Source organism: Gorilla gorilla, chromosome 8 (assembly GCF_029281585.2).
Source record: "Gorilla gorilla gorilla isolate KB3781 chromosome 8, NHGRI_mGorGor1-v2.1_pri, whole genome shotgun sequence".
Lineage (NCBI taxonomy): Eukaryota > Metazoa > Chordata > Mammalia > Primates > Hominidae > Gorilla > Gorilla gorilla.
The window spans coordinates 45,788,381-45,930,323 of NC_073232.2; the positions used below are offsets into that span (position 1 = coordinate 45,788,381).

Sequence of the window (141,943 nt, forward strand, 5' to 3'; positions counted from 1 at the left end):
AGTCAACAGCTGTGATTAGCAATAGCTGGTACTAGGGACTGTAGCTCAAAACAAAACAAAGCAAAACAAACAAGCAAAAACCTACCATAACCCAACAGCAAGAGCAAATGGCTCCTTTGAAACCCTGGGTGCCCTTAGCACAACTGAACCTAAATGCTCACACAGCAAGCACTGTGATAAACTTGGGATCTGTAACAACATACATTGCTCGATAAAGTTCCCCTCCCTCCCTTTGTTGAACCTCACATTTCAAAACCTTACTCCATACTTCTGAGGACCCCTACTTCTGGGAATTCCTGCTTTCACAGGAGAGAATGTATTTAATATAATGATCAATCAGGATCATGAATTGCCATGTTTCATTTCTTTTAATAATGAAAATCCATAAGGGTTTAAAATACTCTTAGACACACCTAGCTTAGCAAATATCATGGACCTCTACATTTATGTGAATTCACACATGAGCTAGCCAGCACCTCAGTTCTGGCTGGCCCCCTTTGGCACCAGGACACAATAATTTATTAAGCTTCGATACTTAATAAGTGTGCACAAATACCATGCAGACATTACGACCAAACAAAAAATGTATTAGAGACATAGGCTTATACAAAACATCTTGTAAACAAAAGGGAAGAGGTTGATATTTTCTGTACAAAATATGCAGGTTTTTCTTTCTTTTTTAATAATCTGTAAGATGCATCATACTTCTGGCATTTTCAAAAAGTGAAAACTGTATAAAAATAAATATTCTATGTACAAACACACAGGCCAATCCAAGGTTAGAGGCATCACTGCAAAACAAAAACAAAACAATGTTCTGTTAGTTTCAGTGGGTCTGCAGAGGTTTATTTCCTTTGTAGGAAGGGAGGTAAATCTTGTCCTGGGTTGGATGGGAGTTCTGGACAGGAGAACTGTGGGAACCCTGAGCCCCTAGGTGAAAGAAACTGGTGGCGACCCTGAAGGGAGGAAACCAAGTTCACCTCTCTGTGAATCCCCTTTGTGGTCACTAGAGGGCACTCTCTTTCTCTGCTGCCTTTGGAGGCCTGATTGTTGTAACCACTGCATTGTCCCAGATTGGACTTAAGGTGTGAATGAGTAGTCTTGAAGCTCTCTGGTTGCTTCTCCAAGACATTGCAGCTCTTGGTAGTGGCTGTTCTTCCCCTGCTAAGCACAACCATTTCTGTCTCCTAACCATTGGCAGCAACCTTAAAGAGGAAATTTTTTTAGGGGTCAAGGGTTCGGAGGTCTTATGACACCTCTGACCTGCTTTTGTGGCGCTTTAACTAGGTCTAGGTGGAGCTTGGCAGGAGGACGAGGCCAGGCTCCAGGGATGGATTCTGGGGAGGCATCTCTCTTGAGTGTTGAGCTTTTCCTTCTTGGGTTAGGGGGTGCTTTAGGTATCCAGGCAAGTAGGTGGTCAGCGTTGGCCTGGGGTCTTGGTGATTTCACCACTTTTACCCAACCCAGTGCACTAATGAGATTCTGGCATCTTAGTACAGGGGAGCTTGTTTATCTCATTGTAAGTGTGACTCTGCTGCCACTGGAACAGGACTGGATTCGTTGAGCACAGATTCTTGAACAGGTTGGAGTCTCTGGTCCCTTTATGAGGATGAACCTTGAGACAATGGTGGTGGAGGGTTGGTGAGAAGACTTGGAGTGACAGGCAAGGTGGAAGGAGACGGTATGGGGCAGCATAGTGGCTGCCACCATTGCTGGGGACCAAGGCGGGTCTTCTGGATTAGTTAGCAAGCAGATGGCCTCTGTCTGCCTGGGCAGCCCTGTGCTCTGGGGAGCCATGGTTGAATGGGGCGATCACATGCAAGGGCACAGTCCTATGATGTCAGACTGCTCTAACAATGGCAAATGCCAAGGCCAGTGTGAATCAATGAAAACTCATTGTTGGTAGGAACTCTGGGAGCCCAGGAGAGATTTGGCTGCAGGTCACATGTGTGGTGGCATGAAGCTCTGCCAGCTTAAATGCAAGGGGAGTGGTAGAGTGGTAAGGAGCACAGCCCCTATGGGAGGCACAGTAGCATGTGAGTTCAGAGTGAAAGCAACTGAGATGTCCTACATCTAAGACATGTCATCACGTGGCATAAACGACCTTAGAGGAACTCTATGAGTGTGATCTGGAACTCCTTGGGGAAGTTCCTTGGGGGAAAGACACTATGTACATTGAACACACAAAGCATAAAGATGTCACCTGTGTGGCTGCATGGACATTCCGCATAGGGTTTACTGATGTTCTAAGAAGCATTTTAAAATGTTTGTTAACAGCATGCAGTGTATGGGATGTTTAATGGGCACCCTGCCTTTGAGACAGTGACTATTTGACCTATGTCTTGCTGCCTCATCTGTAGCAAGGCAGAATGGAAATTGTGGAAGCTTTATGGCACTGTTGAGAACAGAGCCCCAGTGCAAACCAATGGGAAGCCTTACCTTGTTCCAGCAGCCTTGGACTGGTAAGCCATCTTCGCCCTGCAAGGAGAAAGGAAGGCAGAGGGCTCAGACTTCCTGCAATGGTCCACCAAGTGGGCAGGACAGGGGTAACAAGGGCCACACACATTTTGGCAGCTGATCAGGTTATGGCCCACCCACTCTTGTCTATTTCTTTTCTTTACTACAGGTCAGAACCTCAGAAGGAGGTGGAAACAAATCCGGCTATTTTCCCATTGGTTAAAGGTCACATGCAGCTATAGTGCAAGGTCAATAAGGGCTGTCCTAGCCTGTGGGACCAGCAAGCAGAGATGTCCTTCCGTGCCACGAAGAAACAGTCTCTGCTGTGGCCCTATGGAGTGCCGGCTGCTCACGGGTAAGCCACTCAGCACAAGGGGGCCTCAGTTTCCTCCTCCATAAAACCTTGGCAAGGACAGTTGCTTGACGTGACCACTAAGGGCCTTCCCAGCCTTCTCATTCTCTTATTTGTCTCTCTTCCTAAGCACAGGGAGGAGGACATGTAGACAGTCCTTCTTTGATGATTAATCCTGGGGTGGGGTGAGGGGCATGAAGGGACAGGCAACCTCATGAGTATTGCAGGATGGCCCTGAGATGCCTTTGGCAAGAAGACAAGGGTTCCTGGTGAAGCCTTAGACCTTGCTGGGAATTTGGGGGTGAAGCGCAGTAAAAACATGGGAATCAACTGCACACCATCGGTCTCCTTTGTTGGTGGCAACCATGCAGCTCCTTTAGCCTCAAGATGTTCGTGTTCTGCCCTTGGTGATAGAAACCTTCCTGAGTTTTCTTGGGCCCTCATATCCTCTCCTTGCTGGCATACGCTATGGGGAATCTAGAAATCTAGAGACCCAGTGGGGAAGGCGAGGCTGGGCCAAGGGCAAAGGTCTGGTTCTCAGCCCAAGTCTGCTAGACAGGCAGGGCAGACAAGGAGATGGACATGGGGCTTCAGGAGACCCGGAGCAAGTGCTCAGTCCTGAGGGAGCCTGTGGAATGAGAGTCCTCTGCTGCCCTGGTCTGACGTCATCCACCCACGCCAGGGGCTGAAACCTCTCATCACCTGGCATTCAGCAGGGATTGGTCCCAATATGGAGGGCTTAGGAAGTCTGGTTATCTTGTAGTAAAAGTCATGAGCAATAGCTACCCCTGCCCCTCAAGCCCATAATAACACAGAGGAGGAGGCAGAGTGAGAAACAAGGGGAAGACACTTCCCCGGTAAAATTAATAGAAAATTGACACATTGATATGGGATGTTATGGAAGAAAATGCCATTTTACATGGAGAGTCAAATCAGGGTGACCTTCATTTTCCCCTCTGGGTTGGGGAGGGGATTGCAGGGGGAGGAGGTGCATTCCACAGTTTCAGGGTGACCCTGTGCCCCTTCCCCAGCCTGCCACGGTGCGGTATGACACACGTCACATGGATGCTGGGAGGGAGAGGAGCCTCTGCGGGCCAGAGCGGCATTCCCATTGCTGTGTGGATGGTGGCAGGGGGATATGGAGGGCAGGGCAGGCAGAGAATGAAAAGTAATGTATGGTGAGGAACAGAGAGGCCAAGGCAGCTGCTGGCAGAACTAAAGGTGCCCAGATTGTGGGAGGGGATTGTGGCTGAGGGAAGACCTGGCCGGTGCTCAAGGGAGCCTCTGCGGGCCAGAGGGGCATTCCCATTGGTGCGTGGATGGTGGAAGTCCTGGTTGAGAAAGGTGGCTGTGCAGTCTGCAAGCGCAGGGTTTGGCAGGACCAGCAGGGACAGGAAGCATGCTACCCGCCTGCTTGCTCTGCACTCTCCTTTTGTTGCCTATGCTCCTCCTAAAAAGTCCCTACTGCCCTTCAAGGGGCTCTGCGACCACCTCTCAGGGTCACACAGCATAATTTCTTATATCTTTTTCTCTTTTGTTCAAAGAGAATTCCTGTGTGACCCCAGGGCGGGGATGTGAGACCCCAAATTCTCTTATTACTGGTATGATAAAATAGCTCTTGAACTCCAAACCTATTGGGGAAATTTGGGGAGAGCTGTAACCCCTTGAGCCTTGGAGTGAAGTGTTCCCTTCAGCTTGTTTTGCAGTAAGAGGATCAGCGTGGAGGCCTAGACTGTCCATGCCTAGAGAGGGACTGGGCAGGTGGGAATAAACTGCTACCACTTCGCCTGGGACGTGCTTGGAGGAGGGGTCCTTAGCTGTCTCCCTGCCTCCTCCTTAACTACATTCTTGACCTTTCCGTCTCTCCCAGACTCTTCAGTAAGAGCCATCCGATCATGAAAGAAAGGAACGAGGAAGGGTCTGGTAATCTTTGGAGATTCAAGCAAGAAGGACAAACCCTTTAGGATCCGAAAACCTAATCCTGGACCATCCCCTAGTTCTGATGGTGTCACCTGGGCAGCGACCCACGATCCAACCTGGAAGAATAGGCAGGTGGCCCCTCCTCCAGCTCACTTCTAGAGCTTCTCAGTCCACTCTGTAATCGTGCCCTTCTGTCCCCCAAATCATGTGATGGAGGGGCAGGGGATACAGGGCTGATCAGGCATCTCATTCACATGTTTCGCTAGGTGTTCAGCCAGTTATTCTGAACTAACTTCACTGCCTGAAGGAAAAGAAGTGAGTCATGGTTCTGAGAACCAGTCCAGAGAATCCACTTTCCTAGCTGGTATCTGGTGGCAGCTTTGTCTAGAATCAGCTTGGAGATGAGTATCAGAGGCAGCCAAAACCAACTTCAGGGTGGGAGAGCTGGCTGGCATCAAGTGGCTGTGCTTTAGAAGTAGCTGCAGCAGGAAGCCAGGAAACATCCCAGTAAACTTTGCATGCAAGAGGGTGGCATGAGTGGGAGCCCCCAGAGTACTAGCCTAGGCGGGGTGACCCTTGGCGTTTACAGAATGAAGAAGTGGGAAGTGGAGACTGGGGGGGATGGAGGAGGAGTGTGGAGGGTGGCTGGGGAGAAACACAGTATGAATCACACATATGGGGAAGCCCAAATCGGCCATGCAGGCAAGCAAGGGCAATGCCATACCAATGGGCATGGGGCATCCAGTCCGTCCAGCCCTGGTAACCCCGGCTCCCCTTTCTCTCCTTTAAAACCTCGGTGTCCCTGTTCACAAAACCAACCACGATGATTATTCAGGTCAAGGCTGGCCAGCTCCGACCATGGAATAGAGAGGCCCAGTCCTACCCTGGCCAGGATGCAGGACCCTTGAGGCATCTACAAACAGGGGCTAAATCCCAGGTGATCCCCCATCTCCCAAATCCAGCTTTTGTGCTCTCTTTGTGCTCTGGAGAGTTCAGCTTTGCACACATACAACCTGCCCCCTCTCCGTTGATCCTCCTCTCTCTACAGACTCACTTAGTGTAAACACAGACAAACTTCAACTTTAGTGCATCATAATTTTTAGAAACTTCAAATGGATTCAAAGGCACTTGAGAAACCCAGCAGAAGTGCCTCACCATTAATTGCTGGCTCTTTTGAGAAGGCTTCCCATGGGGTGTCTGTCTGACTACCAATTCTGGTCTGCAGCTTTAAAGGTTTCAGCTGGATGGCTGGTGAGTGTTGAGAGGCTGTGCATTAGAAGCCCCTCATCTGGCCTTGTTCTGCCCGGTTTTGAGCATCAGTGGCCCTGAGGAGACGCTAACTCTGGTGTCCTGCATCCTGACCAAGTGAGGATTCAGACAACTTGAACTACTGGCCCACAGAGGTGGCCATGAAACGAAGAAGGCAAATCCGTGGCGCACAAATGCTACATTGGCTTCCAAAGCCATCCTGGAGCTAAGAGCTGAGGCCTTCCCTGAAAATCCCTTTCCTAGTGGTTTCCTCACTTCCACACATCGATTGCTCTGTATCTTCAAAGGAAAAGGATTCAAAGGCAAGGGATTTAGCCAGAATTACTTGCAGCTGTGGTTATAAAGCAACTCCAACAGCGGGCAGAATTTCACCGGTCAAATGAACAGATAGATTTTGGTAGCATTAGTGTAGACATTTGGTTCTCATCTTAGTTTATTTGCCTTCTTTGTTTCCAACTTACAAACCTCAAGGACAAAAACCAGAACAATGCAAGTGATAAACAAAAACATACCAATGGGCAGGGGGCATCTAATCCAGGCGCTCCTTGGTCTCCCTTATCCCCTTTAGGCCCTCTAGAGCCTTTCTTCCCCCTCTCCCCCTGTAAATAATGGTTTAGTCCGAGAAAAAAAACAACATCAAAACTTTAAGATCATTCGTGTGTTAAGGTTAAAGACAGAAAAAGAAAAATAAAATTAAAAAGGGAAAAAGAGATGCTTTAAATTAGGATATTCTCCCCAATAGGGTTTGGAGTCAATACCCACCTCCTCCCCACCCCCCAGGAACCTGAGAATTTGGCTAAGGTGGGTGGGAGGGGGAGGGGAGGACAGGCAGAGGGCTCAGAGCTGCAGGTGCAGGGAACCACAGACTGAAAATTTTGGTGGCCGGTTTTGCTAATACTAAGCCCAGCGTGGGTCTGTGCTGAACACAGTGGCTAGGGACCAACTTCCTTCTCTTTGAGTCTGTTTTTGAAAGGCTTTGGGGTGAAAACTTTTTTTTTCCCCAATTAATGTTTATCCTTTTGACATTCTATTAGGAGGCAAGGTGATTTTGCTTGGAGCCCTGGGATGTGTGTGAACATAGCATGTATGAGTGTATGCATATATGTGCTTGTGCACGTGTGTGTATATGTATGTATCAGTATACAGGTATGTGCTTGTGTATATGTGTGTGTGTGTGCCCACGTTTGAGTGTGTGTGGGTATGTGCTTGGGCACATGAACACAGGTGTGTGCCTGTATGCATGTGTGTCCATGTGCACATATGTATGTGTGTGTCCAGAACTCACGGATGGCCCCTTGTGCTCAGCTGGGTTCTCCTGTTCTATCTATGTCTCTGGTTCATCCTGGTCTGAAGTCAGACAGTTATTTGTATATGAATATGTTGGTTTAAGGAATTCATTTGTTTCTGAAAAGCTACAGTAAACATCATTTTTCTAAATTGAATCCTATATTGTATGTGTCAGAGTCTATTTAAAGAAGGGCTGTGGGGAATTCTTTTTAAAAGTGAAGCATCACTTCTGTAATGAATTTGCATTTGCATTTTTATATGTGTTTCCTAAAAAGGCGGCTCAGCGTGCCCCTAGGGAGTCTTCCTGGGAGCTCCCCTCCTCTATGGAAGGGGGATTATCTAACGCTTGGGGACTTCAACAGTGTCATTCCAGGGTGACACTGAATGCTGGGCAGCGTATTAGAACAAAGGCTTGAAGTCAGAGTTGGTTCTGACAGTTAGCTGCGTGACTTTGTGAAATTACTTCTTTGAGCCTTAGTTTCTTTACCTGTAAAATGGGTACAATAATACCTGCCTCAAAAATTTGTTGTGAGGCTGGGCATGGTGGCTTATGTCTGTAATCCCAGCATTTTGGGAGGCCAAGGCAGGAGGGTCACTTGAGGCCAGGAGTTCGAGGCCAGCCTGGACAATAAAGCAAGACCTCATTTTTGCAAAGAATAAAAAAATTAGTCGGGTGTGGTGGCATGTCCCTGTAAGTCCTAGCTACTCAGGAGTCTGAGGCAGGAAGATCACTTGAGCCAACGACAGGAGTTTGAGGCAGCAGTCAACCATGATTGCACCACTACACTCCAGCCTGGGCAACAAAGCAAGACCCTGTCTGAAAAAAAAATGTTGTGAGTTCTTTGTGCACATTAAATGCTTAATAATGGAATATAGTATATGCACAGTAAACGATAGCTGCTTCATAATGATAATAATGGTCATTATTTCTTTTTAGCCAGTATAGGAGCCAAAGGTTGGGGTCAGAGGTTGTCATGTGCACCGTTCCTGCAGTAGAAGGCTGCAGGGTAGATGTTCATTAGAGGAAGGCAGAGGATAAGAATATTTTTGGCTGGGCACAGTGGCTCATGTCTGTAATCCCAGCACTTTGGGAGGCGGAGGTGGGCGGATCACTGGAGGTCAGGAGTTCGAGACCACCCTGGCCAACATGGCAAAACCCCATCTCTACTAAAAATACAAAAATTAGCCTGGTGTGGTGGCATTAGCCTGTAATCCTAGCTACTCGGGAGGCTGAGGCAGGAGAATCGCTTGAACCCAGGAGGCAGAGGTTTCGGTGAGCTGAGATTGTGCCACTGTACTCCAGCCTGGGTGACAGAGTGAGACTCTCACAAACAAACAAACAAACAAACAAAATAATATTTTTGATGTTCCTCCAGATCTTCGGAAATTACTCAAATTTCTCTATTTCAGAGGTGGTCTGCAACTGCCAGTGCATTATTCTAAATGAATTTTCTAAAAATGCAAATCCTTACTTAGAAAATGACATGCGTTTAAATATGTATGCACATATTAGGTATATTCCCATCGGCCTGAAGTTTTGTCTGCCAACAAGAACATCATGGCACAAATCATCCCCAAATGGTAGACCAGCAAAACCACTAGCTATTTGGGTGGGGAAGCCCCCTGGTAAACTCTCTCAGGAGTGTGGCCCCTCATTCTCTGGGTCATGAGCAGTTTCCTAATGAAGAAGCTGGGCAAATCTGCCAGAGTGGGGGATCCCAGTCCAGGATACCCCGGGGGTAACAGAGGGTTGGCGTGTTCCAGACTTTCACAACAGGTAACGGACACTATGGGGAGTTGTGTTCTAAGAATCTGTGCAATTGCCCCAAATCCGGTGTCCTTTGAGGCTATTAGAGTAGTAACGTTGCCTGCATTCTCCCTGCCTCCCAACCCCAGACAGTGACACAAAAGAGACCCATTGCACAGAGGGAACCCTAGCTGGTAAGGGAGAAAGGGGCAAATAAAGTCAAGGGGCAAAGGCTTCTTAAAAACATAAGTAAATGTCTAACAGTGGACTTTGGAGGAGATAAACTGAAAGCTGGTGAGGGGGAGGGGAAAGGTTGAAGGATGTGGGATTATTATAACGGAATGAACATATCTGGGGGGAGAAGCAGTAAAGGAAGAGGCCAAAAGAGATAGTGGAGGAGGAAGAAGTGAGGAGACAAGACGGACTTAGGAAGTGAGACATACACACGCACACACAAACACATGCACACACACACACACACACAAACATGCGTGCACCCCCCACCCCCCCAAAGTTGGGCATCTCAGAGAGCAGAAGCAGCCTCACTGCATGCACATAGACCTTTTCAGCTGGCTGGTTTGCAGGCAGCTCCACAGTAACACCCAATTTTCCTGAATGATTATATTGCCAGATTCATGCCACCCTTTATCTTTTGACTGATTTCTTACCCTAAAGGTGGCTCCTGGGCCAAATTCACAGAGCTACTTAGGGGAAAGGGAAGCACCCTTAGTGACAAGGTCAGGATATTCTTTCCACTGGCGTGTGTGTCCCTTAGAAAGCTCCTGGTCTGGGGCTCTGGGCCTTTGCCCACCATGACAAAGACTTTCCTTCCATGAACAGGAAAGAGGCTCTGAGACCATCCTTTGATGGGACATGGAGAAGCATACCTGTAAGGTTGTATCTTGGTTCACTGTAAGATAAAACAAATCTCTGGGCCAGGTGCGGTGGCTCATGTCTGTAATTCCAGCACTTCGGGAGCCGAGGCAGGAGGATCACTTGAGGTCAGGAGTTTGAAACCAGCCTGGCCAATATGGTGAAACCCTGTCTCTACTAAAATACAAAAAATTAGCCGGGCGTGGTGGCGCATGCCTGTAATCCCAGCTACTCAGGAGGCTGAGGCAGGGGAATCACTTGAACCCGGGAGGCGGAGTTTGCAATGAGCTGAGATCGCGCCTTTGCACTCCAGCCTGGCGACAGAGCAAGACTCTGTCTCGAAGAAACAAAGAAAGGTCAGAATGGGAGGCAAGATTGAGGGGAGACTATTCCAGGACATTTGGGCATCCTGAGAGTCAAATCCCTGGCATGAAGAGGACAAGCTGCCCTTGAGTTGGAAACCTGCTCTTTGGGAATAAGTCAATTGGCTCTTTATGGTGTGCTCAAAAGAAAGGTGCGTGCCACCTCATTGTTTTCTGAACTTGACTTTTACTAAGTGACACATTCCTAATTTGTAAAGGGGATGGAGGAAAGTGTGTCAAACATTGGGAAGGGGAAGGGGGACAGAAATACTTTCCCACTGATTCCTGGGGCCTCCGTGGATGACTCAATAACCTCAGCTGCCGCAGCATCAGAGCCGCCAGCCCCCACCCTCCCTCTGTCTGTGACAAGGGTACTTGTTCTGCCTCCACCTCTAGAGCAACATGGTCACCGTCCCCTGAAGGACCGATTTTGCAGCCTTCAAACAGCTCAGTGTCTCCAGCCAACTGAAAAAGTCTGAAGAAGGAGGTTTAGAAAATACTAATTGAATATAATAAAGAAAACTAGAACACGTCAGAAAGACATTTGAAAGGAAGTTAGTATGCCAATGAAGAGGTGGAATGATCAAAGATCTTAGAGGCCTAAATCCTTTGATGCCACACTGAGGAAAGTCCTTCCCAGCGTGCTTAGAGCATCTGGAAGCAGGTCTGTTTATTCCGGCGGTTTCCAGACCTGGTCTTGCCATGGGCAGGGGTGGCGCTGCTGCTCCCTCTTGTTTATAGAAGATGCGGGACAAACTGAGTTGCTTTTGACCAGCTGCCAGTGAAGAGCACTTAGGAAAATGGGAGTGCTCAGTAAATAGATCTTGAGTTGAAGAGAATGGAATTCACTGTTGCCAGATAGGAGCACAGGCATTCTGGCACTTTCTGTGCATGAACATGGTATCAGTGTGCAAAGATCAGCCACAAGACCTGGGTTCTGGAGACCGTGTGCTCTTCCTCCAACTCTCCATGGGATCCCAGAACACATAATCATTGTCTGGGCCTTGTTTCTCCATCTGTTCCTTCTCCTCTAAGCGCCTTGGATTTTAGGACCCGCTAGGAGACACACTTGGTTTCTAGGGGGTGTGCCCCCCACTCCAGGAAGCCCCATGATGCAGCAGCAGATGAGACCCTCCAGAGGGGAACCCAAAGGCCATCTCTTGGTCAGATGTAGTTAAATTCTCCCTGCTGGGTCCAAATGCTGAAGGCTGTGGCCGGTGCCACCCCCTGTTATGTGGCTGTAGGTGCCGTGGGCATTTGGTAAGTGTGTCCTGGTGAAGATGGCAGAAACCAAAGGGACAGCAAGGGTCTGAGAAGGCGCAGTCCTTTCAGAGCCCTGCCGACTCTTTCCAAGAGAAATAGTGGCTGTAATATTTTTTAAAAGGGTTGGCTGCTTCCAACAGCTGTCTGCTTGTTCTTGGAGCTGGAATTTATTTTCTCTCTCACCAGTGGCCTGGAATGCCTGGCAAAACCAAGTTTCAGAGGGCAAGGACAAGGTAGCAATGGATCTAAAATGATCACGTAGGGGCCAACAATCAGGGCAACCTAGAAAGAGCTGGACACATGGATCTTGTTGCTGGATGGCAATGCTAAGCTGGTGGCTGCCATGGGATTCAGTCTCTCCTTGCTGTGTGGAAAAATACAGGCTTCCATGTGAGGATCAGGCCCCAGGCTCCCTACATGCCACAGGTTAAGGCCTTCCTTGTAAAGCCTTTCAATTTAGGATGACTTATCAGGAAAAACTGTTTGCCATGTTGGTCAGGAATCACCGATTGATCATTCCACCCCATCATGAAGACATTAGTAACTAGAGCACGAGTGCAGGGGCTCAGACTCACCCGGTTTCCCTTGTCCCCGGGTGGTCCATGTAAACCCTGCAAGAGATCAGAGGAAGAAAGGCATGTTAATGAGGACACACAGGCCAGCTGTACAGTGCTTTCTTCCAGGCTCATCAAACTCTCCCAATGCCTCACTCACTGGAGACAGGTTTAGTTATTCCCACTACACGGAAAGGGGACAGAGAAGCAAATTGCTCAGAAAACCTGACCTAGAGGCAAATGATGAGTTCTGGGCAAAGCCAAGAACACACTTCAGGCCGGGCACGGTGGCTCACACCTGTAATCCCAGCACTTTGGGAGGCCGAGGTGGGCGGATCACGAGGTCCAGAGATCGAAACCATCCTGGCCAACGAGGTGAAAGCCCGTCTCTATGAAAAATGCAACAATATCAGCTGGCCGTGGTGGTGGGCACCTGTAGTCTGAGCTACTCTGGAGGCTGAGGCAGGAGAATTGCTTGAACCTGAGAGGCCGAGGTTGCAGTGAGCCGAGATCATGCCACTGCACTCCAGCCTGGTGACAGAGTGAGACTCCGTCTCAAAAAAAACAAAACAAAACAAAACACAGTTCTGGTTTTCTCACCTCTCCAGCCCAGGTCCTGGCCTGTGGCTGGGTTCTCCCGAGGTCACTACCGCAGGTGAGGGGTCAGTTCTGAGGATGCGCTTGTGGGGGCCAGGAATGCTCTAGGCAGAGGGGAGTTCCCAAGGCTCTCCTGCCAGGCTCTTGCTAGACCCTCTTTTCAAGGTGCAAAATGCTCTTCATTCTACAGCTAGGGGAATTTAGCACGAGGCAAGGCTGGCCCAGATGTGCGTACCTGGCCAACACACACAGCCTCCAGTGGATGGGAAACTAAAGTGCGGGCTCTCTCAGGCAGACACTCAACTTCTGTAATAAAGTGGTGGGAAAGCATGCTGTGATGGAAAGCCAAGTGTCCCCTGCAAGGCCCAGCTGCTCCGCTCATGAAGCCTCTCCTATCACAGGGGTCTGGATTTGATTCTGCCCCTTCTGAGGGCAGGGGCCATGGCGCACACATTGCTGAGGGCAGGCTGCACTTAACACAGTGGGAGGGGCTACATCCCATTACAGGGTCCGCAAGGCAGAGGCCCTGGTCCTCTCACAGCGCAATGCCCAGCAGGGCATGCTAGCCTATCACCAGTTGCCTCTTGGCAGCTTTGTCTGTCATGGAAATGAGAGTTCTCCCTTGGCCCTGGATTTGTGCTCCAGGCCCTAGGTGTTTTTTTTTTTTTGGTTTGTGTGTTTGTTTTTTTGAGATGGAGTCTTGCTCTGTCACCCAGGCTGGAGTGCAGTGGTGCGATCTCGGCTCACTGCAACCTTCACCTCCTGGGTTCAAGTGATTCTCCTGCCTCAGCCTCCTGAGTAGCTGGGATACAGGTGCGCACCACCACACGTGGCTAAGTTTTGTATTTTTAGTAAAGACGGGGTTTCACCGTGTTGGCCAGGATAGTCTTGATCTCCTGACCTCGTGATGCGCCCGCCTCAGCCTCCCAAAGTTCTGGGATTACAGGTGTGAGCCACCATGCCCAGCCGGCCGTGGGTATTTCTAATGGGGGCAGGGGTGGGAGAGGAGGAACCTCTGATCCCAAGAGACTCACAGGAAGCCCAGCTGCTCCCGTTGGTCCTGTCATCCCAGGGTCTCCTTTGCTGCCCTGAAATGGGAGAAAGAAATGCATGAATCCTGCCAGACACGGTAACAATCTTCCTTGCCATTTTCTACTTTGGTATGAAATACAGGAAACCTCTCCAGTCCCCTCAAGAGCCCTCCGGGAAGCAAGGGCTATGGGAAAGGTGGGGTGCTGCTGATGCGAACACTGCCTTGGGGAGGGGGCTCAGAAGCCCCCCTCACTCTCCCTCCAGCAGAGCCTATCCCCCAAGGCCTCCCAGAATGACCCGTGGTGTCCTGGGCCTGGCTGGCCTGAGGCTGAAGCAGGGGCGAAGAAAGCAGAGCAGGAAGGCAGGGAAAGAGAAAGGGAAGAGAAAGAGAGCTTTGCTTTCTTCTCCAGAGCCTCAAGGGTCACCTCTCAGAGCAGCCTCCTGGTTTCCCCAAGCTGGTGGTCACGGAGAAGCTTGCGCCCTCTGCAGAAGCTCCTGCCCTCCCCACCTGAGACAGAGCCAGCAAGGTGGGCGGATGGGGAGTGCAGGGAGCTGCCCACACAGGCAGAGAACTCGACGGATGCCCACGCAGGGACCTCCGAGCCCTGAGTGTGTAGAACCCAGGGGCTGGCTGGGAAGAGCTGATATAGAAAGACACAGCTCCCCTGCCTCCACTCAGCTGACACCCTCCACCCTCACCCTCGGACATGCCCATTCCAGCAGGACAGGCCGGGAACTGCAAGTCCTGTGATATGGCCAACGTCCATCGACAGCGACCGTGGGAGCCTGGCCTATGGCTCTGGCCTCCTGACTTCTTGCTGTCCTCCAGGAATTATCTAAACACCACCTGGCCCTCTGTTCCATGCAGTTTCCCTAAATCATTACAAAGTTTAGGCATGTCCAGTGACAATGGCGCCCAGGGCCTTGCCAAACTGAACCTGAGATGGACACAAGGTGGCCAGAAGCCAAAGTGGAGGAAGTTCTCCAATTCCTTTTTTTTTCTTTTTCTTTCTTTCTTTCTTTTTCTTTTTCTTTCTTTTTTTTTTTTTTTTTTATAGAGATAAGGTCTTGCTCTGTCTCCTAGGCTGGAGTGCAGTCATATAATAATGGTTCACTGCAGCCTCCACTTCCTGGGCTCAACTGATCCTCCTGCCTCAGCCTCCCAAGTAGCTAGGACTAGAGGTGTGCACCATCGTGCCTGGCTAATTTAAAAAAAAAATTTTGTAGAGTCTGGGTTGCGCTATGTTGTCCAGGCTGGTCTCAGACTCCTGAGCTCGAGTGATCCTCCCACCCTGGCCTCCCAGAGTGTTGGGATTACAGGTATGAGCCAACGTGCCTGGCCTCTCCATCTCCTTGATCCCTCCAAGTCTTGTCAACTCATAGCTACACAACCAGCACCCCCTGTCCCAGGCTGCTGTGAGGATGACCAGGAGAAGAGATGGAAGAAGGAAGGCATGAGGGCTGAGACCCCTGGTGTTGGGTCCCAAGCATGCCTCTCCCTCCTGGCCGCCCAGGCCCCTGGCTCAGTGACACTCACCCTCTCACCCTTTGGTCCCGCTGGGCCTGGAACTCCAATTGGTCCTGGAGTACCCTAGGAAGGGGAAAGAAAGCAGAGGTGAGGGTCCCCACACTCTGGGGAGCCCTGGGTGCCCCACCCGATGCCTAGAGATGAGCAAGGTCCAAGGCCCAGTTTTCAGGGTTGGCGAGGCCAGGCTCGTTCAGGGCAGTCATTCGACTGGGCCGTGATCCTCTTTGGGTTCAGGGGCTGTTGGGGAGAGAGCACCTCCCCATGCCTCAGAGCCAGATTTGTGGACTGAAACCCTTTTGCTTCACAACCGAGCTTGCCAAGGCTGAAAACAATGGGAGAATGGTTGCTTAGTTTTGCTCCCAGAAGCACTTGGGAGGGAGTGGACCCATCCCAGGGCAGGGGCCGGGGGCTGGCACCCTCTTTGCTTTGCAGCTCCACATGCAGCGGGAGGGTCTTCATGCCACAGAGACGGATGCGGACGCACACACAGGGGCAGACGAGAGAGGGTTGTTCAGCCAACACCCACCCCACCAGCCCACCGCAGACCCGCAGCCCTGGCCTCAGCCTCTGGCCGGGGCCTTCTCGCCCCACTCACAGGCCTGCGGAACTGGCTGGATCGGGGGTGAATTAGGGTGCCTCAATGTCTGCACCGACACCGGCCTGGCAGGGAGGCGTGTCATGAGCTCTGCTAGCCCGGGGCTGGGGGCGCTGGAGCCATTGGAGCTCACGGCTTAGACACGGAGCATCAGGGCTTGCTCTGGCCTCATCCAACACCTTCCCACGTTCCCAGTTCACAGCCTGGCCAGACCAAGTCTCTAGTTCAGCGTCTCCTGTTGTTGGCCTCAGATGAGGACAGGAGGAGTTGACTTGGGCTGTGGGCAGTTTCCTGTGCTCTGAATGTATCTGTGAATGGCGGGGCATGACTTACTTCACGTGAGACAAAGAGGGGAGTAAGATGTCCTCAGGGCCCCCCTTTGCAACCACAAGGGAGGAAGGAAGGCTGTAGGCATCCATAATAGCACAGCAGAAAGAAAAAGGAGGCCGGGCACAGTGGCTCATGCCTGTAATCCCAGCGCTTTGGGAGGCTGAGGCGGGTGGATCACCTGAGGTCAGGAGTTCAAGACCAGTCTGGCCAACATGGCGAAACCCCAACTCTACTAAAAATACAACATTTAGTCAGGCATGGTGGTGGGGCCTGTAATCCCAGCTACTTGGGAGGCTGAGGCAGGAGAATTGCTTGAATCCCGGAGGTGGACGTTGCAGTGAGCCAAGATTGCGCCACTGCACTCCAGCCTGGGTGACAGAGCAAGACTCTGTCTCAAAAACAATAAGGAGTCAGCTCGGGCCAGTGGTTCGGCACAGCGCCACGGAGTCATGTGGCTGGCCTTGCCTCGGAGGCCTACAAACTCCTGGGTATTGGAGAAGCTCCTTAGCCTTGCCGAGTGTCAGTTTCCACGTCTGTACCACGTGTGTCTGCCTCCTTGACCGTGCCAGGTTTCCACGCATGAATGCATAGCAAGCATTTGGTGCTGAGCCTGACATGTAGGAAGTGCTCAATAAATGTTAATATTGGCAGGGAAGCCTTATTTTTTTCCCCACATTTTCCCTTAAAGTTAGGATACTGATTTTATGAGGAAAGTAAAGACTCAGTTCCTAAGGGACAGAGTGTATGAATTTGTACTGCTTCCCTCGGTCTAACATAAAAGGGAGAAGCCATTGAGAGGAAAGTCTTGGTTTCTCTGATTGCAACCACAGATCATCCCCGAGCCCTGCCCCGCACCTGAGACAGGTTTGCTAGGTGGGGAAGGATGGAGAGGGAGGGACTGTGGCGAAGGAGCAAAGCCATAATAACTCCTGGAAGCCAGGGCATGCTCTCTGCATGTAAGGGTTTACAGTGTGAACTCCATCAGTGCAGGGAGGTGGGGGGCTCTGAAGAAGTCTGTCATCTTGGGCAAGCCATGTCACCTCCTATTTATGAGGGCACAGAATAGGCATTCAGTAGGACGGGGCTCTCACAGAGGTCTATCTTGACCCTCCTACCTCTAAAAGCTCTGGGCTTCTCTTGGTGCCAGTTGCAAGTGCCCCCGGCCACCTGGGAAGACCTGTGAGCCTGTGCTTCAGTGTGTCCCCTACGCTGCACACATGAACCCTGGCAAGGTCTGGCCTCCCCTGAGGGTGGCTCCAGCCAGCTAACTAGAACTCCATGCAGGCCATGGGCAGATGTGGCCTTGAAAGCCCTCTGCAGGACAGAGCAGGGCCTCCCTGGCCGGAAGGGGCTGGGTGCACAGAGCTCTCGTGATGGTGCCCGAGCAGGGACTCGAGACTTGAGGGCGAGTGAGCTCAATACCCTGGGAAGGTTGACCTCAGAGGGCGCTCAGGGGAGGGACCGAAGGTGGACAGGAGGGAATTTTCCCCTGATCCTTCAGTTGTTAGTCATAAGCAGAAGGGCCAGGTGCTTTCTAGTCAAGAGTAAATGACGCCTGTTTTCTGGAATCAGAAAGAATGGAGGAAGAGAGGACCCAAGTGTGCCTCACTTGCTCTGTAATGAACCGCCATGTTGGGTTGCAGGGCGACTGTGCTGTCATAGGCAGTGCAAGGGTGGTTAGAACGTGCATAAGACACAGAGCTGGGACTGGCTTCTATGCTTCTGCAGGCTACTCCTGTCCTCAGCCTTCAAAGCTGTCCTACCCCACATATACCAGACTGGTGGCTGCACAAGACTAGGAGGCCCTCGTGGGAAGAAAGGAGATGGACAGAGCTCACAGCATGAAGACAACACAGCATGACGGGCACACACAGACACTGGTGTGTTTGGTGGGGAGAGGCCATGGCTCAAACCTCCAGGGCTGGGCACCCAGGCTGGACTCAGCATTCCCGTGGAATCAGGAGCGGTGCTGCTGGAGTGGCCTCCCACCCCACACCTGGCAGGTTTGAGGTCCCTGGGTGTATTCTGTGGACCGGGGCATTCAGATGAAGGCCAGCCATATTTGGTCAAGAGGCTGGAAAAGGCACTTCAGAGCATCAGTGGCACCTTTCTGGTGTCGGAGGTGGAACCAGGCATGATTCACTGGGAAAATGAGGCCACAGTGGGACAGACAAAAGGGATCACAGGCCAGGTGTGGAGTGGAGTGGGGTGAGGGGTGATGGAGAAGTGACACTCACCGGTGGCCCAGGCCTGCCGTCCAAACCTGAAGCTCCCTGGACGAAGGGCACAGTTTGACCAAAAGAAGGGGAAGAGAGGATTGGGAGGGAGAAAAAGGGAACAATGGGGAGGGAAGAGGTGAGTAAAGCAGTGACTCTGGACAGACATAAATGCTGGTAATCAAACACAACTGGAGAAATAAGCTTGGGAGGACAGGGAATGGTATTTACATGGAAACCAACGAAAACATGGAGACACTGAATGCAGTGGCTGGCTGCTGAGCAGGCTGGGTGGAGGTCGGCGTGGATGGCCACCTGCTCCTCCCGCCCCCTCTTCTCCTCTCTCCCTTTATTCCCTCTCAGAAACCCCTGTCCCTTCAGTGTTATGGGGAAAGGGATACAGAAAGGAATGCTTAGAGAGATGTCTTGGAATCAGAGCTGTGCACCCTTCCCAGGACAGGTTTTACTGGGGAGGGGCCCCAGGTGAGGACGGCTCTCCCAGCCTCTTTGCATTCCTGTTTGGATCAGGCCATGCCGGGGTGCCCCTGAGGGTCTCAGCCCTGGGTGACAGCACCCAGTTGTGAAATCTGGGTAGGAGTTGGTCTGCTTATCCTTCAGCCTGGGGGAATGAGTTGGCTCTTAGATGATATTACAAATGATGCCTGACATTTCGCTGGCACTTTACAGTCTGAGATGCTCAACCTAAACTCGATCCATTCATATGCTCCCAGACAAGGGCTCTTGTGTAGGCAAAGGTTTTGGAGGCAGCGGCCTGGGACAGAGGTCTAAGGCCATGTATTGCCCAGAGCAAATGGGCAGCAGGTGAGAAGCTACTGAGACCAACCTGCTATCAGCACCCTTACTTGCTCTTGTCCAGTGAAATACAAGGTTGGTGGGTCGGGGGCAGTGATGCACGACATACATAACAATTATTGATGGGTTAGCTGGGGGGGCGCTCCTGTTCCAACCCTGGGTTATGAAGCTGCCTCTGAAACCCACCCAGGAAAACCCAGGGACCCTTTTCTAATGATTCCAATGTGAAAAGTCAGGGAGAAGGCAGCAGCAATACTCTGGCCTGATAAGGACTGAGTGCTTGAGAACTGCTTCCAACTGAGCCTCAGCCTCAGAATTTTAAATGAAAAGGAAGTCCCTAGAAGGAGGCAACGAGCGGCTTCTTCATGGAAAAGGTGTTGGGTAGAAGGACTCTGCAGGGACTCTTCTCAGATTTAGGACCACACAATTCTGGGACCGACCTTGACTCACTGGGCTAGAGAGCTGTGGTTCTCAGCCCTGGCAGCACATTAGAATCTCTTGGGGGCAATGTTAAATAAAACAGATGCCTGGGTCCCACCCCATCCCAGCCCGATGCAATTCAAAATCTCCAAGAGTGAAGCCCGGGGTGATGGTGAGTTTGAAAAGCTCTCAGGGGATTCCAGTGTGCAGCCAGCATTGAGAATTGCTTCTGCAGGGCAAATGGGGGAACACTCCAGGATATGCCTGGAGAAGCAGGCTGCTACTACATAGAATAAAACATCCAGGTGAAACCTGGAAACAGAATGGTAGCTAAATATCCATGTACTTTAAAAAAATGCAGCATTAAAACTCAGTTGTCTTGAGAGGTCTGGAGGAGAAAGCACAAATTAGAGGCTTTCAGGCCATATGTGGGCCACTGACATATTTTGTATGGTCTGCAGTGTTGCAAATAATTTTGATCTAATGTTAGAAAATGGAAAGATTTCACATAAAACACCAGATGTTTAACTTCCTTTGAAAAATAGGAAGATCCAGAAATACCAGCTCCGCCTTCCTCCAAGGCAACAGTCAGCTGAGCTGAGAAGGGACGGTTCCCCTTAAGAAGGGATACACGGTCTCTAGTGCACCACAGTCCCCTCCACTCCCTAGTGTCTCCCTCAGGTTTGTGTCAGTTGTCTCATATGAATGCTTGTTCTGTTGTTTACTTAAACTAAAAAAAAAATACTTCTCTGTACCCATGCCTCTATCAAAAGTGAGAAAATTAATTATAGAGTAGGTACTTTGTCTTTCATCTGGCACTTTCCTTGTTTATATTAATATTACCTGTTTGGTCGCTGTGCCTTTTGCATTTCAACCCCTGACTGAATTCTCGAGTGTTCATCAAGGTCGTTGGGGCCATGAATGTGGATAAGAAGAGGTTTGTGGTTGAGTGGGGCAGGAAGGCTCTTTAATAGTAAGGAGCACTTAATCATTCCAGACACAGCTTAAGACATGGGAAAATGCCTGCTAAAGTCATCAGTTTTCTGTAGTCTGTCAAGCAGATTGGCTTCTTAAATATTCCTACCTCGAATGCATTCATGAGGGTATAATTATACCTCCTGCATTTGCTGTTTGGTTACTGTGATTGTATTAACCAGACCTTCAAGCTCTGCCAAGCGGGGGTAACTGGGCTTTCCATTGTTTCTCTGCTCTTTATGGCTACCTGGGGTGGGAACTGGCCTTGAGCCCAGGACAGAGGAAGCCTGAGTGGCTGGAAGGAGTCGCTTTGCAAGCCCATGGCCTCAGAGCAGCCTCTGGCTTGGCCACCAACTTTGTATGTGACCTCCAGTGACCCACTTTCTTCTCTGGGACCATCAGTGAAATGATGAGATGGATCGCTAACATCCCTTCCAGCTCTTGGAAGAATGCCAACCTCAGTGGAGGGTTAGGGGGCATGGAGCCCGGGCTCCAGGGACGGTGGTGGGATGTGCTCACCTGTACACAGGTGAGGCAGTGAAGAGGCCATCAGCCTTATCCAGCCCAGCCCCATATCATGACATGTGAACACCTTCTGAGCAGCTCCCCACCTCTGACCTGGGGCTTCTGGCTCTGGGCAGGCTGAGATCAGAGATCTCCACGAACCCAGGAGATGAATGGCCTTGGCCTGCTGGGACCACAAAGTCTGACTTTGTCTGTGCCTTTCTGCAATGACCAGTGCTTAAGAGAGGAGAGCAAGAGTTCTCTTGGGGTCCCTCTGGGAAAATGTACTGTAATGGAGACTATCTTCTTGTCCCACTACTTCCAAACCCTCCAAGCTTGGCCCCGTAAAGGCAGCAGGCTTTGATTGCTTCTGAACCAGGCTCAAGTAGGACCTGAAGCTGCCCTCCCAGCTCAGTGCCCCTTGGGGTGGGGGAGCCTGTCTTCTTCAGCATTGCCTTTCCCCAGCACCAAGGTGGGGCCTGGGCCCAGAGGAGGAAGAGAATCAGAGCCTGTGGTCTTGCCCAGGTGGGAAAGACAAACCACATGGAACTCTGGATGCTCAGACTCTAGAACCTTAGCTTTCCACTGGCTGTCCCCCAGTCCCAGCCCACACCCCTGGCCCGTCAAGCCCACCAGTCTTGCTGGGTCCAAGGTACTTACGGGTAGTCCCAGGGGACCACGGTCTCCTTTTTCTCCCTGGACGCCTTTCTCTCCTTTTGCTCCATCTAGTCCTGCTTCCCCCTGGAGGAAAGGGAGAGGGGACGAGATCACACAAGGACATGTCCCAGACAATTCATTCTTGCATTCTGGGGTCCTGGAGGCTGGGGTGGCATTTGTAGAGGAAGGAGGGGTCAGGGTGGTGGGCTGAGGATACCAAGAATCCCTGAATTCTTAGCCTACTCCCGCCTCAGTTAGTAGCCCCTGTATCCTGTGGGAGCTTTGAGAGCCCCACAGAGAAAAGGACTAGGTGGCCTGGGGACAAACCCACAGGTCAGGCCTTGGCACAGGTGCCCAACTGCATGGCAGGAAAACGGGAACCTTACAGAGATTTGCTCAGATGCCTGAGATGCTACCTCCAGAGCCCTGAGGCTCACAGCCTAGTCAGGAGAACAAATTGCCCCGAAGTCTCTTGAATACCAGGGCATGAGGAAAGGGCCATTGTCACATCAACAACCCCCAGCCCCCTCATCCATTTGAAATGGTTGAGGAGAGGCCGGGAGAGCCCAGTGTAGAGTCCCTCCAAGCTTGACCCAGGGAGCGGTCCCACCCTGTGTTGCTGTCTCTCTCCCACCTCTACTCAGCATGAGTGAAGGGGCCAGGGCAGGTTTGATAGGAAAAGGATTTTAACCACTGGCTAAGAATCTAACCTGTCCCTTTGTGGGGTGACAGATGGGAAGCTTCTGAAGCCAAAGCACGCCAGGTGTCAATGATGGATGCTAAAGGGAATCTAGGACTTCCTCCTGCCCTGACTGGACCCCCTTGGCTGGAGTGTCACCTAATGCCTTCTAGGAAAAAGGGTCAGCTGGTCTCAGGTGCACTTTCCCTCTTTTCTACTAGCACTGACACAGCGCCTGTCATGTGACTTCTCCTTACCTTTGGTCCAGGAACACCTTGGAGCCCCTGCATTTGGAATAAAACAAGGTGCATTAGAACTGCATCTCTAGTTAACACAACTGCCTAGTCCACAAATGGACCACAGAAGAACAAGGGTTTTGGGTGCAGAGTATGTATGGTTTGGGGTCCCTGCCCATGAGAGGTAGAAAGAAATGCTAAGTGGGGGTCATGCTTGGGGCTTCCTAGGGAATAGTCTGAGCCAGTCTTTTCCAGCCAGGGCTCACAGAAAATCTCTCTGTGGTCCTCATGGTTGACCCAGAGTCTCATGAAAGAAAGACACAGAGGTAACACAGCAAACATTAAATTAATACAGGCAAAGTGCTTGGAACAGTGTCTAGCATCCAATAAGTTTCAATAAACGCTGGCTCCTATCATTATTCCTACTGCTACTTCTACTGTCCACAACAGAGGACACACAGTGCCTTGGGGACCACGAACCACACAGAGGCATGGGCCAGCATCTGTTGCTTCAGGGTGCTTGGGGGCCCTCTAGGGGCAATGCACAGGGGCCCCATGGTTACATTTCTGTAACCAAGGAAAGCCAATCCAGTGGTGCTGGGGCTCGCCCTTCCTTCCTTCCTTCCCTCCTTCCTTCCTTCCTTCGTTCCTTCCTTCCTTCCTTCCCTCCTTACTTCCTTCCCTCCTTCCCTCCCTCCCTCCCTCCCTCCCTTCCCTCGCTCCCTCCGTCCCTTCCCTCGCTCCCTCCCTCCCTCCCTCCCTTCCCTCGCTCCCTCCGTCCCTTCCCTCGCTCCCTCCCTCCCTCCCTCCCTCCTCCCTCTCTTTCTCTCTTTTTCTTTTTTTTGAGACAGGGTCTCACTCTGGTTGCCCAGGTTGGAGTGCAGTGGTGCGATCTTGGCTCACTGCAGCCTCGACCTCCGGGGCCCAGGTGATTCTCCCACCTTAGCCTCTTGAGTAGCTGGGATTACAGATGTGTGCCACCACGCCCAGCTAATTTTTTGTATTTTTAGAAAAGACAGGGTTTCATTATGTTGCCCAGGCTGGTCTCAAACTTCTGGACTCAAGCGATCCACCTGCCTCAGCCTCCCGGAGTGCCAGATTGGTATCACGGGCGTGAGCCACTGTACCAGACCGGTGAGTCACTTTCAAATGAGGAATGGGAGAAGCAGATGTTTGATGGCAAAGGGTGAGGTAAATGTTGGGCAGAGCTTAGAGACAAGGGACCCTGGGGCTGCCCTACCAGTCAGCTATTTCCAGGAAACCAGGCAATGCTTGGGCTCCTTGGTGTCCCCAGGATGGTGCTGTTTAACATGGGAGGGAAAAGGAGCCGGGAGGGGTTTGTAGACCAGAAAATCCCTCCCTGGGAGGAAGAGGTGATAGTGACTAAGGCTGAGGTTGAGCCCAGTGACTGCCGTGGAGAGGGGACATTAGTGGACTGGCCACTGACAAGCCCTCCAAACTTACCGGAGGTCCGGGAGGCCCCTCTGGCCCTGGCAGCCCAGGAACCTAAAAGCCAAAGGGGAGCCCTGTTACATTTGAAGTGGCCCTCCCTCCTGATAGGGCCTAGAGCCCAGCTGGAGACTGCAAGGCCAGAGGAGGACATGGCTGCCCACTGGAGGTCAGCCAGTGACTGCCCAGCACAGTATCCCCCAAAAAAGGCTCAGAACAGGTCAAAAACTCATAGCAACCCGGTGGACAGCTCAATGTTGAAAAAGCAAATTTCCAGGAAATGTCCCTAAAGATCTATTCTTCCAGATTTTTCTTGGAAAAAAAAAAGAAAAAGAAAAACACCAGAAGATCTAGCAGCACTAGGTTCTTGTTCACGCATGGCAACAACAGCCTGGAGTGGAATTAGAGCTTTCCCCTCTAGGTGGGGCATGACACCTTCAGTTTACCCCAGTCCTCACCACTCCTTATTGTCTTTGATCCAGCGCTCTTGCAGTCACTTTTTGCAAGCCTGGCCCTTGTAGACATTTGAGTTTGAGACCCTTGGCTTAGAGAAGCAGAGATTGGTTATCTGAAATGTGGGGAGACTGAGCTGTTCCTGGAGATTGCTCCTCAAGTCCCCAAGGTTTGTTACAGACAGGATGGGGACTGCTGGTCTCTGTTTCCCTTGAGAGCAGATGCAGATTGTGCTAGAGGAGATTCTGACTGGACAGTGAAGATGGAGGAGCTCAGGGCTGCCTCCTCTACAGAGGGTGGTGCCCATTGCAGCTTCTGTCTCTGATGAACACACACATCCTTTCATCCACAGGCAGCCACTGCTGGGTCCTTCTGAGCTGCTCACCCCACCTCGGCTTCAGGGCTCTTCCCAGGTGCCTCGTCTTCCCAGGGGTAGAATTCCCTGGAGCAGGGCCAGGGGAGTGACTCCTGTGCCAGGCCACGACAGAGGGCACCCCTACACTGCGCAGAGAGGAGGTCCCTATTGTTTCCTGGACCTGTGGACTTTGTCGCTCCATCACAGTCTCCTTGGAGGGAACACAGTCTTTGGAAACTCTGCCTTCTTAAAAAAAGCTTCCCATTTTTAACAAAAGTTTACCATTTTAATTCTTATTATAAGTAAGTGGTTTATGTATCCTAATCATGGTATTGGTTATACAAATCTCTACATGCATTAACATTCACAGAACTGGACACATTCCAGAAGAAGTCAATTTTACCTGGGTGGTAATTTTAAAAATAATAAAAAGAATAAAAAGAATTTTTAAAATTTTCTTTAAAAAGAAAATTTAAACATTTTCTTGATGTATCAGATGTGCTTGAATATATGTATATACTTTTTATATTTATATATAATATGTGTATAATTGTATATACATATATGTATATGCTTATGATTTCATATATGTATAAAATTTCATTTTCAACTCTTTTTCACTTACTGTGAAACTGATGTTTCCATTTTTTATATGTTCTCCACCAGCTTCCTGGTAACGGTGCTGTGCTATTCACTGGGTGGAGTGAAAATGAGTTGTTACATACCCAGGGCTTAGTGCGGTGCGTGGCACGAGGGAAGTGCTCAGACGTGGTGACTATTATTACTATTAGTATTATTACTGTAAGTTATTTAATCCTTTCCTTCTTGATAAAATTTAGACTGTTTCCAATGTTTATTTTAAATACTTCTGGGAGGGACAATGTGCGTATAATGCTTTTCCTGAATTAGGATCATTTCTTTAGGAGGCTATGCATTTCGAAACAAGTACCATACACATTGTACAATCAGGCCTGTTTCACTACATTCAGATGGGGCTTGGCAAGGTGAACCCACCCTGATGGGGACTGAGAAGGCTTGGTGGTCTCTCCCATGGGTCTGAGGTGCTATTTGGGTTACCCAGACCCCGCCACCAAACATCCTGTCTCTCACGCATCCTTGATCTCCGTTGCTTTCCGGGTTCTTGCCCCTGAGCCTGCAAATATGCCTGATTCTCTGCTGTCTTTTGAAAACCTTGCCTCCATCCTGACTATTCTCACTCAGCCATTCTGTTTTCTCTTCCTTTCACCACACTTCTCAAAAGAATAATGCCTCTATCTGGAAAGCCTACCTCTGAAACTTTGTGGCAAACTCCTACAAAGCCGTCAAGACTCTGCCCAAATAGCATGTCTTTTGGGATGCTTGCCCGATTCCCTGAGTTGCTCCCATGCTATTGCCCATTATGGGGTATTGTGAGCTGTGGAGGGATGGTTCTGGTTTTTTTTTTTTTTTTTTTTTTTTGAGGCAGAGTCTCACTCTGTTGCCCAGGCTGGAGTGCAGTGGCACAATCCTGGCTCACTGTAACCTCTGCCTCCTGGGTTCAAGCGATTCTCCTGCCTCAGCCTCCCGAATAGCTGGGATTATAGGCACCTGCCACCACTCCTGGCTAATTTTGTATTTTTAGTAGAGATGGGGTTCCACCATATTGGCCAGGCTGGTCTCAAACTCCCGACCTCAGGTGATCCGCCTGCCTCAGCCTCCCACATTGCTAGGATTACAGGCGTGAGCCACCGTGCCCGGCAAGTTCTGTTTATTTTTGTATCTCCAGACTCTAGCACCAGGATGGAAGCATGGGAGGTGCTCTGTGAAGGTTGCTGAGAGATGTGGTTTGGGAAGACTGGAGCAGTCCTGAGGATCAGTGCCTGACCTACGGTGGTGCTCAGTAAACGTAAACGTCAGGCAGTTGCAAGCTTCATTCTAAAGCATAGAAATACTGTGCATTCTGCAGAGACTGTCGTTTGATGAGTCTCTGTCAAATTATCTCTCATGTACCTCTGCTCCTGGATTGCCCTTCTCCCCGGCTTCTCCTTTCTGTCCCTGTGGGCACAAAACACCACTGCATGAATGCCAGCCCTTGTGAAAGCCTGGGACAGATGCACCCTCACATCTGTGACAAACTAGACTGGGACGTGACTGGTCTAGGGGTCAACAAGGAACACCATGGAGGATGTGGAGGTGTCAGCCTGCAGAACAGAAGACTGGGCAGGGACTGTCATCACTGTCTTGAAGAATCTGAGGCTCTAGTACAGGGGAGGAGAGGCTGATACTCTCTGTGGACTCTGCAGTGTACAGGCCTTAGGGTGACCTGTGACTCGTTTCTTAGCCGTGGAGTAAGGCACATGGCAAAGGTGGTGGGACCTCACTTCTATGATTATGTTGCAGATTATAACATACATGTCAGATGGTGACATATAACATGTTAAGATTATGTTACAAATGTTACATGAACACACAAACACACGTGCACACAGCTCTGTCTTGCTAGCACTAGACACTAGAGAGACCCTACTGCTGGCCTTGGCCTTGAAGATGCCAGTTGCTATAATGTGAACTGTCTACTCTGCAGGGGGTGGGGAGGGCAGGGGCGCAGGTGGCAGGAACTGTAGATGGCCTCTAGGAGCTGAGTTCTGTTCCAGCAAGGAACTGGATTCTGCCAATACCAGTGAGCTTGGAAGGGGATCCCTAGCTCCAGATGAGAATACAGTTGGCTGAGACATCAATTGCAGCCTCATGAGACCATGGGTAGAGGACCCAACTAGGATGTGCCTGAATTCCTGACCCACAGAAACTATGTGCCAATAAGTGTGTATTGTCTTAGGCCGCTACCTTTGCAGCGATTACTTATGCAGCAATAGATAATAAATATGGCTCCAGAGGCCAGAGGCTCTGAGGGGTCAACTCGGGGAGGCTGACAAGGGAGCTTCCACACCATATCCAGGAATGCTCCCTCCATCCTGGGGCTGCCCCATGGTGCAGTGGACAGGTCTGGAGGCAGTGAGCTGCCTGCCTGTGCTGGTTGAGTGAGGAGTCCTGCACTGGGTCAGACTTGGGACTGGTTGACCTCTGAGGCTCTTTCCACTTCCTAGAGGAGAATTCTGAGACCAAGATTCTAGCACCGTCGAACTAGGTTGGTGCTCCTAGAGGCCATCATACTGTGAGCCAAGGAAGATGCAACTCCTGTTTACACTCAAATGAAGTAGCTGCTTGTTAAGAGGACCCCCCCCTTGCCTGCTCCCAGGCTGGGTCGGCAGGCTTGGGATTAGGGCAGCCTCGTCACAGTGCCAGGCACCCACTAGGCTGGTGGCCCCCGGGAGGACCCTTATCTGTGGCTGCCTGCAGACAACCTTGACACCCAGCCCTCTGGCTTCACTGTAAACCTCAGAAGCCCAGCTGGATTAGGCAATCCTGCCACTCTGGGTCTGCTCTGGCCACCATGTTCTCCTTCTCTCCCCAGTTGGGCCATCTAGACCCTACAGACTGACAATGATTTCTGTTAGTGGAGCTCAAGGTGGTCTTGCTGAGTGTGACCAACTGTGGCCTGCACAGGATGTGGCTCCCTTGCTCCAAGGGTAGGTGTCTAGGATGGCACCCATTTCACAGATGGAAACCCCTGAGACCCAGAGAAGGCCCCTAAGTCAAGTTAGCAGCCTAGTGGACTGGGCGAAGGCCCCGTTTCTGTACATGCAGCCTCTCCCGGGTATAGGGCTTCTGCACACTTTCCAAAGAGGCAGCTCTAAACCATGTCTTCATCTCTTTCCCAACAATCCAGTGAGGTATCCAGGGAAAACATTATTATCGCCATTTTAGAGATGAGGAGACGGAGGCTCTGCAACAGTGAGTGGCTTTCCCAAGGATACAGATGACAGAGCACAACTCAGGTCTCCTGAGTCGGGAAACTGGCCTTCATAAAGTGAGTGACTTGAGGGGAAGCTGAGTGAATCCTCCACCCCTAAGCCCTGGCCCCAGGTTTCTAGCCCAGGCAGCAGCTCACCCCATGCAAAGTGCAAAGCCCTACAAAGCTGGCGTCATGCTTGGGAGTGGTGTATGCACGGAAGGGCAGCCAGCCCTGCCACTCACCGGTGAGCCTGCTTGTCCTGTCTCCCCTTTCTCCCCCTTCTCTCCTGGGCTCCCTGGGTGCCCGTTTTCTCCCTTCACTCCTGGAGGTCCATCCTTTCCTGGGGGGCCTTGGGGACCAGGAGGGCCCATGTCTCCTGGTTTACCGCGAGGTCCCTTTAGAAAATACCAACAATGCTTCTTAGACACATTAATGGAGAAAAGAGGAGAGAGGGAGAGAGAGTAGAAAAGTCCAAAGGCCTTGGCTCTTTGGTGCTTGGCTGGGGCAGGCACAGACAGCCCAGCCTGGGTCTGCCTGGCTCCTCCTGGGGCTTGCGGGGTGGGCCCCTCTCCCTGCCCTCCCCCATCTCCCCTTGCCCACTGGGCTCACACCAGGGCCAGTTCTAGAGCCTTCCTGCCCGACCTCCTGCCCCCAGGGCCAAGACTGTCTTCAGAGGTTTGACTGGAGGACATCTGTTCATACCTTTTCCCCATCGTGTCCTGGAGGGCCTGGCAGTCCAATCTCCCCCTGTAACCAGAACAACTAAAGGTGACTCTCAGGGCAGAGACCATAGCAGCCATCAGTTACGCATTGCTCAGTGCACCCGGCATCCCACTCCACACTTTCCCATAGAGTTTGCTCATTTAATTCTCACTGTGTTGCTGGGAGGTATGAATTTGCATTGCCTCTCTTCTACAGACAGGACTCCAAAGCACAGAGCTGTGTGCCTGAGGCCCACAGTTAGTGAACTGAGGAGCCAGGATCCCAGTCTGGGCGTGCTGGCTCCATGTCCATGTTTTAGCCACAACCTCCCACTGCTGCCTCTGGGAGCCCTGGGCGCCCTTGGCTCCCTTGCAGAAGGGTTCTTGCCTTCCTGTCTCCCCTGAATGCAGAACCCCTGCCCTGGCTCTCCACAGGGTGCTCCTTTCATCTTCACACAAACCAAGCCCCTTCTTTGGGTCAGGTGGGGAGTTAAGGGAGGTGGCAAAATGATGTAGGTCCTACCCAGAGAAGCAGAGGAAAGGGCAGGGAATTCTGCCTGATAGATCAGGGGAGGCTTCAAGGAGGAGGTGGTCTATTGAATTGGGCTTGAAAGATGAGAAGGGCTTTGAAAGAAAGGTAAGATGGAAAAAGACTTGCAGGGGAGAGGACCTCATGAGTGGGAGACAGAGGGGCAGACCTTCTGAGAAAAACACAGGTGTGTGGAGTGTAAAAGGAAAGCAAGGTCAGGGAGTGAGGTGGGAGGATTGGGGAGGGGCTCAGATGCCGAGGTCCCTGATGGGGTCCTCACTCCCGCTGTGGGTCTGGTTGGGGCAAGGGCAGGGGTGTGTCTAGACCCAGGCCCCACAGCATCAGAAGGCTCTGTGAATTACAGGAGCCCAAGCAGATGGCAAGGGTTGGATAGAAGAGCCACAGCAGCTGGGAGGTGGGTGGGCGGGTCCCTTGGTGCCTTGGAGCAGCAGGAGGGTATGGTGGTAGTGCTGGGAAGATGAGAGGGTCACAGGGGGAGGGGAAGCCCTGGGGTCGCTGCCCTTGCAAGGTCTTCACCCCCTTTGTCAAGACAAGATTTACCTTCTGGCCTGGAATCCCTGGAGCTCCAGGTGGGCCAATTTGCCCAGGAAGACCAGGAGGCCCCTAGGAGAGAAACGAAAGACACATGGAAGAACTGTCCCACCGAGGAGGGTAGCCTGTGCCCTGAGGGCTATATGTGGAGGCTGGCTCGTACAGATAAGTTGTTTACAAACCTTTCTCCAGTGACAGAAACACATTTTTTGCAAAGAAAATAACATGGGGAACCCAAAATGCAAAACATATAAGCACCAAGTGTGACTGGGTTGATGTGGAGGTGGGGTTTGGAGAGCCATGTCCAATACCCTCTCCTTCTCCTTCTCTCTAGGGCATCTCTGGTGGTCCTTTGGGCTCCAAGAAGCTAAGTCTGACCTTCCCCAATAATGACTTAAAAATATCTCCAGAAAACAACCCAAATGCCCATCAACAGGGGAATGCATGGTACATCCATACAATGAAATACTACTCAGCAGGGAAAAAGAACCAAGTGCTGATGACAAGGGTGCATCTCAAACACATTCTGCTGAGCAGAAGCATCCAGGCACAGATACTGTTTAATTCCATTTACATGAAGCTCTAGAAGAGACAAAAGACACATCTAATCTACAGTGACAGAAGTGACACAGAGCAGTGGTGGCCTGGGGCTGGGAGTGACTCCCAAGGTGCATGAAGAAACTTTCTAGAGTGATTGGGTGGTTGATACTTGGGTATATACACTTATCAAAACTCATCAAACTCTACACCTAAAATGAGTACCTTTTCTTATGTGTAAGTTACACCTCAAGGTTGATTTTAAAGGAAAAAAAATGTTTCTGGGAAAGTTTTATTTCCAATAGCTATTTCACATTATTATTATTATTATTAAGACAGAGTCTCACTCTGTCACCCAGGCTGGAGTGCAGTGGTGCAGTCTCGACTCACTGCAACCTCCGCCTCCCGGGTTCAAGTGATTCTCGTTCCTCAGCCTACTGAGTAGCTGGGATTATAGGCACCCACCACCATGCCTGGCTAATTTTTGTATTTTTAGTAGAGACACCATGTTGGCCAGGCTGGTCTTGAACTCCTGACCTCAAGCGATCTGCCCACCTCAGTGTCTCAAAGTGCTGGGATTACAGGCATAAGCCACTGTGCCCTGCCAAACAATATATTTTAATGTCTCCAAATGAAGCTCATTGATTCCAGAACCATGTCGTTGATAGCAATTTCTGGGATTGGGACGTCACAGAAGTGGTGTTTGATTGTGAGTTTGTGCCATCCCTAAGTGTGTTCTGTGGCTCATAGCCATGAAAAAATATTAGGTGAATTGAAATTTCAGTAGTCAGAGAACTTCATGATCTCTCCTCCCATCCTCTACCTTAGAAGTTAAACTTGGTGGTAGTCATTTTAACTACAAATATTTACCAAGAGCCTGTCACTGGTAGGCACCTGTACAAAACCCAGGCTTGAAATTCCCTGGTTTTCCAAGTGCAGATAATGAAACTGATTTCCAGGAAAGGGGGATACGTGGGAGGTTGCTACTAGTTTTTCAGGATTTAATTAGCTAAAAGTTGGGAAAAAAGAGAAACATTAAAAACATCCTCCTCAGTACTGCTATTTCCTTCACGCAGCTGTAAATAGAATCCAGCATTTGTATTGTCACCAGAGAGCACAGCTGTATTGGTGAAGAGCCTTTACACAGAGGACACCCATGACCCAGGGCACGGGCAGCTCTCGAGGCCCACCTACCAGTCCTGACTCATCACCTCCAGCTCAGATCATCATCTGCCCCAGCCCTGTTGGGTCAACCCTAATCTGCAGCCTAGTACCTGCTTTCTGGAGGGGAGAAATCAAATCCTTGCTTCCAGGCTGCCATCCCCAGCCCCCCGTCCAGTGCCCAAGGAAAGCCAGGAGGAGAAAAACTTACCATCAAGGCCAGCGTCCGGATCTCCTAAAAAACCAACACCAGGCAATCAGTTGAAGTGCAAACCAAGAGCCAACTGGAAGGTTCTCACTGCACAGTCATGGAAACATGGGAGCTAGGCCCCTCAAAGGAGCGTGGGTGGAGGGAGACGCTTGCAGGTGGGCTCCATGGCCCCCAGACTCACACCACCCCCACCCCACCTCTCGCTGAGGTTTGTAATCACTGCAGAGAGAATACGTAGCATCTCCTAAGCATGATTATACTCTGAGGCCGTCCTACAATGGACTCAGGCACACCCTAAATGGACTGCAACCTTTACTTCACTTTATTGAAGGGAAGGAAGCACCACCTCTTATTCTTTCTAGTCACCTTCTGAGGACCCTCCCTTGTTCTTTCCTCTTCTCCCAGAACCCAGATTTCAAAGTTGCCACGCACCTCCCTTTAAACAGACACAGTATAGCAAAATATGGAACCACTCAAAAAATAGATCAGGGAGATGATTGTTGGCTTTAAAAGAGGATTTTACACCTTGTAAATGGAGTCACATACGGACACAGACTCCTTTGAAGAAGTGGTTCTTGAGCAGGGGCAATTTCTTCCCCCAAGGGATAATTGGTCATGTCTGGAGACATAGTTTGGTTGTCACAGCTGAGGCTTGGGTGCTACTGGCATCTAGCAGGTAGAGACTGGGGACACTGCTGCACATCCTACAACACACAGGACCGCCTCTCCCCCCACCACAAAGATTCTCCAGCCCCAAATGTCAACAGTGCCAAGGCTGAGAAACTCTGCTTTAAAGGGTGGGGAGCGGGAGCTCATGAATTTGAAACAGGGTTAAACTGACATGAAAGGAGATGCGTTCCAGGAAGATTTTCTGCTGCATGAAAGGGGGTTATACATGCATTAAAGAAATGGGGCCCCAGCACCCTGGATGGGCCGTAACTTGTGGGGTGCCAGGATAATTCCACTATGGCACTCAGGGGCCCTGAGGCGATATAACTGGCCAGCTGGGCCCAGACAGAGAGCCCCGGCCATCTGGATGCCAGTAATGGGGCCATTTGCCAGGAGGCTACACAGCGGGAGGTCAAAGGAGAGAAAGCGAGGAAGCAGCTCTCCTGGAAGCGCTGCCTGAGGGCCTGAGGGCAGGGCCCCTACTCGGCTGTGTGGAAGGGCCCCCTGATCAGGGCATGGTGCAGAGCCTGAGATCCATGAGGATCTTGGCCTCTGGGCTGGACCCTGCTCACCTGGAGAGCCTCATTGATGTTTCCATTGTAATCCACCATCTCTCCTTTCCCCGGTTCTCCCTTGGAGCCCTAGAAGGCAAATGAGATCTCAACCCAGGGTCTGGACTGGGAGGGCCGGGAGGGCAACTGTGGCCTGCTCTCTATCAGCCCACACTGGCTGCACCTGGCTGCACATGGGTGGACCCAGAACAGCCAGCGGGGCCCTGGGGATTCCGAACACTCTCAGAGGATGCTCGGGGATTGCAGAACAAATCGAGAAGACTGCATGTGAGAAGTCTGGGCTAGGCCGACCTGGGAAGGTTGGGTCCACCTGTGCTGCCACTCAGACCTCCCACCTGAGGGCCAGAATGCTCTTCCCCTCCTTCCCCGTCAAGACCCCAAGGTCAAGCCTGTGAAAGGGACATAAAAACTTGGGACCCCAGTTCACTCTGCCAAAAGAAAAAAAGTTCAGCTGAAAGCTGAGTCATGCAAGAAGCTGCCTTTCCTTTTGTTCCTAAGCAGAGAGCTACAGATAAAAGGTTAAATATCCCCACAGATAGCTGCTCCATGTTCACCATAGCTTACATAAAGTGCCGATTTACTGAGCGTGAGACTAATACATAATCAACTATTCCGCTACTTGCTCCTTTTCCCTTGCAGTGTGTGGATTACCATACCCTTCCTCTTTCCCCTCCAGCCTGCTTTTCCCCTTTAAATATTGAAGCCCTCAAAATCATCTTTGGCAAAAGGCACAGACCTGTCTCTTGGGCACGTGCCCTTAACCTTGGCAAAATAAACTTCTAAATATTAATTGAGACCTGTCTCAGACGCTTTTTGATTTACCAGCCGCTTCACGCTGTGACTCCAGGCGAGAGAGGCACATACCTTGGGGCCATCTGGTCCCTGTTCTCCAGCTGCTCCACGCTCCCCCTGTTGCATGACAAAATTGGAGCAAAGTGGGGATAAAGTTGGTACAGAGAGCCTGATGTCCTTAGATAGGCCATGTGATAAGGGCCAGGAGGCTCATCTCAGCTCTTAGTCCATAGAAGTGCAGGTTCCACCCCTTCAGGAAACATCCAGGGAACACCCACCCACACTCCTGTCCCTCTGAGTCCCTGTGGGCTGCCTCCCACTTCAGACTCGGTGGCGTTCTTTCTGTTCTGTGTTCATTGTGAGGGACTCCCCTTTGTCTCTCTCACACCTTTTCCCCAGTCCCCTAAGTCAGTTGCCTCCATTGGAGCAGGGACGTTTGCTTCTCTTTAATTCCATCTTGCTCAGGTATCCAGGACTCAGCAGCTTTTTGCCAATTGTCTGGGTGTCAGTTGACATCGAGAGCCCACACAGTTCTTTTGCTGCCTACTCTACTTGTGAAAGACCCAGAATGCCGAGTGAAATGTGGAGGGCCAGGAGGGTCTCAGGAGGACATGGGTGTATGAGCACCCACCTCCCAGAGCGGGCGGGTGGAAGGATTTGTTCCTGTTGCAAACAGGACAGAGCCATGGAGAATAAATGAAAAAGCAGTGTAACTTGTGAAAAACCAAGCGCAGTTTCAATTTTTCTGGGATAAAGACAATTGAAAAAAATCAAGATAGAAAGTAAAAATAAAGGAAACAGGAACCCTTTGGTGTGACTCCTGATGACCCTGCTCACGGGACGTGGAGCCACTGCTGCCTCCAGGTAACCCACTCTCTTTCTCCTCCACTGCCACAGCACTTTAGCCACTGTGAACTCATGAGGGACACAGCAGTCTTTCATAGGGAGTAGCTGGAGAGAAGCAAGAGCCCCTCGTTTACCAATGGCTCGGGAAGCTCTGTGTCACTCCCTGGTCAAATGTCCCATCCCTAGACTGGCTTTTGCATGACTGCTGTCTCAGTGCATGGCTCTCTAAAGCCCAAGCCAACCAGGAATTAGGGAAGCCAGTGGTCATGGCCGGTCAGCCTTGTGCCCTGAGGGATACCCCCTAGGGTCAGCCGGGATGATTCTTGACCTCCCAAGCTGACCCTCATCTTGCAGCTCTGGGATGTGGAGGTCTCTGTACCTTGTCTCCTTGCTTCCCTGGGGGGCCAACCTGGCCATCGACACCTGCTTCTCCCTGGGGAAGAGGAGAGAGTTGGGATGAGGGCATGCTGGGCACCTGGACAGCTGCTTATGAGGGAAAAGATGGTCTTGCCGCTTATGCCTAGATGTTGCCTTGGACTTCTCTTTCCCTGATGGCTTCTGTACCTCCCACTCTTCCACCTCCCTGACTCCTACCCATGCTTGGGCCCAGCCTGGGTCTTGCTTCCTCTGGAAGGCCACTCCTGCTTTCCTTCCCTGCATTCTGTACCCTTTACTGGTGTCCACTCTGCCCTGCCAGGCCCTCCTAGGCCCACACAGAGCCCAGCCCATGGCAGGTGGATATGGGCGGAATGAATGAGTGTATTGCCCCAGATGATGTAGAGTAATTCATGCTTTCCTTCTGAGCTAAGAAACAGACCCCCTTCATTTCTCAGTGCTGCTAAAGTAAACCAAGCAACATAGGAGCCATCTGCTTTGGGAAACCCAAATCTTGCCGTTGCACTTTTCAAGCAGCAAAAGGAAAGTGAGGGCAGTTTCCATTTGCAGCTGCCTCCACTGCTGCCACCTACCAGATGTGCTGGTACCAGGTGGGGCCAGCTGATAGTTGACCTGCAACCTACTCAGAGCCAAGGTGGGGGGCCTCTTGCCTGTCCTAAGGCCCTGAAGCCATTGGTCCCTTGCTCAGTTACAGCATGGCCATCAAGGTCCTGCAGCCGTCAATCCTTGACTCAGTTACAGCATAGCCATGAAGGTCCTGCAGCCATTGCTCCCTGACTCAGTTACATCAGAGTCATCTGAATCACTGGGACCATCCATCTGCCCCAGGGAAGACATCTCCTCTGAAAGGTCAAACTGTTATCTGCTTGCAAGCAGGAGCTGGGTCCAAATGACCTTTTTGGAATCCATGGGGAAAACCACACATCTGGAGCAGGGGAAGGCTAGAGAAGGCGGGATGTCCAGGACGTAGAGTCCCCGAGAACAGGCTGAAGACAAAGTCCCCAGGTAAGCACCTCCCCAACACCAATTCCAGGGAACACTCACCTTTGGCCCTGGGGGCCCAGGGAGCCCTGGAGGGCCAGGTTCCCCTCTGCCTCCTCCAATGGAGTTGCCAGCATCGCCTTTCTCTCCCTGGGGGTGGAAGGTGGAGTTAGCATCCCTGGTGTGGAGGAAGGTCTAGGCTGAGCACTGGAGGGACACTATGGGGTGTGGGCCCCAGGATGTCTGGGGACCAGGGGCCTTCAGAACCCCAGATTGATCTGATCCAGCTGTGGGATTTGAAGAGAGATTGGAAGTGTTTACTGAAGGGCAGCAGGTTTAGAGCTGACACAAGGGACCCTTCAAAACTGGGTCTGGAGCAGTGTTTCTCAAAGTGTATTCCACGGAACACTGTTCAGTGGGTTGAGAATATTCAAAATGTGGAATAACATTATTATTGGCGGCCAAACTATGTAAGAAATGAAACATTAAATAAGCTTTGCAGACCCCGTCACTGCAGGGTGCTCAGGCCTCTAACAGGCTGAGGAGCGCTGAGACTTTCCAAGGGCCCCATCTTATCATGCATGTCTCCCCTTATTTTGGCCTCATCTTTTTTTTTTAATTTTTAAATTAAATATCTTACAGAGTTCATGAACTGTGGGATGCATTTGCAGAGCTGGTACCAAGAAATCTGACCAGGTCATCACTACCGAATTCTTTACATTTCGGCACTTTATTTTTGCCAATCAGGGCCTGCCTATGGCACCTCTCCCTCGACAAACAGAATCTGGCTGTGTTCCAGCTGCCTTTCCTGCAGTCTGGGAGACAGACACGTCCAATGCTGGGGCCTGTGTGGATGTGCAGGGCCAGGTATGGGATGTGGGTGACGAAGGACTTGAACCCTCCATTCAGAGCGACACCTACCTTCTGCCCCAGGAGGCCAGGAAGCCCAGGGGAGCCTTCAGCCCCCTTCTCACCCTGCAGGGAGATGCAAACAGTGTGGGGGTTAGGAACTGTTTCCGCAGCAGGTTTGGGAAGCCACCAGCTCCACAGCTTAGGGCCTTGACTTCCCTTGCTCCTGCCTCTCTGCCCCTGCCCCCAGCTGGCTTTCCGAAGGGCTCCACTTCCTCCCGGCCCCCATCCTGACTGGCTACTTCCATGGGTCACTTCGCGTTGGTGACACCTGCATGACTGCTTTCCTTATTCCCATGTGGCCCGGGCCCTTGTCATTCATGCTGCGGAGAAGTCACACTGGCCACAGATCATAACAAAGGCCAGAAGCATCTAGTCCATCCTGGCGGTCTCCTGGGAGAGGTGAGCAGGTCAGAACACCAGTGGTTGGGCAAGCAATTCCTTTTGACCACTCTGTTCTTCAGATTCTTAATGCTTAGCAACTAAGGGCTCCCAGTCTTTTCTGGCACCCCCTTCTCTGCCTCTAGCTATAACCAGCTCACCTTATTTGGACATAGGGTCATTGCAAATGTAATGAGTTAGGATGAAGTCCCATGGGAGTAGGGTGAGCCCCTATCCAATGTGCTGATGTCCTTTTTATAAAAGGGAGAAATTTGGGCACAGACAGGCACACAGGGAAATGCCATATGGAGATGGAGGCAGAGACTGGGGTGATACGTCTATAAGCCAAGGAATGCCAAAGATTGCCAGCAAGCACCAGAAGCCGCGAGAGAGGCTTGGAGCAGATTCTCCCCCTTGGCCCTCAGATGGAGCCCGCCCTGCTAACACCTTGCTTTTGGACTTCCAGCTTCCAGAACTGTGGGACAATGAATTTCTTCTGCTCAAGCCACCCAGCCTGTAGTACTTTGTTACCACAGCCCTAGCAAAATAATACACTTCCCTACCCAGCTTCTTCCACTACGGAAGAACTCTTTTTCTCCCATGACATGAATCAAAGAGCCCCTTAGAGATACTGAACCCCATTCTCATTTCACAGATTTGGTGAGGGAAGCCCCAAGAGGTTACATGACTGGTGGCCAACCCCTTACTGAGTCAGTGGCAGAGGCAGGTCGAGCCCGTCTCCCTGATGCTCTGCCTTCTTTTCACAGAGCAGCTGTATTGGTCAGCTCAGGCGGCCATAACAAAGTCTGGGTGGCTTTGACAGCAGAAATGTATTTTCTTACAGTTCTGGATGCTGGAAGTCTGAGATCAGGGTGCCAGTATGGCCAGGTTCTGGTGAGAGCCCTCTTCCTGCCTTGAATATGACAGCTTTCTTGCCGTGTTCTCACAAGGCAGAGAGGGAGAACGGTCTCTCAAAGGTCTCTCTCTTTCTTCCCCTTCTTCTAGGGCCACCAATCCTACTGGATTAGGGCCTCGACCTTATGGTCTCATTTAACCTTAATGACCTCCCCAAGGCCCTATCTAAATACAGCCACACTGGAGGTGAGGGCTTCAACATATGGGTCTGGGATGGACATATTCAGTGCACAGCAGTGTCAATATCAGGTGAGTGTCCAAGAGCACCCCACCAGCAGGGCTGGGGTATCAGGTCAGCACAAGAAGCTTTGCTACCCATGGCCCTGGGGAGAGGCAGCTCTCATGTGTAATAATGTGAGCTGAGGGCTCTGGCCTTATAATTTGGTCAGATGTCTCAATGAACATTCATTCCAGCGGGAGCCACAGAAGGTGCCACACCAAGTCTTTTGGTGTTGTCTCCTTGGCACCTGCCCCAGGGTAGCAGCTGAACGGTAAAGTAGCCTGAGGCTGGCCAAGAGGGGTTGTGGAGGGCCAGGCAGAGGCCCTGGCAGTGGGAGGGAGCCCCTGCTGCCCTGTCCTGCCTGGGCTGCTCCTGCAGATGTGCTTAGTTTGGGTATCCTTCGGAAGCAGGCCAGGTGGAGAAGGAAAGGATGTGGATCCTTGGGGAGCAGAGGTGGAAGGAGGCAAGTTCCTCCTTCTGCTAGGCTTTCTGCTGGGTAATCAAGGCTGCCCAGGAGAGTGGGTGTGCTCTTGAGTGTGGGTTTCTGAAGCTTGGCCAGGCCGTCCTGCCACTCCCCTTGTCTCGGGACACATGCACCAACAGCACGCTGCAGGCGACACACCAGCCATGGAGGAAGGCCAGAGAGTAGGGGAATGGCGAGGCTAGGATGAAGGGGCACACACTCAAATACACGATATCCTACCCTCTGCCCCCTCTTTCCCAGCAAACCTGGGGGCCCCGGCTTCCCTTCTGCTCCTGGGTCTCCCTTTGGGGTAAGAAGAGAAAGTCACTGATAAGAAGATGGGGCAGGGAGTGAGGGGTAGGATGGGCAGTGATCATTGACCAGCATTTCCAGAATACTTGTCCCTTAAGCTTTTCCTCTTTAAAAAAGGGTGTTCTGGTCAAAAACGTTTTGAAAATGCCACATAAGATATTTCCTTTTGAGAGCTCCTCAATGCACATTTAGCAAATTAAAGGTTCTGAGAAGGTCTGCAGCAAAGAAACCTGTGTAATATTTCTAACCTAGTATTTCTCAAACTTTTTTTCTTGTCACATATCTTATTATCACACCTCTTATTGTCACACAAGAGGGAAAGAGAACCCTGTAGGTGCAGGGGACAATAGTCACTGCCTGCTGCAGCTGGCATGCCTGCAGGCCAGGACCCAGGGAGGGGGAGGCATTTGCAGTGTGCTCCTGACCAGTGGGCCCTTCTCTGCTTAGCCAGGTCCCCAGCCCCAGGCCAGCCTCAGGGGGACCAAGAGCAAAACAGCAGCAGCCCCTCCCACCTCTGCCCATGACCGATACTCTGTGCAGCCCAGAACATTCTCTCTGCATCAGTACCTTGGTTCCTGGGATCCCTGGCTCACCCTGTGTGGAAAAAGAGAAACAAATGTGAGAGACAGAAAAAGCAGAAACAAATGAGCAAGGCACCTGTTGGTGGAGGTGGGGTGGGGGGCAGTCAGGGTGGGGTCAGTGAAACATCTGGCCAGCCCCAGCTCTTCTCTGTTCAGGCATCAGGTCCCAGGCCAAAGGAGGCCTATCAGGCTACTGACCCTTAGAGGGTCCTATTCTTCCCCAGTTGAGGGGTGTGGCAGGTGGGAGCATAAGTGAGGCAGCCCAGGAGGAAAGAGAGGAAGGAATGGACATTTGGTTTGGACATGGTGCCCCCTGTAAGTGTACCTGCTGTGAAGATAGAATTTGAGCACTTGTTTTTCCAGGCTGTCCTCACATCTGCCTGCCAACCAAATGGGCAGTTAGGGTGGGGGTTCTGGAGATGAACTCCTGCTCTCTCTGAAACTTTGGAAGCATATAGCTGCCCAATTACAGAGCATAAAGGAAAGATCTGGGCTGCCTTCCTGCTGCCTTGGTGCATTGGCAGGCTAGTGAGTTGAGGCAGGAAACCATTGCTACTTACTTACAAGGCTTAGTTACACATCTGTGGCTCAAGGTTATGCACCTGGCACAAATGTTACTTTGAGAAAAATGTTTCCAAATCCTGTATGCCCCCTCATTGGTCTGGCAGCCACCCCACTGAGTCTAAGATTTCCAGCTCTGCCCGCTCACTTCTCTCCCACCCTGTCCCTGACGTGTTGGTTACAACAGTCCACTGACCTTCATCCCAGCCACGGCAATTCCGGGCGCCCCCTGGCAGAGAGAGAAAAAAAAAGGTCTGAAGACATTCTGCAGCGAGGGGGCAGCAGGGGGCAGGGGGCAGTGGACAGCCTCCCCATGGTGTGATGGGAAGGAGGACCGCTCACTCCTCCCAACCCCACAACCACCAACCCCACCTGGGAGGTGGGGGCACTGAGCTGACGCCACGAGAATGGACCCTGAGGAAGGGGCTTTGTGTAGCTCAGTCTGCGGGGCTCCCTGGGCTTCCCAACCACCTGCATGGCTCCTGGCCTCTCCTGGGAGGCACAGTGGGGACTGTGGGGCACTAGATGGGGCTGGGAGGGGGTCCCTGGGGTGGAAGGGGAGCTTCGTTGGAATATGAAAGGAGGAGGAGGAGGAGGAGATGGGAAGGGAGACGGCAGGAGAATGGAAAGCCACGGGAGAGGGGTGCAGAATAGATGACAAAGTAAAGGGGCTGATTTCACCAGGGACAGTCGCCCCCAGTGTTTGGTTGGCATTACCCTCACAGTCAGCTCTGTGCACCTCTGCCCTCATGGACTGGGGAGTGGCTGGAGTGAACCCTGTTTTCATATCAGCCCAAGGCCACCTACTTTGAGAGACAGATGATGCCCAAAGTGCCCCTTAGCAAATCTCAAGTGGAGGTGATTTTTGGGGGTCCCTACTCTCCACTTGGGTCTTAGGACTGCAGTGGAGCTAGCGGTACCTGAGATGGCTTTTTATGACCCAGAGATGCCCAGGAGGAGGCCGCCCACATCAGGGGGCACTGATGAGAGACCACAATGCTGCAGCTGGGAGAACCAGGGCAGGCAGAAGGAGGCCCAAAGAGCTGGGACTCCAGAGTGTCCCCAGAGCTGAGGAGAGAGGGATGGGCACTGGGGGAGGGGCCTTGGGGCTGCCTGGGATGTGGGGAAGGGGGAGGTACCTTGGCTCCATGCTTGCCTGGCATCCCTGGCATGCCCCGTTCTCCCTGGAGGAAGAAATGAGAAAGCATGGGGAGAGGACCAGACTCGGGGCCTGTCAGCCTGCAAGGATATCGGTGAGAATGTCTTGTCTGGAGGCTGGGATGGCTGTCTGGTTCATGTTGAGCTCTGAGGACCCTGCCCTGGTGGCAGCTGTGTGGGCCCCTGTCCTCAGCTATGTGAACTTGCAGGAGGGCCCCAATTACAGGTCACAGAGCAGGAAAGGCCCCCAGAGAAAGAGGCTTACCTAGTGGAATGCAAGTTCAGCAAGAGAAGTGACTGGCCCAAGATCTACCTACCACTCTGTGGTTGAGCTGTACCTGGAACTTGGGCTGTGGGATGGGACCAGGGGCAGGAGCCACCCATTGGCCGCTTACCTACTGCACACCTTCCCTCTGGTCCCTGCCTGGGACTTCTTGCCTCGTTTTCACTCCAGCAGGTTTGCTAGGATGGTAGCTTCTGGCTGAGCCAGACAGGAGCTCTCTTCTCTTTTCATCTGGGGTTCCTTTCCCTTCCAAGTCCTCTGGGTCTAACTCTTCCCAAGGGCCTGTGTCCCCCATTTATCTGCACCCCATTTCTGACCCTACTCATCTGGAGGCACAGGTAGGGTCACCTGTCCATTGTTGCTCCTCTGGGACAGCATGGGGTCGCTCTACCATCTTGGCACTGCCCTATCTTTATGTTCAACATCTTTACTTCTCCAGAAAAATGCCAAGTCTATGAGAGTAAGGTGAGATCAGGAAGAAGGACACACCACAAGGAGGTGGAGTTGGAGATGACAGCCAGGGACAAGTGGGAGGCCAAGAGCAGGTGAGTCAGGACTATCATCGGCTACATCAGGGGATGGGGGAGGGCAGCTCCTGGCTCTGGGAGTTGAATCCTATGCAGTGCCTGAGCACGAAGCCCCAGCTGGGGCCCGGGATGGTGTCCAGCAACAGGTGACTGCAGCCAGCCTGCTGCCACTTCCTCCATCTGAAGGCCAGCGCTGTGGATGGGCAACACAGAGTGTGACAATTCTGCTCCCGGCCCAGCTGCCCCATTGGGTGTGACTGCTGTGGCTGCCAGGCCAGGCTGCAGTTCCCATAGGCTTAAAGGCAGAGGGGATCTGGTGTTCCCTGGCTTCCTTCTCAGCTGTCCACACTCTCCCTTTCCTGCCATCTTACAGGAGGTCCTCGTCCATCCTTCTCCTTACCAAGGCTAGAGGACTTCCACCCTCTTCCTCCGTGATGGGTCTTCCATGCAAGTGTCCAGTTAAGCTTCTTAACACACAGGCTGGATAGCAAGACCCCTGCCTTAAAACATCCTTGGCCTGCTGTTGACAGTAGGAAAAGGACCAGGTTCCTGAGCATGACGTTCTGACCCCTGCTTCCTTCCTTGCCTCATCACCTGATATCATGTCATGATATCACTAGTTTCTGTGTCCTGCTAGTTTCTGTGTCCCTGAAAACACCACCCATTTCCACGGTCTGTCTTTCTTCCATTTCAACTTAAAACCCTATTCATCATTTGGAGTCTTGGTTGATAGAGCACCCAGTTCTTGTCTGGTGCCCTGGGCTGAGCTGCCCTTGCACACTGACTCCTGCACCCCTATGGACCACAGACCTGAGGGCCTCTGAGTAGAGAGGGGCTCTGCCCTGTTTTCAGCCTGCAGAGGCTGTTTGATAGGAGTGGGGCCCTTTTATCTCTTCTATGAAGCTTTTTGCTATCCCCTATAACTCAGCGCTGCATCCTCAATGCGACAGGGACCACTTAGCGTTTGTAATCTGCACACACAAATTTATGTCTGCCTGAGATGGCTTCACTTTTATCCTCTTTGGGCCAAGTCTCTAAATTCTACAAAAGGCCTAGAATCTTTAGTTCCCAGTGCCAGAGCCCTCTCTCAGCATGACCCCACCAGTGACCCCTGAACCATAGGTGGGATGGCAGAGCTAAATTCAGGAAGTTACCATGGCTGAAAATCCAGAGCCCAAGGCTTGCTCTAGACACTGACTTCCTTCTTGTGGGACTGAGAGAGAAGGGCACAGCCACTTACTGCAGCTGCCATGTGTCTGCACTGGACTGAAAAGCTTTACAACCTTCCTCTATTCCATCTCCAACAATGCCTTCCAATGTGGGAGTGGATGTTATTCTTGCTTCACAAGTAAGCTAACTGCGGCTCACAGAGGACAGGTATGATTGCCAAGGTCATGCAGCCTAGGGCTTTGGATAGTCTGTTGTCTGTTATGCCAAGGTACTTATTTCTCTTGGCCAACACAAGTATCAGATGGACTGATGTTCCGTCTGCTTCCACCAAACAGCCTTTGCAGGCTGAAAGCAGAGCAGAGCCCCTCTTTGCTTGGGGGGGGTCCTTAGGTCTGTGGCCCATAGGGGTGCAGGGGTCAGAGTGTGGGGGCCGCTCAGCGCAGGGTGCCCAGAAAAGCTCACTGCCTGTGTGCACAGCTGCTCTGTGGCCAGCAGAGGGCGTGACAGTACCTCATCTGAAGTCTGGCTACTCCGGCCACAGCGGTCTCCAAGCCCTCTCAGTAGCACCAGCTGAGGGCTCCTGTCATTCTTTCCTTTGGAGGGTCCCCTGCTAACATTCTGAATGACCAGACCAGTTTGACTCAGTACAGAGGCCCCCACAGTCCTCTGGTGTGGGTGCAGGTGGGAGGTCAGCTTGGGAGTCCTTGACTATTCAGAGGCCCCCGTCATCCCTCTCTTCTACTTTCTCTGTCTTTTCTCTTGCTTTCCCTCAATGCCTCTGCCCTCTTCTTCCCACCTCCATTTCGAGGAGCTGGGCTGGCAGTGCAAGTGACCACGGATAAGCCACTTTCTCCCACTGGTCTAGGGTTCTTGGTTGCAAAGTGCGGTTAGATCAGATACCTCCCATCCACTGGTGCTCCTGTCTCTTCCCACCCACCCCAGCCCTTTCTCTGCTCCCCTGCACAGCCCTTTGGAAGGAGAGAGAGGCCAAAGCTGGGGAGGTGCCATTTGGCTTGGTTGGCAGCTCCAGAAAAAGGCTCTGTGGGGTGGGGAGGGACTCTTAGCTTTGGTTAAAAATGCAGCTCTAGGAGGGGTCTCAGTGGGTCCCTGCTCTCCCTTCCTCCTGCCCAGAGGGGTGCTCCTGCAGGGAGGAGGTGGCATCTGCTTCAAGCTTGTCTCTGGGCTTCTGTCTCCAATCCTGGAAGAAACTGTGCAGAGCAAAACCCCGGAGTGTGAGAGTCTCCAGGCTAATTGGGGTTGTCCTCAGCCCCTGTTGATGTGAGTGTGTAAAGACACAATCAGGCACTCAGGGGAAATCAGAGCCCCAGGAGCCTCCTCGGGAGGCAGCCCTCCTTGTTAGGGTGGCTGACCTTCGCCCCTTCCCTCCTCTCTGGGTCAATTCTCTTGATTTCGCAAATGACCCAGGCTTCCTTGATCCCCATGGCAGGGCCTCCCTCCCTCCCACCCCCTTGCTTGGCAGGAAGCAGGGGCGCCCCCACTGGCCTCCCCCAGCTGACCTCGCTCTGCCGCTCACTCCACTCTCATTAGGCTCACTCCCTGGGGCTTGTCTCCAGGGACCTGCCCCTGCCTGACCTCTGAACTGGGGAATGGCTTCTCCTAAAGCCAAAAACATTGGTTCCTGGATGATGGGGAGGTGAGAGTCATTATCAAGGACTCCAGCGTGGCTGTGGCTGGGGCCCATGTGCAGGAGGCAGGAGGCGGGGTAGGGGGAGGGCGTGGTCATTGCCGGAGGAGGATGGTGGCCCACCTCTGTTCAGAGGACTGCTCCTTGGGGCATGTCTTTGTGTGAGCCTGTCTAAGGGCTCCTTCTTTTCTAATTCCCCTCCTAGGTTTTCCTGTTTAAAAAGTGTGTTAGTAATTGTGCTCAGTTTCCATCCACTCACTCATCACTGTCTTGGTTTTTGGAGGGCCTGGCTCACTCAGTCCAGCAAAGCCCACAGGCCTCAATTCACCTCCTCTATCTCTGCCCCCTCTTGTCTCCCCAGAAGGGACTCAGAAGTTCCCCTGGGGGTTCTCAGCCGCCTTACTTAGGCTGGGGAAGTGGGTGCTCTGAGCCTTACAAAAGGTCTTGGCCACGTGCATGGTGTGATGGCAGAAGCTGTGACTCCCGGGCCAACATCCAGCCACCCCTCTGCAAGGCTGGCTTTTTAACCTCAGTGCCAAGAACCAATGCGGGAAGGGGTAGATTGTAGTCATTGTGGCTGAGAAGGCTCTAGGGGAGCACAAGTGGGTAGAGAGGCGTTTGCTTTGAATGACCTTGAAGGCCTGTCCCATCCCTGATTTTGAGGCTGCCACTCAGACTCCCCAGCTGGGCACTGCACCTGAGCACCACACAGCATTGATAGGTCCTCTGTTCTGGTCCAAGATTCCAGGTGGGAGGATGCATCCTTTACAGAGATGATAGAATGGAAGTGAGCTCCTTGGAGCATAAACCAGCCAAGCTCTGCTCCTGTGGGAGTGGCCTCTTAATTGGCGATTTACTGTTTGTTGAACAAGCTGGGCAGGGACTTGGCAAGAAAGCACAGTCTAGAGGAAGGAAGGGGGCTTTACGGTCAGCTCCCAGCCAAGGTCAGGCCAGGGAAGTACGGGGAAGTAAATGAAGTTCTCTAAGATTAGGCCTGGTTTCTGCTGCAGCCAGGTCTGGGTTGGAAGGCCCTGAGCAAATGCATCTGGTGGCACAGGCTCTTTGTTCTCTGTAACGGAGGAGGAAGGCCTGCCTGAGAGTGTGGGGAGTTTGCGGGGAGGGGTGGGGGTGGGGGGCGGTCGGTTGACAGCTCAAGCCTCAAGCCTGGACCAGGGTCTTTTCCCTAGGCCAGAAAAGCCAGGTGTGGAGGGCTAACGGTTTTCTCCCTATAAAGAGTTCCTAGGTCTTCCTTCCGGGAAAAAGGCAGCTCAGTTCCTGCTTCCCTGCTACAGCCATCTTCCACACCAGAGAGGACTGGAACCACGGAAATCCCAGTTCCTCCTGTAATTAGGGCCGGCAGGAAGTGATCCGGGGAATTACCGGGGTCAGGTGCCCCATTGAAGGCCAGGGCTTTGGAAGGGCAGCTGGCTTGTAATCTCAATTTGAGATCGGTTGATTTTGTAGTTAGTTCCAAAAAGAAAAGTCAGCTCTAATTAATCTTGGACTTTGGAGTGCATGAAAAACAAAGCTCAGAGTGCTCAGGGTGGGGGCTGGGGTCGCTTTAGTCTCCACAAGGTCTCAGATCAGAGGCCCAGATCTTAGTTTTCTTATCTTTAATGCGAATCGTCCCCACTAGGATTTCACAGCTTTCAAAGAAAATGCTGTCCCCGCACTAGCAGGCTCCTGCATCTAGGGCTTCCATCTGCACGGAGCACTCAGTGGGAGTGGGAACAGCATGGGCTACTCAGGTCCTACAGGAGCCGGAGGGGTGCAGGAAGGTTTCAGGAATAGCTGTCGTGGAAGGTTGGGGCAAGCTGCCTCCTCCAGGCTTTATTGGGAGTCCTGAAACCATCCCAACTCCCTGAGGGACTTATTTGGATGGAGTCAGTGCCAATGGGCAAAGCACTCCACTTCCTTAATTCTTTGGCAAGAGCGACACACCAAGTACTCCCTGTTCTCTGCTGCAGACTCTGCAGACATGCTCCCAGGGAGCCTGGAGACTCAGAGAAAGGCCTGAATCCAGCCTTCTCTTACAAGAACAAAAACAGCTCAACTGCCACCTCCTTTCCTTCCATTCATGGAGGGGTATGGGGGAAGGTGTACTGGAAATCATCATGGGGTCCCCCAGGGCTGCTAAGAGGCAGATAGTAAAGTCATTCAGAGCAAGGCTTTGGGATCACACAGACCTGGCTTCTCTATTTCCTAGCTGTGGACCTCGGGGAAAATGGCCTCTGTGAACCTCAGTATGCTCATCCATAAGTTGGGAACTGAGTAAAACCTACCTCACAGGGTTGTTACAAGGATTCAATAAGTTGATGCATGCAAAGTGCCTAGTACACAGCCTGGCTTGTTGAAGAAGCCAGTAAGGTAGTTACAATTGCACGAGTTATCATTCTACAGAAGTGTGTCCACCACACGGGCCCTTGCTCTGGCTGGCAGATCAGAATCCTCATGCCCTTTGGCTGAAGCATTGAGAAGGGGCAAGGAGAAGGGCCAGCACAGCCACAGAATGAAGGCTGAGATGGCTGGGTGGGTGGGCTTCTGTCCCTGTGCCCTTCCCCAGCCCTCTAGCCATCTCATCATAGGGCCCATCCACTCTCCTCCCCAGGGCATTCCTGTTTCTGGGGAGCCCCACTGGCCTCCAGGAGGGGTAGCTGCAGTTGCAAGCAGCTCTAGCCTGAAGCTCTCATTTCCTCCTCTGGTCTGAAACCCACAGCCTGAAAGAGGGGAATGTGTGTTTCAGCCATGGTCCTTCATGCAAACCATGAGGCTTAACATCCAGGCCACCACAGGCATCAAATGCGCCCCAAAGTGAGACAGACAGACCAGTTCTGCTGTACTTAAGAGATAAGCTCTCACCAGGTTTTGTGATCCACATACAATCTGACAATACTCGTCAACCCTCTTGAAAGAGAGCCAAGGTTGTAATGTTTTAAACGCGCTTTGCATCTTGCAACATATTTAAAGTAGATCAGTGTCATAAATTTGGATCAAATAGATACCACATGGGTGCACAACAATACTCGCAGTGTCTAGGCAGGAGGGCTGGCCCTGACTGGGGCATGGGGGCAGCACAGGGGCTGCTGGCCACACTGGGCTTTGATCTCAACGAACTGATGGAGAAGCCTGCCTTGCGGGTCTGGCTGGCTTTTAAGAGGATACCAGGCCCAGTCCAGCTGCTGGGGGTGGTGGTGGACATTAGCAAACTTCATAGACTGAGAGCCTGTGGTGTCAGAAAGGTGTCCCTCCAAGTGGGTCAGATCTCTGGGGTGAAGCAAGGAAGCTCATGTGGGGGGCCCATCAGTTACCCCACAGGTCCCGCTCACATCCTGACCTCAAGAGGCAGTCACATGGCCCCTGTCTCAGCTTGGCATCCCCAGCTGCTGGCACTGCTCCTCCCCAGGGTGGTAGGGGAGGGCAAACTCATCTTCCCAGCCCCTGAGACCAAGCCACCCTTCGTGTTAGTGCCTCCTCCGTAGGCCTTACTCCAAGCAGAGAGCAGAGCATGGAGGAGAGAATAAAAGAGAGGACTGATGGGCAATAGAAGGGAGGTAGGGGGACAGCCCTCCACATCCCAAAGAAACCATTAGTAGGTGGAGGTTGGGAGGGTTGGTCTGTGCAGTTAGCTTAGCCTGGGGTGAGTCCCCTGAGCAGATATTCAACTTCTGCACCAGGGTGCAAAGACAGACTGGCCACAGGGCTTGATGAGGCCTGGTTTCTAATTCCAGCATGGCTGTTTACTAGCTGTGCAACCTTGGGCAAAGTATTAACCTCTCTCATTTAGACAATCAGGATAATGAGTTCTAACCACTGAGCCATGGTAAGAACTGAATAAAGTGGAATAAATGAACTTTCTAAACTAGAGATGTGAAATATTGCTGCACTGCCCAAAGATGAAAAATCACTTCATCTCAAGATTCAGAGGGGAAATAAACTTCTGCCTGATCATGGTGATCACTGGGGTCAAGATATCTGCTGTCCCAGTGAGGCTGGGGCAGTGGGATAGGCACTTATAGCCTCCCAAGGAATGACCTCAAGTCCTTGGTGGCAGGCTGTCTGCTGCTGGTCATAGTTCCCAGTGCCAGCCCTCTGAACTTTGGTGGACTTGGAGGCAGTGGAGAGTTAGTGGCAAGATAAGGGTCCCAGCAGAGTAAAGGCCGGAACAGAGGAAAGGGTGCCCAGACCAGCCATGGGCTGTTGGCTTTGCAAGGCTAGTGGCTCCAGTGGCACCTACTGAAAAGACTCAGTGACAGGTTGGGAGCAGTGGAAGCAATGGGAACCTTCCAGTGACCCAGAGAGGTGGTGATCAGGCATGATGGCCTCACAGCCCCTCCAGATTCCATGAGAAGAGGCTACTGGAGAAGAGCAGAGAGGGTGGTCTGGCAGAGACAGAAGGGTTGGGAGGCAAGAGTCCAGCACGAAGGGGAAGGGTCTTCTCCTCAGTGCCTCATGAGACCTAGGAGTGGGGATGCTTCTGACAAGCCCTGGATGTGGATGGAGAAAAGACATGGACGAAGGTTCAAAGAGACAGAGCCTCCTCTCAAGGCCAGGGATCAAGGCTCGGAGCTGCTCCTCTCTTAAGGCTATGGAGCCAACTCTGTCCCCATGAAGCTATGACTTCCCTGAGCTGGAAAGGATTTTCAGTCTCCCAGCTGATATAGAGACTTCTCTAAACACATCCCAGACCAGTCATTATCCAGCCTCTAATTGAACACCTCTGGTGACCAGAACTCCCTCCCTCCCTCCCAAGGCATCTGGTGATTAGGAAGCTCCCTCTTCTGGAGCTGGAATTACTCTTCTTGTAGAGTTTATTCATTGGCACTTGCTCTACTTCTAGTCATGCAAAAGAAAGTATGATCCTTCTTCCACACTAGAGCAGGGAGGCTCTGAGCAAATCTCCCGCTTCCTGGGGACCGGAAGTGCTCCCCCATCAGGAGGGCTACACTGGTCTTCTCTGCAAATTCAATGTAGCCTGGGTTAAATGTTTCTTCCTACAATCTGAGTCTAGGATTGCCACTGTCCTGGGACCAGGCCCTCTAGCATCAGGACACCCTAACCCCAAGCAGAGGATTCTCCGTACTCAGGACAGCAGACCCCATGCCCCTTCTGGATGAATCACTCTTCCAGTTTGCAGCAGAATGCAGACACCTGTCATGGTATGATGCCAGCCAAGGGCATCGCCGTGATGCCTGGAGACCCTCTGCTGCCCTGCAACTCCTTCACAGCTTGAAAGAGCTGGCCCTGCTGCTAATGAAAAACTGATCCCGCGTTGCACCAGGAGGCAGTAAATTTTATGAGTCTGTGTGAGTGGATAGAGGCAACTGCGGGGGCTGATTTCCACTTCCTGATACAATACAAATGTCTTAGTTTATGTAGAACTAATTAAAGATCTCTCAGGTCTTGCCATTTCATTCACCAGGCACCCATAAAGCCATGTGGTTATGGCAACCTCATGACTGCAGTGTGCGAGGAATGTGCTTTGGAGGGAGTGCTTCTTCCCTTCCCAACATTTCTGCCCTTCTCCTGCTGCTGCCTTTCCTTCCTGCCTCTTTTCTCCTCCTGGAAGGCTCTAGCAGCTTCCCAGCCAGGGTCTGGAGGGCAGGGTTGCACTCCTTACATCAGGTGGTACCATGGGAAGGACCCAGACCTGGAATTGAACTCCTGCTCTGCCACTTATGAGCCAGGAGACTTTGGAGAGCTCCAGTGCTATGGTTTGAATGTGTCCCCCACAGCTCTTGTGTTGGAAACTTAATCCCCAATGCAACAGTGTTGAGAGGTGGGACCTTTAAGAGGTGATTAGATTATGATAGCTCTGCCCTCATGAATAAATTAATGTTGCTGTCGCGGGAGTGGGATAGTTATCACGGGTTAGTTATGGTGGGAGTGAATTAGTTATTGTAAGAGTGGGTTAGTTATTGTGGGAGTGGGTTAGTTATCATGGGTGTGGGTTTGTGATTGCAGGAGTGGGTTAGTTATCATGGGAGTGGTTTAGTTATTGTGAGAGTGGGTTAGTTATTGTGGGGGTGGGTTAGTTATCATGAGAGTGGGTTAGTTATTGTGGGGGTGGGTTAGTTATCATGAGAGTGGGTTAGTTATTGTGGGGGTGGGTTAGTTATCATGGAAGTGGGTTAGTTATTGTGGGAGTGGGTTAGTTATCATGGAAGTGGGTTAGTTATTGTGGGGGTGGGTGTGTGATTGCAAGAGTGGGTTTGTTATAAAAGCAAGCCCAGCCTTCTCTTGCTCGTGTTCTCTCGCCCTCTCCTGCCCTTCCACTGTCCACCATGGGATGACACAAGAAGGTCCTCACCAGATATGGGCCCCTTGACTGTGGGCTTCCCAGCCTTCAAAATGGTAAGAAATAAATTTCTTGTCTTTATAAATGACCCAGTCTGTGGTATTCTGTTATAGCAACATGAAATGGACTAAGACACACAGTTTTCTCATTTTTTAAATAGGAGAATAGTCATACCAGCCTCACAGAGTGGTTTTAGGGCTAAAAATAATGCAGTTTCTGTTGAAAGATAGTGCCTAGACCATAGTATGCGTTCAGTAAGTAGTGACTACCATAAAATTATTATTGCTATTACAGTTATTATAATGACTGCTTCTGGGTCTTTGCTCAAATTGTTTACCTATCTAAAATATTGTTTCCATTCAGATTTTCTAGTTGAAGGCCCACAGTGGTAGATTAAAAATGGCCACAACTGGGCACGGTGGCTCACGCCTGTAATCCCAGCACTTTGGGAGGCTGAGGTGGGCAGATCATGAGGTCAAGAGATCGAGACCATCCTGCCCAACATGGTGAAACCCCATCTCTACTAAAAATACAAAAACTGGCTGGGCATGGTGGTGTGCACCTGTAGTCCCAGCTACTCAGGAGGCTGAGGCAGGAGAATCACTTGAACCTGGGAGGCGGGGGTTGCAGTGAGCCGAGATCACGCCATTGCACTCCAGCCTGGTGACAGAGTTAGACTCTGTCTCAAAAAAAACAAAAACAAAAACAAAAAACAAACAAACAAACAAAAAGGCCACAAATGCTTTCTACTCCTCCAATGAAGAAGTAGAGCCTGAGACTCTTCCCACACTGACTCACATGACTTGGTCATGTGACTTGCTTCGACCAATAAGACATTAGAAAATGTGATACAAGCAGATATGTGACAAGTCTTTATGCACTGGGACCTGCCCATTTTGAATGCTGCCCTGGACCTGCTGTGCTGTAAGGAAGTCTGTCTAGATTCCTGGAGGATAAGAGGCCATGTGGAGAACAGGGCCCCCCAGCCCACAGCCAGCATTGACCACCAGACATGTGAATGGGGCCATCTTGTCCCTTCCCACCCTTCTATCTGTCATTTGGTGTGACTGCATGAGTGAGCCCAGGTGAGATTAGCAGAATTCCCAGACTGTCAATCCACAGAATTGTGACAGAGAGTCAGTAAACTTGGAATGGTTTGTTACACAGCAATAGATAACTGATACATCTGCCCATTCATCAAGGTTGAGTTCTCAGGCTGTCTTCTCCCAGAATATTTCCCAAACTTCTCTCAACCTGAAATTTGTCTCTCCACCTCCTGTAATCGTGCAGTGCCTTGTGACAGTAGCACTTAATAAAGTCTGCCTTCACTGGGGTTATTTGTGCAGGAGTGCTCCTGACTCTCTGGCCTGTAAGAGCTGGACCCCTCCATGTCCTACATCCTGGCTCAGCACAGAAAGAACTCTGCCTAGGTGGATCCCAGTAATTTGGCTCCCACTTATCAGGCCCTCGGGGGGCCAGTGAGAACCTGGCCTGCCTCACTACAGGCACAGCCACCTAGGTTGGAAGGGAGAGACCCTCTTGGGTCTGAGGTCCAGTAGGCCACTGATTTGTCCAAAGTCCTGCCCCACTTGGGTCCTCCCCCTCCATCTTACCTTCCGGCCGTGGTAGCCCTGGATCCCTGGGTCTCCCTGGGAAAACAAAGAGAAGGCCATTAAGAGGTTTTCCCACTGCCAAACTTTGACTTGTGCTGTTCCCCACACAATACCATCCCTCTTCCTCTCAATGACTCCAAGTTCCACTGCCCCTTCAACACCCATCTCCAGCCTTCTCAGGAGCAATAGCTCTTAGCTTCCTCTGAGGCCAACACAGATTGTTCTACTCTTGAGAACAGGCTCCACTTTGCAGAGGCTGAGGAATGGTGGGAAGAGTCACTTGGGTAGAGACCCGGGAGACCCAGGAGACCTGATTCTATTGAACATGGACAAGTCACTTTCCCGCAGGGCTCTTAGCTTCTGCATTTATAAGATAGTTAGGCACAATCAGCACTTGGCATCTTCTTGTCCCCAGAGCCCCAGGGTCCCCAGCTTCAAAGGGAGAGCCTGTTTGACATTGTGGGCTTCTGGGTGAGGGTTCACAGGAGACTGGATTACCCTAGAGGTCTCTTCCCATTCTGACGCCTTATAAAACACTATTTTATTGGGATATTGTGACGGTGTTCTGGGCATGAGCTTAGAGTTTCCAGCTAGATGCTACACTCCTTAGAGGGTGGACTGTGCCTTCAATGCCAGCCCGTAGCACTTGCTTCATTGGCGTGAGCACACAAGAAGTGCAATTCTTGTTGGAATCAAATTAGTTCCTGAGAAGGGTGGTGTTTTGTAAGTGGGTCAAGCTTGATCTGTCTCTCAGCTGAGATCCCTCTCTGCTCCTGCCTCAGTCACCTTCTGTGCTGCCTCCCCCTCCCTCCTGCAGGGAATTCTCCCACCTGTTCAACACATCACCCAGAAGGACACTCACCTTTGGTCCAGGAGGCCCAGGTAAGCCCTGTGGAAGCAAAAAAAAAAAAAAACGGTGAGTAGAGCTGGTTGGGGCTAGCCATACTTACAGTAGACCCTAGGGGCAGAGCAGCTCCCAATAGCTATGGCAAGAGAATAGGCATGCTATAGCCAACAGCTCTAGTGGATCCTAGAAGGGGATCTGAAACCTGCTGAGGGCACGTGGGGATAACAGGCTTATGTCCCTCTTTGCAGCCATGTGGGGGCCGCGGGCAATTCTGCTGTGCTCGCCCATGGAAAGTAGGTCAGCGGCATCATGCTAAATTGAGAGTGTGGTTTGGTCCAGATCCTCATTCACCCACCTCCTAATTGGAACCCCTCCCTAGAAAGCCGGCCTTGCCCAGCAAAGCCTCGGTTTTGCCCTTGGTCCTGCCTGCCAGCGGAGGAGCCCTCTGTCTCCTTCTGCCCACGGTGCTGTGGGCATGGCAGCTGGCCACAGTGAGGTGGTGTGAGCCGAGGGAGAGGCCAGGGAAGGCTGCCTCCACCACAGCCTTGGGTGTAGGTGTGGACAGCAAACGTGGGCTGGAGAAAGCCATGATGCCAGAGTCTGGTCTGTTGCAATTGGTTTAAGAAACATGCTCTCTGGTTTTCTTTTTTTGGTTGTTGTTGTTGTTATAAACAACCTAACAAAGAAAACCACCTGGCTTGGGTTCAGTGGATGAGAGCCCCAAGTGTTAGGAGGGGGGTGGGGTGGAAAGGGCAGCGGTCAGCAAAAAGTGAATTTGGAGCACTTTTTGGTTTTCTTGCCTTAGTTTGGTTCCGTTTCCTGAGTTTCCCTTCCTTTCAGGTTTTCCCATCTAAAAACTGGTGGAAATAAGACTAACCCCCCTCTCTGGGGTGCTGGGGAGAAATTGTGGAAAAATTTAAAGTTCATTTCAGGGGTCAAGCATTGCAGGGGTCATTGTGCTGGCCTTCCCAGCCAAGGTGGATGCTCTGTTTGGCCATAGCTGTGGCCCGGCCCAGGAAGACCCTATAACAAGCTTTGAGATTGAAAGCTGGGCAGCCAAGGGGCCCAGACATGCAACCAGGCCATCTAGAATGTGGCCGTACACACAGGGTGCTATTTGTTGGGGACATCCTGGCCCAGTGATTCCACCTCTGGGACTCTATTCCAGCAAAACTATCAGAGATGCGCACAAACATTATGTTTCTTTGTCTGTGTTCCATTCTTTTCACAATTAATTTATGGTGCTTTTGTCATAAGAAGGAAGAACAGGTTTTGTTTTGGTTTTTCTACTACATGGGAAAAACATTATTTAAAAAGCATTTTGCCCTTTACCTGCCTCTCCAATAACATTAGTCTTACGGGTGGGTGGAAGACCCGTTTTCTCTGAAGTCCAGGTACCCACTGAGTTATTCTGTCCTGGGGCTTTGTTGTATAAATTGGGCTGGGAAAGACTGGAGTCTTAGCCAGGGCTTGAACATGGGTGACTTGGTGGCCGCTGGGCTTGACCTGTCACTTGAATGTGGTCCAGCCTGGAGAGGTGCCAGTTGGCCTCTCTGGAGTCCTCCAGGCAGTGACCCTGCAGGCTCTGCAGGCTTGATGCATCCTCAGGCTTGGCGCAGGGCTCTTGGCTGACCAGACCTTCAGCTCAGCTGGCAGGTGGCCCAGCAGTGTGAAACCTGCACACGCCCCTGGAAGGCATGTTCATTGGGGTGCCAGGTAGTTGGATGACCCCTCACTACCTCCTTCAGAACCCACTGCCCGACTCAGGTTTTGCTAAGGGGCTCAGGGATAGCCATCAGAGGTGCCCTTGAGAATTCTCTTTCCAAATTCCTCTCTGCTGGGGCTGGGAATGGGGCAGGCAGGCCATTGGCGGTCTCCTCCCTGGAAGGCAGGGAACATGGCCCAGGTTGTGTTTCAGAGCCAGAGTGCAACAGGTGGTGAGTGTGGTGGGGATGAATAGCCCCTTGCATGGTTCACCCACATCCAATGGCCCTGCCAAGGCATTTCTGCTTGTTGTAGGGGACCCACTGCCTATTCAAGGTTTGGAGGTTTCCAGAGAGTTCTTGGGACAAGTCTTGAAGGAGAGAGGAAGGGAATACTTACGGGTGGCCCCATAGGCCCTGGCAGTCCTGGGTGCCCCAGAGGTCCACTTGGTCCAGGGGGGCCTGGGGGCCCTGGAGGACCTTGGATGCTGGCCTGGCTCTGTTCACCCTGAGGTTCATGGAAACGAACGTTAGAGGGAAGGCCCTAGAGCTGCAGACCATCCCCCACCCTCAGGCCATGCACCCAGTGAAGGCCTGCTGTGATTTCTGCTGGGAAGGAGTGGTGATGGGGGGAGGAGGCGGTGGCATGATGGTGATGATGCTGTGGTAGTGGTGATGACATGCAGGGGCTGGTGGCAGTGAGAAGAACGCCAAGATGTTAGGTCCCTGAAGGTGGGGCTTCCAAAGAGGAGTTGCTGCGGAGAGACATTCTGCGGGGGAGGGGGGGGCAGAGGGAGAGGAGTGGGTGGGAAACAGCCCCTGGCCCAACCAAAGGCCTGCACCCAGCCTGGCCAGATGGCCTGAATCTTCAGCCTGGGCCTGCCTCTGTCACCCTCCCTGTGTGGCGAGGCACAGTTCTCCCTAAGCCCCAGTCTCCCAGCCATAGAATGGGAACAATAGCCCTCGTTTCCTGTCTCAGCTTTTTGCTGTCTTTGATTATCTGACCCAGAGGATCAAATGGGATCCTTAGGTCAAAGCCCATGGAATTTTGTTTGGCTCACTAAACAACTGAGCAAGAGACTTTTCATATAAAATTTGAACTGGTGGCTTCTGATGAAACACTGGGAACCCTGGCTGTGCTGGGCCCACATTCCTACGTCCAAGGAGTGGCTGCCTGTTAAGTGGGGCCTGAGTTCTCTGGCTGCTTTTGTCCTCTCCCTCCTAGCCCTTCTCACACACAGCCTGCTTCTGTTACTTAGGTGATCTGCCTGGCCTGGGAGGGCAATTGAGCCTGCAATCTTTGGTTTCATTGAAAGAATTTGGAAGCTGTGTGGAAGTGCTTTATGCTGCGTGGGGAGGCTGTTATTATTCCCTTGTCTCCTCAGCCAGCTGCTCTGAGCCCAGCCTTCCCACCATGCCTGTCCCCGGGATGGACTGTGATCCCAGGGAGGTAGGGATGGCATCATGCTCCCCCTGGAGGAGGAGATGGCCTGGTGCACATGACCGAGATCTCAGGGCTGGGGCAACACAAAGTCATCTTAGATCTAAACCAAGCCTGGCTCCTTGGTTTGTTATTTTCTAAATGACCTCTCTGGGATCAATCTGGGCTTAGCTCTTGTGAGGAGGGGCCCATCCCTGCAGATGTGCTGAAGCAGAACCTCCTGGCAGGTGTGGGAGCTCCAGGGTGGAGGCTGGGGGATGCAGGCGGCCGGAGTTCCAGGCCGGCCCACCTTTCTCAGAGGATCTCAGCAAGCCCCTATGACACACCTGAGGGGTCTCCTGCTTCCCCATGTGAGGAAGGCAGCTGATGATGCTTGCTGAAAACTCTAGAGGGAAGTGGTGGTGATAAATAGGAGTGCACAACCTGGGAATGAGAAATGTAAGCTTTCAGCAAGACCTGCTTGCACCATCTTTTGGCTGGAAAACCTGTAGGCAGATGGCATCTAGCAGTGTCACTCTGGAGCCTGGGCCCTATCCTGCCACACCCTCTAAGAAGCCACTTTAGGGCTCAGGGTGTCCATGGCAGAGGAGCAGGTGTTGAAATCACTTTGGCAGCTGCCCTGACTGTAGGTCCCCCACCCAGCTGCATGTTGGTTGTTGATAAGTCTCAGGTGTCAGTGTTTCTTCTGAACCAAGAAAGGCTTCACTAAGCCTCAGGCCTTAAAAAGGGACCAGTGCAGCCTCCTTTTCAACCACATCAAATCTGATTCAGCTGCCTGGGTCCTGGAACCTCCTCAGAATCCTGTACTTTGTGTGTGTATATTTTTTGTGGGTTTCTACATTCACAAGATGGGGGAGGCTTAGTCTGAAGCAAACTCCCGAGCTCCTTTCTGGCTGTGAAATTCTAGAATCTTCATAACGTCACAAGTCCTATGTTACAGAAGAGAAAACTGAGGCTCCAAGAAGTTGAATTCCCTGATCAAAGTCACATGGGAATTCAGGGTGGCGCCAGGACCCAAAGTTGGAACTGCAGACTCTTCCTATTCTTTCCAAGTAAGCCCCCAGCAAAAAGGGCTCACCGTCTACACTTTCTGCTCTTCGGAAATGACCTCCAGCACCATCTGCTAAGCACATATTTCATATAAAGCTTCCTTTTTCAGTGAATCTTAGACCCAGTGTTTAAGCAGCTTGCAGAGCCTGTAAAATCAATATTGGTTTATTGATAAGAAATGGACAAGCATTTTTATGTCCCATAGTGGCTGACAGCATAAAAAACCTGATTCTGGAGGCAGAATCTGCAGCAGGTAGCTCAGAGGTGCCTCGTCTTCTTTCTCTACTTTGGAAACCAGGTCAGGGTAGCACAGAAAGTTCTGGCTTCACCACCTCTTGCTCTTGAAAAGGGAGGCAGTAACATGCAGTGGCCTGGATGGAATCCTGCACCCCTCTTGAGTTCTTCCTTTGCAAAGCGGGGGATAATGAGGTGGCTGGTGTGGGGAATGCATGAGATAATTTGCATAGAATTCTCACAACAATGTCTGGAACCTAGTGAGGGCTCAACAAAGAACAGCTGATACAACTAAGGCTGGGAGGTCGCTGTTGGGGCCCAGGAGAATGGCTATTCTGAGAGTGTGGACTCAGCTCTCCTGGAATGGGGTCCAGCACAGGCTGGGGTGGGTGACAGGGGTGGGTGACAGGGGTGGGCCTGGTACTTCTCTAAGCTGCCAGTGGGCCTCCTGAGTAGCCATGCTCTGGTGAGTGCTCGGGCACACGGAGGCTCTCGAGGATTTGGCCAGGCGTAATGAGATATGTGGCCTGCAGGCTTGGGTGGCACGGGAGTCACGTGTCCCTCTGTATTTTTAGCTGTTAATTGGAGGGATTTTTCAGCCTTGTTCAATCAGGTGCCTGAACATCCAGGCCCTTGGGCTCCTGACTCCTGAGTCAGGCCAGATGGTTGCTCGAGGCTCTGCGGTCAGGCTTGTAGAAAGCAGCTCAGAGCCCTGCCACTGCTAGTGTCCCTGTGCCGGGCGGGGGACCTGGTGCAGCATGAGAAAGGTGAGGAGCACAGGGGCAGCCACGGGCCAGCCAGCCTGGAATCAAGCTGTGATCTCTTGAAGAGCAGAGGCCAGATGGCTTTGTTTTTTGTGATCTGCTCCTATCCAAGCCTCCTTGGGTTAGGAAGGCAGGAAGAAGAAGGAAGCACTTGCTCACAATGTGGGTTATGGACTACATTCCCTCCACAAATTCCCTTGCTCCCCAAACTCAGGCTACGAGGGATCAGATGCTAAGCAGTCTGCATTTCTAAGTAGAGAGGAGGTAGGTCCAGCTGAGAGAGCCCTGGATGTGAGGTCTGAAGACCTGACTTCAATTTCAATTCTGCTTCAAGGCCAGTTTCAATTCTGCCTCTTACTGTTAGTATAACCTTGGGCAAATCAATTCACTTCTCTGAGCCTCAGTTACCTTATCTCCAAAATAAGGATAATAGTAATAAAAACAGCTAACAATTATGTCTCTTAAACTGTGCCAGGAACTATTCCAAGTGCTTTACGTATTAACAACAACCCTGTGAAATAGACACTGTTATTATCCTTATTTTATAGATGAGAAGGCTAGGACACAGGTCAAGTAACTTGCCCCAAATGACACAGCTAGTAACGGGCAGAGAGACTGGGTACAAATCCCCACTCTGCAATGTACTGGCTGTGTGACCTTGGCAACTTGGTTAACCTCTCTGAGCTTCGATTTCCTCATCTGTGAAATAAGGATGATCATGCCTAATTCATAAAACTGTTGGTGAATGAAATAAAACCAGGCCTGTGAAATGGGTAACAGGGTGTCTGGCACACACTGACAGCTCTTGTTGATGGCTGTTGTGAGTAATCATTGTGTGGTGGTAGTTGTGGGTCTTCTGGGGCCTGTGTGTTGTGTATTTCCATGTCTATGGTATACGTGGGCCTATTTTTGTCTGATTTAATTTCACTGAATTAGAGAGAGGTTCTGGCTTTGTCTGCAGCCCCAGCAGGCTTGCCAGGCCCCTTGGGAAACCACACATGGTCTGGACAAACGGGAGGTGTCTACCTGGAATGTCCGCCTTTTTATGACCGGGGGTGGAGCCAGTCGCACTGAATTGAGGAGAGGCAGCAGCTGAGGAGAAAGAGGAGTTGGGGGCCAGAGGGCAAAGGCCAAAGATCACAGGTATTCAGATCGATGCCAAAAGTCACCAGCAGGGCAGGGCGGCCAAGAGGGACCGGAGCAGAGGAAGAGAGAAGAGAGATTAGCGTGCACATGAGGAGTGGGAGGGAAGGAGTGGACAGGGCACTCTCACGGCTTGAGGATGCAGAGCGGAGCTTGCCCTTGGATGGCACAGCCGTCCCTTAGGAGGAGTTGTGGCCCTCAGTCCACACCCGGCCTCGGCCTCCAGGTCGGAGTTTGGGGTGTTGACCAGCAGCCCCCCGGAATGGGACAGTGGCCCCCCACGGCCAGCCTTGCCCTCCATGGCCATGCTGGGCTGCAGAGGCTGCTGGACACACAGCCCAACGTTGCACTGCCAGCCCCACCCATCCCTGCTTGGGGGACAGAAGGGAGCCAACTCAGAGGCTCTGGCCAGGGAACCACCGGGCCCGTGAAATTGGTACTTGAAGTTGGGCTGGTGTGCGGCTGGTGGGTTCTTTTTTTGGTTGAGCAAGAAAGGCTGGTGTCAGCGCATCTGGGGAGGGTGGTCAAGGGCAGTGCCAAGCCCAGCTCCCCGGGGTTTGAGCTGGCTGAGGGTGAGGCCAGCGTGGGCACATGCTAAGTGCTGCTGAGGGCTCACCCTGGGGCTGCGGGGCCTGGAAAATAGAGGCTGGGCAAAGATATCTCCAGAAAGCTCAACCACGTTTTTGCGGGAGGCAACTTGCAGTCATATTATCTAATGTGATTTTCATTTCTGGAAATTCTTGCAGCTTCCAGTCCCTCTACCCATTGAAGCTGAGCAACCCATGGCTTTAGGAGGCCATCAGAGCCCATGTGAAAACAAAGATGGCATATACTGTCATCAGCTGCTTGTTTTTGAAAGCGCTTAAATCACACGAGATTCCTGGGATGAGTGTTAAGAACCAGGAGCTGCTTGGGCTGCGAATGCGCCCAGCTGGGGATGGGGAGCCCAAGTGTGGCCTTTCCAGGTCACAGCTGCTGCCTTCTTGGACAGCAGTGGCACACAGAGCTCCACCCGCTCCCACTGCCGGGGCCTGGGGTTGTGCAATGTTGGGCTGTATGTTCAGGAAGCCTCTCAGTGGAGAGGGGCCCGGAGACCTTCCAGAACCTACAAACCTTCAGGGCAATTATCTGGCTGGAGCGCAGAGCTGCTGGCATGCTGCTTAGGCACTCCTAGTTTGGGAGGGGATGGAGGTGGCAGAGACAGGGCGACAGGGACCGTGAGGGGAGAGCCCACAGACACCAGCTCCCCTGCTCCCCACCCCTCTCCTCTCCCTCCCTGGGGAAGCCACAGGCTGGAATGGAGGAGGGGCCACCTGGATTTCTTGGTGTCTTCCAGGCCCCGAGACCTGCCACCCCAACCCATCCCCTTGGAAAGCCAACAGATCTCTAGAAGGCCCCTGATTTTCTACCCTCTTCTAAATAAACTTGGTCTGCCCCTCAGCTGGAATCCCAAATCTATGCCCCCACCCCACGCTTGACATGTTCCCCAGAGTGCCACTGTCATGAGGTCAGGCTTCACTGCACCCTGTGGCCAGGGGTATTCTGCAGCCTTCTGTCACTGTGCCCTTCCCTTTCCTTGTGTTGGGCTGAGGGGCAGAGAGCCCTGCCCCCACCCCACCCCAAGCGCTTACTAAGGATGGGAGACACGCTACCAAAGCGTCTGCAGTTGTGTTGTCTTTTGTGCTGGGGGATGTTGTCTTTCTTTCGGGTAACATAATAATCCTGTGAGCCCATCGTTTCAAATAAACACAGCTGACCTTCTATTATTGTATCAGGATCAGGCTGGCCGGAACACCAGGGCCCCTGCGTCCCTGGAGCACATGCCGCTGACAGGCTGTGGCTCTGACTGCTGCTGCTGGCCTGCCTTCCTCAGCCCGGGCCCAGCACCGCCGTAGCCTTAAACCCATCCCAGCCTCTCATGTACCAGGCTCACAGTGGTTCCCTGGCCCAGGAACCCAGACCTCAGGCCTGCCTTCCAGCTTCCTGAGGGTCTGGGCAGAGGCTAGGCCCTGCTAGCATGGCCCTCCTGACAGCCTTCTAGAGTCAAGCTGACACTGAGCCTGGCTTATGTCTGTCTCCACTCCCAAAATCGCACCACCCGGACCTGCCTGGCAGGGGTGGGCAGCCAGGGAAGCTGAGCACCATGGGGCACGTGACAGCGGGAGAGATGCCTAAAGATGCTCATCTTCCATCCCTGCTGTCCAGGTCTGGGAGCAACGAGGCCAATCCACAAAATGAGGGGCATTTTTTTCTGGGTCCAGCCCACTGGGGCTCCTGCTGGAGGAAGCTGTGCGTATCTTGCTCTCCCCTGTCCCAAGATCGACCCTGCTGCTGGAACACAAGTTTGAAGATTCCTAACAGGACAACAGCAGTCTTTTGGGTTCTGTATCTTGGGGTGGAGCAAGGAAAAGGAAGGAGCAGGCGGGGGTGGGCAGAGGAACCATCTCAGCCTGAAATCCCCACCCTGCTTGGAGAAGGGTTTCCTCTGTTTTTAAAGAGGCCAAGGAGAGATTTTATCCTTGAATTGCTGCAGTCAGTCCCCGATTATCTCCCATCATCGAGGTTTGGATGTGAAACACCATCATCTGATACAGTGACTAATAGAAAAGTCCCACTTTTTTGGCCACGGCTAGGCTGCCAGACACCACCCCCCGACCGCCACACACACGCACACACTTGCACACACATGCTGGTTGGGTGGGGAGTCAAACAGACTCACACAAGTCACGCTGCGACAGGGGGCCATGTGCAGAGGAGCCACAGAGCTCCAGACACACAGCAGGAGACTCCAACATACCGAGTCAGATGTACGTACAAAGGGGCGGATGTACAGACACGCACAGGTGATGAGCGGCTCCATACAGCACATGGCCGGAGAGACACATCAGCTGTTCCCACCAGACGCACCACCATCCCAAGCTCCCCTCTCTGACTGCTAAGTGCAGAGGGCACTGGGTGCTCCTGTTCCCCCATGATCTGTTAGTAACTGGAGACCCCAGGGAGATGAGGCTGAGCTGGGCGCTGTGCCCCAGGGATGGATCAAAGGGCCCTGCTAAATTTTAGGGGTTCACTTACCCGGTGTGGGTACTCTCCACACTGACCCTGGGAAGGAGAGGGAAGGGAAAGGTGGTGTTAGGCACTTGTTGGGGGTACCTGTTTCTCAGGGCACCCCCAGCACTTCAGGACATGCCACACATGTCACCACTCAGCAGCCCTCCTGCTCTAGTTTTGGTCTGAGCCCTCTGAGGCAGAAGAACTAAGTCCCTCCCTTGCCCCTGGCTAGCAGCAGGGAAGAAACTTCCACGGCCTGCCTGGAAGTGGCCCCAGGGAGCCTAGGGGGCGGCTTCGCCTTATACCACTTGCCATAATGGCAGAGTCGGGAGTTATGCCCCATGCCTGGCGAAAGGTTGACCCTCTAGGCAGGCCCACCAGACAGCCCTGAACAGGAGCCACTGGATGGGAGCAGCCGGCACCATGGGGGCCCCAAGCCACCTTCTCTGAGCTGGGAGCGCCAGGCCCCTGTACCAGCGGCCCAAGGGCAAGCACAGCAGTGTCTCTATCAGAAATTCAACAAGACAGAGAGGGCAGGAGGCCAGGCCAGTGGTTTACAGATTGATGCCTCTCAGAATCCCAGAGGCTCATGGAGGTGTCAGGGAACACCATGGAGTGACAGCTGGGAGGGGCCCAGAAAGAGGCTGAAGAGGGCCAGGCTCCAGGAGGACCCCTGGAAAGGATGTCACCCGGACCAGCCTCCAGGAGGACCCCTCACTCCAAGAAAAGGATGTGCCCTGGAGCGGTGTCAACCGAATCTATTATGCGGCACCTCGGGGGCTTTCCTGGTTCTGTCAATTAAAACTAAAGTTTGAAAATAACCATAATTGACCCCTTTCTACCAACTGGGAGGCCATTTCCTGAGATGGAGACTCTAGGAAACCTCCACTGCTCTTACCTTTTCTCCTTTTTGTCCCTGGCGTCCCTACAAAGAGACGGAGATGAGAGAGTTAGAAACCAAAGCTAAGGTCACAGCCACCCGAAGCTTCTCTGCTGGGAAATAGATGGATGAGGTACCAACCGGCTGTCCTGGGGGACCCGTCAGACCCTGTGGGAAGCAAACACACACAGGTCAGTGGGCAGACAGAAGACAGGCAATCAGGGACACCTGCCTGGGTGGGGATTGGGGCTGAATCCCGAAGGCTGGGCTCTACCAGCCATGGCCAGGTCTTCCCATGCCCACCACATTCAAGGTGGTGTGGCCTTATTCACAGAGTCTCAGCTGCTTCACCCCCCAGTGGGCAGGACTAGGGCTGTGATGAAGAACAGATGGCATCTTTCATCCATTCCTCCAACCACCAGCATCTCATGGGCCAGCTATGGAGGGGCTCTACCTAGAGGTCAGGGAGATTTCTGCTCCATGGAACCCCCTACCTCACATGCATCAAGCCTCTGGGAGACACTAGCACATTCCACCTCCTGCCTCCCAGGCTGCAGTGAAGCGCACTGAACCAGAAGAGCTTCTGGCCTGGGGGTGCTGGGCCAGTGCCTCAGACAATGGGGGCCTTAGAGAAACCTTCAGCAAAAGAGAGAAAGCAGGAAGTTGGCAACTGAAGCCATGTTCTGTACTTCTCCAAGGAATATGAGGGGTCTTGAGGTTTCCTTCAAGGTTGTCTTGTCCATGCAGGGCTAGGAAAGGAGCCGGGGTTGGGAGGGACCCTTGCTGTCTGGGGAGGGCCCCGCATGCTCTGGCTCTCTTAGGAGGCTGCACCAAGGCTGGTGGAGGGAAGAGGAGAAAACAAATGCCTTATGGGCTGAGGATCCACCCTGAGGCTGGCTCTTCAGGTATGCATCTGTGAGGGAGATGCTTGTGTCCACTCCAGCTCCCGAGTGAGGTGACAGAGACAAGGCCCCATGGCTCAGTGAAAGGTGGCACTGGGACAGGAGCCCAGGTTTGTCTGACGGCCAAGGTCCAGCTGTTTCCACTGCCAAATGCTCAGAACTGGGCCAGACCTTGGGAGTCAGGGCTTCTAGACTTGGCTAGAGCCATAAGCAGGTCCCTTTGAGCCACCAGTCTCTTTGGGGCCTGAAGCACTGCAGATCCCCACGGGTGGGTCCATCTGGGAGGTGGCTGCAGCATGCTGTGATGTACCAGAGCCTTGTTCCTGCTCCCCACTTGCCAACAGGGCCACCTCCAAACTGGGAAAGTCCCAAGAGCATCACTGGAAGGGAGAAGTGGCCTTTGGGACCATCCATGTGGCACTCCCAGCCCATGTGGCTGGCCAAGTGTTTATTGGTCTTTTATTGTTTTATTGAGACAGGGTCTCGCTCTGTTGTCCAGAATGGAGTACAGTGGTGTGATCTCCGCTCACTGCAGCCTCTGCCTCCTGGGTTCAGGCAGTCCTCCCACCTCTGCCTCACAAATAGCTAGGTCTACAGGCACACACTACCGTGCTTGGCTAACTCTTGCATTTTTTTGTAGAGACAGGGTTTTGCCATGTTGCCTGGGCTGCTCTCAAACTCCCAGACTCAAGCAATCTGCCCGTGCTGGCCTCCCAGAGTTCTGTGATTACAGGTGTGAGCCACCGCGCTCGGCCTGGCAGAGTGTTTAGAATGAAGTTCTGCAGTGCATGATTCATCCGGCAGGGAACCCGGGCCCAGACCACAGGTGACCAGGTCATCCTCTGTCAGGACAGAGATATAAGTGTGATGGGGGAGGGGCAGGCGGAGTTTCAGGACTGCAGAGACTTAGACAATTGAAACCAGACATCCCAAACGGTGGCCCAGGGGACAATCGTGGTCTTCATAGGGAGTTCGTTTGTCCCACGTGGTTTTATTTCAACTAGTTGCCAATACTTAAGAGAGCAAGCAGAGTGCAAATAAAAATTTGGATTTCAAGTTTCTCTTAATTATGTCGAGGCCCAACAACACATGGTACCAGTTATCTTCAGCCAGGCAGCACCTGCCCCTTTAAGGGCCATGGCCACGAGTGATGTGCTTAGCACTTGCCACCAGGCCTGTGCTAACCGCCACTGAGGCATAGCTAAGGCGCCTGTCTGCTTCTCGGGTGCCAAGCATGTTCGAGTGCCTGGCGCTGCTCCTCACTCGACAGCCCTGTGGGTGGTGGGTGAGATTTGGACTCAGTTCAGGCCTTGCTTTACAGCCCTTATGTCATTCCTGAGTCTCAGACCCCCAATCTTGTCCACCCCCCAACTACACTATTATACAACTGTGTCCTCCCAACACTTCAACACCTTATTTCAGGTTCTTGGGAATAATGTGAAGTGGGGGGGTGGGGCAGAGGTGACTCCCTGACAGGTGAGGACACAGGTTAAACAATGAGGGTGAGTGCCATTGCCCCAGTGGGACACCAGTGGAGGGGACAGCATCTGGGGCAGGAGACAGACAGATGAAGAGCAGGGCAAGGTAATGATGCTGGACAGCGGTGGGCAACTAACAGCTCGGGTACCCATGCCAAGCCAAACAGGAATCAGATGCTCTGTGGCCTGCTGGATTTGATGAGGCAGACAGGGGATCTATCCCACTGATGTGGGCTCACGAGAGAGGGGGTGGGCCTGCCTTTTCTGTTGAGTTAGCTCTGATCCCTGGACAGGCGGTCAAGTGCGTGGGGCAGAGGGACGGTGTGGCAGAATGAGGGCAGGAAAAGCGGCCCCATGGAAGGGTCCCTTTCCTCCAGGACAAAGTGCTGGCTGCTGAGAGGAGGTGTGATTGAGGGGTAAGACTCCACTGCATGGATCTGAATCTCAGCTGTTGTATTTAGGAGCTTTGTGGCCTCAGGCAATGTACTTAGCCACTCTGTGCCTCAATTTCTCCTGTCACGAAGTGGGGATGATAAGCTGTTATGAGGATGACAGAGTGCTGCCTAGAGGATGACCATTATTATTACTTCTGGGGGGCCATGGGCTACCTTACGGTAGCATAAGGCTGCCAGAGAGGGAAAGAAGCTCAGGCTGAAGGGATGAGCACCCCAAGCCCTTTATGCCTCTGTAACAATGTGGCATGGCAGTTTCTTCCTGCCTCAGTCTCCACTACTCCATGCATGTGCACAGCATGCCTGGGAATGGGGTAGGGGCGGGGGGAAATGCATTTGCAGCAGAGGCAGCTGTGATGGAGAGGAAACCTTGCTGGGGAACCTGGATTCCAGCGCCAGCTCTTCTGCCACTGCCTCCAGGGCCTTCTGCCTCCAGTGCCCTTCCTCCAGTTCTGCAGACATGTCAAGGATTTTCCTACCTCAGGACCTTTGCACGTGCTATTCTCCCATGTCCAGAAAGCACATTCCCATCCCCCTTTCTATTTTCTCTCGGTTGAATCCTCATTCTTCAGGCACTAGTTCAAAAGTCTCTTTCTCAGAAAAGCCGTCTCCGACCCTTGGCCTGGGCGAGGTTTTTGTTATACCAAGATTTCCAGGGCACTAAGGATTATCTTTTTATAGCACTCATTGCAAAGCAACTTGTTAGTTATGTGAGTGATCATTTAAAAGGATGTCTCCCTACTAGACTGTGAGCTACAGATGGCAAGAACAGTCTCTCTCTTGCTCCCGTCTGTATCCCTAGCACCTGAAGCAGTGCCCAGCACATTTTAGATACTCCATAAAAAATGCATTAAAAGAAGGAAGGTGGCAGGAAGGCTGACAAAGAGTGAGGGAAACAGAAAGGGAGGAAGGTAATAAAACCTTAATAAAAAAAGGGAGGGAAGGAATTTGAGAACTGTGTTTCGATCTTGTTGTGGACACTCAGCTGTGTGACTTCAGGCAAGTTAGTTAGACTCTCTGAGCCTTGGTTTCCACACCTGTCAAAGGGGATTCTAGTAAGACCTGGAGCACAGAGTTACGCTGAGGATTGAGACAGTCATGCAAAGTGCTTAGCCCAGTGCCAACCACGTGGCAAACCCTCAATAAATATTAGTTGGATCTGAGTCAAGAGGACAGGTTGGGGCCCAGAGGGAGCTGGCAAGTTAGGAAGAGCTAGGCTGGAGCCCAGGCCTTGCAGCCAACACTCCACCATCCCCCTTTCCACCCACGAGATTACCTGCCTCCCTCCGTGCCCTGGCAGTGCCCCAGTCATGGGTCAAGGGTTGTCTTCACACCAGCGCTTGGAGCAAGGCATGAGCCAGGCCCCCACTGAACAGGGACGGGGGAGCCTGCTGCGTTGCTTTCACCACCCTGCACAAATTCCTGGCCCACCAACCTGTGGAGCAGGAGGTGGTCCCTCACAGTAGGTGCGACCTGGAACTTAGGAGGCAGAAATGCACCCCAGCCCAGGGCTGTTTTGTTTGTCTGTTTGTTTGTTTGTTTTTTTAAAGCAGGGATTTATTGAAAACCAAAGTACACTCCACAGTGTGGGAGCAGGGGCCCATTAGCTCTTAACGGCCCATCAGTCCCTGCTGAGACCTGGCCCACCGTGAGAGTGGGCAGCCCCTCATTCCCTTCTGGAAGGGATGGTCTGTGGAGACAGCAAATTTATTTCCAAAGCTCTGCAGAAGGTAGGGGCCAGGAGAAAGCTGGGGCAAATGTTGTCTCTCCACCTTTTTGGGGCCTGAGGCACTCCAGGTACCCTGGGCAGATCCATCTGGGTGGTGGCCGCGGGATGCGGTGACATGGAAGAGAAGACCTTGCTCCTGCTCCTGACTTGCCAGGTGGCCCAACCTCCAAACAGAAACTCCCAGAAAGGCATGGGGAGAGGGGAAGGGGCCTTTGGGATGATGCATGTGGCACCCCCAGCTGAGATGATCCACTGGGCACCACCAGCCCCAGTGGGGCAGGAACCCCTGGAGTCCTGGGGTGGCTCAGGGCACAGCCAGCACCCGGAAGGGGTTGTGAGGCCTTGAGGGACCTCAGGCTCAGTAGAAATGGTGTCTCCTAGAGAAAGTGTCCCCTGTGAGTGCAGATGAAACCTTGTCTCCCAAGGCCCGTGCGAGTGTGGTTTGAGAGCAGTAAGCTGGACACCGACCTCTGTGTGCTACCAGCCAGGTGTGCACTCTCTCTGGATCTCCCATCCTCATGCTTCAGATGGAGAAGCCCCTGCCCATTTCTCCTCCCTGCATATTGATGTGAGGATCCAGGGCATGTGGTTTACACAGCTGGGGAGTGACCAGCACGGGCAGCCACTCCTGTTGTCCCTGTGGGACCCACTTTGCGGTGCTTGGCTGTGCCTGTGAGGCTGGGCCAACCCTCACCCATCTCAGGAAGGCAGGAAAGCTGGGCTCTTACCATGTCGCCCTTTGGTCCTGGGTGGCCCTGGAAGGAGAAGAGGGTGAGTACCAGGTGCACTGTTTGCAGCCCAGAAGTTCCACCCTCTGTCCTTCATGCTCCTCCCTGCCCCCTGTGCTCCTCCCTGTCCCCCGTGCTCCTCCCTGCCCCTGTGCTCCATCTGCACCTTCTGGCTTGTGCACTCCTTCACCCAGTCCCTAAGGCAAGGTCATTTGCTCACTGCCCCTCGCTGGGCCTCACTAGCAGCTGCCTGCCCTTCAGAGAGCAGGGGTGGGGGTAGTCTCCCTAGACCCCGACGCTCATGCCATTCACATGTCCAGGGTGGCTTCGGGGGATGCCTGGTCCCGTGACATGAGTGGAAATGATTGCTGGCACCCCTGGGCTGCACTTAGCTCGCTGGCCTGCAGTTGGGGAGTAACTGGGTGGTGCTAGGGTCCCTCAACTGAGAGAGGCGAGTGGCGGGGCCAGGTGTGGCTGTGAGTGGGGCTGCATTCCATCCACCCTGAGGGCTTTGGATGGGTCATGCTCCCTTCCAGCTGACTTGCTCCTAGGACTGGGGAGGGGACTCCTTTCTCCCATGAACATTTGTGTCAGGGAACCAAGTCCAAAGGATTGAAATGAACGAAGAGAGGAGCTACGGTGGGAAGCAGTCTCCACGTGGACTTGAGCACACGTGTGGGGTCTCAATCGGGGAGGGAGACCCTGACCTCGAGGACAGGGCCATGGGAGACACAGGTGCTGGGGAGCAGGGGCAAGCGTGTGCATGAGTGGCCAGGCTCTTTAGACCAGCTATTTGACCTCCGTACCCTCCACTCTCCTCACTGCCTCCTGATCTCACCCCCACCCCACCCAGAATCACCCATTCTAGGGATGGCTCTCGCCTGGACTTCGAAAGCCAAGCTCAGCAGCTGGGGACCTGTGCCCTGGGGAAGGCCACTGGGGTCAGGGGTGACTCAAATGGCCCCCTCCACTTCCCACTAGTGACAACCTTCAGCCCCAGGACTTTTCTTTCTAAGTAAAGCATTTTCCAAGGATTCAATATCTTGCAGAATGACCGAGAGATCCAGGATCACTGACCTGCAGTGAGGGGAGAGAGCGGGTCCACTTACCGGTTTGCCGTCCAGCCCAATGGGACCCTGAAACCAGAAAGGCCAGATGTAAAGACTGAGCATCACAGGACTCCTGCCAAAGAGGCTGCCTGGGCAGTGGGGAAAAGCACAGATTCTGGATTCTGATAAGTTGGAGCTCAAGGCCCTGCTTGACCACGTACTTGTTAATGTGACTATGGGTAAGCCTAGGCCTCAACTTCCCATCTTGAAATGGGGTTGAGAATAATAGAATGTTGGATGCCAGGTGCACAGTGCAAGAGAGAACCCAATGGGTGGCCTCCCCATTAATGTCAAGGACCTCACCCTTGCCCTGAGTGCAGAGTAGGTGGTGTGTTCCTAGAAATCAGGGGCTGGCCTGCATTGAGGTTGGGAGAAAGGGGGAACTGCTCCCTCTGCTCTGCCTGTCAGAACCTGCCTTAGGCCCCATAGGCAGAGGTCAAAGACACTCAGATGGCCACCCCTCTGCCTCCCCCTCGCTGGATCTCCTCTCAAAGCTCAGGCACAGGCTGAGCTGCAGGGTGTTCTCCCACAGGGCATCGTCCATTCTATATTCCCAGGTCAATGCTGGGGTTTATCAGCCTGTGACTTCACTCACCTGGGGCCTGTCCTGCTGCCCCTTAATTTGTGTATTTGCTCCCCTGTATTTATTCCTTGCATCATGACCTGACTGCTGAGCTACTATCCTGAGCTGGTGTCCATGAATGGCTGTAGAAGCAAGTCCTTAATGACCAGGGTTTGGGAGAGAAAGAGTGGAACCGGGGCTGACCTCAGATGAAGTTTAACCCAATCAGGCCTACAGACCACCTGGGACACAGCTAACTTCAGCCTTCTCCACTTACCGGAAATCCAGGGAAACCTCTAGTGCCTGGTTGACCCTGAAAAAAAAACAACAAGAGACACATGAGATTGAGCAAGGAGGAGAAAGGGCCAATCCCTAGGCCTCCAGTTCATCTTTGCTCCCATCCCTCTCACTTTGTGTGATCGTCCTTGGGGGACACTCACTGTGGTTAGTGGGTTGGGAGGGAAGATGGAGAAAGATGAAATGGAACATCATAGGAAATCTCCTGCAGGGGCTGGGGGTGGGAAAGGAACAGGAAGGGGCCAGCGTCCTTTGGGTCTACTTCTGGGAAGTGGCTCCTGGAGAGCTCCTCACCGCTGTGGATGCATGGCTTGTAAACAAACGCATGGGACAGTGGGGCCAGCGGAGACTCAGCCCGCAGCACATGGAACTCCTGGACTGCGATCCTCTAAGCCCTTTTTTATTTACACAGTCATTGCTCATGGCCACTTATCTAAGGATGGCTTGGATATCAGAACCTGACCTTCAAAATGTGTGTTTTCAGGCTAGACTAGTCAGATTGCTCCTGTTCTTCTCACCCTAGCCGGCAGGCTTCTCCTAGCGGTTGGGCAATCTCTGAGCATCCCCTAATCTTTGTGGGATGCAGAGCAATCTATGCCTATTTTCCTGGAGGTGCAGAGTGCAACATAAATAAATATTTAGGATGGAGACTAGAAGCAGGTTCACTGGCCACAGTGATTTATGATCCAGTGGTTTATGATCAAGATTCAGGACAAAGGGGATGTGATGAGATTAGAAGAAGCACAAGGCTGTGATGATGCAGGGCTGAGGAGGGATGGCCAGGTGGTCAAGGGTGATGGAGAGCTAAGAAACGTGAGTCTTGTCACTCTCCCTCTCAAGAACCAGCAAGGGCTCCTTCCTACCATGTTCAAGGCCATCCCTCAATCCCATCCCCATCAACCATATTAGTTTCCTTTCCTGCCACATCTTTCCGTCTATTCTATGCTCAGACACACTGGCTCACCCGCCGTTCACCACCAAACAAACATGCCCAGTTCTCAGCCTGGGGTCTCCTTTGGCTGACACAGCCAGAATCTCTTCCCAGGCATGGGCTTTCTAGACTGGCAGACTAAATTCTAATCCTGCCTCCAACTATGACTGTGTGACCCTGAGCAAGTTGTCTAACCTCCCAGAGCCTCAGTTTCCTCATCTATAGAATAGAGGTAACAGTATAACTTCATAGGATCATCAAATTACATTTAATTATGTTTGTAAAGCCTATTGAAATGGTAGCTGCCATCATCAGACACTTGTTGAACTGAACTGAACAGGGAAGCTCCAGAATAGAGCAAGGTTGCTTTTGAGCCCAATATGTCTTGTGATCAATGAAAGTTTGTCCTTATCAAGCAGCAGTTTTAGAATCAGATCCTCTCCAGAAGATCTCTCTGGATTCACATGCTATGACCCTAAAACATCTCCAGGCTGCTAGGGTCCTCCTTGAAGCCGCGAATATAAGTGCCCAGTGGCCTGTGCTCAGGGAACACGTCAGCTGGGTAGGATGGGCACCCTGCCATCAGGGTGGGTGCGCTGGTTCAACAGGGAGTGAGTTGAAGTCTGCCGCAGGCTTAGGATGGGCTTGTGGCAGCCATCCAAAAGGGCACGAGGGAGGAGATCCCACTCATCTATCGGAAGGGCCCCCTGGCTTTTCTCCTCTCAAGGATAAGTGATGCTAAGAATAAACCAAGGAGAAAACCCGGAAACCATACAATGTCATCTCTGAAGCCTCCCAGTGTAAACTTTCTGTAAACTACTCTGCACACCAAGAGGCCTGAAGAAAAGGTCAGGAGGAGAGGATTCCAAGAAACATCTTCCATCCCGCTAGGGACAATGTTTACGTGGTAGGGATAATCACACAGTTTGTTAATTACAGAGCCTGCCCTGGTAGCAGGATGCATGTCTCCAACCAGGATCAAATCCAGGGCTGACCAAGGCTTTTTAAGAGATCTGGGGAAGAATGTTGTCACGGACCAAGTGGAAACTGGGACACCACTTTCTGGAGAGGCTGGGCCTGGGAAAGGCATGTGGTGAGACTTGGAACTGCACTTTAATTTATGTCTCTTCAATTATATCCTGAGGTTAGACATCTCTTCCAATATTTCTCTGCCTGTTTCTTTACCAATGTTTTCTAGTAGGTTGTTTTTTTCCTGCTGATTTGAGTGAAGCACTTTGTCAGGGAAAATAACTCTTTGATAGTCATATTTGTCATGACTATTCTTTCTAATTTGGCATTTGTCATTTATTTTGTTTCTGGTGTGTTTTATATTTCTATAGACAAACTTAATCTTCTCCTATGGCTTTTGGGTTTTGTGTCATGTTTAAAAGGGCCTTCCCCAGTTTCAGAATTATAAAATGTTCACTCATGCTTTGTCCTTGTATTTTACAGTTTCAGGTTTTATATCTAAGTATTTCGCTCGTTGGAATTTCTTCCAATATAATGAATAAATTGGCTTTAATAATAAAAAAACCAAACAACTGTCTCTCATTTTACCTTTTACTAACTGGCTTATTGGTTGTCCCAGCATCATTTCTTGAACAATTGGGCTTTCTCTTCCTATTGTGAAATGAAGCCTTGATCATGTACCAGATTGACACATGCATTTGGCTTTATTCCTGGCCTCCCCATTCTGTTCTGTTCATGTGTTTACTTAGATTGTCCTGTTTTTATAATACATTTTGATATCTAGTAGAATTTCGTTGGATTTCCAACCTCATAAAACATGCACAGGGATTAGGATCACATTAAATGTATACAAAATAGATGTATTTGTACATTAATTCATGGATTAATATTACATCCTTCTGAACCAGAACAAGGGAAATAAGCTTTACATTGATCTCTGAAATCTTCTCCCTTAATTCAAGGTCAGAGTGAAAAGGGAGCCGAAGGAGGTCCCCACTTCTGAAAGCAGACCCCTATGTCTACTCCTCCCTGTCTTTCTCCTACTTGCAAATACACAGACAGAAGGTTCTTGTTGGAAAAAGCCTACCAGGAAGTCTCCCTTCTCTTATTTGACCCTTGAGAGATGGTCAGTTGTGTCTCTGCCCAGGGGCAGCCTCATTCTGCCTCCCTCACCAACAAGACTCCATGCCGGCAAATGTTTAACCATTAGCTGAGTGGGGGAGGGTGGAGAGGAGAGCCCCGCCTCGTACAGCATCTGCCAATGTCTGTGGTATAAATACACCCACCATAGCCGATTTCAAGCTACCAACATGAGGTCACTGAACGCAGCTGGGAGGAGGTGAGGTGTGCATGGTCCACTCTTGCCAGCCGTCCAAGACAGCTCCAGCAGACCACATGCTCTGACCTCCAGCAGCAGATGACAGTTCCCATTGGACTTTACGGCATCTCTAACTCATCACACTCAAATTCAACTCATCTCCCCTGGCAAAATCTGCTCTTCCTTCTGGGAAAGAGTACTGTGTTACTCAAGTCAGAAATGTGGTGTCATCTTGAGTTCTTGCTTCTCCCTCAATCCTTATTTTTTATCATCATGAAATCCTTCAATTCAACCTCTAAAATAGCTTGCAAGTCTAGCCCTCCTGGCCAGCCCCACCGATTCTGCTCCAGTCCAGGCCTTGGTTGTTGCAAGTGCCTTCCAGCCAGCCTCCCACTGCAGCCTCTTCTAAACATGCTGCATGCTGGACCTTCTACAACCTTTTAAACTGCAAATCTGGTCATGTCCCACGTCAGCCTAACACAACCTACAGGCTCTTCACACCCTCAGGACAAAGCCCAACCCCTGACCATAATGTAAGCTTCTCATGGGTCCTTGACTGCAGTTATTATCCCGTCCTCCAGGAAGCCTTCCCTGCCTGCCCTCCTTCCACAAGGCTGGTGCCTCCTCCTTGTCCCACAGCTCTCTAACCATCCCCTGGCTTAGCATTTGCTGTCTGCATTGTCATGGATTATGTGATCGCTGGTCTCTCCCACTAGATCATGTGCCCAGAGGGCAAGCTGACAGAGGTCAGGTTTCTACGCAGCACCTAGCAGGCACTGGGCTCTTAACAAATATGAATGGAGTGAATTGAGACACACTCAGTAGGTGTGTCTACCTGGTGTGGGGTGGCTCCTAGTGGATGAGGACTGGAAGTTCAGATATCTCCTGGCCCCAGAAGAGAAGCTGGAGAGCTCAGAGAGGGAATGGGCACACTTGGAGGTAGGGCATTTCCTAGGACTGGCAGATCCTCTGCCCAGGGCCTGCTGGGCCAGCCAGCATCTTGGAGGTCCAGCCTCCCCCTCGATTTACTGAGCCTCCCTTAAAGTCAACGTGCCCCAACACTGTATTCCAGCTCACTTCATTAGAAAGTGAACCCTCCTCCAAAGTGCTTGGAGGGTTCTCCCTTTGCTTGGACCATTTATCAAACTCCAAGAGGGGAGGCAGGTGGCCCCTAAGAGTGGCAAGGCTGGTTCTTATTAGCAGCATCTATGCTGGACCCTTCCTGGCTGAGTGGAAAGTCACATGTTCTCCATCATCCCTGGCTGCCACCAAGGGTGCCCACTTGACCTCTACCCCTTAATGACAAATGGACCCTTTGTCTTCCCCCGTCCCTGCTCCCATTAGCTCAGGGCAGCTTCCTGGAAGGAGCTGAGGGGGCTGCCTGTGCTGTAGTGGGGACTCAGCAGGGATAGCTCGAGCCACTGGGTGATGGGAGCCAAAGTCAGAGGATGCTGGGCTTCGTTAAGACTCCTGGTATGATAAAACCTTTCCTGGTGCCAATGTAGGCACCCACCTGGAGGACTTTTTTCTCCTGAAGTAAATATCGTTTTAAACGTAGCATTTCAAACATGGAACAGGGTATTGAGGCAAGAATGCAGGCTTTGGGATGAGGATAACCTGGCCAAACCCAAGCTCCAGAACTTACTAGCTGGGTGACCACAGGCGAGTTAGGAAACTGTTCACTCCTCTGTAAAATGGGCTGGTGGGGCCTGCCTCACAGCTGTGAAGGAGACCTATTATGTGACAGGTGCCTGGGAAACAGAAGCTCTCATTGCTACCTGAGCAGAAGGTGCTTTTCACTATTGGAGTCAAATCCAGTGCAGTAGATATGTTTCTGATTAGGTTATCCATGCTGGGCAGAGGCTGGGAGGAGCAGAGGCTCTACTGCCCTGAACACACCTACAGCAGTGGAGCTTTTCAATAACTTTTTGGTAGCCTGTTGACATAATTTGCTGAAAGGGTGTGAGAGGACCAGCAGGATCCACACAATAGAATATCAGTAGCCAGACCAGAAGGCAGACAGAGATGGCAGCCTAGGGTAGGGCCTGTATGCTGTGTTACTCCCCTGTCCTCCTAACACACCGGGCTCAGTCCTCGATGTTAGAACCTGGAAGCCTGTCTTCTGTCTCTATGACCTTCCCATCACCACCTTCATCAGGACCAGTTTGGCCAGGGCATTGGTGCTGCACCTCCTCCAGGACACAGGAGGCTTGAAGCCCATCGGGGCAGCCACTGTGTGAGCCCAGGAGCACATGCGACAGTGACATCAGGCCTGGCCCGTCTATGACAGCAGCAGGAACCAGAAGCAGACTGGAGCCAGATGGTCTGGCTGAATGATCAGCTACCAGTGTAGCCACGTGCCAGCCTTATGGCTCTGGGCAAGTCACTCAGCCTCTCTGTGCCTCAGTTTCCTCATCTGTAAAATGGAGGTGATCACAGTCCCTATGTCGTGGAGTCCTTGTGAGGATTAAGTGAGTGAATACGTGTAAAAGTCTTAAGACCACCACAGAGGAAGTGTTAAGCGTGGTCATTATGGTCTGAACCCAGAAGAAAACCTTGCTGTAAAGGCCATGTCTACTCAGCCCAGGGCCACTCAAGTTCTGCCTCCGACCCAGCCCCTGACATGTCTGCCAGCCTGGCTCTCCTGCCCCTGCTCTCCTTCCCAAACTGGCTCTACCTTTCAGCTCCCTGCACTCGCCACAACCCCTCGCTTGGCTGTTCATCTCACTGCAGGCCCCCCCCTTGGATGTAAGTTAGCCATTTGTTCTCTGGCCCCTCTCCCTCTGCTGTGGGTCTCAGTCTCCCAGAGGCTAGCCCTCTGCTCCCACCCCTCACTGAGCACGGCGGGTCAGGAAAAGTGCAGAAAGTGGAGCCGGTGGCCTGCTGCTGTGGTGAGGCCGGGGCTCCTCGGTTCTAATCCTGCCCAGCCTCTAAATGGGAGGGCGCTCCCCCTCTCTGAGCCTCAGTTTCCCCTTCAGAGAGGGCTGTGTTAGACCATCCCTGGGATCCTTTCCACCCTGACGTGTGGTGATTTTATTAAAGCCCCATGGATCAGGGCTCTGGGAAAATAACAAGCCCTTCCTCCCACAGCCTCGATATCTTGCTGGCTTCATCACCCACACCCCTGTTTTGGTCCCTAAGGAAGCACATGTGAGGGGAGCCTCGCTGGTTTTCTCAAGCTCCCAGCCACGGGGTGGAGGGTGCTAGTGAACACACAGGACCCAGCACTGCACACAGAGGCATCTGTGAGGGTGAGTGTGGGCTGGCCCTCTGGCAAGACCAGTAGTGCGTGCCTGGGTCAGTGAACCCGGACTCGTATCTGCTCCATGGGCTTCCAGAAACAAAGGCTGGTTCCCGGGAAAGCCGGATCACCCCATCCGGAGAAGAGCGAGCCCTTTCTCCCTTCTGTCTGTAAACAGCAGGGCTGCCTTGCAGCTGCTGTAGTTTCGTGGCTAGAGGGCAGGTCCCTCAGAACCCTCCCAAGGGACTGTAATTTAGGTATATTTAGCCAGGCCACTTTCCTTAACATCAACATCGGCACCCGAGGCCTGGTTGGGCTGACCACATCACATGCAGTGGCCTCCCCACCCAGGGGCATAGCCGCCCTCGCTGTCCCCTCATCCCCAGCCTAAAAGCCCTTTTCATCAACTCACCCATCCCCCCAACACCCCGAGGAAGAGCAAAAACAACTTACAGGGGGGCCACGGGGACCAATGATGGACAGCCCAGCATCTCCGGGGGACCCCTGCGGGGAGAGAGGAAGGGGGAGAGGGAGCGAGGGGCAGGGAGGTATGGAGAAGAGGAGCGGGAAAGAGAGGAACCAAAGGGAAGGAGCTGGCAGGGGGCCCGGAGCAGGACGCCGGCCCCATGGGACAGGAGAGGGATGCCAGGGGACATGGAGGGCCACGAGGGGATCAGCAGAGTCAACACAGAGGGCACAGGGGCAAGGAGGGAGCATTCAGAACGGGTTGGGAAGGGCAGGTAGTAGGGGGAAGCAGCAGGAGGGAAAGGAGAAGAGGTGTCAGTGAGAACACAGGACATGGGGTTCCGGGGAGACAGGGTGGTGGGACCCCAGGCCGGGGAAGCGAGAAGAACAGGATCCATTGGAGTGGCGGGAAACAGGGAGACACAGGGAGAGAGGGGAGACTTAGCAAGGCTGCCCAGGCCTGAGTCTCTCCCCGGCCCAGCCCAGGATGCTTTCCAGCTCCCCCTCCGCAAATACCCATCTGGCTGCACACCCTGCAACTGCTGAACAGTGACCTGCCCGAGAATGGGGCTGTGAAAACAGAGGAAGGGGACACGAGTAACATGCGTGCTGTGTGAACTCAGCATCCCTGACCCTGAAAGGTTGAGCTGCCTCAAATTCCCTAGTCCTGGTTTCAGAATGACATGGAGGGGTGAAGGCCAGGGCAGAACGTCAGCTCTGAGAGGAAGGCAGATGCTGCTGAATGATGAGCTCAAAGTGCTGTCAAGGGTGGCTGAGCCAGCTAGACAAGCGCCATGTGTGCGTGTGTGTGTCCCTAAGTTCAAGGTCCTACTCTGCAGGAAAAGTCACAAAACCTCTCTGAGCCCACATACCTCCTCTGTGAACAGGAATGCTGAGAGTGGCTCTGTTGCCCTTACGGGAAACGCATTTTGGAAAATGTCACACCTTACAGGCAGGCGAGGGATGATTTCAAGTTAGTAACTGTTTATGTCATGGCAATGATACAATAATTTTTATACAAGGCGGTGTAGTGTCGTGGTTAAGAGCCAGAATGCTTGGGTCTGAAGACCAGCTCTGCTACCCACCAGCTGTTGTGACCTTGGGCAAGCGACTTAATGTCCCCGTGCCTGTCTTCTCATCTGTAAGGATACAGATAGCGCCTGTCTCATAGGGTGGATGTGAAGATGTCATGTGATAATGTAAAGTACTTAAAACAATGCCTGGTCCATGGAAGGGGTCATGTGTCTTTCTCCCAGGCAGTTTAGCCTCATGCCAATGTGGAGCTGACAGTCTAGTTCCAATATGAGGACAGAATAGCATGGTAGCTAGGAGCCCCAGCCTTGGAGTCAGACACACTGGGGCACCTCTCCATCTCTGTCACATTCTAGCTGTGTGACCCGGGGCATGTGACTTGGCCTCTCTGTGCCTCGTGTAAATGAGAATATTAAAGCTTCCCTGAAAAGGTTATGTCAGTGCTAGTTGTGAAAACAGACAAAATACTTAAACCTGCACCTGACACAATTTGTGTTTAATACATGGCAACTGTATTATAATTGTTGAGATTGTTATTTTGGAGATGGGAAACTATTGCAGAAATACTGCATTACAGACAGGGAAGTACAGAGCCGGGCACCGGGAGGTCTGGCTTGGAGCCCCTGCTCATCACTATTGCTGTGCCATCTTGGGCCAGCCCTGCTCCTTCCTTGAGCATCAGATGAGTTTCCTCATCTGCAGAGTGAACTCTTTAGAAGTGTTGTGCTTGGCCAGGCATGGTGGCTCACACCTGTAATCCCAGCACTTTGGGAGGACAAGTGGGCGGATCACCTGAGGTCAGGAATTCGAGACCAGCCTGGCCAACATGGTAAAACCCTGTCTCTACTAAAACTGCAAAAATTAGCTGGGTGTGGTGGCACACGCCTATAATCCCAGCTACTTGGGAGGCTGAGGTAGGAGAATTGCTTGAACCAGGAGACGGAGGTTGCAGTGAGCCGAGATCTCGCCACTGCACTCCAGCCTGGGTGACAGAGCGAGACTCCATCTCAAAAAAAAAAAAAAAAGAAGTGTTGCTCTCAGAAATCTCTCAAGAACCCCCCATGGCTGATGTTCCAGGATGGCTTCTGGATTTCTGACTTCCCAGGGGGGCTCTATTCCATAGCCTCGGGGGTCCCCCTGGGCAGTTCCAGCTACACAAAATAGCGATTGGCCAGAGCGATGAGGCCTCATGCTGTCAGGGCAGGGCAAGGCAGGGAAGACCTCCTCAGCTGGGAAAGCTGGGACCGCCGCCCAGGAATCCCAAGACTGCTGCCCGATGTTATGGAAGCTGTTAGGAAACGGGGCCGTGAGAGGCAGTGAGGGCAGCAGGCCCAGCCAGCACCCTCTGCTGGGGCTTTCATTGTGGTGAGGGCTGAGAGGCTCCCCATCAAGAGTCCACCTGGAGGAGGAGGCTGGGTGCAGGGCAGAAGGGGAAAGTGTGGACTCACCTTCTCGCCTGGTTGGCCCTTTACTCCCTGGGGCAGCCGCATGCAACACAGGGTGCAGGAAGGGAAAGGGTGGGAGAGAAAAAAGAGGGGTGAGAAAGAGGCACCCACACGAGATTCCATGTTCATAGCACAACAACCAAACAGAAGAAATCACTGTGAAATAAGAAACAAAGCAAAACACAGATGCTGACACATGGCAGGTCCACGTCCAACAAGCACAGCATGTGGCATGTGGAAGGCTCTGCTGCAATGTGCAGCTGCTCCAGATAACTGAGAAACAGTGGCTGGGGCTGTAAGAGGCCCTCTTGAGGCATGTACGTGTGTGTGTGTGTGTGTGTGTGTGTGTGTGTGTGTGTGTGTGTGTGTGTGTGTGAGAGAGAGAGAGAGAGAGAGACAGAGAGAGAGAGAGAGAGAGAAAGCCAGACAATGGGAGAGAGACAGAGATAGAGAAAAGAGAACAAGATCCCACCTAAGTCAGGAAATCCTCCCCAGAAGCCATGGCCCCAGCTGGCCAGGACACTCTGAGGTTGGGGTGGGGATCGGGGGAATTGCCCCAGGACTGTGTTGTGATGCTGGTGTCTAGGAGGTTTGCAGGTCCAGCTGAACACCAAGAACAAAGCTTTGCCAAGCTAGACAAGCCTGGAGTCCTTGGGCCTGGCCGGGCAAGGTGGAGGGAGGGGGCGTGGAGAATCACAGGAGGCCAGAAGGCAGGACACACACCTCTGGAAGAATGGAGCATGGGTCAGTGATGCAGAGGAGGCTGGTTAGGCAGCCAAGGGTCCCTTGTAACAACAGTGACCAGTAGATGGACAGTCCCAATCCACCCTGCTCTGGACAGGCCAGTGGGGCCACCTCTGGTCAACCCCAGGGATGACCCAGGCATGTCACACCTACTGGCCACCTCACTGCTTATCAGGTGGCTCATGCCAGGACCCCTAATGGGCAGCCAAATGGGGCCATTGTCTCATTTAAAATAGCACCAGCAGCCAGAGTAGCTTGAAAATAGACCTGCTAAGAAGGAAGTAGGGAGACCTCCTGCAGCTCCCCTCCTTCTACCCCCACTGCTATGGGAGGGAAGTGTGGACACTTCCTGGGGGGAGGTGTCCACAGGGCCCAAGAAGGAGGACAGGACGGACAGGACGGGAAGGCCCAGAGCTGCCACTTTGCATTTTGCATCCTTCCCTGTGGGCCTGTCTCTGCACTCAGGGGAGAGGCTCCTGAAGCTTCCCTGGGAGCAGGGACTTTGGGGTCCCACAGTTGGCTTGGGCACAAAATCCAACTCCACCCTATTTTGGGTGCAGTGAGTCTTAACATCTTCATTTGGAAGACAGGGGCTCAGAGGGCTATGGTAACGCAGGTGACTGGCTCAGGTCTACATGTGCAGGCCCTTGGGAAAGGATGGTTGAATCACGTTTCCCTGCTCTGTACAGAGCCTGTGACAGCTTGGGAGGACTCAGGATCTGGAGTTAGAGAACGGAAGAAAACAGACAGGGCCGGGCAGCAATTCCACTGTGCTCTGCTCTGGGAAGTGGTGGGAGAGCTTCTCGTGGGGCGGCCCAGGGCTCCCAGTCTGCATGCCTCCATAGACAGGCCTTGGGTGGGCGCTGGGGAGAGCAAAGCTCTGTGACATGGAACACTTGCCCTGAACTCTGAAATATCCCAGGCCTCTGGGGCTTCATTCTAAGGATCAGACCCTCCTCAGAGCTGCAAGGCCAGTAGGGGTGGGTGGTTAGTGGGGAGTAGTAATATTGTCAGGATCAAGAGCGCAGGTTTGGAGTTGGGCTGTCTGAGTTCAGATTTCTGCTCAGCCACTTCCTGACTGTGCGAACTTGGGAAGGACAGTTAGCTTCTGAGCCTCGGTTTTCTCATCGGAAAAGTAGGGGTGGAAACTGTGTCTACCTCATGCAGTTCTTGTGAAGTCTGAGTAAGCTAACGTAAGGCTCTTAGCACAACGCCAGCAAGCAGTTAGCACTAGCAAGGGTCAGCTATCATTTGGATGCCTTTTCTCAACCTCTGAGCACCGGCAGACTCACAACAGGCAAGCAAATTCACACAAGTATGCTACACCCACTCCTACAGCCAATCCCATGAGATTCTGAGGCAAAGCTGAGAATGACATGGGGGTGGTCAGGGGTCCTGGGGAGCCAGGTGAGGCAGAGGCTGATGGGAAGTTAGGAGTCACATGGGGAGTGTGGCTGAGGCCACTGTCCCAGCCCAGGCTGGGGAGTGGTGAGGGTGGGGCATGGCCATCACTGCCTTAGACTACTGCCTTTATAGCCCTTTATAGACATTCAGGGGCTGAGGCTGGCCTTCCCATTTCTGGGAAACACCCTCTCCATCAAATGTTCTCGTCTCCCCTTCTTTATCTTCACTTTCCAGCAAGAAACAGGAATGTTTTAACTCTCAGCCTCCTCATGAGGACTTGGAGGTGCCACCTGGGACCAAGCCCTGTCTTCACCATCTCTTAGTGCATCTCTGTCTACAGAGAAGGCCCCTGGGAACCCTGGCTCCACCGAGGGGTGGTTGCAGGAGCAGCTGTGGATCTAAGGGTGAGCTGCCAGCTTTGGGGGGCGGAGTGGCAGTCCTCCCAATGTCGAGGCTCAGTTTGTTCCTGCCGTTCCCAGCAGGTGACTGGCAAAGGGCTTTGTTCATGCAACTTTATTGGGTTTTTCCTTTGCTGTGGCAGCTCTCTGGAGAGTAGTGCCATACTGTGAGGTCTGAAGGACTGGAATACAACTTCCCTTCTCCTTTCTTGTCCCTCCCTAAAGCACACGGGGGCTTGGGGAAGGGAAAGTGCTGACCCCCTCCTTGGGCCTGGGGTAGACAGCACCTTGCCATGGTTTACAGGACAGGCCAGCATGGAGAAGCAAGCAATGGCCACCTGAGCAGGTGCAAACGGGCCAACTCACCACACGTCCAGGCATCCCAATGGCACCTTTGTCCCCCTGATGATGAAGGAGGCAGAAACAGTCAGATGTGGTTGGAACCAGGCTAGCATGTGAAGAACCCTATAGGCAAACCGTGCACCTGATTTAGGGCACAGCTAACCCAGTTTGCAGCGGGGACGACATCCCGTATGATACCCAAGCATCATGTAGCTACACTCCCTATGCAGCTCCCAAGGACTATTCAGCAAGCAGCCACTGCTATGGCTATGTGTACTTAGGCATGAGTGTTGTGGAAAGAGCACGGAAGGAGGAGTCTGGTCCCAGCCCGGGCCTCAGTTTCCCTATGCCTTTCCAAGGCCCTTACTCCCTTAGACTTCACTGTTGCATCAATTCCAGCCATGGCCAGGATGTGCCTCATCTTTATCACACACAACTTCAAGGCACAGAGCAGGGTGACTGGCAGCTCCCATGTGACAGATGGGTGAATCACTTTCCTTGGTCTGTCTCTGCCAGAGCTGGAGAGCAGTGCTCCTCCCCAGCCCCTGGTTTGAGAAAGCAACCTCTGGAGTCTTTCTCCACTCCTCCCTCCTCTCGGCCACCTCCAGTACTGACAGGAAGGACCACAAGCCATGTGGATTCAGCCGAATCACGAGTTGCAGATGCTCCAAGGGAAATGCTTTGTTTTGTAGCCAGGGGTTACATCTCACTCTGGAAATCTGCTTATTAAGTTTTGTTCCTCCCCCTTTTGGTAGAAAATATTTTTTTGCCATCATATGCATGCAGACATCATAAAACCTGGGGTCGGGCCTAGAGTTTGCTAGGAGCCTGGAAGGATGGAAAGCAGTAGGGTGCCGAGAATCAGGTGGTTTGTCCAGCCTGCTGGACAGGAGGGGACTGCATGGGCATTTCTGGGGTGACTCTGCATCTGCTAACCCCACTGAGGCACAATGCCTTGAGGAACAATGAGCATCCACCATGTATGTGGGGCACACCAGAGAGAAGCAATTATTTCTGAAATTAGGCTCTTAAAATTAACACATAAGGTCGAGACCAACGGTGGCTTTCAGTAAAATGTTTCACTTTTGTTAAAGAATGGCAGGGTAGCTGTGCAGATTAGAAGCACTGACTCTTCCCTTAACCTTTCTGAGCATTAGTTCTGTGGAGTGGGGGTGATAAGAGCTTCTTTCTCATGGGGTTGCTGGGAGGATGCCACATGATGCTGTCTCTGAGAAGCCACATGTGGCCAGTGCCTGGCCTTTGATGTTGAATAAATGGCATCTGCTTGTGTAAAGCCTAGCACAGCCGTGGGCAGGTGAATTTCATCAGCATGTTTGTACTCCACACCTTTTGCTTTGTACACCAGGGGCTCACATCCACAGTCTTTTTGAGTGTTACTCCTAGGACCCTTCACACGGAAGCATCAACAAGACCATGATCCGTGGATCCGAAATTGGCTCTGCCTGCAAAGGACCCCAGGCCAGGGCGGGTCGTCGGCTGTGGCAGCCCCACGGTCCACTCACTCTTGGGCTTTTGAATGATATTTCAGGATGTGTGTTTTGGTTTCTTTTTCATTTCTTTTTTAAAACTAATGCTCTTTGCAGTCCTGGCCATAAAATGCTTGGGTTAGGGATGGGTGTGGAATGGCCAGGGACTGGAAACTATGTGCAGCAGCCCCTGCTCTGTCAATTGCCCCCTAAATGCTTTTTAAAGGTGGATGTTGTAAGAAAAAAACAAAGTCTGCCCACATTCCCCTCGGTCATCTGATGTTTCCCCTCCTTGGATTTCATGGGACCGATTCACCCGTCCTCCTTTGTGCTGGGGCTCTTACTGGGAGAGTTTCCATTTGCAAGTCTGAACATTCCCCCACATGCATTTCATTAAGAAAGCCACTGCTAGGCATGAATTTTAGAAGCTGTTGGATTAGTCCAAAGGTTACAGTATAATCCATGTCTAAAAGGGGAGTCATTAGGTAAGAGGGAGGAACATAAGGGTCTGGAATCTCATGGATGTGGCCTTTGGTACAGGGAGACAGGGCAGACTGGTGCCAGCCTCAGGCCAGGGTGCTCTCCATACCTGATTCCGGCCCCCTGACCGGCTGCAGCATCTTACCTGGGTCACTCCACATCTGAGGGCCCATGGTACACATACCCACTACTCAACTCATCCATGCCCCAGGCTAGACTCCACAGAGCAATGTCTTAAAAGACTTTAAAGGTGGGTTTTGAAGGTGGAGCACAGACCACAAGCAACAGCAGTATGGAATGGTGTGTGATGATACGGGCCTCTAACAGGTCCCCACCTGAAGCTTGGACAGATGGACAAACTATTTTACCTTCCTGACTCTCATGTATAAAACAGGTTTATAATCATACCCATTTCACTGAGGTGTTGAACAAGCTGAATGTGTGAAAGGTGATAAATGCAGTACCTGGCTCCTCTTACGGTTTCAATAAGAGATGGCTATCTTTTTTGTCCCAGAGTCCCCATGGTTACTTGGCACAGCCTCTCTAGAATTGGGACATGGTAATTGAGAGAAAACAAAGTTTTTGAGTCCGCTCTGTTATCAGCAGGCATAGGAGGAACAGTGGTTTGAATGTCAGCTGGTATGCAGGGGGATAGTCAGTGTGCCGGTGGGCTGCCCATCCCTGCAGCTGCTCATGGTAGGGTCATCAGTCTGGAAGTCAGCTGCAGCTTTGGAAGGATCTGCATGCTGTAATTTGTCTGCCTGGGGCAAAGGCGCACCAAGGGCTGTAGCTAAAGATGCCCCAGCAGGGTCCTCTCTAGATCTCAAAGGAGGAAGGAGCTGAGGTGACTTCACCCTAAGCTATAGATCAGGGACTCTGGAGAGTGGCCTGTCACCCAGATACACCTGGAGAAAAACCAGCCACCCAACCTAGCCAGTCCTCAGACTGAGAAAGAGCACGTAAAAGAGATGCAAAGGAAAGAAGAAACAAAAGTGACTTACTGGGAGTCCGGGTCTTCCAGTGGGACCCTGCAACGAAGAGTGACGTTTACATAGGTCAGGCAGGTATCGTAACACCTAACTGTTGAACACTGTCCCAACCAGCTGTGTGACCTTGGCATGCCACTTGGGTAAGCCTTTGTTATTTTATGAACAAAACGAAGGGGGAGCCTTGATCGCTAAGGCTTATAAAGCTTCCTTCCAGTTCTGGCTCTGAAGAAAGCCCACCTGTGTTCACCTCTTGGCTCCGGAACTTACTACTTGGGTAACCTTCAGCAAGTGTCTTGGTCTCTCTGTGCCTCAGTGTTTTCATCTTGAAAATGGAAGAATAATCATTACCTATCTGTTAGGATCAAATGAGAGAATGTATGTAAAGCACTGAGCACAGCGGCTGGCGTATAGCAAATCCTAAATAAATGCAGCTATTACTATGATTATTAGAAGAGAGGAGGACTGGCCAGAGACGGGCATGGGGCTGGCCTTGGTTTCTCCCTCCAGAGACCCTGCTGTCACATATAGTTTCTCTCCTTCCAGACATCCCACTGTTCCCATAAACCAAAGGCAGAACCAGGAGTAGGTCTTGGGGTGTTCCCTGGGAGACAAGTCCATCCCTGCAGGGCTGCTGAGAAAAGTTCAGGCAGCACCAGGAGTAAGTCACCCCTTCTAACGTTTGTTCCTGAGGACATCCCGTCAATGGTGGTGCAGTGACACCCACCAGTCGGTGGGGAGTCCTTGGGGAATGTGGGGCTACAGCGTTCATGGGGACAGGACTAGTTGCCATCCCGCCATGTTGTTGGTTTTGCCCCATAGCATTAAAATGTGAGCTCCTGAGGTAGGGACTTTCCTGTTTCATTCATGAATGTGTCCTCAGTGCCTCAGCAATGTGGACCTCTCAGTAATCCTCAAGACACTTTTATGAATGAATGAATCTGCCTGCGGATACCAGGAACCTGGCAACTCTCCTGCTTTCCCAGGCCCCCACAAGGACAGCCCAGGCACTGTGTCCCTTAAACCAGAGCTTTAGTGCTCAACCAATGCCCTCTTCCTCTTGCTTCTAAACTTCCTGTCCCCTAATGTCACAGAGTGGGCTGAGAAGTGGGGCAGTGACCTCCCATCCCAGGGAAGGGAACGCGCCAGGGTGAGGAGGGTCCAACCTCATGCAGTGGCTCTACTCTGAATAGGAACAGAAGGGGCAATTTGCTTACTGTGTCCTTACAACCGACATCATCCACATCATGCCACCCTTACGAGGACACATGAGGGAAACTTATTTCAGGCCCCATTCTCAGGAAAAACTGTGCTTCGCCCAAGCATCAGGCGCGCTCCTACCTCGCTGTAGCCCGACCCTTGCCAAAGCTCTGCTTTCCTCTTTGCTCTGACCACTGAGAAGCTCAGAGCCAAGTGTGTGGCTCATGTGCACAGGATGTTGCAGTGCCATGGCTCTGGATTCCCTTTGCTTTCCTGCCTCTGTTCTCCACCCCTCACCTTCTGTTTCCTTATGTAGCTTGTCAATCCCCCTAAAATGTTTCTTGGAATGAGATGGGGTAGAAATAAATAAAACAATAAAATTCATTAATAAAAATTCACAAAATCATAATTTCTTCCTTAAAATGTAAGGTTTACCCAGCCACTTGGGAGACTGAGGCAGGAGGATGGCTTGAGGTCAGGAGTTCATGACCAGCCTGGGCAACATAGCAAAACCCCGTCTCTAAAAAAAAAAAAAATTAAAAAAATTAGCCAGGTGTGGGGGCATACGCCTGTAGTCCTAGCTACTTGGGAGGCTGAGGCAGGAGCGCCACTTGAGCCCATGAGATTGCGGCTTCAGTGAGCTTCGATCGCACCGCTGCTCCCCAGCCCGGGTGAGAGAGTGAGACCCTGCCTCTCACTCTCTCACCCAAAAAAGTTTTTTCTTTTTTTTTCTAAAAAAGAAAAAAAAAATTAAAGGTTTGCAAAAAACCTTTGGGCATCATCTAGGGAAGCCTTATGCTTTTAGGATTAAATGAATTAATATATCCTAAGTAAAAAAAATATATATATACAGTACACACACATACACACATATACCTTACAACATCCATATGAAGCAGACACCATTACTGTTCTAATTTTACAGATGAGGGGACTGAGGCAGAGAGAGGTTAAGTGACTTGCTAAGGTTACACAGCAAAAAGTGGCAGTGCCAGGATTTGATTGCAGTTGGTCTGGCCCCAGAGCCCATGCTCATAATCACTATGATACACTGCCTCCATAAAAACATAACAGTGTCTAACACACAGTAAGTGTTAGCTACTATTTCAGCAAGGATCATATTCAGCAAGGCCTGGCAGCTGCTGGCAAATATTTCCGTATATTCCTTCAGAGAAAGATACATCCCTACTTCCCTTGGTCATCTGTTTTCAGTCTCATAGTTCCCAGTATTAGGAAATTCTCCCTTAAATCGAATCCAGGGATGGCCAATAGATGTCAGCTTGAGCACTGATGCCAATGGACTGGGAGTAGCTGACTAATGCATTATGTTAAAAAGCCTCCTAATTGATTAGCAATGTCTGCCAGGGGCATGATGGGTGGGGCAGTGGTAGCTGAAAATTTGCTTCCACCTAAATGGTTCCTGCTGCAGCTTTAATCCATCCTGCACAGTTGTGTTCTTCAGGCACTGGCCGACCTTGTGCCCACAGAAATCTGGGTCTTCCTGTTGGAGGACAGAGCCAGCCCCCAGGATACACCCAGACGGCATCAGACAGGCATCTCAGAGCCCCTCTCTCTGGCCACCAGCATTCTTCTTTTGCAGGAAGCAGAGATAACAGGGCTGAGGAGGTGATTCCTACCCTGGCCAGCTTCCCATTTCCTCCTCCTCCTGCCTTGTGGTTTCAGCCAGCACTGGGCAAAGGTTCAGGGCTCCTCTTCTGAGCTGGGCTCAGAATGTGGGGAAAGCTACCTGGGCCTTTCTTCTTCACTCTGTGGGCAGAGACTGAGTGAAGACTCATCCCCTCCACCTCATGGGCTCCTTCAGCACAGACCCAAAGGGTTCTGGGAACAGTCCCTGGGTCGGGCCAGCACAAGCTCTCAGAATGCAAAATTCCTACTGAGGAAAGGACCCTCAAGTCAGGCAGGGACTCAGAGCTGTCCTGGCATCCTGGCCCTGGGGGTGAGGTGTGTGCAGGAGGCTGCAGCATCCTGCCCCTGGGGGTGAGGCGTGTGCAGGAGGCCCCAAGGCAGGGTGGGGGCAGTTGAGGGCTCTTGTGGCTTCCTCAGAATGAGACAGGGAAAAGCAGCACATTTCCCACAGGTGAAAGCTCTATATGGCAGAGTTTATTTTGGAAGATGGATGATAGAAATTAAGATCTGACACACCAAACGTGCCATAATAAATTATCCTTCCTTTCAAGTAATGACATGACAGGTCCTGCCTCACTGTGATGTGTCAGGGGCCATGGGATCCTCAGTGTGGGTGCAAGGGCCTTTCAGGGCACAAATGGAGTCTTCGATAATGGCCTTTACTAAAAATGAAGCAGGCGGCTCCCACAGGTACACATCAAGAGGAAAACAACTATGGAAATGACTTCTCCAAGGAAGGGATGATGATAGGGTTGATTTCAGCAACCTTGAGAAAGATCTGATGCGAGGGCTGGGCCCTTTCAATTCCTATCTCCAGCTCCCCCAGTGCCCTCTGGTCTTTTGTTGGGATATCAAAGGCAGGTGCTTCTGTTCTCTGGATCCATTACTTGAGGGAGGCAGTCTCCTTGGGCTCTTCTCAGGTTCTCTGGAAGTGGCTCCACTCCCTGCCCCACCCTGGGCTTCCTAGCAAGGCCAGGAAGGAGTGCGGCATGATGCCTATAATTTATGTGCTGTCTCCCAGTCTAACCGGCTGACACCGCTCTCTCTTACATAACCCTTGCTGCCACCACCACCACCTGCCCAAAGTGGCCAGAATGGAGCTGCCCCACTCAGGGGTGTGGATGTGAGTCCCCTGGAGCAGACCATGCTTGCAGCCAGCTCGATGACCTGTTTTCTGAGACCTTTCAAGGGGCAGAACTGAGGAGAGATGATTTCTTTTCTTCTAATACCTGGTGCTTTTTTTTTTTTTTTTTTGACTCCAATAGCTTCTTTGGGGACAAAGGAACTGAGCTAATTAGAGGGAAAGCCACTCTTTCATATTGAAATTTGGGGCCTGCTTTGCCCTGGGGGCAGCCATTGTCTTGCCCTGGAGGGGTGCAGAAGTGGGTGAAAAGCAAAATGGTAGCCTCCTCCCCACAAGAGGCATTCTGGAGGGACCCCTCAGGAGCCTGCATAGGCCCCCAACAAGACAGCAGGGGCCCAGCTTTCAGTGCCCCCACCCAGAACCCCGTTACCAGCAGGTGACACAGGCCTTTCAGATGCATGAGACCCTCGGCTTGAGTACTTACAGGAGGTCCTGAAAGAGAGAGAAAATGCCTGGGTCAGTGTCATTGCTGTAGGGGGCGGTGGGGAGGCCGCCTTGGAAGCAGTGTCCAAGGATTCATCAGCGGAGGGGTTTCCATCTGGTCTTCGAAGTTTGTCTTTTCCTGGCCTACTTTCACCAATATAATCTCTTCCGCCTTTATTTCATCTCCATATTTTCATAATTGGATGAGAAATCCAGAGGTCTGGGCCCCAGGCTCAGCCCTGCTGGGGACCTGCCGGTGGCCCTTCTGCCTCAGCTTCCCACCCCACAAAACGGGCTCTATGGGACCTGCCTGAACTTGTGTACAAGGCTACTTTGCAGAACACGGGACAGTGGGCACCAAGGCACACTGAGAAAGGCGGAAATAACAGATCCTGTAGAGATGAGGATCGTTAGCATGCCTGTGTCCTCACTGTGCACGTCAGGGAGGGCCAGCAGGCAGGCAGGGGTGGGCGTGGATGGCCACTGTGCACCCTGCCTGAGGCCCATTGGCCCGTCCTGGTTTCTGTTTAGCAGTGAGTTACGCACTTCACCCCTCCAGGGTCTGCCACCCACAGCCTCTTTCTCAAAGCCCCCTCTCGGGCTCCGGCCCCACCCTCCTCCATGCCTCTCTCTGTTCCTTTCTCTTTCTGGTGTCCACTCCCCACCTCCCTCCCACGGCCGCAGCAGCAGCCCTATCTCATTACTGGCAACAGCCAAGAATGACAAATTCAAGTGTTCCGAGAGAGAGAAAAAAGGAATAGGGGTGGGGAGCGGGAGGGAAGGTTTAGAAAAGCAGTCCCAGAAAGATAGGGAAGGAAAGGCACTTCTGTGGAACATGAGCCACGAAACCCCACCCTCCCGGTGATTCCCAGCTGGGCCTGGTGTGTCTGCCCGGCCCCTAGTGCCCTGGCCACGTTAACTCAGCTGCGACTCCTGTTGCTTCTTTTATGCTCGGCCAATAAAGACTCCTATGTTTCCCCGTGCTCCTCCCATTCCCAGAGCCGGCTTCCTTCTCTCCTCCTTTATCTGTCGGCTTCTCTGCCCTGGTCACCATCCAGGAGGAAACAGCCTCTTTCATGCTGGCCTCTGTCAAGCCATCACGTTAAGGAGGAACACAATGTTTTAGATTAAAAGCAACAGAAAAAGTCAAGAGGTGTAGAGCCTGGGTGAGCAAGCCCCAGGCCCGGGCCTTGCATGCGGGGCCCAGAACAAGCGGGAGGGAGCACAGAGCAGGGGGAGCATCTGGGAGCCATTAGGCTGAGTGGCAGAGGAATGTCACCCAGAATCTGAAAATATCCCCTGAGCGCAGCCTGCCAGAGGGGCCAGCTTAGCTGGGAAATCTGTGCCTCCTGGCTGGGGGAGATGTCCTCTGCATGAGAAGCAGGCTGGTGACAAAATTCAGCCTGTGGCAATTTTGGGATGCTTCAGCCACATGGAGGGCAGATGCCTTGCGCCTGCCAGGCCTGACGGGGCCCTGGCTCCCACTGTGGCAGGCTCTGGTGAGGCCCCCAGTGACACAGGCTAGAGCTCTGAGATGTTCCCAGTGACACAGACTGGAGCTCTGAGGGCAGCCCGGCCTGTTGTTAGCACTCTCAGCTGCATAGGTGTCACCAGATGTAGCCAGGTAGCTGGCACAAGACTCAAGGCTCAGCTGGGTAGCAGGAGGAGCAGTTTGCTGGGTCCACCCCTGGAGGATATAAATTCTACTGAAGATTTTGAGGGTTTTTACATCACCACCACTGCCACCACCATTGTCACTGCATACACCTCTATGGTCCTTATTAGGTGCCAGGCACAATTTGAGGGGTTTTCCATTATGCAATAGGTTCTATCATTCCCGCCTTGCGGATGAAGAAACTGAGGCATGGGAAGGTTGAGCGACTCCCCAGGGCCATGCAGCTAGTAAATGGTAGAGCTCTGGACCCTTCTCTACAGTGCCTCTCTCTGTGTCTCTCATTCAGAAAGCAACCTACCCCCCACCCTGCAATTGCCTGCAGACCAAGTCCTCTCCAGGCCTGCCCCTGGGATGCCTGTTATGGTCAGCCTCCAGCCCCCTTCTCTAGACTCAACCCTCTCATCTGTCTTTTACAGGCACCTTTGTCTTATGCAAGGGAATTTGGCTCTTCCAAGCTCAGCCAGGCTGCCACTCCCCATACCTGTCCCCTACAGGGATTTCAGAAACAGGAAAATCCTCTTTGTGAGCTAGTACTGTGCCATAGAAGGGGAAGAGCTATATAGGTGCTATAAAAGAAGACTTTCTCTCTCACACACCTTTTTTCCCCTGTTAGGGATGGTCTTCATGAGACCCACTGGAAAATCTTCAGGTGCCTTGGAAAACCCAACTCCCGTCCTGCCCCTGCCAATTTTCATCAAACAGGCCTGCACTGGGACAGCCCTGGGTTTCCAAGCAGATGCTTCCCCTGATGCTGTGTTCAATGCCTGGCAGCTCTAAGATGCTGGGGAGCTGATGGCTTTGCAAAATCTAGCAGTGCCTTGACATCACTAGTTGCTCTCCCATGTGGGCCACTTGGCTGTGCCCATTACCCTGGCCAGGCACCAAAGGATGGAGTCACTCCAAGGCATTACCAAGTCCCCACAGTACAGATGGAGAGAGAGAGGCCCAGGGAGATTCGTGACCATCCAGGGCCATGTTGTGGGCAGGTGATGGCGGTGAGACCAGCATTCAGTCTCCTGACTCCCCATCCTGGGGTCTTCCTAACAGAGCACACCATATCTCATGCTGATCCTGCTGAGGTACTGCCCGTACTACCACATTTTGAGAGAGGAGGAAGACACCTGGACTCCGCCCATGCACCTGCTGCTTCCTCAGGAGGAACCTGTTTCTTGCAGCAGGGAGAACTATGAAGATTGTCCCAGCCCCCTCAGGTGGGCTAAGCAGCCCGCAAGCAGGGCTGTCAGGAGAGGGTCACAACAGCCATCCAGGGTGGGGACATTCTGCCTGAGACCTCCCTGCTGATGTCTGTCACGCACTGCCTCAGCTTCCTGCTGAGGCCACTACTGTTCTCCCCCGGGGTTTGACCCACCTCTTCCGAGCAAGGCGGCCATGCTCCCCCAAAATGGACACAGAGGGATGGACCCCCATGAAGAATTCTGGGGTAGCATTCTGGGTCGTGCCTTTTTTCAACCACTTTTTGTATGTTCGTTCATTCAACAAACACTTAAAAATGCCTACTGTGTGAGTCACTGTGCTGGGCTATGGCTCTCTAAAGATGAATAAAGTATACTCATTGTCCTCTGAGGAAGGAAACCTTCATTTTTTTAAGCACTTATTATCTACCAGGCCTGATGCAAAGCTCTGATGATACAGAGATGAATAACTCATTTCCTCCTGCTGAGAAGCCAACAGTTTCCTATGCTAGAAAGCTGGAGAAATTCCAGTGATGAGAACTAAAACAAACATGAGGGTTTAAGGGAGAAAGGTTTGCTGTAGGAGGATTCATTTTTTCATTCCTTCATTCATTCAGTCAACATTTACTGAGTGCTCATTATGCAGCAGACATAGACACAGTGCTAAGCACGGTAACTATAACACCGCACTTCGTCTTTATAACAACCTTGTGAAGTTGGCATTATCACCCCTTCCATAGACTTGGAACCTGAGGCTTAGAGGTTAAGCAACCTGCCTAAGGTGGTCACCTTGCTCTTAGATGATGGCATCTGATTCTTAAGGTTAAAAAAATTTAATTTAATTTGATTTAATTTATTATTATTTTTTGAGATAGTATCTCACTCCGTTGCCCAGGCTGGAGTAAAGTGGTGCAATCACGGCTCACTGCAGCCTCAACCTCCCTGGGCTCAGGCAATCTTCCCACCTCAGCCTCCCGAGTAGCTGAGACCACACACCACACCTGGCTAATTTCTGTATTTTTTGTAAGGACGGAGTTTCACTATGTTGCCCAGGCTGGTCTCAAACTCCTGAGCTCAAGCTATCTGCCTGCCTCGGGCTCCCAAAGTGCTGGGATTATACGCACGAGTCACCATGCCTGGCTTAAGTTGATTGTTTAACTTTTATTTCCATATGGTAGGGCCTGGATTTGAACCTGGTCTCTCTTGCTGCAAAGCCTGTGTTCTCCTGGCTGGAGGTCATGAAGTTCTCAGGGGTGGAAGGGGCAGCTGGGCCCTCAGCCCCTTCTAAAGTGGTCAGGTAAGTCCCCTCCCCCTCGACCCTGGACTTGGTGCCACCCAGTCTCTGGATCCAGTCCTGGTCCTGGACAGGGGGCATCAAGAGTGGCAGGGTGCTCCCAAGTTCAGTGTCATCTGAACCATCTTCTGACCCTGCTTGACCACTGGGCTCCTAGAAGCTGGGGTCCTAGCCCCCACCCATGCCTCCTGGTGCCTGCAGCTGACCACCTGCCACCAGCTCTGCCACATGCCCGACCCACCCATCTCTGCCAGGACAGGTGCTGTGCATCATGGGCTCCCCTCAGACCTTGGGTGACTAATGATATTGGTTACACTCTGCCTGCTGGAGCAGGGGTTCTCAGCTCGGGGGAATTTGGCTCCCCAGAGGATAGTTGACAATGTCTGGAGACATTTTGATTTCACAACTGGGAAGCTTCTACTGGTCTGTAGTGGGTACAGGCCAGGGATGCTGCTAAAAAGACAAAGCACAGAGCCTCCTGCCACAAAGACTCATCTAGTCCATGTGTGAATAGTGCTAAGGATGAGAAACCCCATGCTGGACTAATGGCACCAGACCTGCCTCGGGGCTCCTCCCGTGCCTCAGTCCCTAGGACGCACGCCCTCACCCATGGCCCAGGCCTCACCGACCGGTGGTTTGCCAACTCTTGGGATCCCATTCTTCTACAGTTTGGCCTGTTCCACCTCCACCCAAGACCTCATTAGGACAAACAGTAATTTGTCTGTTATTCATCTATAGAGTATATACTCTGTGCCTGACGCTGTGCTAAGACCCTTATTTCACTCGGTCTGCCCAGTGACCCAGTGAAGTATTGTTGGTTATTGTTCCCACTCTACAGATGAAAAAGCTGAGGCCCAGAGAGCTTACGGTGCGTTCAAGGCTGCAGAACACATGCATCACTGGGCTGGTACTTGGCCCCAGGTCTGCCTGCCTCCCAGGACCATGGGCCCCAGAAGCTTGAAGGAGGCACATGGAGAAATAAAAGGAACAGCCTCTGCCTCAAAGAGCAGTGAAGAAGGGAAACATGAGTAACTTTAAAAACCATGAAAAGCAATTTGTCAGGGGCAGGCATGATGGCCTGTGAAGGGACACTGGTGAGCTTTAAGGCAGCCTGTGTCTTCTGGAGTTAACTTCAAAGAGAACACCCAAGCCCTGTCACGTACAGCCCTACGGCCCAAACCCTGAGTTTCTAGGGAAGCCTGAGGCAGATTTCTGGGTAGACCATCTGAATTTATTTGATGTCCCGGGAGCATGGTTGACAAATCATGCTTTGTGACTGATAAAGCACTTCCTTATATCACAGTTCACCACAACCCAACTCCCATTTTATAGATGAGAAAACTGAGGCTCTGAGAAGGGTGCAACTTGCCTATTATTCACAGCTGGTAAATGATCCTGAATCCTGGTCTAGTGCTATTCACAGAACAGCCCACCATTAGCAAAGCTTTGAGAAGCTTAACATTTCTTAGGAAAAATGTCTGACTACTGAGAGCCAACTTGTGCAGTCTTGCAAGAGCCAACTGTGGGCATCTCTTCCTAACTTGGCCCCCAGTGACTTCACACTGGCAGCTGGAAAATGGCCATGGTGGGAGTATTCACACCACAGAAATTGGCAAAAGCTACAAAGCAGCCCCACCTTACCCCAAGAGCCACTTCTTAAGCGTTTGCCAGCACGCCACAGCTCACATCTGTCCTATGATGACATCTCTCGGCCACAAGACACCCCCAGACCTTTCCAGCCCAGGTTGATGGGGTATAACAGGTCCTGGGAGAAGTGGGCAGCAGTTTAAATCACACACACCCACAGTCTCTGTGCCTGCACTCATGGCTGACACTGATAATCAATCACAGCTCCTTAATGAGCCTAGACAAGGTTTCACAATTCTTTGCAACACAGCCACTATCAATCAGCAGAAATTGGCACATGATATGGAACCTATTAGTCATCCTGGAAACTAGAGCCACCTGGAGGTGAGACTCAGGGGAAGCAAGTAGATGAAGCAGGAGGACCCTTTTCTAACTAATCAGGCAGGACTGAGTCTAGCCTTGGGGAGTGGCAGAGACAGAGGTGGAGAGGCTGGGTGTCCTGGACTCCCCAGACACATCTCATACCAGGCGTGGGGACTAGCATTGATTGCAGCTCTGTCTCCCATCCCCGTTCAGCTGTTAAGGTTGGCAGAGAGACTGGAATGTACGAGCAAGGAAGGGACAGGAGCCAGTAAGATCCCCTCCAGCTTAGTTCATGCCCTGGCCCCAGGAGGTCCTCAGAGGACCCCACACTACTAGCTATGCCACTGCCACCCCTGGAGCCACCTGAGAGCAACCTGAGTGGCCACCTTCCTGTAAACTCCATGGAAGTGGACTTCACACCTGGCAGCCTGGCGGGGCACTTGGTCTGGCTCCAGGGGCTTCTTGACACTCTGCCCTTGGCTAACCCCTGCTTTCAATCTGGAGGTGCCCCCTTCACTTCCTTGCTCCTTGCATTGTTTGGCAAGTGCCTGAGAGCTGGTGGGACGGGGGAGGCTCAGATGCCCAGCACCCGGGGTTACTCCTCTCTGTGGACACAGGAGGGTGTGCCTAAGTAGCAGACTTTCTTGGTTACCTCCTCTGCGTCCATTCTCCCTTTCTCCTCCCAACAAAACCTTAAAGTTCCTCCAGCCTCCTCTCCTTCCCGATGCAGTCCTGTGTTTCCAGGGAAGCCGTTCCCCAGCCTAGCTAGCAATGGGTAAGGGTATATGCCTGGGGCCTGGAGCCCTCGTGGAGATGGCTCTGGTGAGACGGTTTGAGCAGGCAGAGGCCCCCTGACTCTGCCTTCCGTCCAGCTTAGAGGTGGGTGTCCCGCTGGTCCTGGGGTGAGGCTGGCCCCACGTTGGTCTCTACTCTGAAGCAAGCTCCTGTCTGGGGGCATTCTGTGGCTGACATTCAGTCCTTCTTCCTTCTCAGGGCTTTGTTTTACCTTTTCTCATTTGAGCCACAAAACAGCCCCGAAAGGCTGGAGTAGGAGTCAGCAGCCCCATTTTCTGAGTGAGGGACTGAGATGCAGAAAGGAAATGTGCTGTCTGGAAGCTCGCACAGAATTCCCAAACTCCAGTCTCCTCCGGCTGCAGCCCTCTGGGCAGCTCCCCTGCCTGTGGCTCTGGGCCTTGTGACCTGCGACTGAACTGGGAGGGGCAAGTGGTCCTGACGAGACCCTTGACGGCCAGCCCCAGCCCTTGAGTCCCAAGCCAGGGCTGCTTTCTTCCACTGAGGGGTCACTCAGGTCCCTGAAGGAAGACAAGTCTCTGGGCATCACACCTCTGACCTGGGAATTCTTCCTGACACTGGATCTCGCCAGTGTTCCTGTGCAAGGCCCTGCCTGGGGAAGCTGAAACGTCACATCATGGCTCTGCTGGCCAGCGCCCTGCCCGGCGACTGCCGGAGGAGCAGAGAGGAGGGGCTGGGGAAGGGTCACAGCTCAGGTCAGACTCATGCCGAATGCCACCCCTCAGAGGCGTGGGAGGGGCTGCAGGCTTCATAGGTCTTGCTTTGACAACCAGGCCTGTATCTCTGAATGATGAGCTTTTTGATTTTAAAGTCACATTTATTATGTTGGTACAAAAGTAATTGCGGTTTTTGCCATTAAAAGGAATGGCAAAACCCGCAATTACTTTTGCATCAACCTAATATTAATAACCCATTTTGGTCTGGCATCATGCTAACCTCTTACCAGCGCCAAGCACCTTACACATATCATTTCCTCTTCACAGTAGCCCCATAAGGTAACTATACAAGGCGTGCTATTGTCCACACCTAACAGTGGAGGAAACTGAGCCATAGAGAGGTCAAAGTTCTGGCCCATAGTCGTACAACTGAAATCCAGGCATGCCCTTAGCCCCAAAGACATGCATCATCTAACTGCCCTGACAGACAGTTTCGGTACTATTATGCGCCGTTTTGCAGGTGGGGCTCTTGTGGCTGTGCAGAGAAGTTAAGTAATTTGTCCAATGTCACACAGCTGGTAAATTGGCAGAGCCTTTGGAATCAGCTACACCCTAAAGCTTTCTTTCTTAACCTTTACATTTATTGCTTCAGCTGCAAAAGCAAATTAAGAGTCAACAAGACTTAGTGGTGGGGGGATATGGTTAGACTGCTGAGAATGAAAACCTGCAATGAGCCCTTCCAAGTTCCTTTGAGGACCATGTGGCCTCATTCCTGGGCTAAGTTCAGACCACGCTCGTCTCTTGCCTGAAGTTGGCTCCCAGAGTCCCCCAGTGAGGACTGATCACGAACTCCATCCAGACACTGCCCATCTTAGGAGGAACTTCAACTAGACACATGCACACAGTCTCGTAGTTTCACTGTTCTTCGTTTTACTTAGAAGGAATGGGGAACTGCCCAGAATCCTGGACAAGAGCATAGGCTTTGGAGCCAAACAGCCACAGGTTCAAATTTCTACTTTACTACTTACTAGCTGTGTGACCTTGGGCAAGCTGCTTAACCTCTCTGAGCCCAGTATCCTCTGTAAATTGGGGGTAATAATAGTATCTACCTCACTGGATTTGGGTGGTAAATGAGAGAATACAAGTAAGATATTTAGCACTGTCCCTGGCTTAGAGTAAGCACTCAATAAATATAGTTATGACAATTGTTATGGTTATGAAGTCAGAAATAATGGCATCCAATCCCAAAAGCATATGATACTGCCCACTGTGTTCTAACCAGAAGAATGGCTAATAAGGGCTCTTCTCATGTGCCAGGCACCAATCTTTTTTTTTTTTTTTTTTTTTTTTTTTGAGACGGAGTCTCGCTCTGTCACCCAGGCTGGAGTGCAGTGGCACGATCTCGGCTCACTGCAACCTCTGCCTCCTGGGTTCAAGCAATTCTTCTACCTCAGCCTCTTGAGTAGCTGGGACTACAGGCATGCACCACCACGCCTGGCTATTTTTTGTATTTTTAGTAGAGACAGGGTTTCACCGTATTGGCCAGGCTGGTCTCGAACTCCTGACCTCGTGATCTGCCTGCCTTGGCCTCCCAAAGTGCTGGGATTACAGGCATGAGCCACCGCGCCCAGCCAACCAGGCGCCAATCTTAATGCTTCACAGGTATTACCATGTTTAACCCTTATAAGCCTTTTAAGGTGGACTTCAGGAGGCTGAGACAGAGAGAGGCAGCATCTCCTGCCTTGCATCCCAAGCTGGTGAGGGGCAGGCTGATTCTAGGGCAGCAGTCCCTAACCTTTTTGGCACCAGGGACTGGTTTCCTAGAAGACAATTTTTCGGGGTGGGAGGGATGGGTTCAGGATGAAACTGTTCCACCTTGGCCCATAAGGAGTGTGCAACGTAGATCCCTCACATGCACAGTTCACAATAGTGTTCTCACTTCTGTGAAGAGCTAATGCCACCACTGATCTGATGGGGAGCAGAGCTCAGGTCATAATGTGAGCAGTGGGGGAGCAGCTGTCAATTCAGAGGACACTTCGCTTGCTCTGAACCAGTACCAGGCCCTTAATCACCCTGTTGCCCTGCCTCTCAGATGAGCCCTTAAAATCCTGGAACCCACAAAGAACACAGGCAGGGCTCAGGGTGAGCTGAGCTAAGCAGAGCAGGCTGGACAGGGCTGGGTGACCTTTTGAGTGAAATAGTACAGATTTAAGCCATCAGCTTTGAACTGTTGGGACAAATTGCACATTTTCTTACTTCCGTGGGTCCCTGTCACTTCCAGGTTGGGGTCAGAATCATAAGTCCTGAGTGAGGAAACCTTGGGGGTAGGTCTTGCTGGTAGAGACTGGAGTCCCAATTTTACAGATTCAGGCCAAGAGCAGGCACTGTTCTCAGGCTGAACAGTTTCCTGGCCAGGCCTCCAGCACGGGTCAGAGGGGCTAGGCTGCCACACACAGATAGGGACAGTGGGCCCAGGGAAGGTGGAAAAGTTCTCTATCAAGTCAGCCCTTGTGTGGGCGAGGTGGAAATCAATCAGGGACGGGCCTTGCCCGTTGCATTCTGCTGGCTCTGACCCCTCAGCTCTATTTTGATAACAATCTGGAGTCTCCACACTTGAACTTGTCACCCTTGACTGAGTCTCCCAGAAACAGTGAGATCCTCCCACAGGACCTAGAGATATCTTCTCAAGGGGAGGGACTTCCTGCTCCACCCCCAGCCCCTCACCTTGGGCCCTTCCCAGGAAATCAGCGGTTGTGCAAGGCTTGCTCCCTTCTCCACATCCAAAAGGCATCGACAGTTCTCCAGCAGAGGTTGCAGTACGCACATCACGGCTTCACATCCTCTCCTCCACGCAGCTGGCTTTGATTTACCACAACCCCACGACATCAAAATATTCAGTGAATTATTCTCATTTCTATGTGTGGATCTCAGTTCCATGTTCCATGTCCATGTTTTTCTACCTTGTCTTTTGTTAGACTGTAAGATTTATGATGGGCACAGTCCTTAATTCTTTAGTCACTACTCTAAGAAGAGTTGAGGGAGATTAGGTGTCACAAACTCCAATGCCTACAAGGAGCCAGGCAGGTCACATAAATAAATGAAGTAGGCCAGGTGTCGTGCGATAGGGCATGGTGGAGACTGTGGCAAAGTGCTAAGGGCTTGCCTGTGTGCCTAAAATGGACTGGATACCCCTCAGCTGCAACCAAGTATTGCCAGTTGAGGATGCAGACCTACTATGGCAGATCTTGAAACTATTCAAGAAAAGCCGAGAATCAGATACTTTCTGCAAAATCTTCTCATTTCTAAATGCTGATACTAATTTAAGAACACTTAAAAACCACTCTGCAGGCCAAACAAAACCTGTGAAAGAGCTACATTTGGTCCTCAAGCTGCTAATTCGCAATACACAATCTCTGGGGACCTTCCAGGCCTGAACTGCTCCAATTCCACAGCCCAGAACTTCTGGCCCAGAGTGTGGGCTCAGTCAATCCTTGCTGAATATGCATGAATGAGTAATTAAATAAATGGATGGGTGGGCCCACTGGCTATCATCTGACTACAGATCTGTGAAGGAGCAATGTCATAACAGTGTTTGGACATTGAACTTGTACGTGAGAGTTAGTTTGACCAAGAGTGGAACTGTTTGGGTACACTAAACAATGACAAGTGTGCTTGCATCCCTCCCCCCTTCTACTGGGCATGGAGCCCAGAGCTGAAGACAAGCCCCACACAAGTCCCCGGCCCCAGGATGCCAGGTGAGTTAGGAGGCTGCTTTCCTCAGGCCCGGAGGTAAAGCAGGACTCCATGAAGCAGGGACAGGGAATAATTAACAATTAGTAAGGTACTTAATCACCCCTGGATATCTATTTTTCTTAAATCTTACTTTAAATTGCACACAATTAACAACATATACAGCAATTAGTAATTAGCTAATTACTAATTATTAGTTATTAGTTCATTATAATATGGAGTGTTATTCATTATAATATGTTATTAGTTCATTATAATATGGAGTGTTTTAACTTACAATAGCACAATCAAGTGAAACATCATTTTTGTCCCTGTCTCTCAATGAATCCTGTCTCAAGCAGCTGTGTCATTAGTCCAGGAGGGCATGGTGAAGGCGTGCATGTGTAACTGTGGGCCAGGAAGAAATAAAGAAACACACAGTCTCATGGGTGGCAGCCTGGCAGCCCCGTGGCCTGCTTCCATGCCATCTGGCTGAACGGCACCACCAACCCCTCTGAATGTCACAGGTGGCCAGGAAAACTGCTACCCTAACACTTACTGTGTGCCAGCAGTAGACTGGGCACTGTGTCTATTTACTATTTCTAATCTTTATAACTCAGCCTATCTGAGTTCTAACTTACAGATGTAAACACCCAGGCTCCATAGGTTACACGGATTGCCCAAGGTCAAATCACAAGTAAACGGTGGAGCTGGGATTCTTGCCTGGGTCTGTGAGACTACAAAGTCCATCCTCTTTCCACACCAGCACACAGCCTGGAGAATGGGGAGCCTCCGATTTCCTTACACACATGACAAAGCTGTACAGTACCCAAGGTTCTCCAGGGAAGCACTGGAAGGGTTGAGATGAAAGCCCAGATGTCCAAGCCCTGCGCTGAGTACCTGTCTATTCTGGAATTGCAAATACCACAGGACATATACCATTCCTCTATCTAGGACCCATGGCAGACATAACTGATCTATTTCAGCACTGTTTCTTGTACTTCTTGGCAACCACAACCAATCAATCACAGCTTGTCCCTGTGAGGAAATGTACTTGGCATCCTTGGCAGGTCTTAGTACAACTGCAAGTGAAAGAATTTTCATAACTGAGGATGTAGAACCTCTAACCAGAGTCTGGTGACAAGCAGAAATGACAGAAACCACTTTTTTTTTTTGAGACAGGGTCTCAAAAGACTGGAGGGCAGTCGTGTGATCTCGGTTCCCTGCAGCCTCAACCTCCCAGGCTCAAGCGACCCTACCACCTCAGCCTCCCGAGTAGCTGGGACTGCTGGCGTACGCCACCATGCCTGGCTAATTTATTGTTTTAAAATTTTTTGTAGAGATGGGGTTTTGCCGTGTTGCCTAGGCTGGTCTTGAACTCCTGAACTCCAGCGATCTACCAGCCTTGATCTCCCAGAGTGTTGGGATTACAAGTGTGAGCCACAGCACCCGGCTGAAACCATTGTCTTTTGAACAGAAAGGGCCTTAAGCATGTAGCACGAGAAGGGGCAAAGGGAAAAGGAAAGGATGAAGCCAAGTTCTGACATCTCACACACCATACCATGTAGGCTGAAGATTGAGGCCCGGGCTGCACAGTGAGCTGTATGGCCTCCTGTGTACGTGCCGGGGATGTGGGGTTCTCGGGAGGCCGAGGAGTCCAGGAACTGGATCCATCTGAACTGAGAAGAGTGGAAACACTTTGGATTTTACATTTGGCTTTGCTTTAAAATTTTTTTTGGTTTGTTTTTCTGACATATATTTATTGTTCAAACAGCTCTGTAAGAACATTAAAGGACATTTTGTGAAAGAAAAGCCATCATCCATAATCCCCCATGCCCACTCTCAACTGTTTCCATTTTCCCTTCCCCCCTCTGATCCTCGTCCACATGCATACCTACGTTCACAGAGCAGAAATCGGTGTGCACGGAATATGGTCCACTGCTTCCTTCACTTACCATGACAAGGCAGACACATTCTTGCATCAGGGCAGCCTTGGAAACGACATCTTTAACATGGCTGCGTTTAAAGATCATATACCGTGATTTATCTTTGAGTTGGTTACTAGATCACGAAGTTTCTGTGTTTTTTATATTCTATGCTGCAGTGAATATCTTTGTACATCTAGCAGTTTTCCTTTTATACATTGTTTTCTGAGCCTAAGGGAGGGAGCCTGTGTGAAACCTTTGTGTGAACATCGCTATGGTTCTTTATACTTGCGTGGACCTCATATGTATAAAGCCTTGAAAGTTTTGAGAGCATCGTACTTCCCTAGATCCTATGGCAATCGTAGAGGGGCACATGTGTTCTCTCACAGGAATGAGGAATCGGAGGCTGGAAGGTTAAGAAGCTGAGTCGAGGTCACTCAGCAGATAAGAGGCCTCATTGGAAATGGCAGTTGTGTTTCAGGCTCCTTATGCGAAGCTCTCTCACACCTAGAAGCCTGGGGTGCCAGGTGGGGGATGGGACAGGGGGTGGGTGCAGTATCCATAGGAAATGGAAACAGCAGGACCAAGAAGAGGGTGAGGCGTCTCTGGTGGCTTCCCCTCCTCATGGAATGTCCCTTCCAGACAGAAGGCTCTGACTTTTTAATTAAGAGAAGATGCTTTTTAGAGGGGGCAGGGGCACCCTGGGGAGACCAGGCTGTGTTATCAGATGCTGATCGCTAGGAAGATATCTCCCCACTGCTGGGCTGCACAGAGCCCCCTCCCTGTACCTCCCCCCGCTCCCCCGCCCCAGCTGGACAGCCCCAGGCAAGGGCTCTGCTGGGGAGGCCAGGCGGATGTCAGAGCTCTCTGCAGACAAAAAGTCTGGGTGGTCTCCATAGCTCTGGTCCCTTTCTGTCAAGGCACTGGGAAAGCCGCAGCCCCAGCCCCAGCAATGGGCCGAGTCCACCTTGGCCACTAGCATCATTCACTGCCCAGGAGAAGGGTTTGCCAGTTTTGCCCAGCGAGGTCCATTCCTCTCCCCTCCCAGCCCACTGGGGTCTCCCAAAATGGGACAAGTGACCTGCAGGCCACTCTTGGCACCACCCTTGTACTTGCCCCCAGCCCACCATCCCAACCAGGGGTTCCATGGGGCTGCAAGGCTCGTCAGAGGACTTCCTGGGTCCACACCAGCCCAGTCAGCCCACCCTGCTGAGTCTCAGCCAGACCGGCAGTCAAGGGCCACGTACTGAGCCATTGCTCGATATATCTGGCACTGCTCTAGGTTGGTGCTGGCACTACAGAGGTAGAAAAGACAACTTCTAGCAGGCGAGCTTGGGCAAGTCCACCTCTGAGCTTTAGTGTCCTTCCCTGCAAAATGGGGACAAAGCAGCACTTTTCTCACAGGAGAGTTGAAGGAATTAGATGAGATAATATATGTGAAATGATAAACCAGTACACATAATAAGCACTATACAAATATTGGCTTATTATTATTATTATCTCTAGCTGTAGGTGATAGACACCAAACAGAAATAAATAAATGGGAAAAATTTACACACCGATGACTGCTATGAGAAGTTACAATATGCAAATATAGTAGACGGGGCTGGAATTTGGGAAAATGCTTTAGCTTGGATGACGGAGGAAGGCCTTTCTGAGGAGGTGGTGTTGGAGTCGAAACCTAGATAATGAAGAGGCGGCACCAGAGAGTCCAAGGGATGGTCACTGCACACCAGCACAGCAAGTGCAAAGGCCCTGGGGTGGGAAACAGAAAAAAAATCCTCTGTGGTTGGAGCTGTGATGTCTATTACAGTAGCTGTCAGCCACCTGTGGCCGTTAAAATAAAATTGAAATAGGCCAGGAGTGGTGGCTCACACCTGTAATCCCAGCGCTTTGGGAGGCTGAGGCAGGTGGATCACCTGAGGTCAGAAGTTCTAGACCAGCCTGGCCAACGTGGCAAAACCCCACCTCTACTAAAAATACAAAAACTAGCTGGGGATGGTGGTGCAAGCCTGCAATCTCACCTACTTGGGAGGCTGAGACAGGAGAATCACTTGAACCAGGGAGGTGGAGGTTGCCGTGAGCTGAGATCGCACTGCTGCACTCCAGCCTGGACAACAGAGCGAGACTCCATCTCAACAAAACAAAACAAAACAAACAAAACAAAAAACCACAATAAAATGGAAATAAAATAAAAAATTCAGTTCAGTTCCTCAGCCTCACTAGCCACATTTTAAGTGTTGAAGAGCCACATGTAGCCGTGGCTACTGTATTAGACAGCGCAGGTAGAAAATATTTCATCCTGGCAGAAAGTTCTATTAAGCAGCTCTGCCCTGGAGTTTCAGGAGAAGAAAATAAATGGACATGAAATGAAGCAGGAAAGGAAGGCAGGGGCCAGAACTCAAGGGATCTTGAAGGCCAGGGCAGGGAGGAGTTTGGCATTTTTCCCCAGGGCACTGGGAAACCTTTGGGGTGTTCAGACTTTGGCAAAATTGTTTTGGGTCAGGGTGGAAGGGGAGCTCCCTTCCTGATTTCCCTGATTCTCCCACTTCTCTGAACCTGAGAAATCTTCAGAAATCAGAGCCAAAGCTGAACAGATGTATTCATTGAGCCCAACACCCCTGTTTTCTCGAACCTACAGTTGTGAAGCATATGCAGGAATGCCACAGAATCTCCCAGGACCTCGATTCTCCTGAGGGGTGCATGGTTCCCCTTAGTGAAGGCGGAGATGGAGCCCTGCTCTCAGGACCCCTGGCCCATGTGCTGGCCCCTGTAGAAAGGCCCCTGTAGTGCCTGCCATGCTGTGCCATCCAGATTCCCCTTTAGGGAATGAAGGACTTGTCCCTTCAGATGCTAGGGTGCTGCCTGCAGATAGCTCTCAGATGTCAGTCCTCTGCAGGAGTGCCTTGGCTAAAGAGAGCCACCTTGTCCAAGAACCCCCTTCATGGCCTGGCCCCCTTGGGGCAACTCTGAGGGGCCATCCCCGTTCCAGAGCTACCTGGGTGGGCTGAGGCCATCACTGAGAGTTGGCACAGCTCATCATCTTCCTTTGCCCAGGTCTGTTGCCTTTCCCTTCTCTCTCTTCCCCTCCCCTGTCAATGGTGTGTATGTAGAGTCTGCTGGCTGACAGTCCGCTTCCCAGGGAACCTGATCTGCCTCAGCCCCCCTCAGCATCACAAGGACAACAGCCCGCCCTTTGCCCATTGGTAAAAGACAGCACTAAGAAAAGCAGTACCCTGAGCAGGCTGGCAGAGACCTCTCAGTAGGTGGCTTCCTCCAGACACAGGAGGCCGCTGGAAGGCCCCTGCATTAGACATGCGCCATGGGGGAAGAAACCCTGTTTCTCGAGTGTCACCCCATGCCAGGCAGTTTAACGTGTGGCTCCAGGTCCTTTCCTGATGTCTCTTAAGAGGATTGTTATCCTCATCCCACTAGAGACAGGGCCGAGGCTTTGAAAGAACCCAACTTCCTGAAGCTTCTTGATGCCAGAGCTGGGATTTGAACCCAGGTCCTGTGGATTCCAGAATCTGCCTTATGCCCTGTATCGTACTGTGTCGCACAGTCTAAACTTACCTAGAGTTCCAAACTCAGTGATTTAATGAGTTAATGTACAAATTCATTTTACAAATGTGGACATTTAGATCTCATCCATGGACATTTGGATCTCATCTGCCTTTGCTGTAGTTGAGAACCAAAGTGATCAGCGCCTCCCTCCACCTCCAGCTCACCCAGTGGGAGTTTTATGGCTCCAGGGCAGCCACCAGCTAATGTCTGTCACCGTCACTATGTGTTCAGGCTCTGCAAATCCCGCTTTGATGTGCTAACAGCTCCTAATGGGAACAGTGGCTAATAAATCATTAAGAGGAGCCCAGGATGACCAACTCGTCCTACTCTCCTGACCTCTGACCTTACTCGGGAGCTGGCCGTGGGGCCCAGTTTTAGCCCCATCCCATAAGGTGCTGGGTTCAAGGAAGCTGGAATCACCTGGGCAGGCCACACTGGGTGGGGAGGCCTGGAAAATGGCTGGGGACATTTTGACTTCTGCAGATGAGAAAAAAACACCTATAAAGGAGTCACTAAGGGAATCACAGCACAGGTCTGTGCTGGGGACAGGTCGAGGCAGGCTGGGAAGACAGTGGGAGCCGCCATCCTTGTCTTCAGGCCCCCGAACACAACAGAAGGCTACACACAGTTGGTCCCACACGCTAGGAAGGTCAGGGAGTCCCACAGAATTGAGGCCAGGGCTAAGATAAAAAGGAGATGTGAAAAAGAAGGAAACAATATCCTCTCTTGTTCTTAAAAATAAATAAAAATAAAAACGTGCCATTGTGTGGGCATCATACCACTACTCTCCCCAGAGACAGAGCAGAGGGGCTGCTGAGCCGGTTGGTGACTGCAGACCATGGGCCTCCATGATGGGGCAGTGGGAAGTGATCAGGGGGCACTGCTGCGGAAGCACCCCCCCACCCCCGCTCCCCATCCCCTGCACCATTCTAGGCAGCTGGGCCTCTATGACAGCCCCCAGGACCCTCCTGGAGGAAGCGGGAAAGGGATTGAAGGGGAAGGCAGCCGCTTCTGTCTCTGATGGGACAGAATAATGGATTTGAGATCTGGAAGTGACCTTCTACCAGTTTAGGGTCAGAAACCCGTTCTCTGTAAGCACTGTGATATCAGAACCTTTGAAAATTCTAAGACATTAAAAAAATGGTTTAAACACTTCTCTTTGGGTTTGGTAAAATTGTTAAGAGAATTCCAGCCTGTCTGAGCCAGAGGGGAGGTGGAGATGAATTGCCCACATGGGTCAGGTGGAGCAGGGGGGTGTCAAGGCACCCTGGGTGTCTGAGTACAGAGGCAGCGGCAGGAAATCCCATGGGGACAACACTACAGAAGCAAAGGCAGGTTGCAGGCTGCAGCCCTTGGCTATGCAAATGTCCATGCTAGGTAGCACCTGAGCCACAAAGAGAAGGTGAGTTGTGGAGGGGACTCTTAGGCCCTCACTTGTCCTTAAGTGACCTCCTTGGTACCAGCTGGCTCTTCTGTGGGGAATGCTTCCATTTATTTTCATAAGGGGAGGGCATCCCTTTCTGGTCCAAGAAACATCCTTGTCCCTTTGCTTCCAGAAAGACACAGCAGAAGTGTGGCATGGGGAAGGCAGGTGAGTCAGGCGACAGGTGAGAGGACGGTGCGTGGGTCCACACCTGTTGGCTGTTCTTGCTCTCACTCGGTAGTGTTTTTCTTACACGCTGAGTGATCCTCTGTATCGGAGGTTTTATCAGGGTATCCTTGGGGATGAGCTTTGGAGCCAAACAGACCTAGGTTCAGATCCCAGCAACTCTTAATAGCTCCAGAGCCCCAGGCAAGTTTCTTTTAATTTCTCCGAGCCTCAGTCTCTTTATAAAGTGGAACTAATAGTACCAGTTTGCAAGGTTGTTGGAGACATATACATATATGTAAGGGTCTTGCACTTAATAAGTTCTTGGGAAATGGCAGCTTTGCTTCTTATTACTAAGCCATCCAGCAGGTATAGGATGATTTTAATTCAGCTCAGGCTGGCAGCTTGCTCACACTTCGCCAGCAACCTCAGCTGGACTGCTTTGTGACACTCGGATCAGATGCGGCCATCTGATCCATCTTCCTGGCAGCCTCTGCAATTGTCCTGACCCCTCCCCCAGAGCCCCTCAGTCTCAGCTGGTCCCAGTGGCTTCTTCACCTCCGTGACTCAGAGATCTTGAGCAAATGACTAGAGACTCCATCTGGCCAGACAACCCCCATTCTAGGGACCTAGACAAGCTGGGAAGAGGAAGGAGGTGGGCCAGGGGGCAAGAAGGGCAGTTTCCTGCCTCTGTTCCAAGCATGCTAGGTCTCAGAAGGGTCTCTTATGCCTTCGGGTCAGGGTCCAGCCCTTTGCAGGAAGGGGAACTCCTCCCTCCCAGACCAGCCCCACATCCACTGAGGACCTTGACGGCAAAGTTGTTAGGTTTTCTTTAGGTTTCTTTGCTGTTTCTGTGGGGCCACAGATGGAAAGGAGAAAGAGAGTGAATCAGAGCCTTCCCCTGCTGCTTTGGAGGGAGGCCCTTGTCCCTTCCTCCCAGGGCTCCTAATCCCTCCGCCAGCAAACGCCATTCCTCCCAAGCTGAGATGCTGCAGAGCTGGAGGCTTATATACAGACCCTGTTATTTATTGGGAGGCTTAGGGCCAGGACAAGGTCTGTAGGCCATAGCCACATTCTCTTCTGTCCTGGCTCTTCTCACCTGTGTCATAAGCCTGGAGGCAAGGAGAAAGAGCAGGAGGAGAGAGACAGAGTAGGGAGAGAGATGAGGGGATGGGAGGAAGGAAGGGGTACTCGTGCTGAGGGCCTACTATGTGCCTGGTCCTGCAAGAGATGTTTACAGGGTGACCTCATTTAATAGATTGCAGTAGGTCACTTTTATCTAATTTGCATACCTGTGTGAGCAGTTCAGAAATGTGTGTTTTGGAGACAGAATGGTATGGCGGTCAACAGCAACAGTTTGGACAGTGGTCCACACCCCAGCCCTGACTCATATGGGATTACCTTATATACACAGACACATCATTTCACTTCTCTGAGCCTCAATTTTCTCATCAGTAAAATGAGCATAAGAATTTCTAGCTGTTAGGGTTCTGAAGGAGCTGGGGTCAGGCCCTAAGCATGCGGTCCGGCACCCTGTAAAGTAGATGGAAGCTATGATGAGGAGGAAGAGAAGGAAGAAGCTAAAGAGAGACACAATAGAGAAGACGAAGAAGCAGGCGAGGGTCAAGAAAGAGTGTCCCTCTGCTGGGCACTACCTGGGATTTGGCTAACTTCAGTTTTCTAGCAGCACCCTGGGGTGAGCCCCTAATGAGGGCCGTGGCTCCCGCTGGGAAGCACCCCCACTTGAATCAGCGGATTCTAAGCTGCCAAGCCTCAGGCTTGGCTGCAGCTGCAGTCACTGCTCCTGCCCCACGTGTCTGCACACCCCGGCTCACCAGCAGCCACGGCAGAGGAGGGACCTCCAGGGAAACTTCCCCTGCCCCTGTGGGGCTTTGGTCCCTCCTGGTGCTCCCCTCTGAGAATCAAAAAAGCACCCTGTGTCTTTAAGGAGGCGCCTACTGGGAGCACTGGAGGGAGGAAGGTTAAGACGATTAGCTGGTGCTAACAAATTTAGGATGTGGAAGAAGTCTTTTCTTGGCTGTCCATCAAAGGAAGGATTGAATGTCCCTAAGCTTGGAGAGAGCAGAAGAAGGGGAGGGCAGGGTGGGGGAGGAGAGCAGAAGGGTGTTCGGAGCTCACCAGCTGAGGCTTCTCCCTGGATGCACCTTCCCGGGGCAGTGGGGGTGTACAGGAGTTGGGCGGGCAGGCGTGCTGGGCTGGCCGTCTGTCCCATTGCTGGCCTCCCCGTCAGCCTGTCTGTCACCGCCCCTCCCCCCAACCCCAACCCCAGCTCGGGTTATGTCCAAGCAGCTGGGCTGAAAAGTGATCCTGGAGGCAGAGGCCCTTCCTGTTGATTAGGAACCAGGACACTCTCCCCCAGCCCCTCCAGTGCCACCAGACCCTTCTTCATCCAGGACCCTGTCTTGGGACCACCCCCAGCCCCTTGTTACCGAGGGCTGGGCTGCTCTTCTTGTAGGTTCGTCTCTTGGTTAAGAGAGACATGCATGGCCTCCCAGAGAGATCACAGACTACTCACAAAAGCCTTCATAAAAGTTTATTTCCGGCATGGGCTGGAAGGAGGGAGGGCACGGGAACCGTGTCATGTCCAGGAATGGTTCATTCAGGACTGCCTGGGCACTGGCCTTGCGCCAGGCCTTGGGGAAACAGACAGCAAGGCACTATCCCTGTCCCTGCCTCCAGGAAACCCTTGTCCAGTGGAGGGAAAAAGATGCAAACAAAAAGATACGCTACAGTGAAATTTAGCAGTTCAGTGACTTTCTGAACTCATTGAGCAAAAGGATTACCTGGATTGCTAAATGCAGATTTCCAGACCACAGGACTGGAGATTCTGATGTCGTAGGTCTGAGCTGGGCATCTGCATTTTTAGCTGAGTAGGTGATTCCGCTGCAGGTGAGGTCAGAATTGATTTGCAAAAAGGGTGAAATGTCTTTTTCCAAATGAGGGAGCAGGGTTACTGCTAAGAGGGATGCAGGGACCTTGTGGGAGGCAAGAAATGTTTCCCAGGGAGGCACCTGAAGCTGGTTCCCATTGGGGAGGGGCTGCAGGCTGAGGGAGGGGAAGGAGTGACGCAGGCTAGTGGGTTAGGGATGCCTACTTTGGTGTGGGGGTATTTAGAGGGTGTAAGAAAAGAGGACGAGGGCTGGTGCGGTGGCTCACGCCTGTAATCCCAGCACTTTGGCAGGCTGAGGCGGGTGGATCACCTGAGGTCAAGAGTTCAAGACCAGCCTGGCCAACATGGTGAATCCCTGTCTCTACTAAAAATACAAAAATTAGCCAGGCGTGGTGGTGGGTGCCTGTAATCCCAGTTACTTGGGAGGCTGAGGCAGGAGAATCACTTGAACCTGGGAGGTGGAGGTTGCAGTGAGTGGAGATCACGCCACTGCACTCCAGCCTGGGTGACAGAGTAAGACTCTGTCTCAGAAAAAAAAAAAAAAAAAAAAAGAAAAGAAAAGAAAAGAAAAAGAGAAAAGAAAAGAGGATGAGGCTCAGCAAGAAAGCACAGTGAAGTCCTGGAGGCATCTTGAGGGTGTCAGATGTCAAGCAAGGCAGGTCTGGATGGGTTTTGTTTGTCTCTATAGGATAGAGAATCCTATAACTAGTTAAGTACAGGACCTTAACATAGTATGGTTCTCTTGCTGGCCTTTCCAGCAAGCTCCTACTCATCTCTCAAGATCCTTAGGAAAAGTCACCTCCTGGATTTCCCAAAACAGAGCCCAGGCTCTCCAGAGCAAAACCACTGCAGACAGTAAATCAGCTCAGGAGCAAAGCTCAATCCCATCTGCCTCCCCATTGCTGCTATAATTGACGGTCTGGGGCACCACCCTCTCCAGTTTGCATTCACCTGGCATATGTACTTTACGGTCTCAAAAATCCTTTAAGGCAGGTGAGGTATGACGGGCCAACATGATTTTAGGAACTTTTAAGTCCTACTCAAACACGTCAGCCAACACTTCCCTTCTCCATGACAAAAGCAAGGATATCTCTTGTCACTATGCCAACATTGCTAGTTAATCCTTCTCTAGGGTCACTTTGTGCTTGCTACTGTTCTAAACATGCCACTGTATTAACTCTTTTAATCCTTACAATGGCCCAAGGAAGTGGCTAATATTATTACCCTATTTTACAGGTGGGAAACCGAGGCACAAAGTTAGACCACCTTATGTTTGCGATGGAAGCATGTTCTTGTCTCATCTCTCTGTATCTCCACAGGCTTGCTGGGAGCTGGGGTGAGAAGCTGGTGAAGTGTGAGCAGGCAGGAGGCATAGGCAGGTCAGATAACTTGCCCAGAATCACAGTTATGAGCTTCATTCCACTTGCTGATCCCACAAATACTTAGGGAGTGTCTGGCATTTGCTGAGCACTGGGCCTATGGCCCATCGTCCCTGGACAGCCACACTGAGCTGGCCATCATTCAAGCACAGATAACTTTTCAGGCCCCTCCTGACAGCCCATGCTGTTCCCTTTGTTTGGAATGTCCTCTTGCCCTCTCCGACTCAAATCCTACACCTCCTTCAAGACCTAGAGCAAATGCCGCCTCTTCCGGGAAGCCCTCAGGGCTTGCTATTCCTTTTCTTTTTCTTCTGACTCTCTTGGGTATTTTCTGTGCTTTACTGGTGGGCATCTCTCCTGGAGGATAAAGACTATGTCTTGTTTGACTTTGTGACATATCACAAACCTACCACGGCACCTGCCCACAGCATATGATAACAGCGCCTGGCCCACAGCAGATGATCAACACCTTCGTATTGATAAATAAATCCAGGTGCACAACTGCCTAACTCTAGCACCTTTTTATTGGGCTGTAGCACCTCTGGTCGTGGACACAGCAGGACACTGAAAATGTACACAGAAGCAAATGGACTTCACCAACCCCATCACCACCATCACCATCATGGCAAACATTAGCTGAGCACCTAATATATGTTGGGTGCTATACCAGCTTGCTTTATATACGTTATCTCATTTAATCCTCACCACGATCCATAGAACAAGCCTTCTCATTATCCTCATTTTATAGATCAAAGCTGTTGGATAGAAAACATTTTGCAATAATGGAAATGTTCTGTGTGTGTGCTGTCCAATACAGTAGCCACTAGCCACAGGAACACTTGAAATATGGCTGGGGAAACTGATGAATTGCATTTTAAATTTTATTTAATTTGAATTAATTTAAATATACAGTCATGTGTGGTTAGTGGCAGTCATAATGGACACTGCAGTGTAGATGAAAAAAGACCCTAGAGGTTGAAAAATTTGCCCAAGAGGCCACAGCTGACAAGTGACAAAGGCAGGATTTGAACCCATGGTTGCCAGGATCTGAAACCCAGATTTTGCACTCTCACCCTTTAACTCCTCCTCCTCTTCTCGCTCCTAGGCCGTGGGTTGAGGGGGAAGAGTTTAACATCATCACACCAGCTATCATGTGGGCCGATGGCCTCCACATGGAGGCTGAATCTTCTGACCACTTGAGCAACACGACATGGTGAGAATCTGACCTCTCTGGGCCCCCTCTCCTGCTGTGACGTGGGTGCTGGAAGAGATAACCCCCACCCTCCAGCACTGACAGCCTAGGAGCCATGATTTCTTTGCAGAAGGCCTTTAGGCTCAGCAGCCGGAGAACATAAACAGTTTACTCTCAGTGTTTCTGCAGCCCAGGCAACCTGGAGGATTAACCTTACTGCGTCCTGACACCAACTTCCACGAGTGTAGACCAGAGGCATGTAAAGGTTGCTGCTCTGGCATAAATGCTGCTGCTGGGTCACTGCCGGGACCCTGTCTGAAACCCTCACACAGCAGAACCCAGCAGGCTTGGCAGGGAGCTGGGCTCTCTGCTCCTCAAAGGAGCAAACTCTGGGTGAAAGAGTCCTCATCTGTTGGGTGCTGGTGCTGACTCTGGCCCCTGGCAGCACACTGAGGCCAGCATCTGGGCATGCACAGCCTGTCCTGGCTACTGGAGACAAGAGTGTAGTGTACACTACAGCCTCATGGAGCACAGTTGTACCAAATGCCCAGGAAAGCTAGCACTGAAGCCCAGCCCCTGCCTTTGGGTGGGGATGAAGTTAGTGCCAGAATGAGCATGGACAGACCAATGCTTTGGAGTAGGGGAGGTCCTTGGACATGTAGTGACCTGGGGTAGGGAGTAGGGCTACAGAGGCTACAGAACATGGACATCCTATAAGGGCTTAGTGTCAGGGCACTTGGTTATTTTTCCTGCTCTGTACAGAAGCCAGTGTATTAGTCCGTTTTTACGCTTCTGATAAAGGCATACCTGAGACTGAGTAATTTATAAAGAAAAAGAGGTTTAACAAGGTTCTAAATGGTTGGGGAGGCCTCACAACCCTGGCAGAAGGTGAAAGTCACGTCTTAATGTGGCGGCGGGCGAGAGAGAAATGAGAATCAAGTGAAAGGGGTTTCCCCTTATGAAAGCTTCAGATCTCATGAGACTTATTCATTACCACAAGAGCAGTATGGGGGAAACCACCCCCATGTGTCAATCATCTCCCACCAGGTCCCTCCCACAACACGTGGGAATTATGGGAGCTACAATTCAAGATGAGATTTGAGTGGGGACACAGCCAAACCGTATCAGCTGGTCTGAGCTTTCATAATACCAGTCTGGTTAGGTCATGGTCCTGCTCAATACTCTTTGGTGGCTCCCCACTGCTCTTAGGATAAAGATGAAAGCCTTAACATGGTCCATAAAGCCCTGCATATTCCAGCTGAATCTCATCTCATACCAGTCTCTGTCCCGAAGCTCCCTGCCCAGGCCACACTGCTCCTGCCCCAGTTCCTCATCCTCCCTTCCCACTGCAGGGTCTCTGCCCTTGCTGTTCCCTTGCCTGGAACACTTTCCCTGCCCTTTACCTGGTCAATTCCTACTCCCTTGCCAGATCTCACTGCTCAAGGACGCTTGAGGATTTTTTTTCTAGTTTCTCATGAAATCTTGCATTGCCTTTTGGTGGAGCTGATCGCTATTGCAATTTTATATTTGCTGGGGCAACTGGTGGAGGCTGCCTCCCTGACTGAACCATAAGTCATGTCTTGCTCACCCTCGGGTTACCAGCACCTAGCAAAGGCATGGCATGGAGTGAGTGCTCAGTAATATGTGTTGAATGATACATGAATGATGCTGTGATTTTGTGCATGGCAATTCCATTCTCTGAGCCTGACACCTTAAATGATTATTGAAGAGCATTTATTCCGTGCCACGTGCTGGGAAGACACAGAGCTAACTGTCCAGAGGGGAGACAGATGTGAAACTAGTCCCTGATGACGCAGTGGGATAGGTTTATGCTTGGAGGCTGGGCTGGCTCTAAGGAAGCTTTCGGCAGTGGCAGGTGACCTGAAATTGGGGAGGTGGGGGCAGGGGTGGGAATCAGGGATGGCTATCTAGGAGTTTACAACTAAGGCCAAATCGGAAGGGTAAGGGAGAGTTAACAGGCAAAGGTGGAGATGAGGGGGTTCCTGGCAGAGGGAAGAGCAGGGGCAGAGGCCTGGTGATGAGAGCCCTGCTCCTAAGCCCCAGGCTGGCTGTGCTGCAGGGAGTCCAGGGAAGTGGGGCAGGGGGGCAGTGGGGAGGGATGGGGCCCGATGGGGTGTGCTGGACATGGTCGTGAAGGCACTGGCGCCACTGCAGGGTTTCAGGCGGAGGGGTGACAGAGGAGTGTCCTCCTGAGTGACAGAAAAGGACTAGATGGGGCAGAGCCTGGGGCCCCTTCCAGCTCTGGCGCCCGGGGTTCTGAGAGCCAGGGGGCAGGGGAACGCTGGGTTGGATTAGGATGGTTCCCGACTCTGTTGCCAGCAGAAACCTCAAGAGACCAGTTTTCCTCCCTGACGTCAACTTAAAGGTCACACAGATCCCAGGTTTCCTCTCGGGGGCCTTTGAGGGCCCCTCATTTTGTTCTTTTACCCAGATCCCTCAGGAATCCCATGACATTCCCAGCCTGGACCACCTCTCAGGGTAATGAGTCCCTTGAGGTCCTAAGTTGCTGTGAGAAGCAGGACTTCCTTTAATTTGTCCTAAACTTACCTCACTCAAGTTTCAAAGGGGGCCCCATCATCCCAGTATTTCAGGATTTAGTGAGCAAGGAAATGCACTGTGAAGCTGCTGAGGTAGGGAGGGGAACTCAGGACATCTGACTCCAGAGGGCCCCCCTCAGCCAGGCAGACAGGCCACAGGCTCTGCCTCCTCCATCCAGCCCCTCTTGCTCCTAAGCTGGTGAAGTGGAAGGGGAACCAGCAATTCAACAAACTGCTCACTCTAGCAAGTGGACTCCACGCTGGGGGACACGCAACTTAAAGGACCCCGAGTCACCGAGTCACCGAGTCACCAGGCTCCTTCGATGCCACTGTCTGTCCCTCCAGCCCTGTCCCCATCTCTCCAGGAAACCTGCCCCTGACCCCCAGCACCTGGGCTAAGCATTCTGCAGCTCCAGCAGCTTCACAGCCCAGCCCAGTCAACAGCTCAAGTCAAGAAGCCTTCAGCTCTGCCTGGTTTCTCTCCATCTCTCACCCGACAGCCAGCCCATCAGCAAGGCCTGCTAGCGTCACCTCTAGCACATACCCAAAATCTGCACACTCTCCCCATTTCCTCTGTCACCACTGCCTCTCACCTGGACACCGCAATTGTCCAGGACACCTACTGGCTCCTCTCCACTCTGCCTTTGTAATCCATTCTCTGCCAGTGCCAAGAGGACTGGAAAATGTAGCCCAGAGCCGGTGGCTCCCCCTCCTAAAACCTTCCCGTGGCTTCCTGGCTCATTGAGGGTGAAATGTACAAATACCACAGGCCAGAGTCACACGAGATGCCACAGGACTGGCCCGCGCCCTCCCTGAGCTCTCTCTCTGCTCTCTCCCTGTCATTCATTTCACCTGGCCACACTCTGACCTTCTTTCTCTTCTTCAGACATGCCAAGCTCGTTCCGACCTCAGGGATTTTGCACCGGCTTTTGCTGCTAACCAGCATGCTCATTCCCCAACCTCTGATTTAATTCTTTAATCAATTTATCTCATGGACACTCTTCTAGTGCTTTATGCTATGACAAGTTCAGGCACAGCACTTCTCATGCTCAGGATCATCTGTTAGCTCTGTGTGGTGGGCTCCCCTTGTCATTCAGATGTCACCTTCTCACAGATAACACTGCCCCCCACAATGCCCTATCGAAAATATCCCCTGGATCACATGGGCAGCCTTAAATATATACAGTTTTTAATTGTCAGTTGTACCTCAGTAAAGCGGGGCGGTAGGGGGAATCCTTTAAAATTGTCTTAATTTATTTTCTTCATAACAATCAGTGGATATTTTCTTGTTAATTTCCTTATGTGCTTATTTTGTTGATTTCTCTCATTACACTGGAAGCATGAAGAGGTCAAGACCTCTGTCAAGTTGGTCCTCATATCACTAGAGCTCGGTGCCACTGCACATGGCAAGCACTCCACAAGTATTTGTTGAACGAATGAACGAATGAATGAATGAATGAATGAATGGGTCACCTTTCCCCTGGAGGCTTCGAAGACCATCGCATTCTCCAAATACCACAGCTGACACATCCAGATTGCAGGATATAACTGGTGAAATATTTCCTGTGGACACTGCTCAGAGGCCCTATCAGGGGATGGGTTTCTAGAGACAGGGTCAGGTCTTGTCCATTATTGTGTAAATGCAAAAATAACAACTGGCACATGTGTAGCAAATAGCAATCCACTTCGCACTTTCAATGGGGCTTCACACGCAGGAACTCACTGGCTTCGCCAAGCTACTCAGTGAGGCTGTCTTAGGCGCATTTTACAAAATGGGAGCTGAGGCCCAGAGACTCAGGGCCACACAGTGTGCACAGCAGCCATGCCTCACCCCATTTCCCAAGGTGGATCTGAACCCTTTGTACAAAGGCCTGTATATACCTGCATGCCTGGCGCTCTGTATACAGCAGGGGCTTAGTGGAGGTAGCAGCATTTGGTGCAGTCAAAAAGCAGCTTAGAGGAGCCCCTGTCTGAACAAATTCCTCTGGCAAGGGCCGGTCCCCGAGGTAGTGGTGTTTCAGAGGCTCAGGAGGAAGGGCAATGTGGGTGGTGCAGAGAGTCCTGGCCTGCGCTTCAGGAGAGCTGAGTACCAGCAGCTCAATATCACTGATTAAACTCCTCCCCATGCCAGGTACTGTACCACGTGCTTTACATACATCTCCTTCATCTCAGAACAGCATGGAGGTAGAGGTTGTCATTATCCCTATCTTAGAGGTAAGAAAGCTGCTGCTCAGAGATGTCAAGTCACTTGCCCATTGTAACACAGTTGGATCCCAGAACTCAGCCAGCAGATAATCCTGCCACTTTGTTAGTCTAGGTGTTTCTAGTATTGGCTGGGTGACCCTAGAAGAACCCCTTGCCTTCTCTCGGCCTCAGGCTCTGTCTCTAAAGCCCAGGCTCCTACCAGATCCTGTCTAGGCCTGTATAGCTTTGACACAAGTGGGACCGGGAAGGCACAAGGCTGTGGCTGCTGCTGTCTCCTGTGGCCCCTTGAGGAGGGGGCTGCCTGGATGCCTTGGAGCAGGCGCAGACCTTGCCCTGCCCAAGGCACTGTGGGTGGAATGTCCAGGGGTGACCAACCCACATGGCCCTGGCCTCCTGTGCTCACTGGGTGACAAGACCAGGATGGCCACAGCACTGGAGAAGGGCTGGGAGATCTTGGAGCTTCCCAAGATTGAGAAAGTGGCTCGTCACATCACAGGGGGCTTTTAAGGTGGGCAAATGCTCTGAGGAACATCCAGCCCCACTACAGTGCCACTAAAATGAACATCAGAAATTGGCCCCAGCTTCAGCTTCCTTTGGATAATGAAATCTGTCTTCTTCTCTGCGTTTATTTATTTGTTTGGCAGGATCTGCCGTTCCACGGGAACATGATCCCACTGCCTTAAGGGGCCACTCCACAAGGGGGACAGCATGGAGGATGATGAAGCGGGAGGGTCAAGGCCCACTTCCAGCTCCCCGGGGATTCTGCCACCCTCCACAGAAGTGAGGAGAAGAGGCAGTGGGAAAATGTACCAGGGTAAGTGCAGAAGAGGCTGGATCTGACTTCATCCCTAGAAATAGTTGTGTGGTGGGTGGCGGCTTCAGGGTCCAATCAGTTTCTGTGGCAGCATCTTTTGCTGTCTTTTAATGAACAGCAGGGGTGTCACCTGTCAGGAAGGACAGGCTGTCTAATGGACAGATGAATCCGGAACCAGGTGCCCAGCCTGGCTGTAGCTCTTGGCCTCAGAAGGCGTCAGGAGTCTGTGGCGTTGGCTGACACACCAGTGCCTCTGAGTGCCAATGAGCAAAGAATGATACAGCTGGAGCTGATGTGGTCAAGCATTTGGAACTAAAACTGTACAGAGACCCACCAATCAGAACCGACACCAGCCAGGATCATTGGTAAGGTCCCCCATGGGATGCTGATGGGGCCTCATTGTCCAGATTCCCAAACACCCTGAGGGAAAGTAAGTTCTTTGTTGAGAAGGACTCACATCCAGGTTCTAAGCCTATAGGAAAATGAAGAGGACATTCAGGCTGTCAAAGCTCTTGGGCCCTGGGCACCCTGGAGCTGGAGCCCTGGCATGGAGACCCCTCCATGACCACAAACAGGCAGGTCTCGGGAACACACGGCACAGCTGCCCAGTACCTGCTGCCCCTGGAGGTTGGGACCCGCCCCACCCTCCTTCCGGCCTGTCATGGTATGCCAGGTCACCCCGTGACAGCTCACATAACTACGTGGGAAGCTGGCATCCACTTATACCCCCACCGCCTGCTGGGCATCTTTCTGTGGCTGGCATTTCCTCCCCAGTTGGGGTTTAAAGAGGCGGGCAGGCACTGAGGGAGCCTCTGCCCATACTTGGTCCTCATTCTAGCTCCAGGAGGCTCCCCAGGGTCTCCACGAGGCTGAGGAGCCAGCCTGCCAAGGATGTAGCTCTGTGTGCCCCAGATTTGCCCATCTCCAGCTCTGTCAGCCACACACCTTGCCTACTGGAGACATTCCAACAGTGCCCTGCCTGGTGTACCTGCCACACAGACAGATGGCAAAGGCTGGAGGGGTGGGAGGAAGTGAGTTTGTGAAGTGAGCTGGAAAGAGAATGAGCAACTGGAGCTCTGACCCTCCCCTCCCTCCCCTGCCTATATGTGCATAGCCAGCTCCCCTTTGCATGGTACGGGGGCCTCTCGCCAGGAAGCTGAGTCAGCTGAGCTCTGGGGTCCCTTCTGAGTCCCAGATCTGATGTCTCAGGGCCAAATGCCAGCTGCACAAGCCACCAACGGTGTGGTTCTAGACCTGTGTCCCTGCCTTGGCCCCACCTTGCTTGGGGCCAGCCTCACAGGGCTGGAATCCTGGAGGATGTGGCCCTAGGACTGTAGCCCACACTGGGCACCGCCTAGCCCCACCGGAGCCCTGGGTCTCTGCAGCAGCCACTGAGTTACCCGTGTGGTTCCCCTCCCTGGACTGTGGGCTCTTCTCTGTCTCCTGAGGATGGGGCATGGCACAGAGCCAGTGCTCAAAAACTGTTTGGTGGGGAGTGAGGGAGTGAGAGAGAGATATAGCTAGAGGTTGGCGGGGGGAGCTTCTGATGCTGCTCTGGTTTGCCCAGACTCAGACTACTTAAATTCTGGCTTCAACACACACTAGCTCTGTGGCCTTGGCCCCGTTACAGAACCTCTATGGGCCCCAGTCTTCTATGGAAATGGAGATAATAATAGTACCTGCCACAGAAAGTAATTATGAGGATCAAATGAGACAATGCAATAAACTGCTTATCACAGTGCCAGGCGCAGAGTAAGCCCTTAATAGATGTTGTTGTTATCATTACTAATTAATGTCCTCCAGCCTTATCTGACTCCATGCTCCCTGGACAAGCATCACGGCCACTGCCGAGTCCTCGGTTTCCCACTGTGCTCCAGGGTAGCACTTGGGTCCCTGGAGGGCATTTGCCTTCTGATGTTTCAGAGCTTATTTCCAGTCCCAACCCTGCCACTGCCTAACCCTGTATCCTCGAGCAAAGAATTCTGAGCTTCAGGGTCCTCATCAGGAGAATAGGGCAGTGTAAGTCGTAACCTGGAGAGCTGGTGGGAAGGTGCGCTGAAGAGGGCCAGGTGTGTGGGGACAAGAGTGCCACTGCCAGCAGAGGCCACCCAAGTCGCCTTAGTGGCTGAACAGGAACTTGCCAGGGAGTAACAGGGGAGAGGCTGGCTGGGTTATGACAAGAGCGGGGGTAGTCATCGAGGGAGTGGGCAGCCTGGGTGGGTCCAGGAGGAAGAGCCAGGGACTGCATCCATGGGTCTGGCATGTCCCACCTTCTAGTTTGTTATAACTGCCTAAGCAGAGGTCGTGGGCTCTTCCCACTTGCTGCTCCTTTCCTCCAAAGGAGCATCTGGCATTCCTTTAGCATCACTGTGGCAGAACCTTCTCCTTCAGGGCAGAGCAGGTGGTGGCAAGATCAAGGGACCCTCCATTGGGTCTAGGGCAGGGATCTCATCTGCCCCCAGCAGCCTGGGACAAGCTGCACAGCACCCATGGGTGCTGCGGGCAGGATCGTGAGTCCTGGGTGAAGGGGCACAGGGCCCTGGGCTCTGGGCATGTCCTGGGGCAGAAAGTCTCCCACCTCAGTGCTTCTAGACAGCTCTCCAGCAAGATGCACTCCTGTTCTCTCTCTTCTGTGAGCAGTGTTGCTGGCAGGTGGCTACAGGCAAGGCCACTTCCCTGAGCATTGTCCCCAGACGATGGCTACAGGTAAGGTCTTTCTTCTCTAAGTCCACAAGCTCAGAATGGGCTTCTAGCCCCTCTCCCTCTGGACGAACTGTTCCAGGGCCTTCAGCATTTCCATGAGGCATCCTGCATCCCCCACCTCCCAACCTCCAGCTTGTCCCAAACAGAACTTTGTCCCTTCCTCTCCAACCTACCCCCCTTCTGCTCTGCCTTGTCCGGAGGGCAAAGGTGCTGGCATTGAAAGTCCTGCGTTCAAGTCCTGCCTCTGTCCCTTATCCGTGGACCTCAGGCAAACCCTGAACATCTCTGAGCCTCCGTTTCTTCATTTTTGAAATGTGGATAGCCATAGCCTTACATCATAGGGTGCTTGATCAGAACGTAAGTGATATTGTATTTAAAGCACAAGGTCCAAGGTCATCTGTTGAATATATGCCATGGTTATTATTAGTTACCTGGGCTCAGAGGCTCATAATTGCCTCAACCCCTCCTTGGCCCACACCTAGTAGGTAGCTAGAACTTGCTAATGTTACCTCTGCAACCTCCCTCTCACCTGCTTCCTCTGCTGCTCTGTGTCTTCTCTTAGAGCAGGGGTCCCCAAGCACTGGGCCATAGATCCGGACTGGACTGTGACCTGTTAAGAACCAGGCCTCACAGCAGGAGGTCAGCGGTGGCAATAGATTCTCATAGGACCCCAAACCCTATTGCAGACTGCGCATGCGAGGGATCTAGGTCGCAGGTTCCTTGTGAGAATTGAACTAATGTCTGCTGATCTGAGGTGGAACAATTTCATCCTGAAGTCATCCCCTCATCCCCATACATGGAAAAACTGGCCACTGGTCCCAAAAAGACTGGGGACTGCTGCCTTAGAGAGATCATTGCTGCCCATTCCCAGCTTCTCTCCTGCCCCTAATTCACCCTCTACCCTGAGCTATGCACAGCTGGATACATCACATCCCTCTGAGAAACGTTCCGTGGTTTCCTGCTACCCACCAAATAGAAGCTGGCTTTCAGGGTGGTGTCCAACTCCCTCCACGGTCTGCCTCTCCAACCCCCAACTTTTCTTTCCAGCCGTACCTCCTACTCCATCCCTCCACGTGAGCTTACTACAACCGCTCCAGATCATTCCTCATTTCCCAGAGTGGGGTGTGGGGTGTGGGGTGTGGGGGTGTGTGTGGAAAAAACACAGTTGTTCAGGTCTCGATTCTTTATTATGTTGTTTCATTGTTTTAAAATGTCCTCATGCACATTCTCATTTACTGAAATCTTACTTGCCATTCAGGGATTCCTTCAAATGCCACTTCTTCCATGCAGCCATTTCTGATTCCCTCCTTCAGGAGTAGCCACTCTTTTTCTTGCATTTCCCAAACTAGATGCCTATGCTTCTGTTTAGCACTTGCCCAGCCCTGAACCAAGGAACTTTGCCTGATCACCTTGCATCCCACGGCACTGAACACAGGGCCTGGAGCAGCCATCTACCCACAGGTGGACCCAGGCTGCTTGTTGATGTAGTCCATGTTCATCCTGGAGCCCTAAAGAGCACATAGGCAGTCCAGAAGTCTGGCTGCTGATTCCTGGCCTGGGCTGAGGTGAGGAGCGGAGAGGCGGGGCTGCTCAATCTAGTTACTGTAACTTCCAGTTATTGTAACTGCCCAGAAGGGCAGTCCTTCTTCACTTAACTCCTCTGGCTGCAGTTTCCACCCTCACAGGGCAGGTGCTAAGGGAAAGGCTTCTGATGGGTGAGGGTGTGATACAAACACATGGAATCATTGTGGGAGTGAATGATGCCCCTGGGAGCTGGAACAGGATGGTGTCTTTCTTCCTCAGGACTCTTCCACTGGTCTCTCTGAGACAGGCAGCCTGGCAGACAGGGAGAGGTGACCAGGCAGTGCGTGCTGCGGTCTACCTTCGAGGCACTTGCAGTTGCCCCGCGTTCTCCTACTGACTGTCCCTGGAGAGTTCCTTGGACAATGGATTTCCTGCAAAATCCAGAATCACTTCCAACCCAACTACAGCTGCTACAAATGTAGCCCATTCCCTCTCAGGATGTGGAGAGAGGATGCCCGACTCTGTCTGGAGAAGGGGCACAAACACAGCCTTTAAGGCAAGTCCTGCTCTCCAGAAGCTCCTGCTCCGCATGGTGGCTGGATGGAGTGGGGCGAAGGAGGGCGAGTCTTTCTTCATAAACTGGGGGTTCCAAGGCCCTCCAACACTAAGTATCACCAGCAAGTTCCAGTGTCTCCTCCAAGGAATCAATGGTCACCTGCACTTGTAATTCACCCTTCCCCTGCCCTGTCCACAGCCCTTTATTTATAACCCACAGCACTCAACAAGGTCTACCTTCTACAAAATAACTGGATTGTGCACCAGTCCAACTCCCCTCCCATAATATCCTCCATCTGGAGTCAGACGCACTACCATTGTGCCATGAGGTCGGCCAAATATCCTCCATTTGTATCTCCATGGTTGACCAAGAACTTTCATAATAACCCTGTAAGATCCTTATTTACATGTAAGAGATGAGCAAGTGAAAATTCAGAGAGGGTAGGTGGATTTTGCTGTGCTGGAGAGCTAGACAGAGAGCTGGGATTCCAACTAAGGCCCCTAAACCTGTGACAAATCCCACATCACATCTTTAAGGGCGGGTATACCTTTCGCCCATCTCTTGCAGTGCCTTAGCACAGTGTCTCATAAATAGAACATCCAGCATTTTTCATAGCGTTGGAAGGGCCTAGCCTTCCACAGGGCAGATCAGGGAAGTAGGAGTAGGCCAACGCTTTGAGCAGCCATACCACATTACCTCCTTGCATTCAGTGGCAAGCGTGCCATTGCCTTTGGGACCTCACATGGCTGAATGCAACTGGGCAAAGACTATGACCTCTCCTCACAGTCCCATGTCACCCGAAGCCCGTTTCCACTCATGTCATCATCACCATCATCATGGCAACTAACAATCATTTCCCGCCAAGTGTGTGTCGGGCCCCACATTGAGCCCATCAGTCCAATAAGGTAGGTGCTGTCATTCCCATTTTATGTGAGGTCAAGAGAGTAACCCATCCACAGTACCATGACTAACAAGGAGTAGAACTGGGACTACTGGGATTTACTGGGAAGTCAGAGCCCGCATCTGTAACTGCTGGGTTGGCCTGCCTCTCCCAGGGCAGTGGGTATAGCAACTCCTGAAGCCAGTCCATTGCTCCTTCCTGCAGACAGCACAGCTCATGCCCAGGACAATCTTCGTGTCCAGTGAGTGAGTCAGAGGCATAAAAGCAAATCCTTCACCACCCCTGAAAAATTTCATACATAACTTATCTCCCTATCACCTCGAGTCTATCAGGCAAGCACCAACATCTTCATTTTCCTAGGGTGAGGACTGATGCTCAGAAGCTTGAGAAGCTTGCAGGGCTGTAAGCTTGGCTGCTGCTCTCTCACCAGGGGACCAAATAGCCACCCCATGGTGAGTTAGTTTTCTAGCTCTAGGAACTGAGAAAAAGGGCCCCCAGCTGCGTCTGGGAGATTCAACGGAGACATCTCAGAGGAAGTGACACTGAGCACAGGCAGAGGAAGAGCAAGGGCGCTTCAGAGCACCACAGAGGGGTCAGGTGTCAGAGTCCAGCTGAGCAGGGCTTGACCCACTGGATCTGGGTCCTGGCAGGGTTAGAACCATTGCTGCCAGCCCACAGGTGGCTGAGGGTGCACGCACACGGGATTTAGGCAGCAAGCAGTGATACATCCTTGCTGGTAAAGACCGCCAATTAGGTTTAGAGGCAGACATGAAGGATTCCTTCAACATCCCCTAATTCAACAACATTCGTTCATTAACTTTATGATTTAAATATGTTTTATCTTGAAATATTTCAGACATTCAGAGAGGTTTAAAGGCAATATAATGTATTATTTGGCAATAAAAAGGAATGAAGTACTGATACATGCTACAACATGGATAAACCTTGAAAACATTATGCTAAATCCATAAAGATGGAGAGCAGATTAACGCTTGCCTGGGGCTGGGGGTCGGAGGGCGGGCGAAAATGGAGGATGGCTGCTAAAAGGAATGGGGTTTCTTTTTTGGGACGATAAAATGTCCTAGAACTGATTGTGGCGATGGTTTCACAACTCTGTGAATGTAAGAAAACCCATGAAATTGTACACTTTAAATCGACCAATTGTATATGGGAATTACATCGCAATAAAGTTATTACAAAAAATATGTACTGAACCTGGCGTACCCACCACCCAGCCTAATAGCTACCCATGTAGCTGAACCTCCCTAAGCACCCCAGTCTCTACCCAGTCCCTCCTCCCTGCTGAATTTGATGTTTACCATTTCCATTATTTCTTTACATGTTTACTATCTATGCATATAGTTGTTGAAGATTGTATTGTGTTGTCTTTATGTTTTTAACTTTAGATAAATGACTTATATTGTAAATATTCTCTTGTCGTTTGCTTTTTTCCCTCCAGAGGAGGAGATCCAGCCCTGGAATTGCTGAGTCTGAAGGTATCGTTTATCCTGTTTACTGTGTGTGCATTTTCATTGATGAAAGTACTGCAATTTAATACTGCACAACATATCTCTGCACACTCCTGCTGACAAATATTTAGGCTTTTCTTTTCTTTTCCTTTTTTCTTACTACAATAGTGTTGCAGTGAGCATCTCTTCTTCTTTTACGCACAGACGAGTGTTTCTCTCAGAAGTGCCTAGGAAGGGAGCTGCTTTATTGGACACGATTCTTTACTTTACCAGATACTGCCAAATGATTTTTCAGTCATTCACCTTTTTATATCAGCGAGGAAACCAAAGCCCAGAGAGAGGAGAGTAATCTGCTCAGAGTCCCTCAAGGTCTGGGACTGATTCCCAGTCCAGGGCTCTTCTGGCCTTTCCGGAACCCTCCATTTCCTTATTTTTATTTCCCTACAAATCTCAGCCGACCACCCCAGTGTTATCAGAGCGGATCTAGGAGAAACACATTATCAGCAGCGTCCAGGAGGGCTGGGGATCTGGAAGTGCTTTTGGGAGGAAATGGGGAAGAAATGAACTTTGGAGAATTCCCCAGGCATTTCTGAAACGCAGAGCCAGAGGGCCTTGAGAGAAAAGGCTCTTCCAGGGGCAGATGGTGGAGCGTTTTAGCAGCCGCGCAGCACCTGGTCTCCCAGCAGCTGTGGTCATTTTGGCCTCACCCACGCCAGTTACCTGACCCTCCACCCCATGAGGGGCATAGAGAGCTATGGCTGTGGGGGGTGGGGGTGCTCCTTAAACCCAGGGCCCTCTCCAAGGTGATGGTCAACCTTCCTTGTGGAGCAGGCCAGTTGCCTGAAATGGGGCTGCAACGGCCAAGGAAGGGCCTTCGTTTGGAGCCAAGAGTCCAAGCTTTATGGACTGGCTGATTTCTAAAGCATAACGTTCTGTCTGGCTTGGCCAGGGCTCCCATCAGCCATAGTCTGTTACTCCAAATGTGGTCAGACAACCAGCAGCACCAGTGCTGCCAGGGGGCCTGCTGGGAATGCAGAAGGGATCCTGGCGAGGGGAGTCAGGGCAGGTAACAAGCTGTGTTAGGGATTTAGGGCTTTATCCTAAGGGTGATGGAAAGTATCGAAGTGCTTTGGTTATCTGGAGTTATGCATCAATGTTAAAAATACCATTCTGGTTTCTGTGTAAAGAAGGGTTTGGAGGAGGTCAGGTGGCAGCAGCCTGAACAAGGGTGATGACGGTGGAGGTGGAGGAAATTGACAGAGTGGGATGAATGAGACTTGGTGATTGACGGGGTGTGAGGGAAATGGTGGTGTTCAGCCTGACGCCCAGGTCATGGCTTAGATGCTGGGAGAGGTCGAGGATGTTGGAAAGGGCCAGGTGGGGGGAAGGTGCTGGCTTTCATTGTGTGCCGTTTGAGGATCCAGGCGGAGATGGCAAGGAAGCTGCCCACTGCGGTTTGTAGGTGGGAAGGCTCTCCCTGGCTGGAAACCCACAAAAGCTACTCTTGCTGTGTAAGAGACTCATACTACATGCTGCTGTCAAGCACCTACACCATCTAAAGCAAATGGTTAATGCTAGCAGTCAGGGAGAAACCTCTGCAGGTGTATACATCTTGGTCTGTTTGCACTTCTCATTTTAGGACAAATTACTTGTCCCAGTGGGTGGTTTTGCCTGGACTGTACATCGAGCATACACCAGGCATTATGTTAACACACTCATCAAACAGCAGAACTCATGGCCAAGGCCAAGTGGGGAGGAGAGGATGGAAGGAGCTGCAGGGATGATGTAGCTGACATGGAGGGGTGAAGAGTTCACTAGGTAGAAACTGAGAACAAAGATACCAGAATAGCATGAGTTGTGTGCAAGTGGGACACTGTAAGTTCCGGCAGGGGAGCAGCCCAGTTTTACTGAAAGAAAAGCAGGACAGCGGAAGACTGGTCAGAGATCAGGCTAGAGAGACAAAGTGGGCTTATCTTTGGGATGGGGGTATGAGCACTGAGGAGCCATGGATGGTTTTTGAGCAGAGGAGTGGAGTTGACAGAACCTGGCTGATGGAGTGCAGTGGGTGAAGGCGAAGGGGGCACTGATGTTGCCATTGTGGGTTTGCACCTGGGTGTCTGGGAGGCCAGATGGGACATGCGGTGGGGCTGCAAAGTCAGGAGGAAGAGACGGGGGTGGGGAGGACTGAGGCTAACATCGCAGGGGAAAGCACACCACTCTGGCTGCAGCAGAACAAGGGGGAGTCTGAATATTGATGAGAACAGCAATCGAACAGTAGGATCTCTTAGTAGGCTGGCCCCAGGGGATCTGCTTGAAGAAATAGCAAGAATGACCCCGAAGTAGCCCATCAATTATTTGCATGTAAAGCAGGGTTTTGGAGCTACCTGAAACAGTATACCTTTAGTTTAAATATTCTCCCTAAAATAACCATCAACTCTTGAATCTTTTCTTCATTGATAGAAACAAAGGACGCTTTGGTCTGCAGATCCCTGAGATCTGAAATAAATCAAGTCTGAAATAAGAAGGACCACAAAGAAGGGGGGCTCGGAGTCTGTGCTGCTGCAGCACAGGGGAGGTAAGAGGAGCCTGGTTTGTGACCAAAGCTCTGGCTACAGGTCCTGCCCATGTAAATGTCATGAGGCTGTTGGGGGCAAAGTCTGGTGCCAGGGAAAATAAGGCAAGGCTAGCTAGAGAGTAGGGTTTAGGATGTGTGGGCATCAGCTCTCATCAGCTATGGAAAAACAACCAAGGCTGGAGAGGCCATTACAACCCAAAGGTAAATAGCAGCTCGTAAGAAAATAAAGCCCTATTCATAGGATCACAGACCTCGTTGCTGGAAGGGGCTGCTCTCCCCTCCAGGCCAGTCTCCACATCACTGCTAGTTATTGTTCTAGAATACAAATTGTATCAGGTGACATCCCTGCTCCCCAAACCTTCTCTGATGCCACATCATCTCCTGTGAGGACAGCACAGCCAGGGCAGAGGCACTGCTCCCCCACCACTCCTGTATCCAGAGCAGACATCAATAAGCAATTACCACATTTTCTGCTGAACCTGGATACAGCCTCAGAAGCTGACTCAGCACAGTCCCCCAATCAATCAGGCAGCCATTACCAATCAATCACCCTCTGGATGAAATCATTTGCCTCCTACTGGACAGACGGAGCCGGGCAGCCTCAGCCTGGCCCTTTGCAGTCTTGACATCTCCTCCCACCCTCATTTCTCGTTACTGCTCTGTGCTCCAGATTTCTTCAACTGCATGTCATCCCGAAACTTACTGCCTTTTTCTTGCTCCTCTGAGTTTTTGTCCATGACAGTCCCTCAGCCAGCCTGGAATGTCCTCTGTGCAGTATGCTAGTTGTTCTTCGATATCTGTTCTCCCACCTACCATCGTAATAAAGTTCTATTTGGGCATATCGCCACCCATGAAAAATACTGCCTGGCCTCCCTTGAATCTGGGGGTAACCACGTGACTAAGTTCTGGCCAATGGGTTGTGAGCAGAAGTGATCTGTGTCTCTTTTTTCAAGTTTTGCTCTTGAGGGTTTGAGCACATACTCCACTTGTCCCATTCCCCTTTTGTGTTGGTCATGGGGTGGCAAGAACCGAAGCATCTGCCAGAGAAGGATGCCACAAGATGAAGATGGCAGAGCCAGCTCCCAGCCCTGGCCTGCTAGGGAAGGGAGACCTCCACCTCCACCTTGTCTAAGTCCTTGTATTTGGGGGGTCTCTTGTTATGGTGTCTATGTGGACACCATACGGAGTCTATGATGCCCTAACAATATGCCTTCCTACTTGCTTATTTGTTCCTTATGAACAACCTCCAAGGCCTCTCCTTGGTGAAGTTTTCCCAGAGCCCCAGCTCCTTTGGCTCCTGGGCACTTCATGCACCCCTCACCAGCACACTGACCCGGAAGGCAGCTGTGGCTTCTCCCATTAGGCTGGCTGAAGGCGACTTCTCCGCTTTCATCCATCCTCTTTGCAGTGCTGGTCATGGCGCTAGTGCACAAGCCTGACCACATCACCCCCATGCCACCACTGCTGCAGTCCAAAGCCCTTTGGCCTGGCGGTCAGGGCATGACTCTGGCCTACCCTTTCCCTTGGAGATGAGGCTCTGACAGTGAAGTGATTTCCTTCAGCAGCTGAGCTAGCCATTCTTCCCTCTGGGTGAAAAACGTGTCATCCTTCACACTGCCTGCCCCACCCTGGACTTGACACAGGCCAGCCCCACCCAGCCCCAGCGTGGCGGGCCTGAAGTAGCTGTTTCCTCGCTGGCTAGACTATAATGTCCTGCTTCTCATTTGTTAATAAGAAAAGGGACAGATAATGGGAAAGTTTCCTTGGTCTTTGTATTTTTCTCAAGTGGCCTAGGAAGTCTCATGGTATGTATATCTGTTCCCAAGACCCTTCTCTTGTCCCACCAGACCATATGCTGTGCAAATGGCCCACACCTATTCCTCTGAACTTCTGGCAGCCATGACCCTCCTAACTGAGGGTTGACCTTTGGCATCCTTCTCAGGCCTGCAAGCCCATCACTCCCTTGGCAAACAGCACATGCAGCCCAGAAGCAGGATGCAGCCAGATCTCAGCCAGTAGACGGCTATTTTGGGACAGGGAGGATCCCAGGAGGATGCTGGCAAGGTCAGATAGAAAGGGAAAGAGGCAGGTTTTCTGCCCATGATTATGTGTCCCAGGCCTTCTGGGTGCCGCCCAGGGGCCCAAGGCTGCCACAAGGAAGAGCACACCCACCGCAGGACTCCGGCTTGGCCTAGCTGGCCACAGAGGGCAGGCACCACTTTGAGGTTCGAGGCTTCCATCTCAGCAACCTCAGTGGGCAGGAAGAGTGTGTTTGTTTTGTCCCAATAGCAGTAAATTCAGCATCAGGCAAGATTTGGGGTAGGGTGAGGGATAAGGTGTCTGAAACCAATCAGATGGCAGAGGGAGAACACGAGGAAGCAGCCAGTCATCAGCAATGACTACTGATACTCATTTATTGAACATTCACAGAGCATCTACTATGTATGGGGTACAGTATTAGGTGCTGCAAGACAAAAGTGAATCAAGCTCTGAATTTGTATGTGGCACTTGACAATTGTATGAGTCCTTCTGCAAGGATCAGGAGTCTTAAAGTTGTTTATAAACTCCGACCCTCAGGAGATAATCAGAAATGCATGATGTAAGGGCAAGAATGACAGTGATGTTCTCTTTGCGAATTTGAGGATGTTCAGACATTCCAGAGTGTTAGAACTGAACTCCCTTCTACCTACTTTTAGTATTTTGAGGAAGGTTGCCAATGCACATAAAGTGCTCAGTCCTGTGCCTGGCACATAGTAGGTGCTCAAGTGGGACACAGAGGCAGTAACTGCTATTATTTATAATATGTTGGGTTTGCTGTTGAGGAGGTTACTGTACCAAGGCATGAGAAGCCTCAGGTCAGTCAGAGAGAGGCAGGGCAGGGGACCCAGCAGGACCCAGCCCATCCTAGGAGATTTTGCTGTGATTCCATGATGTGAAATGTTTCCACGTGGCCATTCCAGTCCTTCCCTGACTCAGTTACGAAAGGCCGGAACAGATCTTAGTTCCCTCTGATTTTGCCTGAGTTTGGGGCCTTCTCTTTAAATTCTTCAGGCATTGCCCACTGGCTCTGATGTATGCTTTGGGCCAAACTGCCTTTTTAGAAATTCTCAACATGCAGGGGTATCCCTTCCAGGAGTCCCTGCCCACTCTTCCTCTATGCCTGGCCAACTCAGTCCTTGCTGCTGTCTCCTCCCCGCAGAGGACCAAGGTCAAGCCCTTTCTTCTCCCCATGGTGTTTCCTCCTCCCCTGACCCTCTGAGCTGCTTCATGGTCTTCTCCTCACTGCCCAGGACCCGTGGGTTCCACACAGACTCCCAGCAGGCAGGGAGAAGAGAAGCACTCTTCCAAGTCCTTCCCCCTCCTGCCACATTCCTCCCCAGCTCCCAGCCTCCCAGGACTACCTGAGCCTGACTTTCTGAGGCACAATATTGAAACCTCTTGAGAACCACCCACTCTGATGATGGACTTGAAGGCCATCAGACAACTGATGTGCTTTCCCCAATAAGGCAGGGAAGGGAGAAAGGCAAGTCTCTGCCTGGCCACAAATGTGCCTCCAACACTAGGACATGGCATCTGATAAGGATTTCTCTGCATCTTTGAAGTGTGAGAGGCAGTTGAGAAAATAATAATAATCACGCTTACTAGGAATCAGAGAAGATGCTAAGTAGTTCCCAGGATTATCTCGAGGAATCTCTACCTTGCTGGTGTCTATTGTCCCTGTTTTTCAGACAAGGCAACTGAGGCACAAGGAGGTTAAATAACTCTCTGAAGGTCATAAGACTGGTCCATGTTGGAGATGGAATTCAAACCTACATCCTCTGTGGCTTCAAATATCCTGCCCTTGACCAGCATTCTATACGCTGAGCAAAAATCGGTTGTCATTGCCCAAGAGTCATAAGGGCAACAGACATGATCCTTGGAAACATGGGCTGTCCCATGAGCCCTGATGCGAACGGTCTCTCTGCCCAGGCGCCATCACCCAACCCTTGCCTCCACCCCATCTCATTAATCTTGGCACTCCTCTCCCGAAAGCTTTCCCAGACCCCCGGGCCCTATCTTCTGGGCCCAGAGGGGGGGAGGGAGCTTCCCAGGGCTTCTGGACACCCTTTTAATTAACCCGGACGACCCTCTTCTCACCGGGTCCAGCTGAATCTTTTCACGATCTCCTTGTCTCCCAGGGCAGCATCCCGGAACTGTGACTCCCACCCCAGCCCATTCACTCTCCAGCAAATGCGGTCCCTCGTTTCCCATATGCTTAACATCTGTCAGCCTCTCTTCCCTGGCCTGGGGACCTGGGTGAGTGTTACTTGGGTCCCTCGGCTTCTGGGGCCAGAGGAGGGCCAGCCAGAGAGCCCAGTGAGTACCCTGCTAGTGCCACCTGCCACCATGGGTATCGAGGAGGCCACACGCTGAGCTGGCAGAGGCCAGTAGCAGACCAAAACTCTCTGCCATTACTTAAATGTGATACCCTGTCTCCCACAACTCTTCTTTAGGCCTTCCTTCCCCACCTCTAAAGAGGTACAGGGCATTCTAGTTCCTCAGGGAAACAGTGAAACTTCCTCATCTGTCACTCTCATGGCTTAACAATAACAGACACCTAGAAAAGTAACAGGCACCTAGAAAAGTTCTCATAAGCTGTAACTTATCATTTGCATTCATGGTGGACAATGCACTTTAACCCGACACACTGCATGGTGCCCAGCAGGTCCTTAGTACGCAGCTGTTACACAGATGAATAGACACAGTTGAGGAGCAGGCCCAAGGATACAGAGGAAAGCACTAGAATAGACAGGTCAGGGCTCCACCCATACAGAGCTAGTAAGTGGCAAAAGCAGATTTTTGTTCTAGATTAGACCAGTTCACTGTATTACACAGTATCACCTTGCGACCTTTGGCTTGTGCCTTCATTCCTTGCATGTAAGCATGTGTGTGTTGCATGTAGCCTAGAGGCCATATAGTGAACACACATTGCCCTAATCCAGCTAGCTATAGAAAATAAGGTCTTACAATTATGGGGTCATTCATTCAGGTAACAAACATTTTTGTATACCTGGGAAGCTGGGGACACAATGATGAACACAGCAAGCAAGGTGCCTCCCCTTGGGGGGCTGATGGTCCCTTTGACGCTGCATAGCACTTCATAACTTTCAAAACAGTCATGCCCATCATCTTATCTGACTTCACCACAACCGGGTTCAAAGAGTATCAGGCCCATAAAATACTCTATGAACAAATGAATGGTGGGTGGACTGATGGATGCGGGGCAGGCAGGCCAATCTGTGAGTAGATGGAAGGCAACCACAGATATTGTCACTCCTGTCTTTCAAATGAAAAGTGACGGCCTGAGTGAGGTGTGGCTAGAGCATGGCCACCAGGAAGAGCCTCTTGTCTCAGTCTTAGGAACATCTGCGGTCACCTATTTGCAGGGCTGCTTACCTGGTGGGCAGTTACATCCTGGAGATGTCTTTGGGGCCTCCCGGCGCCTCCTTGAGTGGAGCTTCCATTTCTGTACAAGGAGACAGACAAGAGGAGTCACCAGGAGCTCGTAGACACCAAGCCCTGGAAAGCAGCTGTGGGCTGACGAGGAGGGCAGGAAGAGGGGGAAACTGGCAGAACTCTTCCTGGATCAAAGACAGGCAGTTAATGGCCTTCCACTGGCCACCAGGCATCTGGGTAATAACAAGCAGACAAGAAAGCCCATCCCGGTAATCACAGCGTCTGATGTCTTTGGAGCACTCTTAAAGAAATTAACCCCAAACACAGGACCCTATAAACCAGTTGCATCTTCCTGCACCTCATGCTCATGTGCACAATGACATGCTTTTCTCAGCTCTCTGCTAATTGTTTCCTGCCTTGGACTGGGCTCCTGATGGACCCCTGGGCAGGGACAGTGCCTTCTGTTCTTCTGGTGTCCCTTACAAAGCTAGCATTTGCAGGCTGGGCAGGGGTGCAGCAGTAGGGGGATGGCAAGGCTCTCTGCACCCCTCCACCAAATATTTTCCTCACTTCCCTTCAAATCACTGAGCCTACCTGGAAGGTCCCAAAGAGGCGGGAGCATCAGAGAGGTAGAACACCCCGACCCTCGAGGAGTTGTCATGTTCATGGTGGCAAGTGGAGAAGAGCAAGCGTAATGACCATGCATGCAGGATTCCCCTGTGTGTCAACTCTGCTGGCTTACACTGCACAGGGCAATGTGACAAGGGTCTCATAAGGACTCTTACTTGATTCTTGCAACAAAGTTGGCCAGACTAGCAGTTAACAGGGATATTTCTAGAGCCAGGCTGACTGGACTAACACACAGTTCTCAGACTCTGGGCTAATAAGAGTCCTCACTTCATTGGATTACTGCGAAGTTAGAAAGATTAATGCATAGAAAGAATGGCACCTGATATGCAGGAAGTTCTCAGTGAATGTTAGCTATTACCATGTTCATGTCACAGGTGAGGGACTTGAAGCACAGAGAGGAGACTGCACCTGGCCAAGGTCAAGGCTGAAGTAAGGTACAGAGCTGGGATTCAAACCCACACTGTGATGCTCATGCAGCCATAGGAAGCTGGTAGCCCCAGGGCCAAATAGGCCTTTCAGTGTATTTTATTTGGTTCCCACAGTGAGCTTTAAATCATTATTATTATTGAATTTGTTGCCAATATTTTGAAGTGGGTAGTTTCATGTGCAAATCTGCATTTGTAATTTCTCTTGAAAAACTAACTGAAAGATCTGGCCACATGAAGCCTGTGCTCTGGCTGGCCAGGACTGACTGCACCTGATGTACTGTAGTCCCTACCCTGACAAGGTTGACCAGTTAGGATGACAGCCAGAGCTATTTGCTTCCTCACTACTGTGCAATTTTGCCACTCAGTGTGGGCCACAAGAGAGGTGAAGAAAGTAATATGGGAGGTGTCATAAGGGTGGTATCGCCTCTGGTTTGGGGGTGGGGAGGGAAGGTCAGAAAGCTTCACAAGGATTCAGAGCAAGTAGAGCGATTTGCTGAGGGTCACACAGCCAGGATGTAGTGGATCTGAGGTGTGAACTCACGCCTCCTGGCACAAAGCCCGCTCCACCTGCTGGAGGAAGGTGAGTGCAAATGCCTGGGGAGGGAACACAGTGACAGATGGGATGGGGGGCTCTGAGGGCAGAAGGGGGCCGAGATCAAGGTAGACCAGAAGAGGGGAAACACCCCAAAGTGGGGACCCTCACTTAGAAAGGGGAGGCTGAGTAACAATTAGGAGGATGAATGTTGAGGCCAAGGTACAGGTGGGCACAGAGCGGCCGCTGGGCAAACAAATGAGCCCCCAGGCCAAAGTCTGGTGATAGCCCCTCTGGTGATAGCCAGCTCTGAGCCTGGCTCATGAATGCTGCTTTCCTGTAAGGGACTGTACGAACCTGCCTCCACATCGCTCCCCACCAATCACCTGGGGGCCTGGCACCCAGAAGGCGCATGACACAGGTCGGCTAAATGACTGACAAGCCAAGACCAGAGGAGTCGGCAGCATTTTGGCTAAAGGTTGTAACCATCGGAGTTGTCACCCACTCAGCAGCAGCACTGAGCAAGCTGCCATCACAGGGTTGGGCTGGAGACAGAACTTGTGGCATGAGTGGGTGGCGCCCCTGCTCCATCCTCATAGGGCACACCCCTAGAGGGGCATAACTTCTTGTGGAAGAAAAAATCAATACAAAAACAAAAAATGTGTTACAGGCAGTGATAAATGCTGGGAGAAAAATAAAGTAAAGCAAGGGGACAGAGAATGATGGAAGGTGGTTTTTTTATACCAGGAGGTCAGGGAAGGTCCTCTTTTTGAGGGGACTTTGAGCAAAAACCCAGAGGAAGGTAAGAAAATGAGTCATGCGGTATTTGGAGGAAGTAAGAAAATGAATCCTTTGGTATCTGGAGGAAGTGTGTTCCAGTCAGAGGGAACAGCAGAGGCGAAGGCCCAGAGACAGGATTGTTCATGGAGCATCTGAGGAACAGGAAGGGGTGAAGTGTGGCTGGAGTGATCTGAGTGAGGACAGGGGATAGGAATGTGGGGGGCAGGAAGGCAGGTCATTAAGGCAGGGGCAGAGACTTTGAATGTGTAACGTGGATCCCTGCCACTAGTTCCGGGGCTTGTTGACAGCCATAAAGCACCACAGCTCATGGGTGCTGTGGTGGGCCATCCAGGCTCCCAGGATTAGACCAGTGCTTTAGCTGTTGGGAGTGTTGGCTGCTGATGGCTGAGCCTCTTTCTGGGAGCTGCTCTCAGCTCAAGGAAGCAGCCTTGATCAGGTCACACTCTCCCCCAAAGGCAACCCATATTCAATTACTGATAGACAGGAGGAATGCAGACCTGGCCCCTCTGCCTCAAATTGGACTGACTCTAGGGCCACCCCAGCTAGGGAGCTCCCACAGGACCAGCTGGGGCCTCTGTCATGACTGTATCACAGCTCAGCCCCTCCTCTGCCCAACTCTGCTTCCCTCACTCCCCCTCCTATGTTGATGCCAATAAGTCAAATAAGTAAGTCATCTACTCATAGACCTCCACTTTGGAGACTGTTCCCTTGGGAACCCAACCTAAGGTAGACCTCCATGTGACTTTCACATTTCCTGAGACTTCACCTGACCCTCATCACTGACCCGTGCAACAGGCAGTCTAGAAATCAGCCCCATTGTATAATCCAGGAAACTAAGTCCCAGAAAGGGAAAGGGAATTGCCTTGAACAAGTAAACCCCAGAGGGCTTAAATTCTGGGTCCTCTAACTTCAAGTTCAGTGCTTTTATTCAATAGATCCTATATTTATTTTCTACTAATTGTGAGACTGCAAAATAGAGAATGAGTCACAGTCCATCAGCAAACAGCTGAGCTTGGTGTGGGAGAAGCATACTCAGATGTGTGCAGGTGACTGTAGACTTCGGAGGGCCTGGGTGTTGAGTCGGGAGTGGGAGCTGTGAAGGTTAATTTTATCTGTTAACTTGCCTGGGCTAAGGATGCCCAGATAGCTGGGAAAACATTCTTTCTAGGTATGTCGATTAGCACTGGAATTAGTAGACTCAGGAAAGAACAGTGTCCTCACCATAGGGGGTGGGCATTATCTGATCTGCTGAGGGCCTGAGTAGAACAAGGTAGAGGAAGGGAGACTCTGCTCTCTCTGCTTGAGCTGGACCATCCATATTCTGCTGCCCTTGAACATTGACTCCCCCTGCACCACAACTGGTTCTTGGCCCTTCAGGTTTGGACTGGAATTTACACCATTGGCTCTCCTGGCTCTCAGGCCTTCAGGTTTAAGTGGAGCTACACCACTGGCTTTCCTGGGCCTCTTTCTTGCAGATGGCAGATTAAGGGACTTCTCATCCCGTAATCACATGAGCCAATCTCTTCTGATAACTCGCTTTCTGTGCATCTATATACAGCCTATTGCTTCTGTTTCTCTGGAGAACCATGACTAATAACCAGGCCTTGTGTGCCCAGGTAAGGATTCTAGCATGGAGGAACCATTCAAAGGTTTTAAGCAAGGAGGTCATGTGGTCAAATTTGGATGGTATAAAGGGCACTCCAGCAGCCCGTTGAGTATAGACCAGTGAGACCGCTTGGGCTGAGGTCCTCTCTGGAGGATGTCATGGTCATCACCCAATGGAGAGATGTGGGAGGAAGAAGGAACTGGGCACTGGATGGATTTGGGGTGGTTATGGGAGCCAGGCCCTGCCTTGGGCAGCCAAGATGCCACCCCTAGGACATAACAGTGGCAAGAGCACGTTGTGGGAAGATGGCGAGTTTGTGGAGCCCAGCAGGGTAGGCATGGGCAGCTCTGGAGTTTGGGAGAGAAGGCAGGTGGGAAAGGTGGACCCGGAAATCGGGAGCCTTGATTGGAGAGGATGGAGGCATCTGAGCAGGCAAAGCTACCACAGGCACAGCTAGAAAACCAGGTCAGTTCAGGGTGTAAGTGTTTTCTTGGCCTGCCCAGAGTTTATTTTGAAAGAGTATTAAATCTCAACAGCACCATGACCCATCCACAGTCTAGGCTTCAACACTCTGCCCACAGATCTCCATTTCCCAAGGACTTAACACCCCGGCCCCAGGGACCCTCGAATCCCACAGGGCCTTCAACCTGCGGGTCCTACCAAGTTTTTACTGTCCATCACTACCATGTGTCACTTCCCTCCGTGCCCGGCTCAAATTCTGTGGCCAGTGATTATCACCACCCCCTGTCTGCACCCTCCACTGCCTTGACACCCGCCCTGTTCACTAAGCCACGAGCCTGGCTAGATCCAACGTCTCCTCCTACCCCACCCCTGCACACAGGCAGCAGGGTAAAGCGGCAGAAACACACAACCTCGCTGACTGATCTTACTTTAAATTCATGATCCAGATCTCAAACAGAAGCCCAGCAATCATTCTGTGGTTCCCTCAACCCTTCACCATTGCACTGTCCTGGGAGTTTTCACACTTCCTCTCCCCAAACCACCAACGCCCCCTCCCCCAACTTCATTGTCAACTGATGACCTTGAGAAGAAAAGCAAGCAGAGGGCTTCCAGAGGCAGCCACCACTACATGTGCCGTCCATCTGCATCTGCGCCTGCCAGCACCCTTCTCTCCTCCTAAGCTCCCCATCTGTGCTTCCACGAGGGCCAACCCCTCCTGTCGCCAGCAAGTCCCCTGCCTTCCTGCCTCATCAATCCCCTCCTCTAGATTGGATCATTTACATCAGGGGCCGGCAAACATAAATATTTGAGGCTGTGTGAGACACATGATCTCTGCCACACCTACTCCACTCTTCCATCGCAGGCCAAAGCAGCCATAGTTTGGAAACAAATCAGTGTGGCTGTGCTCCCATAAAAAATATATATTTACAAAAACGGGCTGCAAGCTGGATTTAGCTGTAGTTAGCCCACCCTCACGGAATCATTATGCAAATATGCTGTTGTTGTTCCCAGCATAAAAACGGAAAAGAGAATAATCCTCTTTTGACTCTGGTTAGCTCTTTCCCTAGAAAAACTCCTGGATGACAATCTTCGCTGCCTCCTACGTCTCTCCTG

The 141,943-nt window shown here is 51.7% G+C and overlaps 1 protein-coding gene across 1 annotated transcript; it reads right to left on the minus strand.

Annotated features, from left to right (window-relative positions):
• Positions 1-353: 353 nt before the first annotated feature.
• Positions 354-91,767, minus strand: COL13A1 (collagen type XIII alpha 1 chain). The gene is made up of 40 exons (XM_055353588.2): positions 91,763-91,767; positions 87,363-87,389; positions 84,419-84,454; positions 81,510-81,536; positions 79,018-79,068; positions 72,086-72,121; positions 71,247-71,273; positions 70,138-70,164; positions 64,990-65,016; positions 64,867-64,893; positions 63,993-64,019; positions 60,801-60,866; positions 56,686-56,793; positions 54,598-54,624; positions 53,736-53,771; positions 42,184-42,228; positions 41,241-41,273; positions 40,470-40,496; positions 39,831-39,893; positions 37,624-37,677; positions 36,766-36,852; positions 35,705-35,758; positions 34,552-34,596; positions 33,688-33,756; positions 32,447-32,470; positions 30,547-30,609; positions 29,458-29,502; positions 28,998-29,150; positions 26,913-26,957; positions 24,131-24,172; positions 22,688-22,714; positions 21,755-21,835; positions 18,404-18,439; positions 15,251-15,304; positions 13,716-13,769; positions 12,106-12,141; positions 6,511-6,597; positions 5,454-5,531; positions 2,440-2,478; positions 354-791 (listed from the first exon to the last, which is right to left on the minus strand). Exons 3-40 carry the CDS (start codon positions 84,431-84,433, stop codon positions 789-791), a joined length of 1,845 nt encoding a protein of 614 aa, XP_055209563.2. The 5' UTR covers positions 84,434-84,454; positions 87,363-87,389; positions 91,763-91,767; the 3' UTR covers positions 354-788.
• Positions 91,768-141,943: the final 50,176 nt, after the last annotated feature.

Excerpts from the sequence above, each read along its gene's own strand:
- COL13A1 (XM_055353588.2), bottom strand. Across the intron at positions 56,794-60,800 it reads TAAAAAGGCGGACATTCCAG|GGTGAACAGAGCCAGGCCAG; the intron begins GTAGACACCTCC and ends CATGAACCTCAG. Across the intron at positions 29,151-29,457 it reads CAGGACACGATGGGGAAAAG|GGACCTCGCGGTAAACCAGG; the intron begins GTATGAACAGAT and ends TATTTTCTAAAG.